The sequence below is a fragment of the Melospiza georgiana genome, chromosome 18 (assembly GCF_028018845.1).
Source record: "Melospiza georgiana isolate bMelGeo1 chromosome 18, bMelGeo1.pri, whole genome shotgun sequence".
Lineage (NCBI taxonomy): Eukaryota > Metazoa > Chordata > Aves > Passeriformes > Passerellidae > Melospiza > Melospiza georgiana.
In genome coordinates this window covers 9,495,880-9,638,588 of record NC_080447.1, presented here as the reverse complement: position 1 = coordinate 9,638,588, position 142,709 = coordinate 9,495,880, and the positions used below count along the sequence as shown (strand labels likewise).

At 49.6% G+C, this 142,709-nt stretch overlaps 1 protein-coding gene across 1 annotated transcript; it reads right to left on the bottom strand.

Annotated features, from left to right (window-relative positions):
- Positions 1-75,398: 75,398 nt before the first annotated feature.
- TBX5 (T-box transcription factor 5) lies at positions 75,399-114,385 on the bottom strand. The gene is made up of 9 exons (XM_058037121.1): positions 114,346-114,385; positions 111,854-112,029; positions 109,894-109,988; positions 107,256-107,375; positions 105,682-105,829; positions 103,326-103,478; positions 94,776-94,867; positions 84,317-84,543; positions 75,399-75,976 (listed from the first exon to the last, which is right to left on the bottom strand). Exons 1-9 carry the CDS (start codon positions 114,383-114,385, stop codon positions 75,399-75,401), a joined length of 1,629 nt encoding a protein of 542 aa, XP_057893104.1.
- Positions 114,386-142,709: the final 28,324 nt, after the last annotated feature.

The window sequence follows — 142,709 nt, the reverse complement described above, 5'->3', positions numbered from 1 at the left end:
CAACATTTAAATCAGGAAATTACAAAATTCAGCTGGGAAATGACAAAAATCAAACTGAGTAATGGCAAAATTTAAATCAGGAAATGACAAAACTCAGCTGGAAAATGGCAAAAATTCAGTCTGAAAACGGCAAAATTCAATCTGGAAATGGCAAAAATTCACGCTGGGAAATGACAAAAATCCAGCTGGAAAATGGCAAAATTCAATTGGGAAATGGCAAAAATCCAGTTGGGAAATAGCAAAAATCCAACTGGGAAATGGCAAAAATTCCAACTGGGAATGGCAAAAATCAAACTGGGAAATGACAAAATTAAATTGTGAAATTGAAAAATCCAGCTGGGAAATGGCAATAACACAGTTTTACACACAGTGGCAGTGCATAAAAATCCCAGTTTATTTGGGATACAGCACAGTAAAACCCCCAAAAGTGGATTTAGCAGGGAGGTTGATTCCCACAGTCCTTCCCAAAATCCCTAATCCAGAATATTCCTCCTTTGGGCCTGTAGGAACATCCACATTGTGGGAGGCACTGAGCTGGCCACTAAACCTTGGCTTTCCCTCCAACTCTCCCTAAAACTTGGCTTGCTGGGCAGTAAAATGAGGATAATGACCAATTTTGCCTTTCCTTCTAGAGGGATGAGATAATTTGATTGAAGGAAATGACAAAAAAAGCACATTTTGGAGTTCCAAGTGCAGCTAGAGAGCCATGGATCCAAAGGACTTGATCAAAGAGTTCCTGGAAGTGAAGTTCTTGCTCCTTCCAAACCCACACTTGGATCAAAATCAGAATATTTTGCAAGAACTTCTCAATTTCTCTGAAATTTTTGAAGAGGGACAAAGCTTTTCCTCAGTTTTCCAGAGGCACTGCTGGAATATTTCATTTCACTTTGGCCATTATTTCACTGGACCATTTTGTTTAAAGAATATTAAAATATATAATGACATATTATTATATATTAAATGTCATAATGCATTCTGATGCTGGTAAATGTCAACTATGTATACAAAAATCCAAATAAAACATTTTCTCCTAGTTAAATGGCAGATTTTTATTAAAATAAATTATTAAAAAAAATAAATCCCAGAGTCAGGAAGCATTATAGACTTCCTCCACACTTAACTGCTTTTCTCCCATTTTTCTGCATGAAAAATGCTGGTTTCTAATTGCTTTGCAGAAGGGGAAAATTTCATTTTGTGTTTTCAAACTAAAAGACTGCAGTTTTCAGTCAGCTCTCGAGGCACTGGCATTCCTCAGCTTGTATTTTTCCCACAGAGGGAAAAGAGGAGGAAAAGATTTTTCCACCAAGATTTTTGAGTTCTCTCTTAAATAAAAACTTGATAGAAAAGACTCTGCTCCTGTTAATTGAAATGATGACAAAGATTTTGTCCTGAAAAGCCCCAAATTTGCAAACAAACCTGGATCCTGTGGAATATCAAAGCCACTTTACCTTTCTGGGATGGCATTTGACACATCTTGGTCCTCTCTCATTACTTGGCAAATCCTGTTGATGTGAGAAGGGAAAAAAAAAAGTTCTCTTTGTTGGGTGTTTCTTTTAAGCTTGGGAAAAAGAAAAAGAGGAAAAAGAGGAAAGGAGGAGAAGGAAGAGAAGGAGGAGAAGGAAGAGAAGGAGGAGAAGGAAGAGAAGGAAGAGAAGGAAGAGAAGAAAGAGAAGAAAGAGAAGAAAGAGAAGAAAGAGAAGAAAGAGAAGAAAGAGAAGAAAGAGAAGAAAGAGAAGAAAGAGAAGAAAGAGAAGAAAGACTCGTGCTGTAATTTCCCAACATCTTCTTCTGCTTCTGCTGGGAGAAGAACAGGAGCAGTTCTTCTGCTCTTCTTCCAATTTTGAGTTGGAATTCTCTGCACAGCCACAGAAATTATTGTTGATATCACTCACGTGGTGATGGTGAAAGTCGTCCCACAAACCTCTGTCTGCAGGATGGTGGTGCTGGATCAATCCTTTATTTAGTGCTGAAAAAAGAGAGAAAGAGAAAGAGAGAACAACCAGTGCCTGGTACTGGTGAGAGTGGTTTCCTCATGGATGAGATTTCATGGAAAAGAGAGGCAACTTGGTGTCCAAAAGGCACCAAATTCCTGTGGAGTCACAGAAATACCAGTTCAGGAGGATCCTTGAGAGGTTTCAAGCCCAGCCTGGTGCCCGAGGTCCCCACTGGGCTCAAACTGGGTCCCCCCTGGCTGTGTCCAAAGGCAGGACAGGCGCGTCCCTGTGCTGCAGGCAGCTCCCTGAGTTGATATTCCCAGCTTTCTCTGGGAAGAAAAGCTCCTTGCTGCCTGGAAAAGGAGTAGATGGAGGTGTGGAGGCCAGGAGAAGAAGCAAGGAAAAGCCAAGTGCTCTCAGCCTCTCCATTCTGAGATTCCACCTCTCTCAGGCTCCAGTTCCTGCAGCCCTGTTAGTAAAGGAGAGATTATCATCCCAAACTTTTCACAGTTGCTTCACCTTAATGCAGGGAATAAAAGAGGAGTCAGAGAATATCCTGAGCTGGAAGGGACCACCAAAACCCAGCTCACTGACTAGGAAGCTTTTACTGAATGGGTTTGGAGTGCAGATCTCCCCAGGCCCTGAAAATCCCCCAGGGTGAGCTGGGGGTGAGCAGAGTGCAGAGAACCCCTCACCCCAAGGAAAAGCTGCTTTTCCCAGGATCCTGGAGGCAGAAACAGCAGCATCCAGGGCCTAGAGATGGGCTGGGAGAGTGGTACTGACACTGGATCTAAATGATCCCCACAGTTTGGAGCTGGAGGATTGATTCCCTGACAGTCCTGCCCTACCTATGGCTGGAGTTCTTGAGTGTTTTCATTATTTTTTCATTTGTAATTTTATTTCAGAACGGTAACAAGACACCCCTGGGCAATGTGTTTCCAGGGGATTATTGCCTCCAGCTCTTTGCTTTATGACACATGCCATAATCACCAAGAAATGTACAGCCTGCCACAGCTCATTACTTAAGCTTGGCTTACACAGCCGCATATTAGGCGTGATGGATAGACCAGAGCCATAAAATTATATGGACATTTGGTGGCAAAAGTGACTTTGTCCTGAGAATAGCTTGCAGCTGGGCCAGCTGTGCTTGGACCCATCCTCAGCTTCAGAGCTCTCACCAGTTGGTTCTGCCCTCACTCTGCCCACAGAAAGTGCCTGAACTAATTCCATGGCTTCTCACTGCTCTGCTGCCCCTCTCAGCTTGGCAAGGCTCACCCACCTGCAGCCACCAGCAAGAAACACCTTCCAGGAAAGCTGAGCTGAGGCCTTGCAAAAGCCTGAGGCCCCCTGAGGCCTCGCAAAGCCAGCCCCAGGTCAGGCTCCTTCTCCCTTTCAGTGACCATAAATCCCCAGCACGAGATTTCCTGGGGAGCAGTGAGGCAGAGGAGGGAAAAGGGAGAGCAGGGAACGTGGGGCATGAGCTGCTTTCCTCCAGGGAATGGTGTCAGCCTGGCTTTGTTGTACAGTTTCAGGCAGTCTGGGCAGCTGGCACAGGAAGTCCAATGTCTGAAAACAAGGGGCAAAGGGACAGCCTGGGTTTGGGGGACAAAGGGAGTTTGGGCAGCAGCCAAGGGCCAGGAGAGCAGCAGGGAGCTGGAGACCCCCAGGGAACGTTCTTGGCCAGCAAGGCTGGGGAGATGGGCAGGACCCACGGGCAGAGCTGCAGCCATGATATTTTCTGAAAAATCCTTTCCTTAGGCTTTTTCCTCCTGAGAAGCTGAGAGGCTTCAGGAACAAAATGCAAACAATGATTATCTGCTGCTGTGGAATGCAACAGGTGCATCTGTGATTGGTCTCATGTGGTTTTTTCTAATTAATGGCCAATCACAGCCAGCTGGCTCAGGCTCTGTCTGACACACAAGCCTTTGTTATTCATTCTTTCTTTTTCTATTCTTAGCCAGCCTTCTGATGAAATCCTTTCTTCTATTATTTTAGTATAGTTTTAATATAATATATATCATAAAATAATAAATCAGCCTTCTGAAACATGGAGTCAGATCCGCATCTCTTCCCTCTTCCTGGGACCCCTGTGAACACGGTCACACAGAGCAGCCCCACAGAGTCCCCCAGCACTCCAGGGTCTTTAACCAGAGCTGTTCCACCATGGCCAGGACAGTTGGTGCTTCCAGGACAGCTGGTGCTTCCAAGGCCTTCCCTGGAGCCCCCAGGGATTCAGACAGGAGGCCTTTCATGGGATGCCATCACTCCCAGCTGCTGGGCTGGCTCTGGCTCCCAGAGCTGTGTCACTCACAGGGCTGAGCATGGGTAGGCTGGGATTCCTTCCCCCCACAGAGCCCAGGGCTGAGGTGAGAGAGAGGGAAATTACAGCACGAGTCTTTCTTCTCTTTCTGGAGAACGTCAGCACTGGGGCACGCAGGCAATGAGGCAGAAGAAGAGCACTTTTGTACAGCTCCAACACACAAACACTCTTCAGAGCGGAGGGTCCTGAGCCACCACCTTGAGGAACCACCAGAATGAAGCTGAAGACAATGAAGAACTATCAGGATGAAGGTGAAGACTCTGGAGAACCAGCAGGGTGAAGCTGAAGACAATAATGAACCACCAGCATGAAGTTAAGACAATGGAGAGCCAGCAGGATGAAGCTGAAGACAATGGAGAACCAGCAGGACAGAGGGGATCTGCACTGGGAGAGGCTCTCTCGGTGTGCCAAAGGCCAGGCACCAACAGGAGTTGTTCATTCACCCTTTCCTGCTGTAGTTAGTCAGAGGAGAGGGGGAAAATTAATGAAGGGCTCATGAGTGGAGATCAGGAGTGGGAAAAAACACTCCAAGGGCAAACCAGGTTCAAATGTAAAGGAATAAAGCCTAAGCAAGCAGGAGAATCCCCTCACACAGATGCTGTAGGAAAGCCTCCTGAGCCTTCCTCGGCCTGGGAACGCTCACAATGGGGCTCTGAGAGCTGGACCACCAGGACAGGCATTCCCAGAGGGAGCTGAGATCCAGGCTTGCCTGGCAGGCTCCTGGCCCTCAAAGCCAGGTCTGTGCTAGCCTGGCCAGCACACACCACCACCCTCCTGGCCATGTCCCAGCCCCACAGCAGGCTCAGGCCCTGCTCAGTCAGGCCAGGGTGGAGATTGATTTTGTTCTTTGGCTGGGGACAGCCTGCCCTTAACCACAAGGCCTGAAAGAAGCCAGGGCCCAGCCCTCTGCAGGGAATAAATTCACAGCAGGGCTTTTCATCCCCAGGGAAGCTCATCTTCCCCGAGTCCTGGGACAATGCCACAGGGATAGAGCCTTCCTTTCTCCAGGGAGAGGTTTTCCATGTTCTGTGCCTTTAAGCTCACCCTACTTCTGCCCCTCTTTCCAAACAGCCACCTTTTTGTTCTCCAGCTCAGATGTATGCACCATGCCTCCTTTCCCTGAGATTTTTGGGGTTTTTCATTCTTCTTGCTGTTCTCCATGATATAACATTAAAGACATTCAGGTTCAAAATTTGTGGCTGAGGTGTTTTTTTTCCTGACCCCCTCAGGAACCAAAGGTTGAGCAGGATTAGCCTCCCACAGGTGACAAAGGTGATTTAGGAGGACAAAAACCAAGTTTTGCACAGTGAACTGCTCCTCTTGGCTATATGGAGACAAATCCCCTTTGCCCACACCCCTTCTGCCATACCTGCTCCCACTCAAGATTCCCTTTATTCCTGAGAGCAGCTTAACCTAAATCCTGGCTATCCCAGGAGCTTCTAAAGGCTTTTTTCTCCCTGCCAAGTTTCCTGCAGGTCTTGGAGGGCAAACAGCAGCCACACAGCCCCCTTTGTGCTCCAGGGCTTGGCTCCTGGTCCCCCCTGGGCTGGTGGGCAGGAGAGGTGCCCTGAGCCACGCTCAGAGGGCTGGCACAGCATCACAGCAGGCTTTGAGCAGCAGCTGGGCTGCCTGGCCATGGAAAGGGCACCTCAGCAGCCCAGGAGGACACAGGAGGAGGGATCTGCAGGGCAGAGCCTTGGGCAGCACGGGGGAACTGGGTTTGGGGGCTGGAAGGCTGCAGGGAGGATGGGGCTGGCCAGGGATTGAGATCAGCCTTGGAGGGGGAGCTGGGTTATCCAGATTGCAGTTTGGAAGGCACAAAATACAGCACCGAGTGTCACTGAGGGGCAAAAATCAGAGCCTGCAGGCTCAGAAATGAGACCTCCTCACCCCTGGTCTCCCTGGGAGAGAAAAATCCCAATCCAGGCACAGGGTTCAGCCCATCAGCACCTCCTCATTGCCTCCCCTCTGCCTGTGGGAAGGGACACAAGAGATTCCTGCATGGCTAAATCAGCTTTAAGGGGTGTTCCTGTGCTCTTGTCCTGCTCTGAAGGGGCAGCAGCTTCCAGGAGAGGATGGAAACACCACCCAGGACCCTGCAACAGCACCTGAGCACCCCCAGCTCTGGCCCTGCAGCCTGGAGAGCCACACTGAGCCCCTGTGCTGGTGTGGCTTGGGGACAGCTGTGGCTGCTGGAGCTCTGAGTGGTGTTCTCCTCTGGGGCCTGTCCTGAGCCAGAAAACCCCTGAGGGCTCACACAGTGAGTTAATGAAACCCTGCAATCACCCAGGGACACATTCAGGTAATGGAGGACATAAAATCCTCCAGGTGAGAACAATAAACCCTCTGCGAGAGCTTCACTTCCTTTTGCTTGCTCCCAACTATTTCCTCTCCCCCATTATTGCTCTGGGGTTGGGTTTTTTCCCCCCACATGGTTTTCTGACTTTCTACATCACTTTCTCACTCTCTCCTTTTGTTTATTTCCCTCCTGTCCTTGTGTTTTTCTGTGCAATCCACAGCTCACATTTGATTTATCCCTCAGCTGGCACCTGTGGTGCAGTTTGTGCACAGTGTCACAGTGTGGGCTGTGGCTTGCATGCATTGGTGGTGTGCTCCCAGACCTTCTCTACCCCTGAAAAAAAATTCTATGATTTTCTTTAGTGGGAACTTTATATAAAAACTTCCACACACTTCAAAGTCTCCCATAATGCCCTCTCTCTTTTCCATGTCAGGCACTGGGACACACCAGGATCAGGATCCCAGTGCTGCCCTGTGTCCTCCATAAACCAGGGCTGGAGGAAGAGCCCACAATCTCAAACCTCTCCAGAAACAACTGCAGAGGATGGGCTGACACCACATTTCACCCTCTCCTGCAGCACCTTCTCCCCTTGCCCAGCCCTTTGGGACCACCCCAGGGAGGAAATGTTCCTTTAGCCTTCCCCCATGTCTCCAGCCCTGCCAGGACCACATCTATTTATTTATAAATGAGAACATTTATTTATTTATAAATGAGAACTGAGGCTGTGATCTCATGTCTGGGGTGAAGCAGGTCCTGACAAGTCACACAAAGGGTTCCTGTTACTGCAGGGACCAGAATAGCAACATCCAGCTCCACCAGAGGAGGGATTTGTTCAGAACAACACTTTGGGAACACAACTCTGGCAAGAGCAGGATATTTTTGCTCTCCAAAAGGTCCTTATGTATTGAGATAAGGGGGGAGGGTGAATATGGGCAAAATGTGCCATGCATGGCTCTTCCAGCACTCTTGAAAATCCACAGTGATTCTCCAGCCTCTCCCTCCCTGCATCCACATCTTTCATCAATCTTTCCCTCAATCCCAGGAATTACACAAAGCCCATTCCCTGTGCAAACTTCCCTCATTCCCTGAGTTTCCCTCTCCATTTTTCTGTTTCTGGTGTTGGGATCTCTGTTGGATCTCATGTGGGATCTGGGGATCCTCTTTGCCATGCTGCTAGGAGCAGCAGCCACTTTCTTATCTCTAATTAATTAAAATATCATTCCCTTCTCCCAGCTAACACCATCAGGAGGAGAGGAAACAGCCCCAGGTTGTGCCAGGGGAGGTTCAGGTTGGATATTAAGGAAAATTTCTTCACCAGAAGGATTATTAAGCACTGGAAGCTGTGGAGTCACCATCCCTGGAGGGTTGTGGTGACCTGGGCAGTGCTGGGGCAATGGTTGGGCTCAATGACCCTAAAGGGTTTTTCCAACCCTAATAATTCTGTGATTCTACAGAAACACACTTCAAATAAAGCTGGGGAGGACTCCAAACTGAATTCCCTGTTCCACCACCCTCCAAAACCTCAACTCTGACCTTCCCTGCGTGGGGGAACCTCCCCATGGGGTGGGGTAGGGGCACAACAGCTGTGCTGGGGCTGCAGCCAGGTGTGGGACATTGAACCTGGGACATGGCCAGAGCCTGGCACAGCCCGGGGACAGCGACAGGGACCAGGTGTGTGCTCCTGGCCCAGCCCAGGGGACACATGGGGGACACTGGCACAGCTCAGGGGACAGGGAGCAGGTGTGTGCTCCTGGCACAGCCCAGGGTACAGGGACCAGGTGTGTGCTCCTGGCCCAGCTCAGGGGACAGCGACAGGGTCTGAGCTGCTGGCACATCTCAGGGGAGACATGGGGGACAGAGACTGGGTGCTGTGTTACTGGCACAGCTCAGGGGACAGGGAGTGGGTGCTCTGCTCCTGTCACAGCGCAGGGGACACAAATAGGGGACAGAGACCAGGTGTGTACTGCTGGCACAGCCCGGGGGACACGAGGGGACGGGAACTGGCGGTGTGCTACCTGTCACAGCCTAGGGGACAGGGAATGGGTGCTCTGGTCCTGTCATAACCCGGGGGACACGCAGGGGACAGAGACAGGGTCCAGGGGGACACGAGGGGACAGGGACCAGCTGTGTATAGCTGTCACAGCCCAGGGGACAGCGACAGGTTGCTCTGCTGCTGGCACAGCCCAGGGGACATGCAGGGGACAGGAACCAGGTATGTGCTGCTGGCACAGCCCGGGGGACACGCAGGGGATGGCGACCAGGCGTGTGTCACTGGCACAGCCCAGGGGACACACAAGGAGCAGGTGTGTGTCACTGGCACAGCCCAGGGGACACACAAGGAGCGGGTGTGTGTCACTGGCACAGCCCAGGGGACACTCAGGGGACACGGAGCGGGTGCTGGCACGCCGGGCGAGCTGCCCGGCGAGCCGGGCCAGCCGAGGTCCCGGCTGGGGGACAGGCGAGGTTGGCAGGGGTACAGGGGGGGCTGGCAGCGGGACCCCCGGGCCAGGAGCGCCCCTTGCCCGGGCCGGGGGCCGCTAGAGGGCAATCGTGGAGTGTCCCACGCCCGGAGCGGCACCAGGGCTGCTCGGGGACCGCAAAAAGACACAGGGGGCACCTGTCTACCCTTAAGGTAAAAATACCCGAGTATTCTCTCACTCTGCAGAGGGATGGATGTACCTGTGGGATTCACGCAGACACAAGTCGCTGCAGCCCCAACACAAAGCAGAGGGTGGAGCCCAGCTGAGCTGAGTTTATCCCCAGCTCATTAAGCTAATTAAGGAAAACCTGTTCCTAAGGCAGGCAGGTCCCAGCAGCTGGTTTCCTTGATAGAGATATTGGAGCTGCCCACTATGGTGAGGTCAGACCCTTCCCCCAAGTAACGGGACAAGAGGAAACATCCTCAGGTCGCACCAGGGGAGGTTTAGATTGGATAAAAGGGAAATTTTCTTCACCAAGGGTTGTCAAGCCCAGGCAGTGGTGACGGAGTCCCCTGGAGGGATTTAAAAGCCCTGTAGATGTGACACTTGGGGACATGGCTTTGTGGTGGCCTTGGCAGTGCTGGGATCACTTGATGATCCCACATAAATTATCTGTGATTTCACGTCATGCCTCTAATCCTCCCAGGGACGCATTTCCTTGCCCCTTCACCTTCCCACGAGATGTTCCCAAATCGCTCTGAGGGATCCCTTGGGCAAGGCTGTGCTCTGCTCCATCTCTGCACCACATCCTCGGTGACACACAGGGGCTCCCTGGACAGGTCCCCAGCTCCGTGCCCTGCTCCGGCCGCTTCCCCCGGGTGCCAGCAGCCCCTCCCTTTATCAGCCCGGCCCGCTGGGAGATAGGCAGCGAGGCTGATAAGCCCTCAAGTGGCAGCGTGCTGTAAACATTCCCACTGGTGCTGTTAGATTAGAGCGCTGGGAAAATGCCTGCAGCCCCCGGGCCACCAGCGCAGCCGGCCGGGGCTGGGGGTGCTCAGAACGCCGAGGGAGGAGCTGTGCAGGAGCTGAAGGGCTCCGGGGCAGGCTGGATGCTGCTCCCAGGGGCTCCCCAGGATTCCTGGGAGGGCTCATTTGGCATCCGAGCTGCAGTCGGTTCTGTCTGCACCCATGGGCGTCGCTGCCTTTTTTGTCCAGATGGAGGAAAACTCACTGATGCCTCCATCTCCCAGGCTTCTGGTGTCCGGAGGGCTCAGCTGGAAGCTCCCATTGGGGGTTCTCACATCTACCTGGAAGATGGCACAGAGTTAAAGGCTGGGTTCCTCCTTCCCGAGTAACCTAAACCCATTTTCCACAGTAAAACCAGCCCATCCCCAGAAGCTCCAGAAGATTACCTCTAATTTGGAGTGGGCTGAGGAGGGCAAACCCTTCAAGCCACTTGTCCGTGAGGCCCAGGGGCTCCGTCCTTGCAGGAGCTCCTGAGGCCAGGCTCTGTGGGAATCCACAAAACCAGAGGGTTTTGGGAAAGCTGCAGAAGGCAGGCCTCAGAGGCAGCAGAACTGTGATTAGAGCTAAGCTGAAGCCATGAGATTGGTCAGCAGAAAAATTATTTAAATTGTAGAAAAGCAAGGACAAATAGAACAATTATCTGTGTATTAACACTTGTATAGAAAAACTCTCTAAGCTACAGAAAAGTTTATCTAGCAAGATATTAGGAAGTTTGAAGCTTAATAATGGAGCTCTGTGCATTGTGTTTTAAGGCTCACAAGCAGGTATTGTATCTGAAATAAGCAGGCATTGTTTAACCAAAGGTACCTGTGCTTACAGTGATTGGATAGAACTGCTGTCAATGTGCTTTTGCTTTGTGTGATTGGGCAAAAAAACTTATAAAGTGAGTTGTAACATTGAGTTCTGTGTCTGCTGCCTGAGATGTGAGCTGCTGGCATCTTCCCATTGTCATAACCATGGAATGAGGCTGATGGTGGAAAATCAAACAGCTCAAGGCAGTTCCTGGCAGTCCTGTCCCGTTTGTGATTTGTACACAGACCCTGGCTGATGATAAGGCTCACCTGGAGCTGGGACCCTGGCACCCCCTGAAACGTGTCAGGATTCAGGTGTGGAGATGCTGGTGGCTGTCAGGGCTCCTGGGACCAGCTCTGATGCCAGTGCCACCATCAGCAGTGGCAGCATGGCCTGTGACCAGTGTGGGGTGCAGGAGCAGCCCCTAGGGAGGAGAGGACGTGGTTCCAGCATCCCCACAAGAGCTGGGCACGGCGAGAATCAGCAATCCCTCTCTCAATCCCTCTCTCAATCCCCATGCCTGTGTGTCCCTCCTGACCTGCCCAGCATCAGCACCACCCTGCCCCATGAAAGCTCCCCATCCTCCTTTTCCCGTGACCCCGGGAAGGAAATTCTCCGTTTCTCGGCAATTTGCAGGGCTCCGGGAGCTCAGTGCTCGGCAGAGCAGTCGCAGCTGCCTTGCAGAGCCACTCGGAGGCAATCTTCCCTCCTCTCGCACCGCCAGCAGCTTCCAGAGCCCTGGGAACCTCCCACTCCCACTTTCTCCCTAATATTTCCACAGTGAGTAAATCTCCATCCTTTTAGGGCTCTCAAATCTATTATTTTTACATTTGCAGTGGATTCCCTGGCCCTGTTATTAATGAAAACCTCCAGGAAAGCTCCTCAAATACAGCTTTGACTTTCTGCCCAGGACCTGTGGACAAGGAGAAAAAAGTAATAAAAAAAAAAATCAGGCAACATTAATAAAGCAGGAGGTTTCTATTAAGTCTGAGGGACTGCACTCTCTGGCTTTCTTGGATGCTGAAATCCTCTAGTGCAGGATAAATCTTCTACACTTCATTTTCCCAATCTCTCCTTCAATATATTTTAGGAGAGCGCTGCAATATCGGGGTAAATAATGTCCCAACTGCAGCGTGGGGTCTGCAGAGCGGCCGGGGTCAGCCTGTGTGCTGGGGCATCCTCCACTGGCTGCTCCTGGGCTCAGCTCCTCTCCCTAATCAGGGGGCTGAGCTCGGGGAGGCTTTAATTAGCTGTGAAAACAAATAATGAGCAATCCCTGCGAGGCTGGGGAAGGAAGTGGGTGAGTGGATGTGCATGAAGTCACTCAATATGCAAATCTCTGCAGCCAGCACCTCCTCGGTGGGAGCAAACCTCCCCCAGCTCTCTTCCCTGGGAGCAGGACTGGTTTCCCATCTGCCTGTGAGGGAGTTTTCCATTTGTGGGCTCTGCTGCTGCCTTTGCACAGCACCTGCTCCTCCTAAAGCTGCTGCGTTTCCATGGACAAAGCTGTTACCTGGAAGTGTGTGCTGCAGCAGGAAAGGGAGCAATTCCACAGGGTGCTGCCAGCCCCAGGTCAGGCTGGGAGCTGATTTCCCTCTGCTTTTATCCCTCCCTGAACGTGAGTTAATGCAGCATCTCCAGCAGGGGCAGGGCAGGGGCTGCCCCTGGGGCTGCCTTTGGCACCCAGAGCTCACACACAGCCCCGGGCAGGGATGGAGCTGGAGCAGGGTTTGGATTTGGATCCTGGCACCTCTTTCCTCTTGGATTGCTGGGGATGGAGCTGCTGTGCTGGCAGAATGCACAGGGAGCAGGCTGGTGCTTCAGGGGATAAATACAAAGGAAAACTCTCTCCTTCCTTAGAGCAGGAGCTTGAGTGCTCAGAGTGACTCTTGGGGGTTGTTACAATGATGGTGCCAGAGCAGCAGAACAACCTTTTTCCTGCCTAGAAAAAAAATCCAGGCCAATCCTAATATGCAGAGGCAGCAGAGTTCAGCCAGTCCAAGGCAGGAGCCTGGAGCTCTCAGCACCCTGGTGCTGACACACCCACAGCAATCCCTGAGCCAGGGGTAATTGAGAGCAGGGGGTGGCACAGGTTCAAATTAATAAGGTCCAGTGCAGCTCACAAGGCGGTTCTGGGGCTTGGGAAGCCAAGAGTGAAGGCTGTGGCCCAGAGCTGGGAATGTAGGGCTGGAAAGCTCCATTTGGGTTATAGAATATCCTGAGTTGGATCATTGATCCTGTCTCCTGCACAGACACCCCAGCAATCCCACCCTGTTCCTGGGAGTGGTGTCCAAATGCCCCTGGAGCTCTGGCAGCCTCGGGGCAGTGCCCAGCACCCTCTGGGAGAGGAACCTTTCCCTGGTATCCACCCCAAAACTGCCCTGGCACAGCTGCAGCCATGCTTTGTGTGCTGTCCCTGGTCCCCAGAGAGCAGAGATCAGTGCCTGGCTGACAGGCTCCAATCCACTGGCTCTGTTTTCATCCAACCTGGAAATCTGAATTTGTCCTCTCATCAATGAGGTGCATCTTCACAATGCTGGTCCTCTTTGCCCTGCACCTTTCTGAATCATCACAAGGGAAATCATCATCAGCCCAGCCTGGGGAAATCCATGTCCTGCTCCCGTGGGAGGTGCAGCTCTGAGAGTGATGACAGGCTGACAGCTGGGGCTGGAGAGGAGCAGCTTGAGGGGACCTCAGAACAGCCTTCCAACATCTGAAGGCGCTGCAAGGAAACCAGAGAGGGGCAGTTCACCAGGAACTGGAGTGACAGGACGAGGGGGAATGGCTTCAAGCTGACAGAGAATAGGTTTAGATGGGAGATGGGGAAGGAATTGTTCCCTGGGAGGATGGGCAGGCCCTGGCACAGGGTGCCCAGAGAAGCTGTGGCTGCCCCTGGATCCCTGGCAGTGGCCAAGGCCAAGCTGGACAGGGCTTGGAGCCACCTGGGCCAGTGGGAGATGTCCCTGCCATGGCAGGGGTGGCACTGGATGGTCCCTCCCAACCCATTCTGGGATGCTGGGAACAGCTCCCATGTGGCAGGTGAGGCATGGAATGAGTCCCTGAGCAGAGGACAGGACCTGAGGTGTTTCCCCTCTGCAGGCTGTGCTCTGGAAGCTCTGCAGGGAGCTGGGGACCAGCAGATCCCTCTGGTTCCAGCCCCTCTCCGTGGTTTTACAGGTCCTGGCAGCTCTCAGGGCAAACTCACTCCAGTGAATTTAGGAGAGGGGACAGAGAGAGAACTCTGAGTGGCCAAGTGTAATAAACACAGTCACCAGGCACTGGTCAGGATACGCACAGAATCATGTGTGGGAGTTATAATTTTACCAGCCTGGTGGGATGTTGGCAAATAAATCAAATTTCCCCACCCTGACCCAAATAAATGTCCTGGAGTGGAAATAACAGATTTCCTTTGCCTGAAATGACCATGTGCTCATGCCAAGGGGATATCAGTGAGCAATCCTCGCTTCTCTGGACCACTTACAGCTTCCCCCCTTCTCCCTGAGCTCTGTGAGGACCCAGTCCCATTGGGCCTAATCCAACTTCCACCAAAGCTGGGGGTAAATCTCCATCTGGTTCACATGCTTTCAACAATTCCTCAGCCATTAAAATGCTGAAAAGGATGGGGTAGGCAGAGACCAAACTTTTCTGATCCTCCTTGGCCACATTCCAGCCCCAGCTCCTGAAATGCCCCTCCATTAGGGAGACACAGAGGAGCAATCCCCAGGAAAGGAATCCTCACCCCACACACCCCAACCCCCAACCTCTTCTTCCCATTATAGGATACCTTTAAGGCCATGTTCTTATTAGCATTTTCCCTCTTGCTCCCTTCCATGTTGTCTGGAGCCACCAAACCACAAAGCTGCAGCAGAATCATTTCTCATCCTGTCCTACTTGTCCAACAAAGCTCCTCCCTGGTGCTTCTGGAGGGGACATCTCATTCCTGTCCAGGATATGGCTTTAGTAGGATGACCAATGTCAATTTAAAGACTAAAGTTGAGCTCCCAGGGATAAAAGTTGCCTCCTGTTGATACCTCAGGCATCCTTTGAGCTTTGCAGGTTTCAGGGCCCTCAGTGTGGTCAGAGGCCAAGGATTAAAGGATTGAAGTGGTTTCCTCTGTGCAGAGCTCAGATGGTTCACGTGGGGCTGGTGTCCCCTGGCACTGCTGAGGGGTCATTGTCTCAGTTCAGGCTCCGTGGCTCTGACACCAGGAACAGCTGTCAGCCCCTCTCGTGCCCGTGATCAATAACGCCCCAATCTCGCTGTTCGATGGCATCAATTATTTATCTCTAATTGGATTGGATTCTTCCTCGCTCCTGGTGAATCAATTAATGAGGATTAGCCACCAGAGATCCTGATGTCCTCCAGAGATGCTTGTCACAGCAGCACCAGTGGAAACTGGGGTGGGGGAGGTTGGGAGGAGCAGAAGGGGAATCTCCTGGGGTTCCTTTCTCTGCAGGACAGGCTGAGCAGCCATGGCAGCTGAGCTGGGAGAGGGGCTGCACAAAACCTTTGTTCTCATTGCAAGACTTTCCTTGGAAACTAAAGCTCCTTGAGGTCCATGTGGAATGGGGAGAAGTGCTAAGCCACACAATCCCAGAGAGGTTTGGGATAGGAGGGATCTTAAAGCTCATCTCAAATCATCTCATCCCACCCTTGCTGTGGCAGGGACTCCTTCCACTATCCCAGGTTGCTCCAAGCCCTGTCCAGTCTGGCCTTGGACACTCCCAGGGATCCAGGGGCAGCCACAGCTTCTGTGCCAGGGCCTGCCCACCCTCCCAGGGAACAATTCCTTCCCAATCTCCCATCTAACCCTGCCCTCTGCCAGTGGGAAGCCATTCCCGGTGTCCTGTCTCTTTAGGCTCTTGTAAAAATTCCCTCCCCATCTTTTCTTTGTAGACTCCCTTCACATCCTGGAAGTCAGCATTGTCCACTCTGCATTTCCACCCCTTTCCTCTTCTGCCTGTGGACAGTTCCCCACCCCTGCTGTTGTAACCTCCAGCCCCTTTTCCAGGACAGCAGCCTTCGTCCCTATAACTGTAGGATCCCTGCCAGGACACTCTCCCATGGATGCACAGTTGGGCAGCAGGGATCCCCTGCACGCCAGCAGCTGCCTTTGATAATGAAGGAACTTTGGGAACTTAAAACGTTCTCCTTCTGAGCTCTGACAATATTTAAGCATGTGTTAACAGTTTAAAGAAGCAACCCACTAGAGGAAGTCTCATTTGTCAGGAGCAGTTGCTCGAAATTTCATCATAACTGAATTAAGGCAGCCCAGAATGGAGCGGGTTAGAGCGAAGACAGGAGCACTGATGGATGGTTCACACCAGCTGCTGAAACGGTCCTTTGAAAGCTCTCGAGCTGAGGTTCTGCAGATCAGTGGCCCTGGCTCCTGAGGGAAGGCTGGATGCGATTTCTGAGCCCTCGTGCAGAGCCACACATCAGCACAGTGCCTGTCAGCAGTGCTCCTCATCCTCCACATCATCCCTGGGAATCAAAGCGTGGCTGCCGTGGGTTGCGGTGCCTGGAGAGGCTCAGAAACCACCTTCAGACTTTGGAGAGAAGAAAACCCACCATGGCTCAGAAACCTTCAGACTTTGGAGAGAAGAAAACCCACCATGGCTCAGAAATCACCTTCAGACTTTGGAGAGAAGAAAATCCACCATGGCTCAGAAACCTTCAGACTTTGGAGAGAAGAAAATCCACCATGGCTCAGAAATCACCTTCAGACTTTGGAGAGAAGAAAATCCACCATGGCTCAGAAATCACCTTCAGACTTTGGAGAGAAGAAAATCCACCATGGCTCAGAAATCACCTTCAGACTTTGGAGAGAAGAAAACCCACAATGGCTCAGAAATCACCTTCAGACTTTGGAGAGAAGAAAACCCACCATGGCTCAGAAACCACCTTCAGACTTCGGAGAGAAGAAAATCCACCATGGCAGCTCCAGGAGATCCTCACAGTTCACAGCCTGTTCTGCATTTTTAGCCACAAGGCCATGAAATACCTTTGGAGCCCTAATGTTCCTGATGCCTTGTTCTCTGGGCGGCTGAAATTGCTTGGAAAAGCCAAGGAGTGGTCCTGAGGAATGGTTTAAATCTTGCTGCAACTGCTGAACCTCAGAATCAGCAAATTCTGCTGCAAGGGGTTTTCCTGCAGCCTATAAACCAGGAGAGCCATGGAGTTTGGCTGCTCAGCAGGCCAGGCAGGAAACAAAATCAGGAAGTTCCTCCTGAAGTTATCCATGCATTTAGTTCACCTGTCAGAGGAATATGAGAAAGGTGAAGGCTTTTTGGGGCAGCACTCAGGGCAGGTCTCTGTGCAAGGCAGGACAAATGGCAGAAAGTTCCTTTATCACTCTGGATTTGTCATGAACCAAAGTTTTCTTGTATGACTGGATTGAGACAGAATCTTTGAGAGCCTCAAAACGCAGGACACGGGATCTTCATCCCATGGTGTGAGAGTGAAGGGTGATGTGGGTTAAACCTGATGTGCCATGCAAAGAGCTGTGCCAGGAGAGAAGAGAGCACTTGGAGCAGGCAGGGGGAAAGGAAGAGGGTGGGCAGGCTGGGACCTGCTGCTCTCAGTGTCCCCTGTCCCCAGCAGCTCATCCAAGGCTGCCCCACGTGTTTATGGCTCATCAGCACTGAGCCACCCCAGCAGGGGAGGGCCATAATTCTCCCTTTTTGGGGGAGTATTCTCTCTGTGCCATCCTGAAGCTTTTTAGCACCCTCAGCAGCCTTCCCCACGCTGATTTCCAGCAGATGTGGTGCTAATGAATAACACTGTAATCTCAGTGCCTTAATATAGTGCTGGGGGGTGATAAGTCAGAAATTGCTGTCATCGTCGGGGCGAGGACGATCTGGTCATTGTTCAGAACTGTCCTCCTCTGGTGATTACATCAAGGGCAATGCATTTTCTCCCATCTACTCCCACTCTGCTTCCAAATTTAAAGCTATTCAGGCATCAGACACTTCTATTTTTCTAAGGGCTTAATAAGAGGCCAGGATGCAGATGTTCAGATAAAGCCCTGACAAATTGCAAGTGGAGGAGCCACGTTAAACTTGACCAATTACGGGATGCAGGGCAGGGAAGGGCCCCAGCAGCTCTGCTGAACCAGCTGCCACCTCCATGCTGGAGAGGGCAGAGATGGCTCAGAGCCCAAGCAAATATTGCCACTCAAAGCTGAGAGCTGGCGATTAAATACAGGACTTGGGGGGGAGCAGATGGGTGAGGAGATGTCCTGGTTCCTACATCTGGGATCACAGGATTCCATCAGCAGAGTCCAGCCAGAGGAGGCAAGGCCCAGGAGAAGCTCTCTGGTTGGGCAGGGTGGGCAGCACAATGGGGATGTGGAGCTCCCAGCTTTGGGAAGGTTGGGAAGGGATGCTCCAGGCAGTTCTCACTGGTGACACCACAAAGCCCAGCCGAGGATTGTAAATTCCATCCTGCTTTTAAAGGGTCTCAGGAACATTCCACATGCCCGCAGAATCACAGGCATGAGCAAAGATGCTAACCTTTGTGATCCTAAAGCCCTCAGGGATCATCACATCCAACCATCCCCCAGCACCAAGGCCACCACTAATCCTTGTCCCCAAGTGCCACATCCACACATCTTTTAAGTCCCTAGTGACCCTACCACTGCCCTGGGCAGCCTGGCCAGTTCCTGACCACCCTTTCAGGGAAGAAATATTTCCTAAGGTCCAACCTGAGTGTGTTCAGGAACGGAATAGTGGAACTGAAATAGGACAAGGAATGACAGCTCAAGCATGGAGAGGGGAGAAGGGGTGAGACACAAGGGGAAGCTTTTCCTAGGAGAGAGGATAAGGGGTGGGAATGCAGCCTGGAAACAACAAAACTTCACAGAATTCTGCTTTGGGAGAAGAGTGGACAAGTTGGGGGCAGAGCAGGAGAGAGGGCAGGGGTGAAGTGCCAGGTGTGAAATCATTCAAGCAAAAGGAAGCATCCCAACACCAATCACGGTGACTGCAGGCAGCTGCATCTCTCAGGACATTTAATTCCAGCATTTGGAGAGGCATGTAGGCTGAGAGGGACCTCTGGAGATCTCCAACCCAACACCTGGCAGCTTGTCCTGCTTCCAACATCCCCATTTCATCCTCCCAGAGAGCCTCAGGAGGAGAAATCTGAGGTTGTGTTCACAGGGGTCCCAGGAAGAGGGAAGAGATGAGGATCTGACTCCATGTTACAGAAGGCTTGATTTATTATTTTATGATATATATTACATTAAAACTATACTAAAAGAATAGAAGAAAGGATTTCATCAGAAGGGTAGCAAGCAAAGGAGAAAGAATGGAATGATAACAAAGACTTGTGACTGACCAAGACAGTCCGAGGCAGCTGATGTGATTGGTCATTAATTAGAAACAACCACATGAGACCAGTCACAGATGCACCTGTTGCATTCCACAGCAGCAGATAATCAGTGTTTACATTTTGTTCCTGAGGCCTCTCAGCTTCTTAGGAGGAAAAAATCCAAAGGAAAGGATTTTTCATAAAACATGTCTGTGACAGAAATCCACCCAGCTATTGAAGTCTCTGTGCAGCTGCCCAGGGATCGGCCCCAGCCCCATGTCTGGAATTGTTGGGACAACATTCTCAGGGACATGGTAGGATTGAGGGGTTGTCCTGGGCAGAGCAAGGAGTTGGATTTCAGAGGTCCTCGTGGCTCCCTCCCCATTTAGGACATTCCATGATTCCATGCTGGCAAAGCTGGTAAAAGCAGGATGATAGAAGGAGCCAGCAAACACAGCTTAAAAATTACCTGGGGACAAGAGGAGAGTGGAGATGCAGCTAACTCCCCCAGTCCTGGGGAAATGCTGGCTGTGCTCCTTTCCCTGGGCTCTGCAGGACAGCTAAATCCCACCCTAAGCTGATGAAATATCGCCTGCCCTGTCTGCCTGGATCTGCTGGATTTGCTGACGGCCAGAGCCGGCATCTCCGTGGCTCCTCTTCCAACCCTGTGCTCTTTGGAGCTGAGAGAGCCCTGCTGGAGCAGCTGCAAATGCAGGCCTAAATCAATCTCGTTTGCCTGGTGTCAAATGTAATAAAAAGGGGGCCCAGAGCCCGAGCCTGAGGCTGTAAATTTTCCAGCAGCACCGAGCTTGCTGTCCTGCTCAGGCATTTCTCCTGCTCTGCCTGCTCCCAGTGCTGGGGCTGTGCTGTCACTGTGCCCTGCTGAGCCAGGCCTTTCAGAGGAGCTGATTTAAGGAGCCTCAGCTGCACTGATAGCCCGGCAAGGGCGAGATGGCTGAAGGGAAAGGCAGGGAAAATAGGAAAATAGTCTTTGCTTTTGCCTGAGAAAAAGGGAGGGAGGGATGTTTGATGCAGAGAGAGGAGGCAGAGCCTGGCAGCTCCCAGCCCTGCCTTGGAACAACATGGGAAACACCATCAGAAGCAGCTAGTTATTATGTTTTAATGAATGGCTTCATTACATACCAGGGAATAAAGAGGCAGGCATGTCACACACTGTCCCAGCTTCTCTGTCCCTCCCAGGGCTGCTTTTCCCCAGGTTGTGAACTCAGGGATGTGAATTCCAAGCCTCACCTGCTGCCAGTCCCAGGCTCTTCCCTTGCTGTCCATTTTCACCTCCTTTGTGCAGAACAAATCCATCCCAGCTCAGGGCACACCCTGTGCTCAGCAGGGAGGGAGCTCTGGGGTGCTCAGCCAGGGTTTGGGATATCCCAGCTCAGCTCCCTGGGCTCTGCTGCAGGCTGGGAGGGCCAGGCCTGCTCCAGCAGCTCCAGGGGAGGGATGGCACCCATGGGGTGACACCCCAGCCCCATGGCTGGAGGCTCAGAGCCATCTCAGCATCCAGGATGGACAAAACAGCTCCTCCTTTGGGAACAGAGGCTGGTGGGATGCAGGTTTTGCAGCAAACTCTCCCAAAATGTCCCACAATTCTCATCTCCAAGTAAATAAATAAATAATCTTGTGGGAAACCTGACTATTTTTATCTAGAACAGATTTTTTTTTTTGGTTGTTTGAAGTTTTGCTGGTGGACCCAGCCAGGGAAGGGGGATGAGGATGACACTGCCCAGTTCAGTCACCCCAGTTACACAGCAAAGGAGTTCAGGGCTGGGGGAGCCTGGATGGATAAAGGGGGCAGAGACAGAGACTCCAGAGCTCCAGAAATCCCACAGGCAGAGCTTCCCAGGCAGCCCCCTCTCCCAGGGACCCCATCCTGCACCCCTGGGAGCCAGAGGAGCCTTCCAGAGGAGGGGGACACCTCTCCCTCCTTCCCATCCCTCCTCACCATCCCGTGCTGCCACCAGAGCTCTGACTCCTGCCTTGGCTTACCCAAACCCTGCACATCCCTGGCTGCAAATGGTGCTCAGAGCCAGGAGCTGCTCCATCTCCAGCCCAGGAAGGGGAGGAAACACAGCCCTCCTCTTCCTCCTCCTCAGCGTCCTCTCCCCCTCTCCTGCAGCTGTGGCAGAGCTCCAGGGCTGGGATGCTCCACACGTGCCTCTGGCATCCTCCCATCATTATCGTCCCTGTAATTAGGGAGGGAGCAGGGAGATTGGATGTCCCAAATCACATCATCTCTATTGCTTTGTGTTCAAACATCCCCTGACACGCTGCAATAAACAGACAGACAAATAGCTGGGTTAAAATGTGATCCCCACGAGCTGCTTTGGGCAGGAATTATCTCAGCAGTGTTCTCCTTGATGCTCACCCCTCCCTGTGCTTGCCTGGAAAAAAAGGAAAAGCCCTGAGCCAGCAGCTCCTGATTCATGGTGCTCAGTGACAGAGTTATTGGGGGAGCTGTTTGAAACCCTTCCTTAATAGAGACACAGATGGCAACGTGGGCTCAGCCCCACATTTGACCTCCAGCTCCAGGAAAATGATATTCCAGGGTCCAACATCTTCCTCCAGAGCCTAAATACCTGTCAGCACCTGGAGATGCACAGGTTGCTCATGGAGTGGGATAAAGAGGCACATTCCAGCACCAGCATCTGCTGCTGCTGCAGGAAAACCTGCAATTCCAGAAATTAACACCTGTGCTGCCTCCATGAGGATTCCCTGGTCCCAGATATTGGCACAGCTTTGAATTCCTAAAAGGAACGCTGCTTTGTCAGCCAAAGGGCTGGAAAGCAGGAGTTTGGCTTCCAAAGGGCTGCTAAAAGAGGAATTTGGCTTCCAAAGGGCTGCTGAAACTGGAGTTTGGCTTCCAAAGGGCTTCTAAAACTGGAGTTTGGCTTCCAAGTGACTGGTAAAACAGGAGTTGGACTTCAAGGGATTGTTAAAACAGGAGTTTGGCTTCCAAGGGATTGGTGAAACAGGAGTTGGACTTCAAGGGAGCAACATTTGGGCCTCCCTCCATCCCTAGAGCCACTCCCAGCTCCCCCAGAGCCAGCAATGGGTGCAGAGCAGCTCATGGCCAGCCTCTGGAAGCCCATTACAGTTTTATGGAGGTCACCCTCACCTAATTATGCCACTGTTCCTGCCAGCCCTGCCTGACCCCACAGAGGATTAACATGTCCTGGGCACTCCTGTGGCCCTGGGGCAGCAGGCCCTGGGCTGCTGCAGCCCTGGGGAATTTTGACCTTGGTTGTTTTTTGCTTTTATTAGAAATTAAGACATTCCCCTCACTCCTTTCTTTTAAAACACTTCCCACTAATACTGCCCTGAGTGCTGACACCCTTGTTTCGATGCCCACAGCAAAACCAACATTTGGGCCTCCCTCCATCCCTTGAGCCACTCTCAGCAGCCACAGAGTCAGCAACGGGTACAGAGCAGGTCGTGTCCAGCCTCTGGAAGCCCATTACAGTTTTATGGAGGTCACCCTCACTTAATTATACCACTGTTCCTGCCAGCTCTGCCTGACCTCATGAAGGATTAACATGTCCTGGGCACCGAGCGCGGCCTGGGGCTGTGCGGCTGCAGGCCCTGGGCTGCTGCAGCCCTAGGGAATTTTGACCTTGTTTGTTTTTTCCTTTTTCTTTTAATGGAAATTAAGACATTCCCCTCACTCCTTTCTTTCAAAATGCCTCCCACTAACATTGCCCTGAATGCTGACACCCTGTGCTTCGATACCCACAGCAAAACCAACATTTGGGCCTCTCTCTATCCCTAGGGCCAGTCCCAGCTCCCCCAGAGCCAGCAATGGGTGCAGAGCACCACGAGCTGCTCGTGGCCAGCCTCTGGAAGCCCATTACAGTTTTATGGAGGTCACCCTCACCTAATTATGCCACTGTTCCTGCCAGCCCTGCCTGACCCCCATGATCCCTGGAGGATTAACATGTCCTGGGCACCGGGGCCGTGGGGCAGCAGGCCCTGGGCTGCTGCAGCCCTGGGGAATTCTGACCTCGGTTGTTTTTTTCCTTGGCCAGCCCTTGGAGGAGCTGTTGAATGGGGCTTTCATTTGGCTGACCCCCGGGGTCAGCTGTTTTCAGAGCATGAAATATGGCAGTGGCTGGACAGGAGGGAAGAGATAAACTCGGCTGAGGAGCCTTAACAGGCCAATGAGCCGTGACTAATGATGATTGGGGTTTGTCTTTCCAGGCCCTAATTTATTGGGCTGCTGACCACTTAGTGCACTCCTCGGGGAATTAACTCCTTCAGGGGCAGCAGCTCTGCCCCTCTGGGGTTTGTCTGCTCCTGGTTTGATGCCTTGTGAATGCCTGGTGCCTGGATGTTCCTCTGCTCTGCTCCAGGGCATTTCCAGGTGCCTTCTGTCCCAGCAGAGTCACCAGAAACTGATGCCTTGGGAAGGCTGACCTAAAACAGGTGCAAGACAGGGTTAAAGAATAAAGCAGGGATTTATTTAAAGCTTCAATGGATCCACCTTGGGCAGCACAAGAGCCCAGCCAGGGCTACACCCAAGGTGAACAAAACTGGTCACAAAATGGATAGCTGGTCACAAGGTCTCTCACTTTTCTAAGTTCTGCTCCATTTGCATATTGGAGTTAATTGTCCACTTACAGCTTTAGGTTATGAAGTCCAATCCTTCTTGTTTTTCTCTCTTCAGTCCATGTTGTTTATGCTCTTGGGCCTGAAATTTGGATCATTTGGCCCTTGGCCCCCTTGGAGAAGGAATTGTTTTGTCTCCCTACTCTGTGAAGAGAGCTCACCATCCCCTGATATGAAGCTCAGAACTACACACTAAAGCAGCACAGAACCTGAAAAATATAAAAGCTAAAACCTGAGGCATCATGCTCATCCTTCCCCACTTTGGCAGGGTGACCAAACATTTCTCCCTGCATCCTTCCCTGCTGTTACACACCCTGGTTATTTTCTGATCTTTTTACCCCATGTCTCCCCAAAAATGCTCCTTGAAGCTTTTCTTTGGGCAGATTTCCTATTGGCACAGCTTTTTGTGTAGGCAGAGAAAGGGCCATGAGTCCCTGTGACCCTTTTGGGCAGGAGCGTGTTGGCTCCTGCGTGGCAGGCGGGTGGCACGAGCCACCAGTGCCCCAACAAAAGAGCTGGCGTGTCAAACAGGCTCTTACATCTTCATCAGGGGCTCCTAAAGCCTCCAGCTTTGTCCTGGGAGGACAGCCCCAGCCTGAGAGCACGTTCCCAGCAGCACCATCATCCATCTCTGTCACTGCTGGGCAGATGGAGATGGACAGGGATTCTCTGGGATGGCTGCTGTGGCTGCAGCCCCTGCTCAGCAAAATGAGGGCTCAGCACTCTGAGATCCAAGCCCCAGTTTGGCCTTTTTGTCTCCTTAACATTCAATTTTTGGAGGAGTTAATTGCCAGAATTTGGGTTTCTTGCTGTTTAGCTGGCAGAAGTGTTGACAGCACAAGGAACTCCTTGGCAATGTTATTTCATTTTGTGGAGGGACCTGTGTCTTCTCCAACAGCCTAAAAACTGGATGATACAATTCAGATTTATTTTACTGGCTAAAGTCTGCCTTTAGTGCCCTGGGTGTGTTTAAGGAGGCTCATTTTGTTCACAAGTGCCTCAGTTTCCCCACCTGAAAACAAGATTTGGGGGGAGGGAGGAGGCAGCCACTGACATTCCATGTGTGTTTGGGGATCAGCAGGGGAAAAAATCCAGCAGGGGCTGGGGGAGGGATTTGGAGCAGGGAATGCTGCTCACCTTTCCTTGTGTCACCCCACACATGCCTGGGTCCTGTGTTTTGTGGTGCTCAAAGCCATCAGTGCTGGGGCAGTAAGAGAGCCCTGAAAAAGCCATTTTCAGACCAGCCACAAACTGAATCAATTAATTGAATTATCAGTCAAGCCCTCTTTAAACACTGATCCCATAAATTGAAAGGAGAGTGGCCTCCTTTGGGTAATTCCCTTAAAAGCACAGAAAAAAGTAAAAATACCAGCATTCCTAGGGGGAGATTGGAAGAACTCCCCAGGGTCTTGCACGGGCCCAAATCTATTTCTGCCTTTAAAAAGCTGTAATTATTCTCACATTAAGAGCTGTTCTGGCAGAGCAATTCCCCAGGAGCTATTCCTAAAGGAGAAATTCCCAGCAGTAGGGTCCTGCAAGACAGAGGGGCTCCAGCAGGGCCACCAGATGTCCCCAGGAGCTCCCTGGCAGGTGCAGCTGGGATGAGACCCAGCCACAGGTGCCTGTCCATGCCTCAGCCTGGCCTGCCCTGCCCCTCGGGGATGTTTTGGCACTGATTTACAAGGACAAGCCCAAAACCCGAGCTCTGGAATGGCACAGGGAGCAGTGGCAGTGCCCCACATTGACCTGGCACTGCAGCCTCAATCACCCTGTAGCTAATTAATGCAAATTAACTCAGAGCCCCTGATCCCTGCAGGGCTCCCTGAGCACTCCTGGGCAGGTTCCAGAGCTCTGCAGCCCTTCCAGCCATCACCTGGGACAGGATTCACTGCAAATCCAGGGGTGCTTTGCCAAACCTGCTCAGGTGAGGGGTTTGTGCTTTGCAGCAGCTGAAGCCAATTCTGGAAATAAATGGGTTTGGCAGAAGGATTCTGAGGAAGGTGAGGGTTTTACATTATTATTTCTGGGAAAAACAAATAATTCAAAGAAATTGCAGGCGGAGCTTGGGAGCTTCTGTGTGTTCATGCCTCCACATTTCCAGATTTGTTTCTAACTACTCCTCAGCAACTTGAAAAATAGCAGGGTTATTTATAACTCTGCTTTTTTGGGGGGCAGAATGAATAGATTTTTGGAAAGAAAGGAAGCAATTAAAAAATAGAAAAAAAATTTAAAATATTGCTTAAATATATTGCTTTAAAAATAGCAGAGTTATTTATTTCTCTGCTTTTTGGGGGGCAGAATAAATAGATTTTTGGAAAAGAAGCAATTAAAAATTTTAAAAATTAAAAATATTGCTTAAATATATTGCTTTAAAAATAGCAGAGTTATTACTCCGTTTTTTTTTTTTGGGAGGGGGAGGGGGCAGAATGAATAGATTTTTGGAAAGAAAGGAAGCAATTCATTTAAAAAAAATTTAAAAATATTGCTTAAAAATAGCAGGGTTATTTTGTTACTCTGTTTTTTGAGGGGCAGAATGAATAGATTTTTGGAAAGAAAGGAAGCAATTAATAAAAAAAATAATGCTTAAAAACATTGCTTAAAAAATAGCAGGGTTTATTATTCTGGGGTTTTTTGGGTTTTTTTTGTTTTTTTTTTTTTTGAGGGCAGAATGAATAGATTTTTCGAAAGAAAAGAAGCAATTTAAAAAAATTAAAATACGCTTTAAAATATTGCTTAAAAATAGTAGGGAGAAAGAAAGAGAGAGAGAAAGAGAGAGAGAGAGAAAGAAAGAAAGAAAGAAATTGTCTCTTTCCCTGCCCAGGTAACACACTGGCACCTCCTGGGCATCATCCAAGCCACCATTGCATGTCCTGTTTGATGTCCCTGGCCACTGTCACTGTTATCAGTGCCTGGTGCCCGGGCAGGAGGGGTCCCCAGGTGAGACCACACACGAGCAGAGCTGTCCTGCGCATCCAGAGGATGGACAGATGGACAGGGAGCATGCACGGGATGGGTGAGGGATGGCAGCCGGTAACGATGTGAGAAACGTGAGGCTGAGTCAGCACAGAGGAGGGAAAATGCAGAAAGAAGAGGAAGACAAAAAAAAAGATTTAAAAAAAAAGAGAAGGCAGGCTGAGAAAGTGAGGCTGGGTGCAGCCCTCAGGGCTCTGGTGATTAGCCAAGACACGATCCAGCCTTGGCTGGCCCGGTGCAGGGTAAGAGGTCAGCAGCATTTGATAAAACAGAGCATCCCCAGCTCCTCCTCAGGGGCTGAGCCTGCCCTGCACAGGGCTCTGGGCAAGCAGCCCCTAAAAACAGCAGTGCCCACTGGGGCAGCTCTGCTGGGACCCCAAAATGGGTCTGTTTGGGGGGCAGATGAGTCTTGTAAAGACACGGGGCAGCTGTCAGAGCTGGGGAGGGAGGGGAGGTGGGGACGGGTCCTTTTGAAGTGCCCCCGGTCGGTACCTGCTGTCACAGAGCCCTAATGGATGGGAGATGGCTCCTGGCTGCCTGAAACCCAGCCCAGCCTTGTAAAAGAGGAGCTGAACCTAAAAGAGAGGGGGAGATGTTTAACAGAGACAAGAGCTGGAGATCAAGAGCAGAGAGGAACATCCCAGCACATCAGCTTAACCCTTCCAGTACCAATTTCTGTGCCTCTGCAAAGAAATCCCAGCGTGGAGTAGAACAGGAAGAAAAAACTTTTCACAAACATCCCAGGTTGGGGTTTGGGAGGGGAAATGCAGTTTCTCCTGCTCTGAAGCTTCTGCTTTCCTCTCCCATGCTCTGGGCAGCAGCTCCCAGCCCACAGCCGGGGTGTGAGTGGCTGGGAAATCATTAACTCAGCTACAGATGCTTTGGTGAGTTTGGATAAACAGCCTGCTGTTGTTCTGCACATGGGAGTTACTGTAGGAGCTGCTGAAAGGCCTGGGATTTATAGCCCTGGAAAATGATTTATTTTGTTAAGCCCACAGCTGATACAGCTGGGGAAATACCGGTGTGGGATCTCCCTGCTCTGCTGCTCCCTCGAGTGCTGCATCAGAACCACCAGAATCTTGTGAGGAAGGGGGAAAATGCTGGGACAAAAAAAACCCCAAAAAACCCAAAACAACCAAAAAAAGCCACAAGACCTGCTGCTCACCATGGTGGTAAACACTGTGTGTGCAGAAGTGTCCTAGGGCAACTTGGAACAGGGCTTGGAGCCACCTGGGATGGTGGAAGGTGTCCCTGCCCATGGCAGGGGTGGCACTGGATGGGCTTTAAGGTGCCTTCCCACCCAAAGCATTCCATGAGCCTGGGATTCATTGGGCACCCTCCCCTCCTGTGCCCAGGAAGAACAGGAGGGGCAGGCTGGCCATCAACAGCTCCTGTCCCAAAGCACATCCTCAGCACAGCACCAGCAGCCACTGCTGCCTCTCAAAGCTGCCCCAGGTCTTTGGGGATCACTCCTTTGATCCTTTTTCCTGGGCAAAGTGCAGGTTTGGGGTGGATCTGCCCCCTCCCACAACCTTGCACCACTCACTGCACCCTGGGGCTCTCCAATGCCTTCACACCCTCCTCATCCCATCCCACCAGGAAATCCTTCTCCAGGTCTGCCAAGGAGGAGTTTTGTGGTGCCACCCTCCCACCTGACAGCAGCACCTCTCAGGGCTGTGATTTCTTCACCCACAGCATCATTTTGGGGTTTGGAACCATTGGAACTAAGGCTCAGCCTCCCCTAAAATCCAGCCCTGCCCAGAGATGCTTTTACCACAGGATTTCCCCAGATTTACCTCACTGGAGGTCACAGCCATGCAAACTCTCAATTAACACCAAATTGTCCCACCTGCAGCATTTCTCCTGTGCTCTGGGGAGCTCAGGGAGGTGTCAGCAATTAGTGCCAATCATTTTACACCCCCAGGGCTCAGCACTCCCCTTCAGGTGGGGAGGTGCTGCTGCCTCTGGAATTATCTCTGGCTCTGTCACTGGTGGGATGGGCTGCAGTAAATCAGCTCTGACAGAGAGAAACCCTTGCTAGGGGATGCATCCACTCCCTCCACCCTTTTCTGTTAATTCAGGATCCTGCAGAGTTAAAAAGTGAGGAATTTCTGTCTGGAAGGAGGAATTTACACTCAGTGATGCTCTGGGGTGCTCAGTCCAACCCCAGCTGTGTCCTCCCAAGGACAGGCACCCTGGGATGGGCTGGGAGGTGCAAAATCCTCCCTGCCTGCCTCAGTCCAGGCATGGGGACAGCTGATGTCCCCTGTCACTGCTGTGGCTGAGTCTGACCCTGCCTGCAGCACTTTAAACCAGGATATTCCCATTTTAACACTGAGAGGAGCTGAGGTCTGAGAACCAATGTGGGATTCTGAGGTGGAGCAGGACATTTGGGCCAGGGACTGCAAAAAGGGAGCAGAGCATGGACCTGTTCACTCAGCCTGGTGTCCCAGCCAGCCTCGATGGGAAATAATTGCAAATTTCTTCATTGGACACCCATCCATCACCCTGCAGTCCCACACACCCACCAGAGGCACCTCCTCAAGAGCAGATTCACCTCTTTGGGCCCAGCTGAGGTGAAAAGGGGCAGAACAGCTGTGGGACTCACACATGAATAATCAGGGGTTACCAAAACCCTCATTAAGCAAAGCAGGCTTGGCTTTCCAAAGGATGGGATGAAAGGCAAATGTCTCCTGTTACAAGTGCAGTGTCCAGCAAAAGAAAAATCCCTGCCTGGCCTAGATAAGGGCAAGGGTAGGTATGTCTGAAATATTTCTATTACTTCAAAGTTCATAAATCTATTGGTTTAAAACTGTCAACAAGAAAGAGGAAATATGAGCTACAGACATGGTTATCACCAGGAAAGGAATTTCCTCCAAAGGGAGAGCAAGACAGTAAGGCCAGGAAAGAGGGGCAGATAGGGAAATAGCTCTATGAGATGTCAGGAATCTGGATGAGCCTGGCCTAGGATATCTTTTCATTGACTCTGTCTGTGCCCAGCCCAAAAGGATGCTCAGGGGAGACTTGTTTGACACTCACCAGCTGAAAAAAAACAGGTAGTAGAAAGTGCGTGGGTTTATTGGTATGATTTTTTGTTTATTGGTATGATTTCGTTGGGTTGTTTAGTTTGGTTTTTTTTTTAAGCTTTTGAAATATTTCAAGATTTTGTCAAAAAATCCCTGATCCTTCTTTTTGGTGCACTGAACTGGTGTTCCCAGGGAGAAAAGTCATGTGGCAAAGAGGTTCAGTGGTCTGGGAAAGAGGTTCCAAGGACCTTGTGGCCTTAGACAGAGAGAGCTGCAGTGCAAAATGGGAGAGGAAGGAAAGGAAGCAAGGACTGAAGAAATGGGCCCTGGGGTCTGCACTGGACACTGTTTGCACATGGGGAAATCGATATTAAGCCTCAGCAGCAGCTTTTTCACCCAGAAACATCCAAACCATGAGGGATGCTCAGTTCTCCTGCCCTTACACCAGGATTTCTGCAAACACAGCCCTGCCCTGTTCATCCCCTGGCAGTCACTGCACACCCCTGGGGCACTGCTGAGGGGTCTGAGGGGCTGAGAGCTCCCCAAAAAGCAATGGAAAAGGGCAGAGCTGGTAGCAGCAGGTGCCAGTGGGAGCTGCACATGGAGCCAGCACTGTCCCTGCTCCTCTGGAAGAGTCATGGACAAAAATAGGAAAATAGGTGTTTCCCTACAGGTGCACCAACAAGTCCTCCAGAGGATTAATCATCCCTTAATCATCAGAGCTGTGCTCCCTCCCAGTGCTGCAGAGTGGGCATTTGGGGTGGTGTCACCTTTACTGTCCCCACCAGGGCTGGATGGTCACGGCCTGGAGCTGGGAATGCTCCAAGGATTCCTGTTCCCAGAGCTGTCAGGGCAGCCCTAACCCCAAAGCCCAGCAGGACCAGACAAACACAGCAGATAGAGCTCAGAGAGTTCACTCTCACCTCCTCCTACCTAAGAGCAGCCCCATCGCTCCCCACCTGAATTTCACTGTTTCATTTAAAATAAAATTTCAAATTAAAACAAAATTTCAGACATTTTAAAATGTGAACGTGAATCTTTAACAAACCCCATCCTTCTGCTTTTTTCCTCCTCCTTTTATCTAACTCTGCCTGAAGTCACCGTGGTGTCTCAGGGCCAGGTTCCCAGTGCTCCCCTCTCCCTCGATAACCCAGCCCTGCTCTGCTCCACGCCTAAGCAGTAACTTACTCCTAGAAGAGTGTTTACATTTGAAAATAAGTCCAATTACACCAGCCCATCTAATAGTCCTCTCTGTATATGTTACTGAGTACTTAGGGCCATTTTTCTCAAAGCCATTATGCTCATGTGATTTTCCTCAAAGCCTTTCGAGGGGATTTTGTTTTGACAGCAGGGCATTAAGGGGGTGAAACTGATAGCATAAGTACCACTTACAGGCTTTGATCAGCTTGCCTCATAATTCTCTTGGAGAAAGTCTTGTATATATTAGAGAAGGAAATTAATTTTATTGCCGCTGTGGCTTTTTATATTTTTTTTCCTGCCAGTTACATCCAAGCACTTGTGCTCATATTTTTTTGGATTTTTTTTTTCTTCTTGGTAAGCCCCTCTTATTCAGAGCTGGAGTACAAATTGGGTTGTCCTACTCCCAGGAGAGAGCCTGGGCCCTCATCCTCACCAGGATGTTCCTTCTGATATGATCCCAACAAGGTAATGAGAGACTTTCAAACCTCTCCCATCCCATGCACTGCATTTCAATGTTGTACAGATAAATTGCAGGGAAAAAAATAGATATTTTGGTCTGTAAATACCAAACAATAAGCAGATAACTGGAGTCTTGCCTTCATCACATATCATAAAATCATAGAATGGTTTGGGTTGGAAGGCACCTTAAAGATGGTGAGGCATTCCAACCCTGCCTGGCCTTGGACACTTCCAGGGATCCAGGGGCAGCCACAGCTTCTCTGTTGTAGCATCTCCTCACCCTCCCAGGGACCAATTCCATCCCAAGATCCCATTTCAATGTTGTACAGATAAATTGCAGGGAAAACACAAAAATTCTGGTCTGTAAATACCAAAAAATAAGCAGATAACTGGAGTCCTGCCTTCATTCCATATCATAAAATCATAGAATGATTTGGAAGGCACCTTAAAGATGATTAGGCATTCCAACCCTTCCACTATCCCAAGCTCCATTCATCCTGGCCTTGGACACTTCCAGGGACCCAGGGGCAGCCACAGCTTCTCTGTTCCAGGGTCTCCTCACCCTCTCAAGGAACAATTCCACCCCAAGATCCCATCCAAGCCAGCTCTGGCAGTCTGAAGCCATTCCCTGTGTCTGTCCCTCCAGGCCTTTGTAAGCAGGTCTCTGTCCAAACAGCAATCCAGGAACTGCACCAAAAATAAGAAACCCCCCCCCACCAAAAATCTGTAAGGAAGATCTGTAACTTGGCACAACAACCCGTGTGAGGCCTGAGCAGACCCTGAGTCAGGATCAGCAGCTCCCAGCCCAAATTCAGCTCCCAGGTGAGCATTTCACAGCAAGGGAATGTGCAATCCCTGCCCAGGTCAGCCAGGCAGGCAAAGAGAGGACCCTGGGGCTGAGATCTCCCTGGAATCGGGATGTTTCAGGGATATTGAGGCTTTGACAGGGTGAGACATCACTGACAGGGCAATTGCCCCTCTCCATCCTTACCCTGCTCCCTGCCAAATCCCGATTGGAATCGAGAGCGGAAATGTTTGTGTGGAGCAAGTAAAGCTGGTTGGAAAACTTTTTGTCAAAACAGATTTCCATCACAAAGTGACACCCTGTTGGCTTTGGCAAATTTTTGTTCAGGAACAAAGTGGAGAGAGAAAAAAATGTAAATGTCAGCGTGCCCTTTTGACATTTTCCCCAACGCAAAGGATGGGCTTTCTTGCTTGGAAATGACTTTTCCTTGACATTCATTTTCTACATTCAGCTCAAAACAAATCAGCCTTGCTACCAAAATGGAATTTGTTGACTACTCTAAGATTTTTCCTTTTGGAATTGAATCTGCAGAATTTTATGGAATGGTTTTGGTTGGAAGGGACCTTACAGATCTCATGGGATACCATTCACTGGATCAGGCTGTTCCAATCCCCATCCAGCCTGGGATATTGGCTTTTCCCAATTCAGGAAATGAATAAAACAACCTTTCTTTCTTTTCTCTTGAATTAAACATTCATTCTTCCTCCCAGCCAGGCCCCTGCCATCCTCACACCCAAATTTCCCTTCTTGCTCATCCTGGAGTGACTGTTCCCTGCATTTTCAGCTCCAGCACTGTCTTTATTCCAGGTTTTCTTCTCCCAGTCTGAATTAACATCAGACCTCTCAGAAAAAAAAAAACCCAAAACAAACCATTAGTGACCTGGGTACCACATGTGCAGCTGGAATCCAGCAGATGGGAAGTGCTTACCTTGGAGATCACTGCTCATCTCTGTATTCCCAGGATTTCTCCAGTGTCCAGCCAGTGGCACTCAGCAGCAGGAATTCTGAGTGCCAGTCATAAGTGACAATCTTCTGCCACTCTGCCTCCACCCACACTCCCTCTCTGCAGCAAGGATTCATCCACCAGGATTTCTCTCTCCCTGTCCTGCCAGGAAAAGAAAAAAAAATATTGGGAGAAAAATCAACTGTGCCTTCTATAAAACCAGCCCCAGTTTTTCAACTCAGGCATTGTCTGGTGAAACACGATCTGCTTTTTCCTCCCTGAAATAGGTTCCCAAAGCAATTGGGAATTGAATTCAGGAGACTGTAATATAACTGCATTTTGCTTAAGCTTAACCAGCTGCAGGGAAGTGTCTCCTCCACGCCGACTGTGTGGCCGTGTCCTGCTGCCAACAGGAGGTGGATCTGTGGGGATTGATCCCCACCACATCACTCCAGGGGCTGGAAAGGGCACTGGGATATCTGTCTTGGTGAGCTGCAGCTTGCTGAGACACATGGCACATCATTTCTTTCCTTGGAGTGCAGTTTTGGACTTGCACCAACCCTGGAAAACAGGGAGCAGGCTCAGCTCCGTCACTGCAATATTTCCCAGCCTCTTTGCTGTAATGAAAGGGTCTCAAATCCACTCCTGTGTGACCTCAGCAAATGCAACTCCCAGTTACTGAGTGTTGGTGTTGTAAATAAATTCTGGAATGAGCCTGGAAAAGCAGCAAGTTCTCAACAAAACCTCCTCAGTCTCGGCTGTTTTAGACCCCAAGTGCCTGTTGGCAGTCACAGAAGAGCCATGGTCCTTCCTGTGCCACCCTGCACAGCCAAATTCTCAGTCCACGATGATCAAACACTCCCAGAACTGTGGAGGATCCATGAGAGATAACCAGGGAAAGCAATCTGTAATCAGGAGCTTCAAAATCTCTGAGCAAGTCTCCCGAGGAATTCCAGGGGAAATCAGCAACTCAGACAAAGACTGAGAACAGCCAGGCCAAACCTTGATTTTTTACCCAGCCAAAGCTGATGAAACATCTGCCTCCCCATCCCCACACCTGTCCCATATGCACTAATTTATCTTGCTAGAAGCTACCTAAATATTCCCACAAGGGCCTGCCAGGGCAGGTCTGCTCTCCAGCACACAGAGCCAAGCCATGCTCAGGTCCTGCCTGGCCCAGAAGCACAGCAGGTTTTGCAGCTGGTGCCAAGGATTCCCCTTGCCTTTGCAGCTGATTCCAGGCTGGGGCCAAACTCCAACAGACAAGAGCCAGCATCATTCCCTCCCATCTTGGCAGCCCTGGGGCAATTACACCACAAAATAACATCTCAACACCAAGGTTTGGGGGAGAGAATTCAGTGTTTCAAGCCAAAAAGTGACATTTTGTGGCCACTTGGATGTATCCTGTGAGCAGGGGGATTTACCAAGGGGTTACAGGCTGCTGGACCTCCCTGGTGTGACGAAACTCAGCTGCTGAGGGCAGGAGAAAGCACTTTAGATAAGAGGTCAGCAGAGGGGAAAGAAGGAGCAAGGCTGGGGGGATATTTGATGCTGTCAATCACAGATCTCAGCAGCCCCTGTGGGAAAGGCTGGAATTCGGAGAGCAGGAGCATCACACACTGTCCCTGCAGGCAGGACAGCCTTGCTCTCAGCTCAGGTGGCCCTGCTGCACATCAGAGCCCTCCCAGGGGAAGGTGCCTCAGCCCCACAGCCAGTGACCCTCACAGAGAGAAATGCAGGCTGACAATTTATTGATAACATCAACCAAGATGTTCCAGCCCCACAGCCAGTGACCCTCACAGAGGGAAATCCAGGCTGACAATTTATTGATAACATCAACCAAGGTGTTCCAGCCCCACAGCCAGTGACCCTCACAGAGAGAAATCCAGGCTGACAATTTATTGATAACAACAACCAAGGTGTTCCAACCCCACAGCCAATGACCCTCACAGAGAGAAATCCAGGCTGACAATTTATTGATAACATCAACCAAGGTGTTCCAGCCCCACAGCCAGTGACCCTCACAGAGGGAAATCCAGGCTGACAATTTATTGATAACATCACCCAACACCTGAGCACTGCAGGACATGGGTGGGGAGCAAGGGATGCTTCCCAAAGTCCCACCTGGCCTCACACTTCCCTTCCTGCCACTTCCAGGTGCTTTCAGCAAGGACAATCGATGTGTCCCAGCTCTGCCTTGCTCTGCTGACAAATGAGAACTTCAGAGCTGTGCTCAGGGTCAAGAGCAGGGGCTGTGCTGACAGGGCAGGGAGGGGGAGGAAGCCCAGGCTTCTTGCTCTAAGGAGCCTTTCAGGATTGACTTTCTTGACTAAAAAAGCAAAAAGAAGCTAGATGGAATTGAATAGGTAATTAAACAAACAAACACACTCAAATTAGATCAAATTATTGCTCTAGTTCCCCCTAAACTGTAGCCCAGCAGTGTTGGAGCTACAGACAACCAGCTAACAGACAACCAGCAGTAACCACCAGTCAGAATATTTAATTGTATTTTTTTCCCCAAAACCATCATTGCAGGGATGTTAAAACTGCACAATCAGTCCTTGTGAAGGCAAATCTGATGGCAGGACACTGCTGTCCATACTGAGCACCCCCAGGGAAAGGCACCTGCCTGTGCAGGAAATCTCTGCACAGGTCTGGGGACAGGGCAGGGAGAGAAAGCAGCAATTCTGTCCCTCCAGGACATGGGGGAAGTGAATCACAGGGTGAAATTCATGCAAGAGGGAGGCTGGAGACAAACTGCCCATGGCAGACACCTTAGGGGACTCTAAGTGACAAATTACCTGCAGCACACCAAGGACAGCAGGGACATCCCAAAGCACAGCAAAACCTCAGAGCTGCCCTTAAATAGAGCTCCAGGGTGTGGGTGGAGGCCCAGGTGAGGCTCATCAGGTTAATTAACACCAATTAATGCCTTACACATGCATCTGCTGTGACAGGAGAGTCTCTGGGGGGAAATCTATGTGGGGAAATGTCCTCCAAGGGCTGCTTAGGCTGGGGCAGGCAGCAGAGGCACCTGCTCTGGTGGCTCTGCTGGGCAGTGACACATGGACAGGTGTGACACCACGGTGAGAAGTCATTTCTCCCTGTCCCCCATGGACCTGGGAATTGTGCAGGATGCTCCAGCTGAGCTTTTCCCAGGTGAAAGTCTCCCCTTGGAGCTCTCCTTCCATCCCACACTGTCCCAGAGCTGGGTTACCCTCCTGGTCACCAAACCACCTCTGTTCCCAAGCTCTCAGCTCTACACAACAGAAAGGAGGAAAATGTAGGATTTTAAAGCCAAAGTTTAAAGGAACTCTCAAACACAACTTTTGGAGCACGACCAGACTTTGAAGGGGCACAGATTTGTAAAGCCTCAGATTTAATCAATGCTGTGGAAATTGCAAATCAGAGAATGGCTCGGGAGCTTACAGATCATTTCATATCCAGCAGGAGAGCAGAGGGAAGCAGGCAGGGGAGGAGGGAACTCCAATCTCTGCTGATTGCTGGAGTTTCCAAGAGCACATCAATGCATTGCACAGCAGAGGGAGGCCTTTGGAGCAGGCTTTGACTTGATGCCAGGCCTAGGCCGTGTGCTGCTTTGTATTAATTTGTGTAACTTCAGGAATAAACTGTGCTTGGCTTGTCTATGAATTTTAAAGGAATTGTTAACACGTTTTTATGAATGGAGGAGGAGGTGCTGGCTGAGGAGGGTTGCCTGCTTGTTGTTTCAAGCAGAGGAAATCAATCATGGTTTTTCGCAAAATAAAACTTTATTGAGCTGTAATAAACAGATACTTCTTAAAAACACTTAAAACCACAGAAGCAAGGGGAAGGTGCTTGAGTGCTTCAGCAGGAATTGCAGGTCAGTGAAGGATTCAAGCTCTTTTTTTCCTTCCTGACATCAGGGAAGAAGATGGATCCATGTGCTGCAGGCCTGGCTGGATGGTGGGTGGAAGATGTGCCCACAGATGATGGCTGGGCTTAGCAGGAGACACCACAGAGCAGCTGCCAGATGCCAGTCTGGAGATGCTTTGATGCAAAAAGCACTTGATGATCTTCGTAGGCTTTTTCTAATGATTCTGAGATGCTCTGCAGGGCCAAAGGCTGCCTGGGGTTGTGATGCAAGAATGTCCCCTCCCTGTGCTCCCTGCTCCCACCCACCCTCTCCCATCCTTTCCAGAGTTTTGACTCCTGAGGTGGTTGGGAAACACAGCCTCCCACATCTATTTCTTTATCCCCTTTTAGCAAGGATATTCTGCTTAGGGTTGTTACTGGGGAATTGGGAAAACTGGATGTTTTTCCTGTGAAAATCTCCATGAAGTCAGCTTTAATTAAGAACAGAGGAGCAGCTCCCACTGTGGTGAGTCCCTCTCCCTTCTGCAACCCAGTGCCAGCTGCTTTTGGGAGAGTGAGGTCACAGAGCTACAGAAAGGACCCCTGTGCTATGGGGAGGTCATTTGGTGTCAGTAATTCCAGATTACTCCTCTCCCTCTGTCCCACAGCCTCAAGAATGAAAAGCTTCAGATGTCTGTGATGAGACAGAGGAAAAAAGGTGAGAAACAGAGACCTGCAGGTCTCCAGGACCTCCAGGGCTTTGGCTTCTCCACAGCACTCAGTGGAGCGAGCAGAGCATGTCCTGGTGTGGAATGGAGGCAACTTCCTGAGCGTGTAACAGAAGTGGAAATAATAGGGAATAAAAACGTGATCCAGGCCAAGAGAAACCCCAAGGTGAGGAAGTTCACAGAGCTGCCTGTTCCTGCAAGCTGAGCTCTCCAAAGCCAAACTCTCCCCAGCCAGGAGACAAAGCAGTCCTGCTCCTTTCCTTCCCAAAAATCCAGCCCATTCATCTTGGAATGGGAAACTGGGACTGGAAACCCAATGGACTGGCTCTTGGTGCTTCCATTAGGTTTGTGTTACAGAGTTATTCATAAAAGGTCCTGCAGACTCAATGACCAGTCCCTGGATTGCTTCCAAGGATTATTTCAACTTTTCCATATTTTCTAGGCCTCGATTTGGACGTGTGACTTGGGCCAGTGCGCTGATTGATGTTGCTAAAAATGCACGCTGCCCCCTCCTACTCCTCTGGAAAAAATGTGTTTTGGAATGTCTCTGGATCACTTTTCATGGGGAGCTTCTGGAGATCACCGGGGTTTGTTGTTAAAATCAACCTCCAAGGCAATTCCCTGGCTCCCTGTCTGTGCACAGGGGTTGGCTGAATTTTTGTGCTGCTTGAGGACAGGACACAAATTTTCAGAGCTCATGAGCAGAACAAGGAAAACAGAACTCATTCCTTTGCCTGGTTTTCTGTGCTCTGATGTCCCACTGGAGAGTGGCCTGGGATGGGATCATTTCGTGGCATCTCCATCCTGCTCACTCCCCTGATGCTGCTGGGTGGGATCCCCATCCCCGGGTAACACCATTTCTCCAGAGAGAAAATGAGCTTTTCCTTCTCACCTGGTGCTGAACATCAAAGCTGAAGGATACACACCAAACCTGTCCAAACATCCTCAAAATAAAGGGGGAAAAGGGCAGTTCTTATCCCATGTTGTTCACCCATCCCACCTGAGGCAGGGATGGACTGAATCCCCCAAGGAAAGCATTTCTCTAAGCTTGAAACAGCAATTTAAACACACCACCCTCTGGGATCACAAAATCCAGAGCCAAATTTGTGTTGTCTAGAGCTGCACAGAGCCCAGGATGTGTTGAAGAGAATTATTCATGACTTTTACACTCAAAACCAAAAGCTTGAAGCCAACAGACCTAAGGTGTCAACACCACCAAGGCACAAACTCCAGATCATTTGCAACGTTGCAAGATTCAAGGCAGACAAATGCAACTTTCATGTTGAAGTGAGGGGAGAACGACCATCCTGTGATGCATCGAACTCCATTTATTGATCGATCAGTCAGCTTAAATAATAGTGTTAACGAACTTCATGCATATTCCGAAATACAGGTTTATGATAGGCTAACAGAGAAAACTCTAACCACACCTTTTGTTTTACTACACCGTTGATTGTTTACACAAAACAAAACCAGTGTTCTCACTGTGATACGAACGGTTCCCAAAACTTCCACATCTGTTCTCAGGGTGCCATCTTTTCCCAGAGAGAGTGTTACACTTGTTATGGGAAGACTGCCTGAGAACTTTATTGTTTATACAATGATGCCTGAAAGAGTCTAATTGTTTATAGAAGTCAGGCTGGGAACTGCTTTGGAACTGCTTTGCAACTACCTTTTACTTTTCTCTCAATTGCATGGCTTCATGGCCTTTTTCTTTAAGCCACGCCTGAACTAAACTCCCGACACTTTCAATAACCCCAATCTGCAACAAAAGTTGTATAAAATGTGATAGGAAAGAGAAAAAAAATTAAAAAGAAGGACTCAAGGTGGGGTTTTCACTCTGTGGCTCCTGAGCTTGTAGGAGGTCACATTTTCCGGCGATTCTCTGCGAGTGACAGAAATTGGCTTTATTTAAAGAAAATGAAAGTTCAAGTAATTACAGGGCTTCGGGAGCCAAGACTCTAAGAAAAACACGGAGTATTTCGAGAGCTGGCAGTGCTGCCTGTGGAAAAGGAGTGAGTCAGGGTGTCCTTTTGGACTCGTGTGTGGGGGAAGGAGAGCAGCACGGCTCGTGTGGCTGCGGGCCCACTGGCCACCTCCCCTGACAGAATCCATGGATGCTGGAGGGGCTGGGAGCAGGGATGGGGCACCCAGTGTGCCCTCAGCAACCTGCCTGGGGTACTGGAGGAACAGAAATGTGGCAATCTGGGGAGAAAGGAGATGAGCAGGGGGAGTCCCTGGACTTGGAGACACAATGGAGGGATTCGTGAACCAGCAGAGAGGTAAAATCCATTGAAGCATTGTGAACCATTGTGAGCCCTGCAGAGAGGTAAAATCTCTCATTTCCTGGGCAAAGATTTGGAAATAAATGGTCCTTCTTGTTCCTTTTCCTGCCTAGTGCCAGCAGAAAAAGGTAAAGGGAGGCTCAAGCCCTCAAAGCCAGCTGGCCCAATGGGACCAGGGACATGTTCAGCCTTGCTGCAAGAATCCAATCAATATTTCAGCAGTCCCAAAGCTGGTTTGTTGTTTTTCTTGTACCTGATGTCCTTCCAGGCTGCCACCTTCCTGGCAGCTTTGTCCTGCCTGTGTCCCTGGGCTCGGAGCATTTCAGTTCAATTGATTTTCAAAGTGAGTCCCTGAGAGTCAGAGAAACACCTCTGTCCTTCCTGTGCTGTAGGAATCACCCAGAGGAAGGTCAGTTCTGTGTCTGGAGGGAGAGCCAGCCCCTGTGTCATTGCACCATCTGCCCAGGGGATGCACAGCTGGCAGCAGGAAAGTTCTGGATCTCTGGTTTGGGTGGCAGCACTGGGAGAGGAGCAGGGAAGAGCCCCTGGCTGGAGATGTGGTGTGTGAGAAGAGCTGAGCAGAGCCAGGCAGGCAGCCAGGGGTGGGATTGGGCTGGGAGAGCAGCAGAGCACTCCCTGAGCACTCAGCTCCCCAAGCCATGCTGCAATCCACCTCAGGGAAATGGGGACAGGGATTATTCCAGCTGCACAGAAACCAGCTGTGCAATCAATCCCCAGGGAGTTTGGGATTGATCCTGCATTGATCCTGTTGTGGCCAGAATGGAGTTGTTGCCAGGTGAAATTCACATTTATTATATATTAAAAAACCCCAAAATGTTGCTTCCAGATGTGCTGCAGCTCCTGAGGAGCAGTCCCTGGCACTTTGCAAAGGAAGGATTCCCTTTTCCTTGCCAGCCCAGGGAGCAGGGACACAGCTGTGCTTCTCCCCTGCTGCTCCTGGTGCCATTGCGGGTGCTGCTCAGAGCTGCCTTGAGTGCACAGGAATTAATTGGAGATAATGATAATGCTGCAGCCCATGGCCATGATCCCATGTTGTAGCTACACCTTGTCGTAGTTCAGATGGTCACAACAAAAAGCAACTCTCCATTTTGAGAAGGCTTCAAACCTGTTTTTATTCTAACATGCATGCTTTTTATACATTCTTACCAAACCCCTAAGTTTACACTTCACTCATTGGTCAGAAAGGACAAACAAAGTGATTGGAATATACACTTGCAGGTTTCTCTTAATTATCCTTCTTTCTTTCTTGGTTTCTATGTCAACAACCTTGGAAGAGAATCCTCTCAGAGGCAAACACAGATCCTCTTCTCAAACTTCTCTGTGAGAAGTCACTGTAAAACCTCTTCCACAGCACCAAGCAGGACGAGCCTGGAGGATCCCAGCCCTCTCTTGGTGCTGTTTTGTGCTCAGTCTGGCTGTGGAGGAGGGTGCTGGGCTCAGGGTGTGCTGAGAGCAGCAGTGATGGGGCTCTGGCTCCCTTGGGACCCCAGGGAGGAGATTCCAGCATCTCCCTGTGCCTGGGGAAGGCCTGAGGCACAAAGTGTCCAGGCAGAGCTTGGGTGATTTCCCTGGAATCCTCTGCAGGCCACCCTCAAAGCCACACAGCTCAGTCCCTTTTTTACCCAGACCGAACTCATTTTCTCCCTCACTGCTAATTGGCTCCACAGATTGAAGAGCTCCTGTCTCACAGCACTGAGGACGCCAAGAATTCCATCTAATTACAGTCATCCCAGCTATGGGAATGGCAGATCCTCTGGCATTATTTATGTCACCTGCTTTGCTCCACACGGGGCTCCAGCCAGCGCCACTTGCTTTTTTTAGCAAAGCACATTTCATTTTTCACTCCCCACTGTCATCCCCTTCCCTCTCTCATTCAGAAACTTCACCCACTTATTCTAGCATAGCCTGTCTCTCTCTGCTCCCCTGCACCATAAATCAACATTAATTATGCTGGGAAAATCCTCTCAATCACTCGTTGTCCTCATTATTATTATTTATCCCAGCCTGGAGGTGACACATGCAAACTCAAGCTCCTCCTCAATCCTAGAAAGGATTTTATTGGGTTTATGGGCTTGGCAACCCAAGTGCAACACCTGGGGCAGAGTTTCCTAATGGGGCCATGACTGTATGGTCACAGAATCATGGAAGGGTTTGGGTTGGAAGGGACCTTAAATCTCACCTTGTTCCACCCCCTGCCATGGGCAGGGACACCTTTCACTACACCAGGTTGCTCCAAGTCCTGTCCAACCTGGCCTTGGACACTCCCAGGGATGGGACATCCCTCAGGGTGGCTTTGTTGGTCCCCTCAGGGTCGTTCCCAGCCTGCTCCAACTCATGGATAGGGTCAGGATGAAGCACTCAGACTCACATTGCTTTGGGATCACTGTTCCCAAGGCTGTCAGCTGGAATCACCTAATTAAAACCTGCATCCTCACCTATGTCTGCAAAAACAAACCTCACAGACAAATTTGGTCTGGGATTTTCAGACTGGTGAAGCTGCCAAGTATTAATAATTTTTCCCCTCTTAGTTATCCCATAAACTGAAGGGGTTAAAACTGAGTAATTCTGGATCGTGCAGCAAAACCAGTGCATGTAAATAAGGAAACAATCCAGACTTTTCCCTCCTCTGCCTCCCCTGAGCAGGAAAAACAAATGTAAGAATTGAATTGAAGCTAAAAGTGTTGGAAGCCCACTCTTCTTCCTGGAACAAACCCAGCTCGAGCAATATGGAATCTTCTGCTTTGGAGAGGGTCCCCAAACTGCCACAGTGCTGAGATGCCAGCTCAGGCATCTGAGGAAACTTCAATGCTTTGTTTGATTATTTTAAAGCAGTGTTTAATTACAGACCACGTCAAGCTAAAAATATCTGTTTACTTCAAAATTAATCCTCAAGTTTTCTTGAATACAAATTATGTTCTTTTCAAATTGACTAGAAGTAGGGTTTTTGGCACAAGAATATTACTGTTTGTTATCTATTTTATCAAAATAAATTGTGGCTCTGCTGCTGTTCATTCTCCTACAAACTGAACTGACACCATTTCTTTTTGAGCTTTAACAAACACAAAGCCACAGGCTAAAAAAGTATTTTTGTGTCTCTGGGGGGGGGAGGGGTTGAATTCAGCCTTAAATGCTGGTTTTCCTCTAGATTTCAGGCACGTGTGTGAATATTTTTAAATAAGGCTTGTGGAATCCAGCCCAGCATTTCCACTGAACACATCACTAAATTGTGGGGGCTCAGAATCCTGAGCTGCCCCTCCTCTTTCAGTGCAAATCCCAGCCTTCACCAGCCTGGCAACCCCAGCCAGGAATTCCCTCTGATTTCCTCCTCAAACCACTTGATTCCTCCTGCTTCCTTTATTATTCCCTGTAATGATCCCTGACATGCTTTTGGCAGCCTCCTGGCAGATAATCAGGTTGTAGCGCTTGAGAGCAGCCCCGCTGCGATAAAGCAAAAATGAGTGATAAAAACCAGTGATGTATTTGCAGATCAGAGGCAGAGCAGCCTGGCCTTGGGACTTTTGATCAGCACAGAACACACGTTCCTCCTTGGTGCTGTAATCCAGCAGCCACTGGATTTGTCTGTCTCAATTGTCAGGCTGGGGTTGGGGCTGGAGCCTGGAGTTCTGTCTGCAAAGCTCAGCTCCTTCCCCAGGGGATTGGACACGGCTCCTATTTTCTACTCTCCCAGATATTTCCCAGCACAAATCCTGCCAAGGGCTCTGTGTGTCCTAATAGAGCTCAATCCCCTGGCAGCTTCAAATCTTGGTCTGGCTGAGGGTTAAACCTAAAAAACTCACGAGGGAACTGAAAACTTTGGTGGAAGTGAGGGGAAAAAAACCCAACAGCAACAATGACCCACAAGAAATGAACCCAAAACAAAGCTGAACCATGCAGCTGTTGGACCTGCAAAGATCTCCACTCCAACATTATTGATTTGGTGACACCTCTGCTGCCTGACCCATTAGACACGGCTCACTGGCAGGGTGTCAGATATTCCAGTGGCACTTTGTTACATCCTGGGCCATCTCCAGTGCCTGGAGGTGTTGGGCACCTCCTCAGCTTTTAAATTTCCTTGGTTTAGCAGCAAATTCCCATCAACTTCCATGTGAGAGGAATTTGTTCATAACCCATTTTGCAGGAACTCCTCCCAGTCTGAGGTGTGACTCCCCTGGGGTGATACTGGTTTGGACTCTTGGAATTTACCCAAATTAACCCCCAAAGGTCACTTCTGGAATAGAGGAAGGGGCTGACACCTCAAAGCTCTTTCCTTCCAGCTAAAAACAGCAGCTGGTTTGAAAAATGCTCTCTTGGGGTGCTCATCACCTTCCATGGGCTGTGGATGGAGTCTGGACAGCTGGAAATGTGGTTTGGAGGTGTGGAGAGCTCCTGGAGGAGAATTCCTCTCCTCCACCTCATGTCCTTCAGTGGTGGGCTCCAGACACGCTCCCAAAATTTATTGGGACACACAACAGGCTCATGGCACAGCCCTTCCTCACAGGAAAGTCCTGTCCAGGGAAAAACAGGGACTGATTTGCCCAGACACTTCTTCAGAGCTGTTTTCTCTTGTCTTACCCAGGTGCTCTGGGTTCCAGGGTACTGGGCTGGAAGGTTGTTGACAAAACATGGGAGAAACAAAATGAGAATGTAGGGAAAAGCCCAGTGGAAGCTGAACCCACTGTGCCCAACTTCCTACACTCCCTGGAGCAGGAGCAGCATGGAATGTTCCTGGATTGGGGCAAAAATAGAAGAAATTCTGCAGAGCAGCAGGGAGAGACTGAGGCAGCAGAAAGGCCTGACTAGTACAGGTCTGGCCTGAGTAAAGTTTTGTGTCAACCCTGTGTTTATATCCAGGGTTGACACAAAACCAAACACAATTCTTTTGTCCTGGATGCTCTGAGGGCACTAAATCAGGGCACACTTGGTGCTGTGGGGAAAACTCCTCCACACATGGGAGAACTCTGTAAAGGACCCAGCCCTTGCAGTGGCAGAAATGCTCTGAATTTCCCTGTTCTCTTCCCAAACCTCTCTGTATTTCCAGTGTGCTGTGCCTTTTCCTGGAGGAGCACTTGAGCAGTGGTTTTCCATAGAGGGGATAATTCAGCCTCATGGGTCAATGCACAGATTTTTGACTGTCTGTAATGGATGGGCCTGTGCTGGGGTTTCAGCTTGATCCCATATTTTACCCAGAGTGAATTGTACCCACAAGTGGAAGAACAGAGTGGATTTATCCTGTGGGAATGAGTCTGTCCTCTCTGGTGCTGGAAAACTGCAGGATTTGGGTGATTGCTTTTGGTTGAAAAAATAAACACGGATAAAACTTAAATTTTTATTTATTTCAAAGAAAAATTTCACTTGAGGACACTTTGAGAGTCGAAATACCCCAGCAATCCATGGGCATCTCCCAGGCATTCCCTGCAGAGGAGCATCAAGGGTGTTTGATTGGATTCCTCAAGCAGCAGAGGACAAAAACCAAATTATGGAAACTGCTTGTCACACCCTTGGCAGGAGCAGTTTTTTCCTTCCAGGCAGATCTTGGATATTTCCTTGTTGACCCCTCTCCTTGGAAAGTCTTTTCAGAGCTTCCATGGCAAGTCTGCCCCAAACCCAAGGAACAGCAGAACTTATGGCTGCAAAGCTGTGCTGAGATTTTGGGTGCTTCTCACTTAACCCACTTGGAGTGGGCGATTCCATGACACCTGCTGGAATCTGCCCTGGAACGCTCCCGAGGAGACACAGGAGGAATTCTTAGGATGCATTTCCCTCAGACCACAATATATTCCATATGCTCCCACTGTGGAGGAGAAGGGAGCTGGGTACATGGAGTTACCTCTGGAAAATCCATCATTCCCAGCTGGGGGGACAGCCAGGGCTTATCAGGGTTTTCTTGGACTTTCCAGCTGGAAGAAATTTGCAGCCCAAGGCACAGGGGTGGTGCAAAGGAGGGATAAGCCCTCCCCAGCCGTGCTGACAACAAGCCCCAGTTGTTATCAGAGGATCAGGGGGGCTTTGGAGCCCCTTTATTGCTGCCCATCAAGGGCTCCTCGGGAGCCATTCCCTATGGGATCCATCCCAGGAGCTCTCCCAGAAGAGGCTGGGCTCTGCTTTTCCAGCAGCCATCCCTTGGAAAGCACCTGGACAAAATTGACATTAGCTGGGGGTCTGCATCCTCCTGAAGGTGCTGACAGAACAGGTTTTGTCCCCTCCCTTCAAACTCCACCCTGGGAAATCCCACATCCAAACCTCTCTTGCTGCACTCCAGATCCATTTTCTGCTGGAGAATTTTTTGGAGTCTCCTCCTGTTGGAGCTTGGTGGGTTCTTCTTTGCACAGTTCCTAAAAACTAAACATGGCTGGAACCCAAATATCTGTTTGATTTAGGACTTTGGGATCTCATCTGAGCAAGGAACATTTTATATCTCAAATCCATCTTCTGCTTTTGGTAAACTGGCAGCAACCAAATACCCATCTGCAATGTTAGCATTTGAAATGCTAATAAGCATTAAATTTTTTTACCATACAGTTTTATATGTTTTTTAATTATTTACCTTTCAGCAGGTGTTCTTTCTTGATCTCCGTGTTTTAAAACCATTGCTGGGCTCTCCCAGTCCCACATGCTCCCATGGGAAGGGTGAACTTGAGAGAGCCCTGAATGGGAAATGGGGCCTTAGGGAGGGCAGCGAGATAATGATTGTTATCTCAACAATCGACTTGTTTACAAGCACCTTTTATAATTAACTTAATTGTTCTAATTAACATTGATTGTTGCTGTTTAAATGGTCATTATCTAAATTGTCATCTAAACTACAGGCAGGTTAGACTGCACTTAAAATGTTCGTGTCTTTGCAACCAGTTTCTACTTTTAAATATGGGACTATTTATTAAAACTTTAATAAACTGAAGAAGTAGAAGTTCAATATTTCAAACATGCTGGTTTGCCTTCAGAATTAATTTTTCTGCTTTTGATTTTTTTTTCCAGCTACATAAAAATACTTTGTTGCTGGTTGCATCTGGAATAACAAACCCTGTGTATACCTGTGCACAGTGGCCCACAATTCCCAAAAAATCCTGATTATCATAAATCCAGCGCTTCCAAAGTGAAAACCAACGACAAAAACAAAGTGTGTTCATCACAAAAGGTGAGAAAATCCATGAGGAAGCCGATGGAAAATTCAGGCTTTTAATACACTCCAGCAATTATTCAATGAAAGAATAATAACTTGAAAAATGCCAGGGCCAAGCTCCACCCTGGCACAACTCCACCAAAATCCGTGGGGATGGGCCAGCAGAGGATGTTCCCTGGATCTGCAGAGTTTCTTTTCCTGCTCTCACTCCAGTTCCCTGTCTCTGATGGATGGGTGCCCCGAAGATGCTGAGTGGAGGCAGCCAGTGCTTGCAGAGCTGGGGTTTTGCTGGGTGAAAGCAGAAGGGCTGGAAATGGCAAAGGGATTTCTTCAAGAGCTGCCAAAAAATAGACATAAAAGAAAATAAAAAAATAAGCTAGAGGTTGTGCTTTCTAAGGCCACTGCCAATTTTTTGAAAGGATAATCCCAGCAGATACAGCATTAGATGACAAAAGTCCCGTTGAGGAAATGCAGCCGAGTTTTTAAACATCAGCATTTAATCTCTTGGCAATAACACCAGTCCAGCTACGGTTTATCTTTATTTTTTTAATAGTCACCAACAAGATATTTGCATAAATTATAGCAGCAGCATATAGCCTGAAGGTTTATTTGCACTGCAATTAATAGCAGCATGAAAACCTTCACACAGCAAACACAGGCTGAACCAACAGGCAGAAATCCATCCATGTTAGAGCTGGAATATAGAGAGAAAAGGGATATTTGCCAAGCACCTGCCTCTGTTTCAACCTGATTTTCATCCCAGAGCAGCAGGTGAAGGCAGCAACAGGTTAAATCCAGCTCTGTTCAGGCAAAACTCCTCCTGGCTTTTTACAGATAGAATTTTCTAGGATTCGCAAAGAGGTTTTAAGGAGCTGGGACCCTAAAAGGACTTAGGGCAGGGCTTTCTCAGGGAGCAGAGCACAAAGCCAAGATCCTCATGGTACCCCATGGCAACAAGGATGAGCTGTAAGGAGGGGCTGAGTGGGAAGAAGCCAAGGTGGAACTGAGCTCTGAGCAAGGCAAGAAACCCCTTAGAATCATTATTATTTATATCCAAAACCTTCACATTTTGGCAGTATGTAAAGAGATCAAACATTATTGCAGGGCCATGACAACACAGAGAGTGACTGTGCATAGATGTAGATGTTTTTATCTGCATTTTATCTACAAAAGATATAAAACCAAGTTTAGTTGCGGTTCGGCTCAGCTGAGCTGTCCCACTCTTCCCAAGACAGAAACCCTGGCTGTTGATCCTGAATCCCCATGCCCAGGCAGGGGCTGTTGGTGACACTGCTCTCCTGTCACTTCCTTTTGCTGCAGGTCCTTTTCAGAGCAGGCAGGGATGGATTCAGAGCACTTTGGAGGGGAGGAAGGACCAAATCCTTCCCCTCCCTGCATCCAAAAGCAGCAGGAGCTGGGGAGCAAAAGAGCAGAAGGTCACTGAGTTTTGGAGAGGAAGATGCTGCTCTCAGAGGGAGGAGGAAGATCTCTGCCCTGCCCAGCTGGAGCGTTTCCTGGGATTTTTAGAGTCATGTGTTTTAGAGTCATCAACCAGGAGTATTCATCTTTAAGGAAGCAATTCATGTCTGGGTCCCTGATCACCTTGGGAAGGTATGGGGCTGCCCCTGGGTCACTCCCCTTGCTCTGGAGATGGGTATTTTCCACCTTGGCTAAAGAGAAATGATGGCTTTGATGGTTTATACTCCCAGCCAGTCTCCAAGTGAGGCAAGTGGTCCCCAAGGATGGCAAAATTCAATAGAATTTTGAAGAAAAGGAAGAAAAGCTCCTTCAGAGCCAGGCAGATCCTAGGGAAAAAAAAAACAAACAAACCCAGAACAACCCTGTGCCTTTCCTGGACTTGGTGACAGCAAATTTTTTGCAAGCTCTCCCTTCCCTTACACTAAGGACTCAGGCAGGAATGGACTTCCCCGCCTTTCCTGCATGGCCACGATTAATCAACCCCAAGTTTTCCCAAGGAAACCCTCCAGGCTGAGCAGACCCTGGCAAGGCACAGGCCACGAGGCAGCTGGGAGCTGAAGGCTCCTGAATTACCAGGATTTCCAAGATCTTGCCATAAACTCATTTGATGTATTCCCCCTGCTTTGGGATGAGGCTCCCATTGCTGTGGATAAAATCTGTGGATGGGACTAAGAAACTTTATCCATGCTGGCGATTTCATCCAAATTCAAGGCTTTTATTATAATTGAGGGCTACTCTGATTTATGGTGCTGTTTTTTAAACACCACTTAATTCAGTGGTAGAACTCCTTGTGCAAGCCAAGAGCATAAATGGGTTCAAATAGCAATTAAAAACATTGAAAGATCCAACCTGGGCAATTAATTCCACACAAGGATGTGGATATGACCCCTAGCTCAGGAAATCCTTCAGCTGCAGATTGCCAGGAGTTGGAATGACCACAGGAAAAATCATGAGTGACTTGCCATGGTTTTGTCCTGAGCATTTGCTGCTGGCACCATCAGAGACAGAATTTAGGGAGAGATGTGTCTTTGATCTGAGCCTTCCCAAAGTCTCCAAAACATGACCTTTAACAGATTGACTCTTTCCAAAAGATTGTGGTTTAGGGCTGCAAGATACAGACCTGTCTCAAAAGCTTTATCTTCTCTTCAATCTGGAGATTGAGCCAGAATCTCAGGTCAGGAGTTCAGGATATCTTCCAAGCTTCAGCCTCAAGAAGTCCCTCAAAAGTGTGCTTTTATTAAAGGAATTTTCTATGGTAGGAAACCTTGATAAACAAATGGTGCAATGTTTGGTACAGATTTATGGTTGCCCAAGCTGACAATGCTTAAAAAAAAAAAAAATCCAGGGAGAACATGGACATCATGGCCTGTAGATGAGTTTTCTTGCTGGCTCCTTGGCATGGCACAAACCCAAAACATGGTGAATATTCAACTGGAGAACACACGTGGAATTTCCCAGAACACACGTGGAATTTCCCAGAACACACTTGGAATTTCCCAGACCTCAGCTCAGGGTCTTCTTCAGATGCTCCAGATCCTCTCTTATGTAGTAAAAATTGGCTGAAGGGAAGCAAAGTGGGTTTATTATTTATGTTTATGAAATCTTTGACAGAATCTCTTCATCCACACAGAGGCTCCGTGGGAAAACAGGGTGTGAAGCTGAGGGTATTTACAGGAATTTTTCTGAGCTGTTAATGATGGCAAAAAATAAAACACAAAGGAAAATCTGGCCCTATAATTCATGCACAGGCCTTTTAGTGGGAGGGTGTTTTGCAAGGACAGAGATGTCATAAGCAAAGCTCTCTCTTTAACTTGTTTTTAAATATTTTAATGTTTTTGTTTTAATCAAAGGGCCCATCATCTGAGAAGTCTCAGCATTTCATCCCTGAAGTTTTCCCACCCACTGAATTTTTGGCCAGCCCAGGTCTGGAGAGGACTTCCCTCCAATGTCTTGGACTGGTTCAAGAAATAATAAATGGCAGCCTTGAGGGCACAGAGGGCTGGGATTGCACAGCACCTCTGCTATGAGGCTGGGACAGTGAGCAGCACATTGGGCAATGCAGAGGGGAGGTGACAATCCTGGGAAAGCCACAGGAGGGTGACAGCAGACACTGGGCTGGAGGGTGGGCAACAGCCAAAGTGAAGCATCTTGTGCTTGGTACCTGCTTCTATTTGTGCCTTCTCCAGCAAATAAATCCTCCTTATTTATAACTCCAGGTGGAACCTGGCTGTCCCCAGGCACCACCATAATAACCCAGCTGCCCTAGAACCACACACCAAATACAGGAAATTTTAATTTCCCTTTTGCCAGGGAAATTCTGAGCTTTGTCCAGCTTTGTCAGCAGCTGCAAGGCAGAAGCACAGACCAGAGAACAAATATTTTGGCAAGTGACTAAGGTGGCACACAGCTGGAAAATAAGGTATTCTAGTAAAAGAAGTATTTTGGGCTCCCAAGAAGGCGGGATTCCTTTCAGCTTTCCAGACAGATTATAGTGGCCATTTCACGTAGCATTTATCACCTTGCCCAGCAATTTACAACCTGCAGGGTTGGCTCCTTTTAGCCCAACAAAACACTCCTGGCTTGGGAGAAGTCAGCAAGCTGGCACAGGTGACACTGCTGAAGCCCTGATGTAACAGAAAAACCTCATTACAGCGAATTTGTTTAGGTAAATGAGCCAGCTAAGATTTCCTATGGCAGGGGACCTCAGAGCTTCTACAGACCCAGCTTCAAAGCAGCTCTTGGATTAAAAAAAATCCCTATTTGGAGAAGAAATGGAGGAGATTTTGTTTGTGTGTTTGATTTCCTCCTCCATTTCTGATTTAACATGGGAGTGTGTTTGGCTGGAGAAGGCCAAAAGACTTTCCAAAGGCACAGCCTTCCCTCCAGGCAGCCAAGCTGTGGAGTTGCCCGCTGCTCTCCCGAAATCCATGGCACAGGCAGAGCCCTTCAGGCAGGAATGCAGCCCTGTCAAATCTCAGGCCCTGCAGGGAGCAGGGCTGCCCTGACCCTCTGCTCCCTCCCAGCTCTGCTGGGCTCCCCCTGATCCCTCACCCCTGCGCCAGGAGGTGCCACTGCTGCTTGTCTGAGCACCCATTCCTGTGCTGGGGGTGCTCACCGGCCTGGGATCTGCATCCCCATGCTGGGATCTGCATCCCTCTGCTGAGAAGCTGCATCACTCTGCTGGAATCTACATCCCCATGCTGGGAATCTGCTTCCCCATGCTGGGATCTGCTTCCCTGTGCTGGGAATCTGCATCCCCATGCTGGGATCTGCATCCCCATGCTGGGAATCTGCTTCCCACTGCTGGGATCTGCATCCCCATGCTGGGATCTGCTTCCCTGTGCTGGGATCTGCATCCCACTGCTGGGATCTGCTTCCCTGTGCTGGGATCTGCATCCCCATGCTGGGATCTGCTTCCCTGTGCTGGGATCTGCTTCCCACTGCTGGGATCTGCTTCCCCGTGCTGGGATCTGCATCCCCATGCTGGGAATCTGCGTCCCCATGCTGGGATCTGCATCCCCATGCTGGGATCTGCATCCCCGTGCTGGGATCTGCTTCCCACTGCTGGGATCTGCTTCTCTGTGCTGGGATTTGCATCCCTGTGCTGGGAATCTGCGTCCCCATGCTGGGATCTGCATCCCCATGCTGGGAATCTGCTTCCCACTTCTGGGATCTGCATCCCCATGCTGGGATCTGCATCCCCATGCTGGGATCTGCATTTCTCTGCTGGAATCTGCTTCCCACTGCTGGAATCTGCATCCCCATGCTGGAATCTGCATCCCCATGCTGGGATCTGCATTTCTCTGCTGGAAATCTGCATCCCCATGCTGGAATCTGCATCCCCGTGCTGGGATCTGCTTCCCACTGCTGGGAATCTGCATTTCCCTGCTGGGAATTTGCATCCCACTGCAAGGATGGGCATCCCATTTGCATCCCACTGGAGGATGCCCAGGTGCTTCTCTGGCCAGAGCTGTCCCTCCAGCTTTTCCCCCCTTGCTGCATGACCAGGCTCAGCACTGTTTCCATGTCAATGCTGGAGAAACCCAAGAACGCTCTGGCTTTGAGCGCTTCCATCCTGGCCTGCACAGAGAATCCCAGAAGAATGCAGCTGTCTCAGGCCAGGATCATTTTTGTAAAGCAGGAGATAGACTTTTTTTCCTGATTTATTTATTCATTGCCTATAAGAGCTTGTCCACAAACATCCCAGCTTGGTTAAATCTTTGACATGTAAAACATTTCCAGAAATTCTTGCTGCCAGCCGACAAGACAAATGGGGAAGACTTGGCTTTATTAATTATTTTTTTTTTAAAGACTCCTCACTTTTCTTCTGTTTTCTCCTTTCTAGTGTGACTTTGTCTCTGGCTTTCCCAATGCAAGGCACTCATTTATCAGGCTTGCAAGTTCTTAGGGATTGGCAGACTCCGTGGCTTTTCCTCTTGGCTCGGGCCCTGCAGCCACCATATGGAACGAGTTGCACATTCTCACTCCTTATCGGGGTTTAGGATGGAAATATTTCCTTGGTTCTTCTCGGGGCATTTCTGCAATTGCACACATGCTGGGAGTGTTTAACCCTGACACTGCTGCTGAGGAGCTGCTCCTGTTCAGATGCCAGCCAGGACTGAAGTGGGAATCTTTCACAGGGAGCTCTGCCAGTGGTTTGATTCTGTTCCTGGTTACAAATAGCTCCTTTACTCGTTTTGGAGTTCCATGCACAGAGCAGAGGAGAAGCTGGCTTGCTGGCTTGCTGTCTGTCTGTCTCTAAAGAGACAACTTTGTCTCCCTCAGCACATGGAGCCAGTTTTTCTGCTGTGCTGTTGCAGCAGTGATGTCTGTGAAGGTAAGGAAAGCTATTCCTCTCCATCCTGCCTTTATGAAGGTGGGTGACAGCTGAAGGCAGACAGCTTTTCAGGCCCAGAACTTCCATCCATGAATCTCCCATTGCTCTGCATCTGCTGAGGGGTTTCTGTCTGCTCCCTGTGAAGCCACATCACACTCAGGGTTTGTTTCTCTCCAGCACAGGCCACCAGTCAGCCCAGCTGTGGTAACTGGGGCTGAGCCCATCCAATGTAGGCTCTCTGCATCCCTGGGGTACAAGTGCACTCCTCAGGCTCACTGCTGGCCTGGCAAGCTCAGGAGAAGGTCAGACAGGGTTGGATTGCAGCTCCAGCTCCCTCAATCCAGTCACATCCACAAACCAGTAACAATATCAGGAGACAACTTCTTCCCCTGCCAGGACACTTCAGGGGATGCTGCAGCCAAACCCAGCCCCAGGCAGAGACCAGGAATGGCTGCACCATTCCTGATTTACCAACCCACAGCTCTCCCCCAGTGAGCAGGAGCAAGATCTTTCCTGCTCTCCCCTGTGCCCTTTCTCATGGCAGCAGCTCCTTTTTCTCTTTAACTCCACATCCAAGGCACAGATCTTTCTTCATCAGGCATCCAACCCTAGAAACCCTTGGATAAGATCAGTGGTGACAGATGTGTGCACTTCTTTTCACAGCTTCAGCTGTACACCAATTTACATGTTTAAAGTGAGCTGAAAATGAGGGATAAAGTCCCTTAATCTGCAGAGAAGAATCACAGCGCAAATGAGAGACTAAATAGGATGCAAGATCTTAAACCTCAGTGTCTCTTCCTCAGGGTCTCCTTCATGGAAGTGAGAATCTTCCACAGCAAAGGCCTGGGGCTGGATCAGTGCAGTCCTTGCTGCATTTGACAACTTGCTGCAGCTCAAATACATCACTGGACTCTGTAAATCCAGATTTTTACACTTGTCAGTTCTGCTTTTCTCATCCTATGTTGTTCCTGGCCATGTCCAGCCCAGTTGCCTGCTATCCCAAACCAGCCCACAGCGGTGGAATACACAGGCCTTCAGTGGGAAGGGAATTGAACACCACTTTTAGGCTCAGGAATGTTGCCAGGAGCTTGTAAAACAATATTATAAACAGAAAGCAGGCTCTGGTGTCCATAGATCTGAGATTGGTTATTCTTGGTCAAATTTCTTCCATACTATTATTATTATTATTAAATTACCTGATTTGCTTGTCTGGCCTGTGAGGATTTCATGTGAGCCCCTTGTTTTTCCATCAGGCTCAACATTAGTCCCACGTTGATTTCCATGTTCAATCCAGTGGTTTCAGCACTAGCTCCAGTGCCAGCACTTCACCTTTAGTGAGCATACATCACCCTCAGTCTCCAGAATTGTTAAAAACCCCAGGTTTCCATGGAAATCATTGCTGATACTTGTCTGCATGTCTGGTTTTCCTTTCTCTGTGCCCACAGTTAATGGAGTAGAAAAAATACCTATGTGAATCCCAGTTTTGTTAAATTTCTCTCTTTGCAGTGGAAAGACAATAATGCATAAAAAACTGAGAAGAGGGATGGAGTCTGATTTTCACATCCAGAGCCCACAGCAGCTGCTTTTCAGGAGCTGGAGCCCCACTGATGCTGTGGCCAGAGAGGTGCTGCTTTCCTTGTCCTGTGTAAGAGGGATAGCAAGTGCAGAGTTTCCCTTTATATTTCATATAAATTTCCCTTCCTTTTGCCCCTCTGGGAGAGCAGTGCAATCTCAGATCTCCTCGGACATTTGGGCGAAGTCAGAGGGAAAAAACCCACCAAATAATTTCCAACTTTAACCTCCATTAGAGGAAGGCCAAATATTTTAAGAGCCTCATTCAACTTCCCATGTGTTGTCTCCTCCCAGTCCAGCCCCTCACACAGAGGGAGGGTTTGGGTTAATTCCTTGCAGGCAAATGACATTTCCCCACCTCTGCAAGCCTGGAAGGGCACTGATAGCACCGTCCAAGACAATTTTTTTCCTCATGTTCAAAGGATTCATTTTCTAAATCACTTTCCAACCCTTTCAGCAAACAGGAGGCTCTGAAAACACTCTGAAAGCTTCTCTTCATCTTGGTGCATCTGTTCTGTTTCTCCTCCATCTGGCCAGAGCACAGGTACACAGCCCAGCCCTGGCCTTTGGCCCACATGCTCCTTCCAAGGAATTTTTGGACGCTCAGTGAAAAATCCATCCAAAGCTCACTCTGCAAAGGGCTTTTATTTCCATTTGAGTCCACTTCAAGGGGCTGCAGTGGGCTTAGTGATGTTATTTTTGTTCCCCTTTCCAAAAGGATAGCAGAGCCATCCAAAGTTTGGATTTAGGGAATTATTGGGCTGTTGCTGAAAAGGAAAATAGGAGGAGCTGCCTCTCTTCCCTTGTGTCTCAGGAGCTGAGTCTTGACCACTAATTGTGCACCAGATTAAGTCCTCACTGTCATTGCCTAATTCCAGCTCAGACTCCTGGCCTGACTTCACAGGGCTGGATGAGGCAGGAATGGGAGCTGGCAGAGCCAAGGGATGCTGCTCTTCATCCAGCAGGAGGAACAGAGCTCTGGGAATGACCCTGGCACCTCCTGCAAGCAAGATGGGAATGCTGGCTGGGAGATGGCACCTTCGGGGAGCCAGGACAGAGGGCACAAGCTGCCACATCCCAGATAATTCCTGAAGCAGGGTGATTCAGGAGAGACAGAAAGAATCCTATCTACCTGCAATTTAAAAACAAAATCATCATTCCAGTCCAGGAAGGACATCTCTGCCAAGTTTCCTCCAGGAGCTGAGTTCACAGAGCAGGTGTTTTGGCTTCCCACAAAGCACTTCAGGGAAGGAGTGGATGAGCTGAAGTGTGGGAAACTGGAGAAGCCAAGGTTTTCCAGAAGGAAAGCTCCACAATGAGGTTGGGAAGAGGAAAACGGCCTTCAGCTTCACCCTCCTGTGCCAGGAGCTTTGCTGCCAGCAGGGACACAGTGACACTGTGCCCCAGGGTTGGGGACAGGGCCACCAGGAGGGCTGGGGGCACCCTGGCAGCAAAGGCACAGAGGAGGAGGAGGAGGAGGAGGAGAAGCACATCCATGTGCTGCAGATGAGAAAGCTGAAGCCTCCTTTTCCAAAATAAACTCTTGGCCTTCCGAGGCTGACATCCTGCCTCCCAAAGAGCCAAGACAGGATTCCTCCCGTGGAACCAGCCACCCTTTCCATGCACAAAAACTCTCCACTTTTTTCTCCCTCTCTGGGGCCAGAGGGGAGGAAGTCTTTAGTTCTAGATTCAAAACTGCCAATGGCTTTTCCAGGCCTGGGAGAGGAGAGATCTCCCCACACAGAACACACAGCCTCTGCCACGACCTGGAATTAGACAAGAATTTCCTCTTTCAAGACCATTTCAACCACTTCCTTTGATTTTATTCTCCTGTCTTTGATCCTGGGTGGGGTGCAAGAGGAAGAACAAGGCTTGGATTGTAGCAGAGATTTAAGGAAGCTCAGCTCCAGACTGAAGCACTTCTGATCAAACAGCAGCTGCCTCTTTGCTGCCCCACCCAACAGCGGATTTTACCTGTAGAACCCTTCCATGTCCCACAGGTTTGTGTTTTGCAGAGTAGCTGATTGTGCCTTGTGACCGTGTTCACAGGGGTTTTTGGATGAGGGAAGAGATGAGGATCTGACTCCATGTTTCAGAAGGCTTGATTTATTATTTTATTATATATATTACATGAAAACTATACTAAAGGAATAGAAGAAAGGATTTCATCAGAAGGCTGGCTAAGAATAGAATAGGAAGGAATGATAACAAAGGTTTGTGGCTCGGCTGTCTGTCCAAGCCAGCTAAGCTGTGATTGGCCATTAATTAGAAACAACTAACATAGGCTAATCAAAAATCTACTTGTTGCATTCCACAGTACCAGATAATCAATGTTTACATTTTGTTCTTGAAGCCTCTCAGCTTCTCAAAAGGAAAAATACTTAAGAAAGGATTTTTCATAAAAGATGTCTGCGACAGTGCCTGGCTCTTGGTGACATCCAGGTTGTGAAGCAGCAGCTCATCCAAGCACAGCAGGATTGCAGCCAGCTCCTCGAAAGCTTTCTTGTGGTTTTTACAGCAGCCATTCCCTTTTCCCTCATGAATTGCCTTTCCTGTTCATCTTTGAATGCAAGAAAAACCAAAACCATTTCAGTTTTGACTCTGGAGCAATGTTTTTCTTTCTCTTCACTCGCTTGGGCCAGCAAGAAAGTTTCCACAGATTTTCCCAGGTCTCTTCTTCGAAAACAGAGCAGAACAATTCATGGAAAGCAGAGCTTGTGTTGCCTGCTGCTGTTTGCTTTGGAGGGCAGGAGCAGGGTGGAAAAAGGAATTAGATATCCTCATGTAGCTACTGAGCTGCTGGATTCACCTCTGGAAAACAGCTGAGCAGGTGCAGCACTCAATTCACTGCTGGAGAATTAAAAAGCCCAGGGGGAATGAGCTCCACCCAGCACAGGAGCTGTTCTGGGGAAGACGTATCTCAGAACATTGAGCTAAATTTGATGCTCAGCACATGCCCAGCAGCAGAGATGGTTTGAAATTTGTTGCAGACAGACACCATGATCTCATCCTATCTCATCGCCAAGGTCTGGATGTTCCCCTGAGGTCAGAACAAACGTTTGATGTTCATTATTATGGGGTTTTGCTGGTCTGTGGACAAAGGTTTTGGCTTCACAGAGGCTCCTTCCCTCTCCTGAGTACCTCACCAAGAGCAGGGAAAGCCAAGAGTCTGGAAATCTGCTGGAGAAGCTCCCTGCTCCATCCAGCTCACCAGTGTCTCTAGGTGCTGTTTTGGAAGGGGTTTGCCATCTGAAATGATCAGTAAGAAAAAGTAACAGAGCCCGAGAGGGGCCACATGTGATGACCCAGAAGCCACCCAAAGCTCCTGCTCTCCCAACAGAAAGAGGAGTGTGTGTTTATCATTGCACCTGGATGATCAGGGAACTTCCTGTTAAAGAATCCACAGAATTATTTGGGTTGGTAAGGACTTTAAAACCCATCTCATCCCACCTCCTGCCATGGCAGGGACACCTTCCACTATCCCAGGTGGCTCCAAGCCCTGTCCAACCTGGCCTTGGGCACTGCCAGGGATCCAGGGGCAGCCACAGCTTCTGTGCCAGGGCCTGCCACCCTCCCAGGGAACAATTCCTCCTGTATACTCTGTGTAATATCCACCATTTTTCTGACAATGGTGACTCCAGAGCTTCCTTCCACCTCGAATGAAAGGGAGCTCTGGCCCAAACTGCTCCAAAGCCTGGCTGTGCCAGGTCCCTGTGCTGTTCACCCTGAGGGCTCAGCCCCAGCGAGTTTGGTGACAGCAGAGCTGCTCCAGCCTTGAGGAGCACATTGCCCCTGGGTCCATCACAAACAACAGAGAATTTGCTCTCCCTTTGCTCCAGGGGGCTGCTGCAGCCCCCAGCCAGGCCTGGGGAAGCCTGGGCTCCTCTTGCAGAGTTCTATCTCTCTTTCTATTTCGAGTGCACTTTCAAGTGCAGGGGTTGTGTGTCCTTATCACTTCCCAGCACCAGGGGCAGGCAGCCCTCAGCCCCTGCCAGAGCAGCATTTAGGAAAACAGGCCGAGGGGACACGTTTTTTATTGTTGCTGTGATTATTATTGTCTTGTTGTTGACTTGTTCTCTGCTTTGAAGGAATGCAACCACCCCCAAGAGCAAATAGCAGAGGAGAAGCTGCATTTGTGTTGCTCCAGCCACTGTTTCCCATTGCTGTTTATCTTTCTGTCTCGGCCTACGAGAGGCTCTGAGCAGAAATCTGAGTCTGTGCCAGCTCCCTGTCCTCACCCAGAGCCAGAGCATTGTTTTGCACTGCTGGGGCATCCCTACAAGCACCACATGCTCCCTCTGTGTTTTCTGCTGACCTGTGGAGCCGCCAGGAGCTGAAGGACACATGTTTATTTTTAAAAAAGCCTGGATGAGCAGCTTAAATTTGAGGCAGAAATTTTAAATTGCTTAAATTAGATGCCAAGGACTCCCAGAGCCCTGAGTGCAAAAACCCCAGATCTCTCTCGGGGCAGAGCTCTCTCCCTGGGCTCTTTTTGGGTTAAAATTAACTCAGATAAAGTTAATTTCAGATAGAGTTAATTTTCAAGGAAAGCATTGGTGGGGATGGGGTCACACTGCAGCCATCCCCTCCTGCCCTGGGAGAACACTGCAGATCCTGGGACACACAGGGTGAAGGCTCCCAGGTGTATTCTGAGGGCTCAGAATCTTTTCCTGCAGGTTGATGGTTATGGTGCTTGTAAGAAAATGCAGGAGCCGGGTGCAAGAACAGGATGCAGCTCCCAGGGACATTCCCCAGGAAAGCTTTGTGGACTCTGCTCCATCTGGGCTGCTCTGCCCAGGAACTGAGGCAAGGCAACTTCACAAGAGTGAAGCCAGAGTGGGAATCTGCTGGAAAAGGCCATTTCAGGTTGGAATAAAGAAGTTCAGGACACAGATGACAGGTGACAGTTCTCAAACAGAGCTGTGAGCCCCAAAACACATCCCTGTTCCCTGTTCCCACTCCACTTGGGCCTGCTCTGCCCAGGAACTGAGGCATGGCAGCTGCACAAGAGCCAAGCCAGAGGGAGAATTTGCTGGAAAAGGCCTTTTCAGGTTGGAATGAAGATCAGGACACAGATCAGGACGCAGATCACAGGTGACAGTTCTCAAACAGAGCTGTGAGCCCCAAAACACATCCCTGTTCCCTGTTCCCTGTTCCTGAAAAGCTTTGTGGCCTCTGCTCCATCTGGGCCTGCTCTTCCCAGGAACTGAGGCAAGGCAACTTCACAAGAGTGAAGCCAGAGTGGGAATCTGCTGGAAAAGGCCATTTCAGGTTTGAATAAAGAAGTTCAGGACACAGATGACAGGTGACAGCTCTCAAACAGAGCTGTGAGCCCCAAAACACATCCCTGTTCCCACTGAGTGCATGGCATTCCTCCCCTTTCCCTGTGAGATTCCCACATGCGGTTCTTTTCTTATAAAAATGTCTAACTGCATCTTAGAAGCACATGAGACCTTTATGGCCTTCTTGGCAACTGCCTGCACCATCTGACTGTGCTGCCAAGGAAGAGTTTTGTCTGGAATTCCCTTTTTTTTCTAATGGTCCCATTGCCTTTGGACCTTCCCAATATGAGTATGGGCCATTGACGATGTGGAGTCTCTTCCTAAATGGAAAAACCTCAATTTAGGGGTTTAGGTACTCCCATCAAAGGGAGCACTTTGGAATTGGACTTATCCCAGTTCACAGGGCAGTGAGATTCTCCCTCACCACCCCAAACCAAGCTCAGGCTTTTTTTGGCATGCCAAGGTGATGCCATATCTGTATCTGGCCTGAGTTCCAGCTGATTCCTTGCTCCAGGGAAGCACTGTCCCACATTCTTCTGCTGGCTGTGGTTTTTATCCCATTGTAGCTTTAGAACTGAAGGCATCTGAAGGTTTCTGGGATTTATGAGGCAGTTTTAGGCCTTCCTCCTTTCTCTTTTGTCCTACCAGCCTGGCTTTTCAATATGACCTAAAAGCCATTCTGATGTCTCACCGGATGACTTCAGAAGTGCCCATTTTTGTGCCAAAAAGAGAGATTATTGATCAGGAATTAAAGAGCTCTCATTGTTTAGGCTCAGGGAGCAGAGCAGAAGGAAGCAGCAGGTATCTGGTGTGGAGTAAGAGCAGAGTCCCTAAAGCTGCTGGCCTCTGCCTCACTCCCTTCTGGACACATCTCTCAAACCTCCACCTCCAAAAGTGAAATTCCAAGAGATGCAACCTTATCAAAGGACAGGGAACACAGCCCAGCCCTTCTGATTGCCCAGAGAATTCCAAATGGCATGGAAACAAATAAAGGCAGAGATTACATTTCAGAAATCTCCACTGAGCCATTTGAAAGGCAGTGCATGTAGGGCTGCACATTCCAGACTCTCAAACACTGCAAGCTCCAGGGATGCTCAAAATCCTTAATTTTGCTAGCATTTATAAGGCATATCTTGAGGCCATTGATCACTCCCAAAAGCCAAAGTTATCAACCTCTCTTATCTGCTGCCTGTCTTTATCCAGCTGGAAAACACAGTGTGCTCATTTAAGCATCCTTCAGGCATGGTCTGGTTATTCATCACATCTTAAAAAGGAGAATTCAGTGCCTTGGCCACAGTGAAAGCACTTAAAAGAGCAGGGATGGATCTCTGCAGCTCCCAACAGCACCCCCTGATCCCAGCTCCACCATCCAACACACAGGGGAGCAAAAAAAATAACCCAAAACTCAAAGGGGCCTCCTGGGAGTGAATCCCTAAAATAATCTCTCAGGCAGGATTCAAGGACAGGGAATTGCTCCCTGCTGCCAGGAAGGAGGAGAAGGAGTGACTGGTTTAGGTAAACAATTAGATGGACAGACAGATGGAGACAGACAGATCTGTATTTATATTTTTCCACACATGTTTGCATTGAGTTGGATGCACGGGGAGAATTCTCCAAGCAGGTTTCTGCCCCACAGCTTCTTTGACCTCTCACTCTGTTTCCCCCTCTCTGAGTGAATAATCTCCCTCATGGAACCTTATCAAGTGATGTTTGACAGTCTGGGAACTCGATTGCATCCAGGAGCTTTCTGTCCTGCACCATAGCAGCAATATCTCCCAAAAACTCCTACTAAAGCCAGGCCCACTCCTCATAAATCACAGGCACACATTGGCTGTCTCTTAATCAATCTTCCCCAGGTGTTCCCTCACTCAACCTCACCACCAGCATCTTGAGGCTTTTACTGGAAATTCTATTTCTTTTTTTTCTCTAAAGCATGCTCAGGGCTTTTGGATTTTCTCTTTTCTCCCTGGTAATGTCCTGCTATCAATTTGCTTTTTGCAGAAGTCTCAAGGGGGCATAGATACCTTCTACAAATGCCTGATGAGTTAGAAACTCCCCTCAAAAATATCATGTTGGTATTTCTACCTCTATTTGGTTGGCCCCCAATCAAGCAGATTAAAAAGAAAAACATTTTATAGACAGCTTGAAATACTTTATATAAATATATAAAGTCAGCTCACTTCACATTTTTCCCTGTCTCCACAACATCTCCACTTCCCTGGTACCCAGAGAAAGCTTTTCTTCTTAAAATAGTTTTTATTCTCTAGGAAGAAAAAGTGATTTTTCAACAGAATGATAATTTTTTACCCTAAATTACCTGGTCTATTTGAAGACAGTTGATAAATCATTAAAGAAGCAAAACACTTCTCTGCATTGAATCATCTTGTAATGAGAAAGATTAATTTTGTCATAGCTTCATTGCTGGACTTTTTTTTTTTTTTTTGGCTTTTAAGTGTCTCATGAAAAACACACTGTTTGTAACACGCCTGCTCCATTTCAGCTTGAAAAAATTCATAAAAAAAATCAATGAAAGTATTTTTAATTTCTATTTTAGGTCAGAGCTCAGGCTTAGCAGCAGCCTGACAAAGCCATGCAGGGCTGGCTGAGGTCCAGCCAGCAGAGGGGACGGGCAGTGAAGGTCGTGGATGCTTGGAAAAGCCCCCAGAGACATCCCCCGAAATTCCCTGAGCTTCTCTGCCTAAAGACACAAGGTGATACCAAAAAACCCCATTCCTGAGAGAGCCTTGAGAGTCTTCTGTGACGGTGTTCACAGGGGTCTCAGGTTGAGGGAAGAGATGAGGATCTGACTCCATGTTTCAGAAGGCTTGATTTATAATTTTATTATATATATTACATTAAAACTATACTAAAAGAACAGAAGAAAGGATTTCATCAGAAGGCTGGCTAAGAATAGAAAAAGAAGGAATGATAACAAAGGCTTGTGCATCGGACAGAGTCTGAGCCAGCTGAGTGTGATTGGCCATTAATTAGAAACAACTAACATGAGCTAATCAAAGATCCACCTGTTGCATTCCACAGCAGCAGATAATCATTGTTTACATTTTGTTCCTGAGGCCTCTCAGCTTCTCAGGAGGAAAAATCCTAAGGAAAGGATTTTTCATAAAAGATGTCTGTGACAGTCTTCCACAAAAACAAGTCAAGATATGATCCAGGGATGCTCCTTGTCCATCCTCCCCAGCTTTTCCTTGTCTGCAGAGGCTCCTGGAGAACCCTCAGAGCTCTGGGACATCCCTGTGCCAGCACCTGAGCTGTCCCAGCCAGGGTCACAGAGCCCCCAGGGCACAGGGGCCACTGCCCAGTGACATTTGAAGTGTTTGGGGACAGCCAGGGACCTTCTCCAGGGCTGCACGTGGTGCCCAGGCAGAGCCAGGAGCTTCCCAAGTTCCTGTGCTGAGCTGGGACTAGCCAGGCCCTCCCCAGCGGTGTAAAACACAAAAAGTGGCACAAATCAGGGGGGAAAAGCCCTTTTTGTGCGTTGTATCTATTGAACACCGAATGTTTGGGTCAAAAGCTGGAAAATTGGCATTTCTCAGCTTGACTGTTTTGTTTTCTGGCTGACAAATGCTGCTGTGCACAAAGTCACATCCCACTCCCCTTCTCCCACATGAGCTGCCTGAAACCCCAACAATCTGAGCCTCTTTAGGATGTTTGAACAAAGAGGATTTCCTAGAGGAAAAAAGACCCCTATAAATCCTATTTCTGAGAAGCTTTAATAGAGAGCCCAGCTCCTCTGCAGCTGAGCCTGTTGTGTCTGAAGTATCAGGCACTTGAGATAGCCCAGGGAAGTCGTGGTCCCTGCCCTTTTTATATCTATTGCCTAGTTCTGGAAAGCATCCTGTGAGGAGCCACTTGGACTTTATTAGGATGAATCATTGTTAAAACCAGCATGTGCTTGGAAATGTTTACATGAGGGGGCCTGAAATGGAGATACCGCAAGGAGAAAAAAAAGAAATTCAGCCGAAAGCTGCGGGCAGAGCTGAGAGACACTCGTGTGGAAGGGTTCAGGTCTGCTGGCTCCTTGTTTGAAATCAAAGTGTCGCCTCCAGTGGAGAATTGCTAAACCCAGTGTTTTGGGGGATCTCCAGAAGTTCTGTCCCCTGCTGATAAATGACCCCAGGAGCAGCAGTGCCTGATGCAGAGGGAGGGAATTCAAAGGAATCGATGTCTCCTGGCAATGGGAGCCATGGGATTGTTCACCTGGTGTGAATGGCTCCTGGAAGGAAATAAACCTGCAATGTGAAGCCCCCAGAAATCACTGAAAAGCAGCAAAGAGCACAAAAGGAGCAGCCTGGCAGTGCCTCCCTCCTGAGGAGCATCCAAAGCACAGCTATAACACAAATCTCACTCTAATAAGTTGTATTTTCCTCTGCCACCTGCCTTTAGGAGAAATACCCATCATCCCCTGCCATTAACCCACATTTTTCTTGCTTTATCTTCCACTCAAGGCATCACACTGGGTATCTGAGATCAGATGGAGCCTCGGGCCAAAGTTTAGGAAGCATTTTGAGGCTGTTTCTTGCAGCCACATGTTATTTTTAAACACCACGTGCACCCAGGGTACTGCCAGATAGGCTGGGTATGTTTGAGGGCATGGTAAAACAAAGTTCCTGAGGGTTGGGGGTGAGATTCCCACCAGCTCCAGCAGCTTTGAGATCAAACCCTGCAGGAGATAAACCTTAGGCCCCTCACAGACTGCTCTGGGATCTGGGAGCTTTGCCCTTGGCTTTGAGACTTTGAACCAGGGCCAAGCGATTGCAGCTCCTGGTTTAGGGGAAAAGGAAACAGAAAGGAACTACAGGCTTAAAGGATTAGAAGGAAGAGCTAAAAATAAAGTACCAGCAATGCCAGACCCCCAAATTTACTGCTTTCCTGCAAAGAGGATGGGCTTTCCTGTTGTTTTAGTGAGGGGAATCAGCTTTCTGCGTGACTTGGAAGAGCAGGACACCGAGGGAAAGCTGAGTGCTGTTACTCTCCAGGAGTTGTTCCTGTTGTTCTTCCTTCTTCCTGGAACTCATCCTCTGGCTCAACATGAAGAGCAAATGGGTCTTGGAGAGCATTTCTCAGCTACTTCAGCTGATTTCAGTGAAGGGTTGCAGCCCATCAGTGCCAAAAGATGGCACAGTTAAAGATATTGTGCCTCTGTCACATTTTCTGAAAAATCCCCTTGCCCAGGATTCTTCTCCTGGGAAGCTGGGAAGCCTCAGAGAAAAAGGAAAACAATATTATCTCATTTGCTTCTCCTGTGTTTTGCTGCTTTAGAATGTAATTAGAGATTGTTTATCCAACGTGAATTATTTTAACTTAATGACCAATCATGGTCCAGCTGTGTCGGGACTCTGGAGAGAGTCACAGGTTTTTAATTAGTATCTTGTTAAGCCTTTTGTAAGTATCCTTTCTCTATTCTTTAAACTAAACTATTCTTTAGTATAGTTTTAGTATAGTGTTCTTTAATATAATATAATATAATATCATAAAATAATAAATTAGCCTTCTAAGAACATGGAGTCAGATTAATTTCCTTCCTGCCACGGGGCACCCCAAAAACACCGCAATATTGGGCATTTCTGCTGGGGGAATATCCCTGCCTTGAATTTTTCTGCCATGCTGTCCATCTCCTCCTGCCTTTTCCTCCAGCCCTAAATGTCCTTCCAACCTGGTTGATCCTCTCTTGGGGCCTGGATGACCTTCTTGGGGTTTTCCAGATCCTGTCTCTCCCCCAGTCCTTTTCCAGGGACAACAGCTCAAGGAGAACAGGAGCAGGTGCCACTGGGACAGGCAATTGAGGCTCAACTTGAGGGAATTTTCTGGGAATGAAAGGAAAAGTTGGAGTGTAGCTCTCTGCTGCTCTGAGCAGACAGTTGGCTCTTGAGAGGAAGCCCAACACTCAGCCCTAAAAACTCTACACACACAGATATGTTACATATTTATCCGAGGCAGAAATTGGCCAGGAAATGGCTATAAAACACACATTTTGAATAAAAGGGGGGAGATTTATGGCTCTTTTGTGAATCTGAGTCATATCTTTCTGCATCCCCCAGGCAGGAATACTCTAATCACTAACATACCCCAAACATGGACGCACAGTGGGCCGGGAATTGCTTCCTTCTGGCCACAGCTCCAGCTAAAGACGTGATAGGGATTGAGCTACTTTATCTGACAGTTGGTAAATGAATTGCCAATTCATTCTGAGCTCGGAGGGGGAGTTTTTCCCCTTGAAAAAAAAGGGTCCTTTTATATATGTCTTTGATCAGGCAGGGCCTTGACAAATTATTTTCCAAGGAATTTCTTGAGCCCTAATGCCATGAGAAGGAGAAAGGGGGGGTTGGGGAAAAAAAAAAAAAAAGTATTTGCTGTGAAAGAGAAGCTTTTATGTCTCCAAAAATCACAGCAATGTAAGGGATTTTCTGCCATTTCCCCCTCATCCCCTTGGCTTCAAGTGAGGCAGGCAGGTAGCTTGGGGATTTTTCCATGCCATGAGGAGGTGGATGGGCAGGGAGCAGTGCCAGCTCTCCAGGCTGATCCCTCCCTGGTGAGGGGGAGCTCGGTGAGCTCCAGCACTGACTGAACATAAAGGTCAGGGCCATCAGTGACACTGAGAAAGAGCCCCTTCAGCACCAGCACGAGCCAGGGGAGCAGGGGACAGCTCGGGGTCGCGGCACCACAGAGCTGCTCCTTGCCACGAGTGCTTTGGAAAGGTTGGGAATCAAGGGAGCATCTCCTGCCAGGGTCACTCCAAAGTGTGAGGAGAGAGCAGCGTTTGCTTGTCTCTTGCTGGAGTCTGGGGGGGTTTTTCCTGCCTTTGCCATTCTGTTCCTTTTATCCTACCATTTAATCCCTCTCCTCCAGGCAAGGATCATGTCCTTGATGGAATCCCAAGTGAGTTGCACAAGCCAGGTCTGGACAATGGCTATGCTTTCTGTTATCCCTAATGTACAAATCACTTATTCCCCTGGTATGGCACTCTTCTGTCCTGAAGGAGAACAGATCCCCACATTGAGCACAGCATTCAATTAATACATTTCTGCTACACTGAACAACATCAGGATGGATTAAGGAAAAAAATAGATTAAAAAAAAACCCCACATGACTTTTTTCTCTGACCTAACTCTGCATGGGCCCATCTGTCTAAAAGAATATTCCTGGTGGAATTCCCAGTAGCAGCCCTGCTATGGACAAGACTGATGGATAAAACCTTCTGGTTAAGGAGTAGTTGGTGCAGGGAGTTAGGAGCAGCTAAATTTCCTCAAGAAATGGGCCATTGCAGATGTGTTTTGGGACCTTCACAAGCTAAAGTCAAGCACCTTCAACAAAAAACCCAGAAGAATTTCAGGCTGAATGTTGAGGGTCCTCAGTGAAATGCCATTGAGTTTGGAGAGTTTCTCCAGCCAATTCATTCTTTAAATAGTGCCTGTCCAGCTTTTCCTGGCTCCCAAACTCTCCAGGTGAAGCCCTAATTTAGGTTCCATTTATTTACTGTCCCATCCCAGCCTGCTACAGCTCTCAGGCAGTACCTGTCCTGAAATTCTCCTGGAATTCTGTCCCCCTGGAAAAAGCAGGAGCAGGATTCAGCTGGTGATCCAAGGGGGTCCTGCTCCCATCCATCAATAACTGATCAAGCTGTTAAAAAACCCTAAAACCTGTTTAAAAAGCCACAACCAGGTAAGGAAGGAGATCTCTTTCCTGTGCTTTATTAACAGTTGTGCCAATTGAACAAAGATCCAAACAAAACAACTTTAAAAATAATCCCATATCAGGTTCAGGAATGCCCTGGGATGGTGATAATCCTGCTCAGACCCAGAGCTCCCTTCCTTATGGGGTAAAAACCTTCAAGTAGAGGCACAGACTGAACCCCGTGCCTGGAAGAAAGAAGGGAAATACTTGAGATTTTTTCTTATTATTTATATTATATATTATATCAAATTATTATATAAAATATTATAAATATTAATAATTATTAAATTGTATATTATATTAAATATATTTACTATTTTTGATTATTATTGAATAATAATAAATAATATTAATGTATAGTTAATAATCATGCAATTAAATATATACTAGCTTTATTACAACTATAAATAATTATAATATAATAAGCTATATTATAATAAATTATTATAATTTATTATAATAATACACTATATTATAGTTATAATATAATAAACTATATATTGTATTAAATATATTGGATATATTTTATTATTATTAAATAATAAATGATGAATAAATAATATTAATGTATAATTAACCATCATATAATAATTAAATATATAATAGCTGTATTATAACTATAAATAATTGTAATATAATGAATTATATTATAATAAATAACATTTATTTGTTATTATAATACACTGTAATATAATTATACTATAATAAACTATACATTATACTAAATATATTGACTATATTTTATTATTATTAAATAATGATAAATAATGAATAAATAATATAATAGATAATTAAATAATTAATAAATGATAATTAAATATATGCTAGCTGTATTATAACACAGCTAAGAATGAGTTGACCCTTTTTGGCTCCTGACTTCCCCATGTTTTATTCCTTCTGAATACTCTTTACAGCTGAGCACAGCTTGGGATGCTGGGGTGGCCAGCACCAATATTTTATGCCAAAAACTAAGCAGCTCTGATATTCCCAGAGGCAGCAAATAATAATAATAATAATAGTAATAATAGTAATAATAGTAATAATAGTAGTAATAATAATAATAATAATAATAATAATAATAATAATAATAATAATAATAATAATAATAATAATAATAATAATAATAATAATAAAATAATGATGACTTTAACAGAGAAAAATAATTTTTAAAAGCAAACAAACAAATTTAAAAGGCCCCAAAACGAAATATTTTTTGGCCCATGATGAGTTCCAGCTCCACCTCCCAAGTCATGGTTTCTCTGCCTCACTTTTTCTCTTTACAGTATGTTCTAAAATCAAACAAAAAAATCAAAAACAGCGCAGTGGGGGAAAGACTCAGAATCCTTTGAGAACCTCATCTATTCACTGGTGTCCAGGAGCTGGAAATTTTAAGAGAAAAAATGAAACCACACTTTTGCAAATCACATGAGACCCATCATAAAATTGTCAGAGTTGGCAGCACTGTAAAATCTATGATATTGTGGGCTGGATTTATGGACAAGAATCCTGAGGCTTTGGGATATTTTTTTTTCCCTCAGCCCTCGAGGCACAACAGCAATTTTTTGGGAGGTTGGCTCTGCTGTGGGAGAAGCCTGAACAGCAGAGGTGTGACTTTGCCCCTTCCAAGCATCCCTGCCTGTAGGAAAAGCTTCACCAGCAAAGGTTTGGGGGCAAAAGTCATCTCAAAACCCACCCAGCACTGTGGCTGGGGAAACCTGAAATGTGGAGTGATTGATAGGGGCGGACAAAGAGCTCTCTGTGCCTCTCAAGGCATCAAAATCCTCCCCAGGTACCCGGCAGGGAGTGTTTGAGCCCAGGGAGGCAGCTGGAAAAACAGCATTGTGACCACAGGCTGGAATTGCTGCTCAGCCTTTCAGAGGTGTTCTCAGCATGAGCTGGGTTCTGTGCTCTGAGGAATTGCTCAGCCTGCCCTTGTTTATTCTGCTTCATCCCTAAAGGCCAGTTTGCCTTCAGCCTGGTGGTGTCCCAAGGCTCCTTTCCTCACCAGGCTCCCTGCTCATGGGGAGGAGGGGTCTCCACTGCTTCTCTCCCCACCTCAGCAGCTCTGGAGCTCCCTTTGGAGCCCAGCTCCCTCCTCACCCCGGGCTGAAGCTCTCCTGGTTCCATCATCCCTGTCCCCAGGCCTGGGGCAGCAGGAGCCCAGCCCCAGCCCAGCCCAGCACCCTCAGTGGGGTTTATGGAAAACACCAGAGGATTGTTTGGGGATAGTCCTCCTCATGTTTCAAGCTCTTATTAAAGAATCATGGGATGGTTTGTGTTGGAAGGGACCTTAAAGCCCATCCAGTGCCACCCCTGCCATGGCAGGGACACCTCCCACTGTCCCCAGCTGGCCTTGGACACCGCCAGGGACCAAGGGGCTTCACTGGGCACCCTGTGCCAGGGCCTCACCACCCTCACAGGGAAGAATTGCCAGTTTAGCTCTGAATGGGGTGAATTTTGCAAGCTCTTTGGTCCAATTCCTCCACTGACAAATGTAATTTTCCCCCAATTTTGCTGTTTATTATCTTCAGCATTATTATTCTTGGCTATATAAAAGAATATAAATATATAAATCCATAAGAAAAGAAACTAAAGAAATCAAATCAGGATCTTTAGAACATAAAATCACAATCAGAGGGAGAGGACAACCTTCTTCTTGACAGCTCCTGGTGTTGTTTTGGACCACCTGAGGAAAAGCAGAAGCTCAAGGTAGAGCAGGCACATCCACATCCAGGCTGGGATCACTTTTCCCTTTACATCCTGACTGCTCCCAGCCCTACCCATGGAAATGGAATTGCCACATGGAAATGCCATGCTGACAAACTCCTTCAAAAGAAGAGGAAAAGGCTGTATTGGATCCTCCCACCACCTTTGCTTTGCCTTGATCCCAGATTTTACTGCTGTGACTGCCGCCCCGATTTTTTAAGTCTTTCTAAGCCTTCGGATGTTTACATTCTTGTAACAAACTTTCTCACACACTTTCTGTAAATAACTGATTGTTTTGCATTATTTTATGGAGGAGGAGAAATTTGATGGACTGTTGGTTTGTCCAGTGTCATTGGAGAGGTTACACTGCCACCCTCCAATCCACTGTCACTTTTGGAAATCTATAAATGCTGGAGTCAGAAATTAAAAATTCTTTTTTTACCTTGTGAGAACTGCGTGTCCACATCGTGTTATTTGGTGTCCTGTAGCGACATGTGACAAGTGATGATTCTGCCACTGATGGCCTCCCTGCTCCTCATACCAATGAGGCTCCACAAGGCTGGATCCTCAGGGATCTGCCTGGTTTTCCAACCCCAAAACCCATCACAGAATCTCAGCAAAACCCCAAAGAGCCAAACCCCAAACCTGAGGCGCTCTGAGGAAAGGAGTGGAGTTGGAAACTTGAGGCTTTCCTCCCAATGCTTAAGAAGTAATTTTCCATGGGAGTTTAGTTTTCCTTAATCCTCTTTGAGATGCCTGGCAGGCATTTCTGGGGAGTCCTCTTTGCTTTCAGGGTAACCACAGCCCCTGTAATGACATGGGAATCACTTGGTGGGGATTAGATGATTACATGGTCAGCAGTGGGACAGCCAAGCTGGGAAAGGACAACCTAGATGACAGCTAAATAGAGTGTAATTGTTGTGTTCCTTTGCTCGAAATGCAATTTACTCATCAATCTTGGAGCACTGCATGTTCCGTGTGATTTAATGCAACGTTTGGGTGATTCCCTGGGGGTGGATCCACACAGACAAAAAGCTTTGCAAGGATTGAAGTCCCAGCACTGCCCCACATGTGGTGCCTGCATCTCCTCCTGCCCACAGCAGAAGCTTCACATTTTGGCTGTGTCTGACCCAACAATCACTAAATGTTTTGCTAGCATGAGGCAGTAAAAGCAGATATCCAAAAAATAAAAGTTTTATTGGAGGCAGTGCTGGGAGAGGCCCAGAAGACCCCACATCCCTGGGACAGCAAGGTGGGAATATCTGTGGGGTGGCCCTACTGATCCTGGGTGGGAAATGCAAGCACAGAGAGCCCCCAAGGCCTTGAGAATGCAGGCTCAGAGATAGAGATGGATGCAGTGCTTGACCAAAGCCCTTGGAGAAGGCTTGAAGGTTTAGCACAGACTAGTGAAACAGACATGAAAACAAGAATAAAGATTTGTAGTTTAAGCAGAAATATGTTTTAAGCAAGTAAATATGGGCCTCATATAAGTGAATAAATATACTAAGCAAGACAATAGAATACAATTGAAATTTAGCAACTGGACTTGTTATAGAGTTGATAAAAAGTAGAAGATAGAGCAATAAGTTTCTGTAGAGTTATATGATTGCATAGAAAAAGATGCATTGGGGTAAGTCATATAAAACTTAGCAATTGGCAATGAAGATGTTAGCAAGCTTTGTGGAAAGTGCTGATTGGGTAAGAACTTTATAAAAGTCATTGTAATTAGAGTTATAATGGCTTCTGATGCAAGGTCTCTAATGTATGGCTTCTAAAGTGATGGCTTTGGGTGTGACAGCCTTAGAGTCTCACCCTTCCAGGAGCCTGATTTTGCAATAAACCATCTGTTAAACACCTCTTCAGCCAACTCCATCTTCCTGTGTCCTGAACAATCCTGCTGCCTTTCTGTGCCTTTGCAGGTGTCCCTCGGTGTCCCTGCCATGTGGGACAGGCTGGGGACACACCCTCAGCTCCTTCCCAGGACATGGCCATGCTCTTCCTGAGGTGACCCTGCCTCAGGATGGGGACACCTCAGCTCTTCCTGAGGTGATCCTGGCCCAAGCTGGGGACACTTCCTCGGCTGCTTTCCTTCCATGCTCTTCCTGAGGTGATCCCACCACAGATTGGGGACACCTCCTCAGCTTCTTCCTAGCACCTGGCCATGCTCTTCCTGAGGTGATCTTGGCCTTGGCCAGGCTGGGAGCACATCCTGGGCTCTCCTTCCCCTTATCCTGAGGGGATCCTGCCCCAGGAGGAGAACACCTCCTTGGCTCCTTCCATGCTCTTCCTGAGGTGATCCTGGCCAGCCTGGGGACACCTCCTGGGCTCCTTTCCTTCCATGCTCTTCCTGAGGTGATCCTGGCCAGCCTGGAGACACCTCCTCGGCTGCTTTCCTTCCATGCTCTTCCTGAGGTGATCCCAGCCCAGCCTGGGGACACCTCCACAGCCCCTTTCCTTCCATGCTCTTCCTGCAGTGATCCTGGCCCAGGATGGGAACACCTCCTGGGCTCCTTCCACGCTCTTCCTGAGGTGATCCTGGCAGGCTGGGGACACCTCCTTGGCTGCTTTCCTTCCATGCTCTTCCTGTGGTGATCCTGGCTCAGCAGCCACACAGAGCCAGCCTTCCTGTTGGGCTTCCCAGCTACAATCTCTTCATTGCTCTGCAGCTGATTTTCCCACCTGGTTTCCAGTTCCCAAAGCATCTCCCCTCCTTCACCAAGGCTGGGGCACAACTCCTCACCTCCCCTGGGCCAAACACCTCCCACCAGCCTCACTGCCCTGGCAACAGGGTGGAAGTTCCACCTCACTGGGGGCTCCCGATGCCACCCCAGCACCCACCAAGGTCACTTTGAAATCTGCCTTGATGGAAAAGTGACCCAGGAGAGCAGGGCCCTGGGGGACCCAGGCAGCTGTGGAGCAGACACAGCTCAAACTCAACTCAAGCTCAGCCCATCCCTACCTTCCCCCCTTCACCTCCTCTACTACAGCAGAAATCAATAAAAATTCAATTATAGGCATCAAGTAGAAACAAAAACAAAAAAAAAGAGGTAAAACCACTCCAAACCCAAAAATACATTTAAAATAGGTGGGCACTCCCTTGCCATTGAGAGGGTGTGGTATTTATTAGCCATTAATTGACACACAAAAATGGGAAGGCACAGCTAGGTTGGGATTATTTTTTTCTCCTTCGCTCCAAGGATTTGGGTGCTTGTCTGTATTCCCTCCCAGATCAGAATTCCCACACATTCCCACCCACATTCCCAGAGGCTCACACGCAGGTATACCTCTTTAGTTAATTAGAATTACTTTTAATTAAAAATATATGTAAATTATATAGAGTGTGCACAGCTTGGAGAGGAAAAAAAAAAAAGAAGAAAAGAAAGCAAACTTCCATTTCAATAAAAATTTGAACCTCTTGGAATCAGCTGCTTTTGTGACATCCTTGGAGTTATTGGAACTCCCACGTATAAATAAATAGGACCAGGAAATTTTACACCTGAAATATTCTGCAGTAGACATTTTTCCTCGCACAATTTTGCTTTTCCTTCTCTTTTTGCCTCCACCGCTCCCAGCCTCTCATGATCACTTTCTGCCCCTTTTAAACACATTTATTTAATATCTCACTTCACACCACCAGACTGATATACTGATATCCCTTTTTTTTTTTCCTTTTTTTTTTTTTTCTGGAGAGGAAGCAAAGGAACACAGGAGAAAATGAAAGCCTGGGATTGCAAACAAGCGTCATCATTATTTGGGTGAGCAAACTTTTTCCTCTCAGTGTCTGCATCCTCTCCCCACTCTCCCCCTGTGGCAGCTGGCTCAGAGCCTGGCTTTCCACATGCTGCTAAAAATCCAGCAGGACTCAAGCTGGGGATGTTTGCAAGCTTGGAAATAACCCCATGCCTCTGTCAGAGATGGCTGAGGGACCAGGAAAGACCAGGAGATGGGAAGGGAAGAAGAGTGAGAGGATTACAAGTGGGAAAGGAGATGAGGGGATGGTTTATGGAATGGTTCCTGGAGAGAATTTTGGGGAATTTGTAAGGAAACACAGCTCCCTGTGGGAGTAATTTCATTCTTGGTACAATGCCTGGGTGAGGTAGGTACTGGATGTATTTATTTCGGGTTTCTCAGTACCTCTTTCTGTTGAAAAGTAAAGATAACACTAGCTCAAAAAAAAAAGAAACACCACTCCAAAATTCACCCTCGTTAAAAAGGGCCGGTGTCTTTTTTTTTTTTTTTTTCTGAGAAAATTGAAAGAAAAAATATATATTATTATTTATTATATAACATTGTCAACATCAACACCACAAAAAAAAAAAAAAAGTAACATCCTAATTGTTCTCGTTCAAGCATTCTGACCGTGGTGAGAAAGGCAGCAGGAGTTTGGTGTCCCTTGGAGAACAAAAAGAGCAGAAGGGCGAGGGGGGACGAGGGTGGTGGCAGCAACACAAACTGGGTGGGACCGTGGAGGGACAGAAGTGTGCTGGGCTGTTGGCTTTTCTTTTGAAACAAAAGAAAACAAAAGGGGGGGTCAGGGCAAGTCACAGCGAGGCCGTGGTTTCAGTCAGTGTCCGTCCCTCTCGAGTGCTAGCGGTGAACATTCACTTCAAGGAGTCTTGCAAAACGCTTTGTTATCAACAGGGGGATTCTTTTCCTTTTCCTTCTCCCTTTTGCTGGGATTTTCCCGTGGCTCTGGCACTCCCTGCCCCCCTGGTTAGCTGTTCTCGCTCCACTCTGGCACCATCCCCACGCCGTGCACCGAGTGGTACTGGTGGGGCGACAGGGTTCGAGGCACGCCGTGGGAATACAGGAATTCCGCCGGCTGGAGGCTGCTGGGAGGGGACTGGATGCCCGTTTGAGGTCCACACTGCCTCACGATGGGCTGGTGAGAGCTTTGGTGCTGGAACATGCTGTGGGTGTCTGCGATTTGGGGCGACGTGTGGTTGGCCACGCTGCCCAGGCGGGGCATGAGCGGCCCCGAGGTGAAGTGGGCAGAGAAATGCTGGTAGGGTAACCTGTCCATGGGCTGCATGGCAGACACTGTGCAACTGCTGTACGAGGGCACGCTGGGCCACGTGTTACAGCTGATGTCCTCCAGGCTGGGCACGGGCTCCGTGGGCGGCGCGGAGCTGGCGTACATGCAGGCCTGGCGCTGCGCCGACTCAGTCCTGTACGACGTGTTCAGTCCCTGCTGCTGAGGGTAACTGGACCTGTAGAAAGGGTCCTCGTCTGCTGGAGAGGTTTCCATGTAGGGCTTCTTGTAGGGATGCTCGGTGGTGGAACATTCCTCATCTGTTGGGAGAGAAAAGTCCTGGTAGCCACCAATGATAACGTGCCCGAGGTTGTACATTCTTCTCTGCAGGACAAGCTGACACCTCCCTTGGTGTAAATCCCCATCACTTCCCTGGAACTCATCTATCCTGTGGAAACCAAGCCTTACACTTGGCCCTGCTAGAGTAGAGAAGGGATTATCCAGGAGCTCTGGGAGGAAAATCAAGATGCTGGAGGGACCTGAGGTTTATCTTACTTGGTGATCCTCCCACATGGTCCCCATCTCCTTCCTGCTGCCACTTCTGCCTGAGGAACAACATCTGCCTGTGACCTCTGCACCTACCAGGATCCCCCCTCTCCCCCAGGAGGCTCGGAGCTGATGCTGTCAACTCAAATCCTTTACAACAAAATATTTCCATGATAGAATATAAATGATAAAAAGAGACAAAAAAGGAGATCACAATAAAAATCCTCCCAAGAGAGCACCAGCGATGGCACGGTTGGGACAATCAGATTTGGAGTCTGACAGCCCCAGGCTTCAGCTGTGCCAAGGCAGCTGGGCACATAAATCCTCACAGGGCTGTGGGCACATAAATCCACACAGGGCCGTGTGCTGGAGCCAAGGGGAACAAAGGAGAAAAGTAAATTTCACAGCTAGAAACAGCAAGGCACATCTTGCAGAGCCCTTTGTTTCCTGCAGCATCCCAGGCCAGCAGAGGGAAGGAGATAAACAATTTAGGTGAAATCTCCAGGGTGAGGCCAAATGAATAAATGAATGTGCACTTATTTATTCATTCACAGGGTCATCAAATGAAATCCAGCTCTGCTGGAATGGATGGCAAAATTCCCAGGGATGAGCACTTCACCAAGAGATTTTAAGGACAGTGTGGCAAGGGAAGGGGAGCTGTTCTGACATGGATTAACTGCTGCTGCTGCTTCAAAAACAAGATTTCTGGTGCAGGCAGGAAAACATCCCACTTGGTTAGAGCTGTCCTGGCTGCACCCTTTGAACAGGGGTCAGATTTGAAAGAAATTTGGAACAAGTTATCCTTTACAATTTTTCTCCACCGACGTGTTTTGAGGTGTAATTTTTTCCACCCCCAAAATACGGCGGGGAAACAAACCCCAAACAGTTGTACAGAAAGAAGGACTGAGAGCATGTGCCCCACAAGGGGCACAGAGGTGTTGCTGCCAGGCTGCTCTGAGGGGAGTGCTCATGTCACACCTTCAGGAGGGGCAGGTGGGCAGTGCAGGCATCTTTTGTTTCATCTAAACACACACATGCACGTAACCCTTATTGCCCTGAACAGCCACCAGGGCTCTCCTGGAGGCTGCACCCTCTCTGCATGTAAAATAACCCCTTGTTCCCACCCAGGCGTTTTCCAAGTGCAGCTGGAACAACTGCTGCTGCTTATCCTGGTCCAACAATCCCACAAAGAGCAGGTCCTGAGGGACACCACAGGGACATCCCCACAGTGGCCCTTGGCTCTGTAATAGCATCAATTCAGCTGGAAAGCCACAGTCCCATTTATTTCTTCCTGACAACATCAAAGCCTGGCTCCTTCACCTCAGCAAGGCAGAGCCCTGATAGTCAAGTTTCTCCTCTGCCTTCCCTGTACATTGGGGTGGGAAGCAGGATGAGATAAAAGAGCAATTCCATCGTATTTTTGAAACCAGCTGGAACAATGAGCAGGGAGATGCAGGAATGTGTCAGCCTCCTCAATCCAGCTCAGGTCCAGTTTTTGTAGGAGCAGGGGAAAGGATGGGGTGCCCTGAAAGCCAAAATCTGGAGGCACAGGTCTAACCTCTGTCCTGATCTCAGCTCCATGACAGGAGGTACATCTGGAAGAGCAGCCTGAGCTGGAGCTTTTATGGACAGTGTAAAAAGTTTGGATTCCTGACCCACCGCTGAGTAATAAGAACACTGGGGTGGAAAAACAATGTCTTGTAAAATGCAGCATTGTTCTGCTAATAAAGTTTTCAGCATTAAACCGCATCACTCTGCTGGCACCAGAAATCATTGGCTTGGGGTTTGACTGTTTATTTTATTTTGATTTTTTTAAATATACAACACAAACCAGTCAAACTCTGTTTTTCCATGGTGTAAAACTGCCTGACTTACAACCTGAGCTTGCTGATTTTTCCATTTAGCCCAGACATTTCACTGCCTGCCACAGCCCAGCTGGGCAGAGCCGCAGTGTCACAGAAACACTTCCAGAATCCATCACAGGTGAAGAGGAAACAACAAAGCCAACCAGGATTTCACCCCATAAGTGCCCTTTATCCTTCTGTAAGCTCTCAGGTTCGCTCTACTGGTCCCTCTAGAGCCAGGTTCCCTCATGTTTTATGTGGAAAGGGATTTTAAGGTGTGTAAGGACCTTGTTCCCATCTCCAAACAGGACCTAGGCTGACCAAAGGATTCCAGGGTGCAAAACAGCTTCTGCCTGTCCTCCTTCCCCTCTTCCCAGTGATTTTCCCATTTATGGAGCCTCAAAGTGCTAGAGAGGGAAGAGGATGGTCCCTGTGCATCCTGAGGTGGGATGGTGCAGAGCAGAGAGCCTCAGCTGGTGCTGCCTGAGGGATTTACAGCAGTTCAGGCTCTCTGGTCTTGTCCCACCTCAGAGGAGATCAGAGCCAGCACAGAGCAGCTGGAGGGCACCCCCAGGGTGTGAGGGGCAGCTTTAGGGTGGAAAGGGGACATCTGCAATGACAAAAGGGGCACAAGACCAAAGATCTCTCATGCTGCAGTTTCAATTCATCCTCATGGGCTCTGGACACTGGACAGTGCAGCTCAAGGGACAATCCTGTCCCTGAAGATCCTCTTCCCTCCCATCAACATAACCAGGACACTGGGATATGTAACTGCCTGCTCAGGGTGTGATTCCTATGTTGGTTCCCTGACAGCAGCTCCTTGTCCTTTTCCAGGTGTCACTGAGCCCTCAGAGGAGCTGCTGGCTATCCTGGGAGATATCCTGACCATGTCCCCCTGTTGCTGCTATTCTTGGAAGCCAAGGGTGGTGATCAGCTCTAGGGAGCAGCCCCTCAGTGCTGCACAAACCTCAGAAAGGAGGAGGTGCTGCCAAGCAGGGGGAGCTGCCAGAGCCAGGGAGAAGCTGCTCTGAAGTGAATCCAAGGAAAACGGAGCCTGAAGAATGGGCTGGAAACTGGCTCCCTCACAAGGAATTTGATGATCTATCTAATGAAGGAGCTCGAGCAAGAGCATGAGCGCTTCCAAGATTTCCGGTATTTACTACTTCCAGCTGGGCTGTAAATACCACGCAAATGGCTTTTTAAATGGAATTTTCCCAGTTCCGAGATTCGGGCCACGTAGAATGAAACACAAACATGGAAAGCCTCTGGACTTCAGGGTGTGCTAAGCCTCCCTCTACCCCCCGGTGTCAATCAGGAGAGCTCCTTCCCCACAGATGACACTCATCTCCCCAGGGTGGAAGACAATGAAGAATGGGACATGACTCCTTTGGATTTCAGAGCTCACCCGCATTTCCAGGGCGTTACAGGAGGTTCATCCTGACTTTGTGAGGGACACACAATGGGTGATTATCACTAACTCTGTTGTTTTATCCAGTCTGGATTCCAGCATGGATCTGGCACCAGCCTCAAGAGCCAATACCAGGCTGCAAGAATGACAAAGGTTGTCCAAGAAGAAAAGGACAAGGCAGATCCAATCAAAGTGAACATCTCTAAAGGGAAAATGAGTCCTAAATCCGGGGACATGGAACCCAAGACATGCCAGCCATTCCAGCTGTATCTCACCGTTTGTGACATGGCTGTGTTGTGTTGAACACAACAGGGCTGTGGGACAGGGACAATCCAGTCCCCAAAAGCTGGAATCTTTTCCACAGGCAGCAAGCTGCCAGCACTCCCTACAGAGGCACAGCAGGCACCTCTGACAGGAGAGGGGGATCAGAGAATGGGTCAGGCTGGAAGGGACCACAGTGGCTTATCTGGTCCAACCTCCCTGCTCCAGCAGGGTCATCTCAGAGCACATGGCACAGGATTGTGTCCAGAAAATTCTGGAATATCTCCAGAGAGGAGACTCCACACCCTCCTGGGGCATCCTGGCTGGAAAGATGTCCTTCCTCATGTTCAGGTAGAACATCCCAAGCATCAGTTCCTGCCTGTTGTCTGCTGCTGGACACCATGGAGCAGAGCCTGGTCCATCCCTTGGCACCTCCCTGCAGACATTGATGGGGTCTCCTCTTAGCCAAGACTGGCCCAGCTCCCTCAGGCTTTCCTCATTAGGGATATCAAACTACAGTGCCACAAGAGTGTGGCTGCTGGGCAAGAGTTGGGTGCACCCCAGCTCCCTGAACATCTCCCCATGCAGGGAGTCCCTTCCTCACCCTCAGTGTCCCACGGGCACCCTGCCCTGGGCTCCACTGCATCTCTCCATCTGCAGCCTTGGCCAGCTCATCACATCTCCAAACATCAGCAGGGTGAGCAGTGTGTCCTCCAAGGAGACATCCCATGCCTGAGTTTTGTCCTACAGATTCTTTGAGGGATAAAATAGAGCTGGGTGGGATGTGGGAGAAGTTGGTTCAGTCAACAAAGAGGTCTGTGCACACTGACAGTGCCTGTTCCTGAGGAGAAGGTGGAAAGACATTGCTGTACCAGCAGTGACCTCATCAGAGCAGGAAGGAGATGAAAAACAAATCCTTCCCCAGGGTGATGTCCAAGTTAGGGGGCTGAAGGACACGCTCCTCACCGGTTGGAGCCAGTGGATTCTGCCACGTCCCTCTTCTCCCTCAGAGTGCCAACTTGACAACTTTTATAACCTCCCCAGGGAGAGGCTGTTCCAGTTGCCTCCTGTTCAGCATCACAAGCATCCCAGAAATCTGCCAAGTGGTTGGGATTGTGTAAGGCTGGGAGGGAGCAGAGGTTTAGAGGGATGACTATTTAGTCCACAAGATATCTGAGAGAGAGGATAATACAAGAGAAAACAAGGCCCAGTATCCTAACTGGGATGTGGGGCTAAATGAAAGACACAAGGCAAGCTGCCTGCTGGTGAGGCCTTTTGGGCTTCTCCAAGCACAACAATGGGAGAGGGAGAGGTGGAGAAACAACCAGAAAAAAGACAAAGCTCCAACTGCTCTTTGTGTCAGCCTAAAAATCCACATCAAGAGCTGCAGCCACTCCTTGATGAGATACAGGGTTGGAGATAGTCCGTCCTCCCAAGACCAGTGGCTTTGTCACATGCCATCAGCAATCCCAGACTGGGGCTGGGATACAAGGCAGGATGATCCTTGCCATTCCCCATTCCTGGAACAGCAACCCCACTGCAGTGCACCGGGGTCATTCCCAATGCTGTGACCCTGCCCTCCCACCTGCACACCAGGAATCACCAGATTAGGAGCTCTGGGATGTGTCCTTCCTTCCTTCCTCAGCCAGGAGAGCATCACCTCCCTGAAGCAGGGGAGCCTTCAGAGATAACACCCCCTGGCAGCCCTGCTGCTCTCCCCTAATGCAATTCCATATCAGATCTCCACAGTGAATCCATCTTGCCTTGACAGCTAAGAACAACACTGCCAGCCACAGAGACTTATCCTTGCCTTAGGTCACCAGGAAAGCAGAAGTTGAACAAGGTTCCTTTGAGTTGGGTGAACACAGACCTGTCCCTGAGTAAGCCTAACCCAAGGCTTGGCTCTGATTGAAGAGGAGGCAGAGAAAGTTCAGGAGATGTCAAAGCTCGAAGGAGACTGGCTTGGAATTCACCCCAAGAAGATGCAGACAGCAGCTGGTCTCAAAGCCAGCTGAAGTGCCCTCTGCCCCTGAGAGCACTTATCCATAACCACAGCCTTGGGAAAGGAAATAATCCGCTTGAGATAAATCCTAAACTGCCTCAGGAGGAGTCAGTGCTTGGGGAGTGGATAGTCCAACACAATCAATAAGATTTCCAGTCCAGAAAATGGATACAGGGGCAGTAGGAGCAGACAAACTTTTGCTTTTGAGTTTTCTGAGGTGGTGAGCCTTGATAATTGTTAAGCACAAACATAGGAAAGCAGGAGAACCATGAGGAAAAACTCAGAAATGAGAGGCTGCAACAGCAAAAAAAAAAAAAGGAGGAATATCATACATAGGATTATGTTCCCATGTCCAACAAAGATCCTTGCTGGTGCTGGAAGGAAGCTCCACACTCAGTGACATGAAACCTTGGATCACGCTCGAATTGCTCATCTCTAGTGAATTTTTTTTTCCTTTTAATTAATTTCACTTCGCAAAGAGCTGCTTGGCAGCCCAGGCTGGCTCTCTGGTTCCCATTAACTTTGTGTTTCTTTCCTCTAAGCCCTGGTGGCTGTTTTCCATTTACCAAAGGCACGGGGAGGGGAGAGGAGAAGGCTCAGTGAGGAGAGTGGAGGCTCAGGCTGCTGGGACACCCAGCCTCGAGGAAGAAGCCTCTGGTGTTGGGCAGGACGTTGCTCCTCTTTGATTAAAGCCTTTGGCGGCTCTGATAAAAGGCCCTTAACTGCTTGTGCCACTCAGGGCATGGCAGAGATAAGGAGGGGAGACGAGGCCTCCCCGGGCCTGTCCCCGCGCTGGGCCGCGCAGGCCAAGAGGGCCGGGGAGCTTTATTCCAGGGCAGATAGCCGTGCCTTTTGTGACAATAAGAGGAAGTGAGATAATTGGGGGATTGAGGGAAACCACCCATGGAGACAGCACTTAGTGGGAATCCCAAAACTGGAAGGAAACCTCTGCTGGTTCCTTATCACGTTCCGACGCGGAGGCGAATGATGAATTGCCCCGCGGGGCAGGGACACGCAGCAGCCAGGGATTGTCCTGAGGGATGGTTGTCATTTGGACCAGCTTGTTTTGGTTAGTTTTGGAAAAGGGGGAAGAGCAGAGGTCAGAGCTCAGCTCCCAGGATGGAGGAGCTGAGAAAGGGCTCCCAGGAGCTGCAGCTCCCAGCGCTGAGGAGGGATTGCAGGGATCACCTTCCAGCACCAGCAGTGGGACTTTGCAGCACCCCAGCACCTCACCCCGCAGCAGTGCAGGGGTTAAACAGGCCACATATCCCCCCTCTGACCTGGGGGACACTTTGGGCATCTCCTTATTCCCTGCCTTACAGCCAGCATGCCCATTTCCAATCCCTGCCCTGGCACATTCTATGTGAGCACAGTCACCTGGAGGGGACAGCAAATGCCACCTGCTTTCCAATGTTTACCTAAGGAAAACATTCCGATTTCTCAGGGATTTTTTTTTTTACTTTGCATACCTGTACACAACCCACGTGCTGCTACAATATCTGGGGGATTCACCAAGGACATGGGAGAGATTTCCACTGCCCTCCTGCCTCCTCTGCCAGCACTTCCCAGCCCTCCCTACCTTAGACTGTGTGTCTGCACATCCCAGTGCTCCAGGGGTTATGTTGCTAAAAATAATGACATGTGTCTGACTGATAGGGTCGTGCAGGGAAGTGGGAAGGGCTCTGCTGTGGGGAGAAATTCCTGCTGCCCTGGTGCTTGCTGCCTTCTGGTAGCTTCCCCATAGAGGAAATCCCAAGAAGAGCAACAGGGTTGGCAGAAACCAGCTTCTGCCCACCCCTTGTTTCATCCAGCCCTGGAAATCCCCTATTTGTTTCCAAGTAAAACTGATCTAAAGCTTTTCCTATCTCAAGTGGTGCTGCATTGAAGCATTCCCACTGCTCTGGGAGAGGAGGACAGAGACCACAGACCCTTCATGCCTGTCCAGAACAATCCCAGCACTATCAGGGGGCTCTTCACGGAAGAACAAGCTGAGCAGTCACTGGAAAGCCCTCAGAGTTTGATCCCTAAAGTTCCTAAAGGACCATGGATATAATGGGTTTCAATCCCAGGCACCCTTCATCAGCCTGAGCATTTCTGCAGACAGAAAACTGTCTCCCAACTGAGAGACAGCCCTGAGTTGAAAACTGGCCAAAATACAAACTGTCAAGGTATCTCCACTTGGAGATTAAGCCTGTCTGAGGGGCTGCAGATAAGTCATCTTTATCTCCAGCACCAGCTATCTTTCCAAATGTGGATTCATGGTGGGTGAAAGGCACTGCCAGCCCTCCAAACAGCTCATTCCCAACCCAGCAGAAATGGGATTTTAGAGTTTCCCAGCCCACAATCCTATGCCTTGCTCATCCTCCAGCATCATTTGTTGCATGCTATTTTTGCCCAAAAATCAACCATTGGAGGAGGGAGACAAAGGAAAGTATTTTCTCACTGAATATCTAAAATACTCTCTTTCTTTCACTTTGATGTTTTTCTACCCACAAAGGCAGTTATCCTTGGAGCTGTCCAAGGGGAAACATCAGGAAACAATGCTGACAGTCATGTGGGGAGGGGGAAAACACAAAGCAGAGAGCAGGCAAGCTCTGACCTTTTCTCTTGGTGCAGTGGTAGATCTGGCCGTGCTCCTGGGAGATGGGGTAGGGGTTGGCAGGAGGCAGCAGGTCCTGGGAGGTGCTGGACACCCCGTTCTCACACTGGTACTGGGAGCCCAGGTTGGAGGAGGCAGAAAGGACCCTGGTCTCACCGCTGAAGGGGCTGTGGTTCGAGGACACTTTTTGTCTCACTGTGCTCCTGGGAACAACCGGGTACTCTTTACTGCAAGCAAAGAAACAGAAGAGAAACAAGTCAGCAAAGCAATCAATTAATCCTCTGATCTATTTATTAATAAATAAAGGCAGCACATTAGTGTCATGGAGTTTGTTTTGGCTTTCAGGGAAATGCAGATATCCCTCCCTGGAGGCTGCAGACCCGTCACACTTTATCCATGCAGAACTTGTTATTCCCCTTCCTTTTAGTCCCCTTAAATTCATGCCTTTTCAACCACCACTATTTTATACACACACATAAAATATATAAATGCAGTTTCAGCAAAATAAACATGGTTTCTATTTACATATTGTAGCATTTATAAGCTACATACTGTTTGTAATGTATTCGCAATATGCACATGCATGTAAATAAAACCAGCATTTCTGCCAAGATTACTTGGAAATTAATTAAATATTTTGGTCTACTTTTTTTCCCCTTATAGTAGTTGTCCCCATTCCTTTTGCCTGGAGTCTGTCAGCCTGCTTGCCCTGGATGGGGATCCCTGCACCACAGACCAAGCTCAGAAAAGAGAAATAAATAAATCACTGATATTTGATGCACACCAGAGCCTCAGCAGAGTCAAGATGAGAGGGAAAGCCTGAATTGTTCTCTTGCCCCCAGATCTGGTTTGAAATCAGGATGCTTTGCCAACACAGGCTGGAAATTCCCTCTCCTAAAGACCCTCTGGTGTTTTTTGGAGATGTTCCTCCAAACACATTGGCAATGTGACAACCCCAAAGATGATTCCTGCTCTGCAGGGAGAGCTGAAGCTGAACAGGGGGTCTCAGACACTTCGGGTGAGGTAAAAGTCTCCTCCTGAACCCAAAGGCTTGCTAAAATGCATAAAGATCAGGTAGTACAGCACCCCAAAGCATCACCAGGCTCAGAGCAGCCACAAAGTGCTGATTCCAACACAAGTTTTCTCCTCTGAGTCTGTAACCATTGGACCAAGCTGGCTTTGAGGTACCCCCTTCACCTGTCCAAAATCATTGTGCTGGAGCAAGGACAGCTCCTTAAATGCCATCCACAGGCTCACCTGGCAATTCCATGCAGAGGAAGAGCCCTAAACCTGCAGTGACACCCCTCAGGGAGGATCTATCACCGTAGAACTCAGAGCTTATTTACAAAATTTAACAATAGCAATCATATAAACCTAGGCCAGCAGGGAGCTTTCATCCAAACCATTGCTGTGCTGGCTGCCAGAAACATCAGCAACTGAGCTGGAATGGAAGGGAAATTCACCCAGGAGCTCAAATCCAAAGAAATGTGGCTCTGGTTGGGCCATGAAAGCTTTCCCAAGCCCAGGAACTGGGGGCTTGCCAAGGACAGCCTGCTCCAAAGGTGGGGTTTCATCTCCTGGAAGCAGCATTTGCTCAGAACTAAAATCCAGGCTGTGCACAAGGAACAAAGACAGATGGACTGGGAGGAAGCAGAGATCTATCCCTTGGATAGTCAGGGCAGCAGTGGATGCCAGGATTTGTGGTGGCATTCAGAGGACCTGCCTGTGGACACACAGCATTTAACCCCACCAGGAGATTTAGCTGGAGCACAGCTTTGGTGGCTTCTGGGGAAGGTCAAGACCTGTGGCCACCAAACCTCAGGGATGACCCTCAGATCTTCTGGGTTCTAAGGGATCTCCCAGCCCCCCCTGGTGATAGTTTTGAGTTGCCTGTTCCACCTTCACACCGTGATCCTCAATGAAAATTGTACCAACAAAACATCCCTAAGCCGCATCCCCACCTTGTTTCCCTTCCAAGGAGAGGGCCTGCAAGGAGGCGACTTCTGGACATGCCCTTGGCTCTCCTTCCTGAGGAGAGGCTGCATGGATTGGCTGGGTTCATCTCTCTTAGCCTCACACAACCAACATCCAATTCCCAAAAAATGACAGAGCTTTGGTTTGTTTCCCAGTAGGAACCTAAGAGCTCCAGTGGAGGAGAAAGGGACATCTCATGGCATGATACCAGGCCATGTGACACCTAGGAACATCTTTCACTGATAGCTTTGGCCAAAGTGGGTAAATCTGGATGCAATCCTAGAGGTGTTTCCTCAGTGATTCCATGACCCTTTTCAAAGGTCTCTTTGGAATGTGATCTCCATGGGGGTTTCTGACCATAAATTCTCAGTGGGACCCCATAAAGATCACGCCCTCACTGTGCCAAGCCCCACACAAACACTGGGGAGCCATCCCCACCCCAGGTACTTCTCACCCAAACCAATGGAGAACTGAGAGCAGGAAAAAATGAACAACCTGATTAGGGCTTTCATTTCTTAATCAAAAACTATTTCCTTAGAATCATGAAGGTCAGAAGAGACCTCCAAGGTCGAGTCCAACCTCTGATCAACACATTGCCAACTAAACCAGAGCACTGGGTGCCACATCCAGTCATTCCTTGGGCACCTCTGGGGATGGAGACTCCACCACCTCCATGGGCATCCCATTCCAAGGCCCGACCACCCTTCCAGTGAAGGAATTCCTCCTGGTGGCCAAGGGGAAGCTCAGCTCCTTTCAGGCCAAGCAGGAGCTGTTTGTCTGCACCAGCAATACTTGAACCCCAAGTGCCAGAGCACAGAGGTGTTGGGTTCCAGATTCCTTCCAGAATTTCCCAGGGAACAGGAGGATCTCCATGGCCAGAAGAGAGGACTGTGGTGCTCTGGGGGATACAGCAGGAGCTGGGAGTCCCTCAGGAGAGAGAACAGGTTGGAGTCACCAAGTTTGCAAACAGCAATTCCCGGGAGGTATCGCAATAACTTCTCTCCAGACTGAAATATTTCCATTTCAGTCAAAACACGTTGGGTGCTATTTTTGCCAAAAAATCAGCTACTGGAGGAGAAGGGAAGTGTTTTCTCACTAAATATCCAAATAGTCTCACAAATATCTAAAATATTCTCTTTCTTTTCAATTCACAAAGTCTGCTATCTCTATAATTCTACATATCCTTCTTTACAGGAGCTGAGCTGAAATAAATCCTTAGTATCTTCTAAAGCAGCAATCATCTCAAAATATTTAATATTTCTATTTTTTCCTGAGCCCACTCAGCATGTAGAGCGCACACCTACCATTTTTAAAGACTGAAAGACAAACTGAAATGGATCAATTTTTTTTTTCCTTAAAGTCACTATTCCTAAAGTAGTGATTATCATCCTGAGCTAGAGTTTAATAGAATGAAAGGTTTCTGTCATATCCAGAAACTGTGCTGTCCAAAAAAAACCCTGTAGTGAAGTAAGAAGAAGGGGAAAATGTATTAAATCTTGACTTAAGCAATGTAGGAAATTGTTCACATAGCAAGGATGAGGTTGTTGATGCTTCTGGGCCAAAATATTAGTTTTACATGGGGTGTTAATAGGCTATTTTCATTTTTGCATTAAAAATTGCAAAACTAAAAGAATTTTTTTAAATTGATTGGGAAAAGAATTTCCCATCCCTGGTCTATTTAAAGTCTGTTGGAGGCTAATAATTAATATTTAGTTACTATATTAAAATAGCAGAAGGGGACAGGAAGAAGCAGCAAAAGTGCTGTGTAATATTTTGGTTTTTGTTAAAACTTGGGAAAAGAAATCATGGATGATGTCCAAGTGTATTGGTACTGAAGTGTATTGGTAAATACGCTTGGACATCATCCATGATTTCTTTTCCCAAGTTTTAACAAAAATCAAAGTATTTTTGATCAAAATCAAAGTCTGGGCTCTGTTCTTGCCTCCTACCTGGCCAGAGGTTCCCCAAATCCACAGGGCTGGACAGCAGCTCTGCAGAACTTCCCAGCAGCACCCACATTCCACTTCAAATTCCTCAGAGAACTCCCACCCCACAGATCAGGCCTGACAAGTGAATCCCTCCTGAAATCCCAAATCTCAAATCCCACCTCTGCCAGGTGCAATTAGAAACTCACTCTCATTTTCTCTCATGACAACTTCCCCTTTCCCTGGCCAAGTGATGCTCTCACCACGACAGACTCAAGAGTTCTGTAAAATCACTCCTGCCACAAACTCAAGGCCAGCAAAGAATTCAAAGGAGCAAATACAAGATGATTTTGCAATTTCAGAACCAGAAAACTTGTTGGCCACTACAAATTACTAACAACAGACCTGCACAGAGCAACATCCAGTTCACTTTCTTGCTTATTACTACACTCTAAAAGAATAATAATTTTCCATATATTTTCATGTACAGACCTGAAGTTTCCTGATGTACCAGCTAAGGCATGGCAAATGAAGCTGCCAGACAAAAACCTTGTTAAAAACCTCTTCAAAAGTCCACAGTTTAGAATCAGGAAACTCCTGCATTGAAGTATCCAACCCCTCCTGGCCCTAAACAAGTTATTCTAGAAAATGGTCCTGATATTTCTGCAACAAAACATTGGATACCTCAAGGCTTTCCAGAGCTGCTGTAGCTCATGGCAACAAGGCTTCAAAAGACTCATTAAATATCAGATCCCAAGGATCTGTTGGAGGTCAAGGTGAACCATGACATGGGAAAGGATTTCCTTTCCATGTTTTTACAGCAGCCTTGGAAATCCCTAAACTGTCTAAATCTTGTTCACAATATCAAATCTTAGTCCAAAACCTGACCCAAGGATGAACACAGGGATTCTTCTCCATTCTTTCCAAATTTCCAGGAGATTTCCTCCTTGGGCAGTCCCAACAAAAGGACAAATATTTGTCACCCCATCAGTGCTGTCCCCTCTACCCAGCACAGAATCAACCCCCAATTCCAGATGTGCAAACACAACTCAATGGCTTTGGGGTTTATAGCTCCCAGGCCACCAATTGTTGTCCTTCCTACTGAGGCTCAAGAGGAGGGAAGGAGTGGAAGTCAGCCATAACAGACAAAAGGAAGAAGTGGGGAAAAGTGTCTGGAATAAACAGATCATCTCCCAGGGATAAAAATCAAAACCCAAACCCAGTTGTTGGTGTGCATTCATTTCAGCTGATTTCCAGAATATTGAAATAAAATTGAACCACTCTCAAGAGGCTGTCTGGAAGGGGATAAGCTAGAGCAGGAAAGGAAATGGTAGGAGAGGAATTAGTGAGGACTTCCTGCAGTCTCAGCCTCTGATTAAACACGACCCCCTTTTGTCATGTTTAACAGAGAGTAACACCTGGGTGTGCAGCAGCACAAACCAAAATATCCACTGAGGAACATGGGAATCTATTCAGTGCCCCATTCTCCTCTAACACAGCAGATGTCCTGACCTTCCTGCCAGGACCTGAGGGGCTCCAAGATCCCTGGGTTGGGATGGGAATCTCAGGCAGCTGAACAAGGCCCAGTGCTGGTGCTGTGCTGGGGCAACCCCAGGATCAGTCCAGGCTGGGGATGAAATGATGGAGCAGTCCTGGGGAGAAGGGATTGGGAATGCTGGTGGGGGAGAGCTGGACACACCCCAGCACCCAAAAAACCTCCCATGTCCTGGGTTGCCTCCCCAGCATCATGGACAGCAGGGCAAGGGAGGGCTCTGCTCCTGTGCCCTGCTCAGGTGAGACCCCACCTGCAGAGCTGCCCCAGCCCTGGGCCCAGCACAGGGAGGACCTGGAGCTGCTGGAGCAAATCCAGGAGGCACCAGGGTGGTCAGAGGGATGGAGCAGCTCTGCTGGGAGAGCTGGGATTGGAAATTGTCTCTGCAAAAGAGAAGGTTCCAGGGTGACGTACAAGAGAGCTGGAGAGAGACTGTTTACAAGGGCCTGGAGTGACAGGAAAAGGGGAAATGGCTTCACAATGAGAGAATAGGTTTAGATGGGATATTTGAAAAAAATCCACCCCTGTGAGGGTGGTGAGGCCCTGGCACAGGGTGCCCAGAGGAGCTGTGGGTGCACCTGAAAGTGTCCAAGGCCAGGCTGGACAGGGCTTGGAGCCACATGGGATGGTGAAGGTGTCCCTGCCATGGCAGGGGTGGGATGAGATGGTCTTTAAGGTCCCTCCAATCCAAATCTGTGGGATCTCAGCACCTCAGGATGGAGGTGCAGAGTGGCCAAGAACACCCTTGGGGGGCTCGGGAGTCCTGGAATGTTGCCAGAAGTGTCTGGTGGCTGGACTTTGATCCTACACAGGAGATGACACCTGTATGAGGACTGCGAGGATTTCACTGGGGTGAATGGTGAAGGGATAAGTTAATTAGAGTGTAGAACACAGGGTTTAGGATTTCTGTACAGGGGGGTCTAAAGAAGTAAGATGGAGGAATTGGGGCATGTCCTGTCCTTCTTCTTCTTCTTCTTGGCCTCCATCTTCTGTGGTGATGGTGGCACTTTGGGATTGGTCTTTACTAGACAAATCCTTCCATGGTGATCCTGTGGCCTGTTAGCATCTCCTCTGAGCAGTGCAACCCAAAGCCGTCTCTGCAACCAACCCAAGAACCAGCAGTGGAAAGAACCAGGTGGAGACCAAGAGCTCTCATTAGCAGAAATAAAAAGATAAATTTCTCCATAAAAGATGCTGGAGTAAGAGGAACACAAGAGGAGCTGGAGAATGGATATGGGCCAGAGGCAGCCCCTCATCCCTTCATGCTGGGCTGAGCTGCTGCTGATCAAACCCTGCTGCTCAGATCCCAGAGGAAGATCAGTGACAGAAACTGCAGCTACCCTGTGTTTCTTGAGTGGCTTTCTCACTTCAAAAAAGCTGTGAATAAGTGGGGTCTGCCCAGCTTCCCTTTGGATTTCACCTGAATTCTGTTAAATTCTGCAGAACACATTTCAACCAGGATCAGGAATATTTCCTGGGGGATGTGTGCTGGAGGAAATCTTCCCCTCCCCAGCAGATGTTATAATGCCAAAGCTCACACTGAAAACGTTTCAGACAGAGGGTGACCCCTGGGAGATTTCAGTGACAGAACCTGGGAAATGGAAGTGGATTAAAGATGCAGTGAGAGGACACAAGAAGAATGAGGTGGTTTTCAGCAGACCAAAACTGGTATGCTTGACTCAGCCTGATGCCCACCAGTCCAACAGGATGCTGGAATGCCAGGGAACACCAGAGCTCATCCATTTCTTCTGCTGGCACCCCAAAATGCGCTGTCATCTCTGTCACACTGGCTCTGACTCATGGAGCTGATTTTGTGTCCTCAGTGCCTGGCCCTGTTTCTGCTCTCAATGACACATGGGAATCTCTGGAATAATTCCTTTGGAGCCAAGAAGATTGCTGTGGATCAATGCCAGAGGCAGCAAACTGGCTCGTGATCCCTGACAGAGAAAACACAGCCATGACATCAGACTGTGCTGTCACTCTTCCCTGTCCTGTGCAGCATTCTGGATTTTTTTGTCACTTTTCAAGGGCTCAGAGTACCCATCCAAGGAGCCAAGAGCCACCATTTCATGGCATCATCACCCCCCTCAAAAGCCTTCCCAACAGAAGCTTCAAGGGTTGAACTGCATTAATTTACAAAATTAATTAAATTACAAAATAACCAGACTACCAGAAGCTCCTCAGCCCCCATAAGAGCCACCACAGACAATGGGAGCTGCAGATGAGCAGCAAGAATTGGCTACAGGGTTGACTAGAATTGCTCCCTCACAGTGCTCCAGACCCACACATGCAGTAAAACTCACATCCCTCTATGCATTTTCCTTCCTTTGAAATGTTTTGGGTTATTTTCCCCTAATCAAGAAAATAAAAACTCAACTTCATGCTCAGAAAATTCAAAGCTTTGAAGAACCTCCTCTTCCCAGAGGGTCCAATCTACCAAAGAGGCTGCTGAAGGCACCTCTTGTGCTTCAGGAAAGAAAGGCAGCGGGAGGAAAATGAACATTCACTGGAATTTGGATCTCTCTGGACCTTGTGGCTCCTCTTTCTTAGTGAAATCCTCTCCTGAAAGTATTCACACCACTCCTGAATGAAGTTCTACCTGGACAGACTTATCACCATCTTTCTGGGAAATAAGAGGAAAAAACCAACATGGGAGGCCCTGGAAAGGAAAAAGCCATGGAGAGGGATGGACTCAAAGCCATGGTGAATGAATGTCAGGTCAGCAGTTTCTGGTACAAAAGGCTCTGAACTGTTAAAAAATGTGGGGGTTTTCCAGATACTTTTTCATAATGAAGGAATAGCACTAAAAATGCATCCCACCATATTCTCCAAGGGCATAAATGGACATCATTCCCCTAAAACCAGGATAGACTGGTCCATCCCTGGGAAACAACATCATAAACATAGATTTATATATTAAAATATATAAAATATAAATTTAATTACATTTTAATATATATTTATATGTTAAATCTATATAAACCCACAAAAGGCAGGGCATAGTTCTGCAACATTCTCAATCCTGAATGGTTCTTTATCTCACAGACACAACCTATTTTTTATAGCTAAAATTTATTTATATATATAACTGATTTTATATATTTTCATATATAATTTTGAATATATTCATATATCTACATAAAAAACCCACAAAGGTGGGCACATATTTGCAACCTTGAATGGGTCTTTATTTTACTATAATCATCTTATCCTGCCCTCCCTTAAAAAAAATGCCACCTTTGTAAAGGCACACAGCCATTCCTCTGCTAAGTTATTAAAATGAACATCAGAAATTATCCAGTAAAGGCAAGGATTTTAACCCTTCCAGCCCTGAGTGGGTGTATTTATATATTCCAAGGGTTTCTGTTCCCTGCATCAGCGACCGCAGCCCCTGCATAAAAATGCCAATCAATTTTTAGCACGGGCTCAGTGTGGCTTGATGCCATGCTCTTCACATGGCACTGAGCCCTTCCTAAGAGTCCTCCCTGTTCCACCTCCTCCCTCCTGCTCCAAAAAAAAAAAAAAAAAAAAAAAAAAACCTTGAATCCAAACCTTCAAATCTTTCCAGTGGCTGTAATGAAAGGGTGGTTTGGCAGCAAAAAGAATATTGGCGGGGGGAGAACACATCATCACTCAAGTTGCAGTAGAAGCTGGGAGACTGGCACGGGGTGGGGGGAGCTATTTCAAGGGGTAGTGCCACCATAAATAAATAAATATTGACAGATCCTGCCAGGATCTGTTGGAAAGGGCAGGCAGGGAACACAGGGCACATTCAGGAGCCCACAGAGATTATTTGGATGGAGCAGATTAAGTGCTGCCTATACCTTTTTTATACATCTATCTTGGCTTTTCTGGGGCTGAGTCTGAACATGTTTGCACACAGGAGGACATTTGCCCAGTTTGGGTGGGTTCCAAGTGTGTTTGCAGGATTGCAGGAATTATTTGGTGCCTGACAGCACAATTTTCCTGGCTATGGAGAGCCACACTCACATCATCAACTACAACAAGCAGAAGTGACCACCTACAGCTGGCTCCTGGGTGGGCAGTGGGAAAAACCCTCCCATCACAAGGTCCCAAAGCAGGTCCCTCCAGCAGGAGCCAGAGGATAAAGGATCTAAGTGGCTCCTCCCCTCCTGGAAAATGCTCTGTTGAGAATCTCCATCTGTCTTAGCTAGGATCGTGGGTATGGCACCATTCCTGCAAAACATTTGCACCAGGAAGCAGCTTGACACATGGAGAAAGTTCCAAGTGAAGGGAAAAGCACGAAGTTAATTGCCAGCAGGGCCTGACATTTAGAAAAGGACATTAAACAGGATTTTCAAACAAGATTTAGGCTTGCTTTTCAGCTTAAGTACTTGCAGCCAAACCCAAGATTCTGAAAGGCCTCCTCAGCCACCTGGCCCTGGAGATCCCAACATTTTCTAACCTTCCCTTCTTCAACCTGAAGCCACCACACCTCTGCTGCTGCTCTGCACATCCAGAATTGAGCAGGCAAACACTCCCCTCCTGCCAAAGCCCCTCCAAAGCCAGCAACAACAGAGCACAGGGCTCTCCAGCACCACCTCCAGAGGCAGCTGGAGCAGGCTTAAAAACCCTACTCCCAAAACAAGGCTGGGAGCTTTGTCTTTAAAGCACTGTCACCTGGGAGAAAGGAACACTGCTGGCCAGAGCTTCTCCAAGTTTTTAATGGGTCTAAATCCACATGCAGCCTCAGAGAGGAGAGTTTAGTACAAAACTAAATGGTGTTCTGGATGGGGACAAATCTGAAAGAAATGCAAAGTCCCCATGGCCAAGACAGCATCCCACAAGTGAGCTCCTGCCTCTGCCACCCAGCAATTAAGGTGGGAGCAGAAGGTCCAGGATTTTGGCCCCATGTCCTGGGAATATTTCAACAACCTGACGTAGAGCACCCATGCAGATGCCAAGGCACCATGTCCTGGCTCAGGGACATGCCAAACAAGGCCCAGGTGGCTCTGGTGAGGGTCCCCATGAGGGTGGCACACGTTACCTCTGCATCCTGGACATTCTGTGGAGCTCCATGTCATCGCTGCCACGGAAGCCTTTGGCGAAGGGGTTGTTCTCAATCTTCAGCTGGGTGATCTGAAAGGGAGGAAACGCAGCAGGGTCATGGCCAGGGACAGAGGGGACAGAGGTTATTAAACCCAGGTGGGATGGGATGGAAAACACAGCTTGCAGGAACTCCAGTCATCCCTCAGCTCAGGCACTGACCACTCCAGATGGGCCTTTCCTGGAATGCTCCACAGCAAAAATATCTCCTGTCAACAGCCTCTCACTTCTCCCAGCCTTGTCCCATAACTAACATGTGAGACTGCTCACACACATTTTTCTCTGGAGAAAATCTGCTTTCTGAGAGTTTCATTTTGTTGTTGGGACAGAAAGGGCTTCACTGCTCCAAGGACCAGGGATGGAAGTTAGGTCTGAACAAATCCCAACAAGTATTTTCTCATCAATGCACAGCCAAGACCAAAACCTCCCCTCTCAGACCCCGCACCCTCTCTCCCAGCCCAGGGAATCTCACCCTTTGGGTGTTTCAGACCAGCTGAATTTGCTCCAGATGCTCTCTGCATCTGCCATCCTGCCCCACAGCTGGCAGCAATTCATGACTCATTACCTAAATTTCTTTGAGGGCAACTTCACCTGGGACCATCAAACCCTGGAGGATCTTTTGTCTCCCCATCGCTTCCAGTTTGCTCACTAAGTGAGAGTCTAAATTTTAGCCAGATTAATCCCTTCAAACTCAACTTTGGCCCTCTTAAAACATCTAAATTTAACATTTAAAGCAGCTTCTAGACAGACCATGCCCTTACCCAAGGACTGTGCTGCTCCAAGAGGTTCAATCCCTCCTGCACTACTTTTCCTGAGGGTTTTGGTGAGCAGGGCTTGTCATTTAAGCCAATATTCATTGTGGACCAGCAACACCCTCAGCTGCCCTGTGGATTTTGTAAAAACTCCCTCTGCCATGCCAAATCTCATGCAAATGCTTTGGTGCCTTGGCAGAAGAGGGCTGAGTCTGGACCAGGTGTGATATTGCTGCAAAGCCCCAAAATTTGGGCAGAAGAGGGGAAATTTCCTTTTTTTTTCCCCTCTTTTCTCCATCCTTGCCTGGCAGTCTGAGCTCTCAGCAAGGAATCAGGAGAGACCCTTGCCCAGGAGGAAAGACAACCTCATTTTGCACTGGAGGAGCTTCATGCTCTGACCATGTTTTATGGAAACCCCATCCTTCCTTCCCATTGAGAGCTGGCCAAGGGGAAGGAAAGGCTCAGGATCAAGGCAGGGAGAACAGAGAGAGGTTCATGCTCACAGAGGCAAGCACAAACAACCAGGCCCACCTCCCTGCCAAAATCCAGAGAGGAAAATCTGGCTCGCCCAGTGTCAATAGCAAACCTCGCCAGGTGTACGCACAACCAGATTATTTTGCTCTTTTCTTGTCTTTTTGCATATTTTTTTCCAAGAGCCACTTGTTTATTTGCCATTTTTTGCCTCATTCAGCCCCAAACTTTTCCCAGAGCCCCCCACCTCACTTACACTTATCTCCCCAGGCATTCCCATTAAATCAGGACCATACTTCAGCACATAAACAAGCCCTTGGCACTTTTGGCACTTTTTTTTTTTTTTTTTTGTCCCTCATTTCAGATTTCAAAGAGAAGGGTAAACAAACAATCTTTTGGGGTCAATTTGCCAGTTGAGCCATTCTCTAGCAATAAAACAGAGGTGTGTTTTGTAATTAAAAGCCCTGAATTATTACACAACCAGCTGTGTATTTTGCAAAGCAACTGCCTATCGGTTTGAAGGTGGTGACTCTTCTAGAATGAATAATAGGCATTATTCAACATTTTGAATGTTCCTGAAGCCCTGTAAATGTAGGAGTTGTCCTCCCTTGCCGACCCCAATGGCAATATTTCCTCACATAAGTGAAGTCCTTCAGTGAGTGAGGATTTACAGGATTGGCACCAGCACACAAAGGCACAAAGGGCCGGATTCATCCCAAGCTGACCGAAGGCATTTTAACCAAGGCGCCTGCACTGGGAGCCTCAGCTCCCTGCTGGAATCAAGGGAGGGACATGGGGACTGCCAGAGGGCTCTGGGGTGGGTGGCAGTGCCTTCACAGGTCCCCAGTGCACTCTGGTCACTGCAGGAGGAGCCAGCAGTGCTCCAGCCCCTCATTTAAACCCCTCAGTTGAATGCCCCATTTGATTCTTCAAGGTTTTAATGACCCACAAAATAGCAGCGAAAATATCAAAATGGAACCTCAATATTGCAAATCTGGTGATTTAAAAATCCCCTAACCCACACCAGGAACACACATACAAGCAAAGGTGTTGATGCTGGTGGCCAAAAGCCCCAAGAGAATCACTGCCAACTTCAGCCTCCTTAAAATTAAGGATCTGCTGGATTGAAGGCATCTAAAAACCAGGGACTAAAGATTTAGAATTCATTCTCAGACCTTTGGTGTCATTCAGATAGATTGGAGCTCCCAGAACAAAGTTTCCCTAGGTGACAACTCATGGCATCCACCACCACAAAGCCAGGAGAGCCCAAGCCAGATTTAACAAAACTGTACACAACAAACTAGAAAACAGAGAAAAAGTTGGTGAATCCCTGCTTGAGCAAACAACCTGTGGAAGATATTTCATTTGGCCACTCTTTTACCTGACTTCCAAACTATTCCAGAGGTGGAAAAGCAAACTCAGGGGTGGAAATAACCTTCTTCTGGATCAGCTTTGCCACAGCAAAACTGAGTTTAATTGACTATAACTCACGGGGGGGGGGGGGGGGGGGCAGGGGGGGAGAAAAGCTGTCAGAAAGTCAAATGACAATTACCTCATGAAAAATAAAACAAAATACAACGTCCTGAGAGGTCATTAAGACAGAGTGCCCAGGGCTGAATTGTACAGCACAGGTTCAATAAAACTGAAGGGCTTTGTTTGGGTATTTGTTACTGACAGCAAAGTTTCCCTGGTTCTGAAGCTGCCACAGACCCTTGCAGAGCAGAGCTTTGCAGGGTGAAGCCTCCCAGATTTCCACTTTCCAGGGCTTGTCTGACCTACGGGCTCATCCTCGCTTTAATGGGAAGTGACAGTTCCCAGTGGAATTGGGAATCCCAAAGGAATCCCTGGGCTGCTCCCCTGCACTCCTTTCTCTGGGCTAATTGGCCACAAAGCTCTTCTGCTGAGACCTTCCCACCAGCATCCTCAGCTCCAGCATGGCAAAATTTAGCTTTGCATGGAGTTGGGTCTCTCTGCTTTACTTCTTCTTCCTTTTCCACAGGCATGTATTTATATGGGATTTGTGCCTAAGGGCTCATGAATATGGCCAAAATCAAAACTACCATTTTGTATTACTTTTTATCAAAAACTTGCCATGATGAGATTTTTCTCAATTGTTTCTCAGTTTAGAAGTTGTAACAAAGTTAGAACTTTGTTAGGGGTGATGTGCTCCACACCAGATGCTCTGGACTCTATTTTATTTACATATTTTGCTATTAACTTCTTTTTTTTTTAAGCACTTAAGCTAAGGGAAGACACTTCACCCTGATCTTTTTGGGCTCTTCTGAAACTAAGAAAGGTTGGGCATTTTGGAAAAAGAATGCTCTGCAAGGAATATGGATCCTGAATTTCTGAGTTCTCACTCAGGCCTACTTGGAGAACTTAAAACTGATTGGAGGTGGGGGGAAAAAAATCCCCATTTAGTGATGAAGAGGTGCAGGTGCTTACCCTTGAGAGGTGCAGAGCACTCATGCAGCTCCCCTCTCCACGGGATCCAGTTCTCCCTGGCCTGCAGGTGGCCATGGTCCTGCTCAGGGTGGCACAGAGGGACCTGGAGCTGGCAGTGCTGGCAGCCACAGGAGCTGCAGAGCACACAGACTTCTCTGCCAGGCTCTCACATGGCCCAGGTGGGAACCAAGGAGAGAAACAGATGGAGCCAAGGTGGCTGCTGAGCCCAGGGACACCTGGGCCAGGCAGAGGAGCTGGATGGGGAGCTGGGACTCAGCCCCAGGAGAAGGGAGGGGGGAGTTGCTGGCAGAGGGGAGAAGATGCTGAACCCAAAGCAGTGAAGAAAATGGGAGGGACTGGGAGGCTGCTGGGAGGTGCTGGGGTGAGACAGAGGAGCTCACTGAGGAACTGGGAGCTGCCTGAACTGGGACACAAGGACAGGAACAGAGAGCTGGCACAGAGTTCTGCGGGAAGGAGGGGAGTCTGCAGGCAGGATGGATGCCAGATCCAGAGGGAGTCTTGGCCAAGCTTGAGGAAAGGGGCTACTTTGAGGACCAAAAGAGTCCAGGGGCTCAGGGCTGGCTGAGCACCCCATCCCAGGGCTGGCAGGGAGCATGGACAAGACTGGGGACAGAAGGGGACAAGGCTGGGGACAAAAGGAGACAAGACTGGGACAGAAGGAGACAAGGCTGGTTCACCCAGAGTTGTGAAGGACATGAGACCCCTGGAAGGCAGCACTGTCCCACCAAGGCCTGGAACAGCAGTAAGGATCATGAAGAGCCCCACAGAGGGTCAGGGAGAGCAGCAGCTCCCTGCCATCCTCAGGTGCCCCAGGGCTGCACAGAAGCCACCAGGGCTGGTGATGAAGAGGAGCTCCTTGGTGTCACCTTGCTTAGCCCCAGGGAGCTCTGTCTCTCCCAGCACTTGGGGGACCCCTCTTTGGAGAGGAGTCTGCCCTGGGTAAGGAGAGGAGCTGTCCCCTCTTGCCAGCCAGAGGGAGAAGCACAGGGACAGTGACCCCAGGCAGGGCAGGGAGAGCCCCATGAGATGCCAGCCTGGCCACCACACTGGTGGCCTCTGCAGAAGGGGTGGAGGTGGCACCTGCAACCTGAGAGAGGGAAAATGGAGCTCTCAGGAGGAAACACGCACACCCGAGGACCTGCTCACCTCCAGCCCTCAAGGACAGTGACAAGAAGCCACATGCTCAGAGGGGACACCAGCTCTCCAGAACCCCAGAGTGGGGCACCAGCTGACTCACCAGCATGATTTTAGCACTGGGGCTTTTTCTTTCCTTCCTTCTCCTTTTTCCTCCCCGGTCTTTTTCTTTCCTTCCTTCTCCTTTTTCCTCCCCTTTTTAGGGGAAGGATGAACCTCTGTACTCAGAAATCCCACCAGATACCTGGCAGTGAATCCAGTCTTTGGCCATGCCCTGCCCTGCTCCTCCCAGCATTTCTGGGTGCCTGGAACATCCCAGCCAGGGCTAACATTTCCTTAAAAGAATTTTGGCTACCAAGAATGTTAAATAACTTAGGGTGGGGGGAAAAAAATCAGCATAAAACCGGATATCCTGAGGGGGGGAACCAATATAAAGCCCAAGCCCAGCTAAGGGGGAAAGTAGGTTGTAAAAATTAATGAGAATAATTGTTGTGAATTCTTGCTTTTGAAAGAACCCTCGTGAGGGGAGAACCTTAATTATTTCTGTCTATTAGGTTCATTTCCTGGTCCTAAGCAGAGAGCTCATACCTAATAAATATGAGCCAGCAACACAATGATTTCAGCTACAGCAAAATGGTGCTTAACTGCAGGGAAAGTTAATATTTGGGAATCGACCTGATTGCAAGCAGCCATTGTGTAAATGGCAAGGAAATGAAATGTGCATGTGACCTTTTTTAACACCTCAGTATTTCTGGGGTGTTTTCAAGGGTAGCAGAGAGGGGGGAGGTGACCAATGGAGCTGCTGACAACCACCCTGAAAACTTCACCAAAACTCTCTTCATAGCTTAAGCCTCTTTTTGGGGAGTAGGGCTGAGGAGAGGGAGATCCCAGGGTGCTTAAATATCTTTGCAGGCTGTCTAAAATATCAGGGGAAATAAGCACAAGCCCTACATTGGGATTGCAGCTGTGCTCTTGAAATAAATTGACCTATCTGGAAGCAGGCAGGTATTTCTATAAGCTGTGTAAGCATGGACTCACATGCATTTTGGGGTGAGTCACACGATTCATTCTGTAATAGAATTCAGCTCTAACAGAGCTCTTGAAACCTAAACCCCATGGAGGGATGAATGTGTGTGTGTAAAATACATGGGTGTTTAAAATATGTCAGAGCCTGGGTGGGATGGATGGGAAAGATTGCATGAGGGATGAGCTACAGGTGAGAGAGAAAAGTGGGAAAAAAATCAGCAAGAGCTGGAGATGCCCCACACATTGGGGACTGCCATCCTTTATGGCAGGAGGAATGCAGCCTGTGTTACAAGACCAAAATCTGGTTTTCCAAGCAACCTCTCAGCTGTGAAAGCTGAGCTCAGGTTTCATCTGGGGGAAGAAACCCCAATTCACCCACCTCAGCTGGGAGATGTTTCTCCTTGGCATTTGCATCACCCCCAGTATCATTCCCTGTCTGCACTGGGGTGAGCTCCAGCTTTTCTTCCCTTCCCTGCAGGGAGATGCCATTTAGGGAAGATCATCCCCTGGTTTATTTTTATGGCTCTATCTTTCCCAATTGGGATTTTATCTTGGGGCTCCAGCCCCTCTTCCCCTGTTCACCCCCTGATTCCATGCAGCACAGGGAGGAATGTGTGTGTCAGGGGGCAGAGGGATGTCAGAGCCTGTAAAACGTGTCAGGGGTGTGTAAAATGTGTCCTGGTGTGTCTGTGGGGATTCCTGCCTGTGTCAGATACACAGATGTCATTTCTTATCAAACAGATGTTGCTGATTTACAATCAAATATTCCTGCTCCTCCTAGCATGGCAGTTTTCCCAAACTACTGTACTTACATGTTCCTGCTTTGCTTTAGTTTTATTTGCATGATCATTTCTTTTCCTATAAACCAGCCCCGTTTTTCTTCAAAGGAGAGGAGCTCCATTCATGTCTGTTTTCTGCTCGGGAAATGCCTTTAAAGCAGGCAGTGTGTCCTGTTTTATTAACTCCCACTTCTATTAATATTATATTCTTTCTGCAAATCCATCAAGCAGAAGTTAAACTTGATTTTATAGCATCCACAGTGGAGTTATAATTTAAGGCATAATTTGGCAAAGACTCAATTTGGATTGGGTTTGCTTGTCCCAGCCGTGCCAGCAGCTCCTATTTTAAAGGGCAGGGAAGTATTTTCCTTTCTCCCTGGTTATGGTGGAACACACTTTCTTCTCCAGCCCAGCTTGCTGGTCAGCTGATGGATGGAGGAAATACAATCATTTCACACAGCTTTAGGAACCTGCATTTCCAGGAAAGCATCCAGGATTTCTTTGGGGTGCTAAATAACTTTTCTCTGTTTGAGAAACAATTATTCTATGGGGTACAAAGGAGCCATCCTACCTGCCTGTAATACAAGTTTATAGTAAATGCTTTTCATGTGATTGGGAGAGGAATTTGCTGTTTTGCTGAGAGAAATTGAGTTTTCATGGGGCTGTGGCAAGGGACAGTTGGTGAAAGATTCATCTGTGGAGAACCACCCTGCCTTCAACACTCAGCCTTCTTCCTCCTCCTCCTCCCAGCGGGCTCCTCACAGAGGGCAGCGACAGCACCAAGAAAACCCTCATTCCACCCGAGCCAGCACAAGACGAGCCCATCCCGTTATTCTCGTGCTTTGTTTGCTGATCCCGGGGCTGAGCCTCCCTTTCCTGGCCGGGCCTCCCGGCTGCCGAGCCCGCAGCCCCCGTGGGCAGCCGGGTTATCAGCGCCCGGCTCCCTCCTCCAGATTAGGAGCCTTTGACCCACGGCAAGGGGGGAAGATAAAGCAAACTTCCTCGGTTGGATGTCTCCGTGTGAGCAAAGCATCCTGGTGAGCTCATTCCCCCCTCCCCGGCTCGCCCCGAGCCTGGCTTTGGATGCTTTGCGCGGCCAGGAATAACAGAGGGGATGGGATGGGATGGGAGAGGGGAAAGGGGAAGGGAGGAGGAAAATGGGAGAGGGAGAGGAAAGGACAAGGAGAGGGAAAAAAGGGGACAAGGACAGAAAGGGAAAGAAACAAGAAAGGAAAGGAAAAGGAGGAAAGACATGGGGGGCAGAAGAAGGAGACAAGGAGACGAAAGAAAGGGGAAGAGAAAGGAGGAAGGAGAAAGGACAAGGGGAGAAAGAGAGGAAAAAGAAGGAAAGGAAAAGGAGAAAAGACAAGGGGACAAGGAGAGGAAAAAGAAGGGGACAAGGAGAGAAAGGGAAAGAAGAAGGAAGGAAAGGAAAAGGAGAAAGGACAAGGGGACAAGGAGAGGAAAAAGGACAGGAAAAGGAGAAAGGACAAGGGGAAAAGGAGAGGGAAAAGAAGGGGACAAGGAGAGGAAAAGGAAGGACAGGAAAAGGAGAAAGGACAAGGAGACAAGGAGAGGAAAGAAAGGGGAAGAGAAGGAAAGAAGGAAAGGAAAAGGACAGGGAGGAGAGAGTAGGAGAAGAAAGGACAAGGGGACAAGGAGAAGAAAAGGAAGGGGGAAAGGAAGTGGAGAAGGGGAAAGGAGAGGAAAGGAAAGAAAAAAGAGAAGGAAGGAAGAAAAGAAAAAGGAGAATGAAAAAGAAGGGGTGAAAGAAGAAGCAGGGAGGGAAGAGGGGCTGAGTGTCTCAGGAAGAGGGAAGAGCGGGATGCGGTTTGCGGGGCGGGGGCCGGCCCAGCCCCTCACCTTGTGGTTTTGGTAGGAGGTGACGGCGATGAAGGCGGTCTCCGGGAAGACGTGGGTGCAGAAGGCGGTGTTCTTGGAGCCGAAGCCGTTGTTCTCGTCCGCTTTCACGATGTGGAGCCGGGGCTGGTACTTGTGCATGGAGTTCAGGATGATCTGGGCAGGGGGAGAAGGAGAGGACATCCCGTGGGAATGGAGGGGGCACAGCACGGCGCAGGGCAGGAGGAGAAGGACACACACCAACAGGAACCCGCAGCCCCTTCCCCACAATGTTTGCTCTTTTCAGGAGCCCCTTCCCCAGAATGTTTGCCCTTTTCAGGAGCCCCTTCCCCAAAATGTTTGCCCTTTTCAGGAGCCCCTTCCCCAAAATGTTGGCCCTTTTCAGGAGCCCCTTCCCCAAAATGTTGGCCCTTTTCAGGAGCCCCTTCCCCAAAATGTTGGCCCTTTTCAGGAGCCCCTTCCCCAAAATGTTGGCCCTTTTCAGGAGCCCCTTCAAAGGGCAGATGGAGGTGCTGGGTAGGGGCACGGATCTCCCCAGAAACTGGGGAGATTTTCTCGAGGAGAAAATTCGCGAGTAATAAATGGTAGGCACGCCCGGGAGCCCAGTAGGGCCGGGAGGTGCTGTCAAAGGCGCTTCCTCACCTGCTGCCCCCACACAAACCCCTGAGGGGCCAAAGCTGCTCCTCCAACACGCATTGGGGGCATTGGGGGCATCTCAACACCCCCATCCCTTCTCAGGGAGGGTAAAGAGTGCAGAAAGGGCGAAGGAGGAGAGCTGGGGGGATTTGGGGATTTAGGGCCATCTCTCCCGCACAGGACGGTGGCGGGGCCGGCAGGGGCTGCGGGGGGGTCCAGATAAAGAGCGGGCCCTGCTCGGTACCGGGTTAATCCCGGGGGAGGATGGGGGCCGGCGGGGGGCCGCTCGGGCCCGATAATGACTGCCGGACCCTGGCGACAGCGAGACGCAGCGCGTCCCGCCGCCGCCTCCCCCGTCCCGGGGGTTTAAGCAAATTGCTTTGACATCCAGGAAAGTCGTAGACATCAACGGTGAACGATCTAATGGTTTTTAATTTCATTACAGCGACTCTAATTGAGAGGCTCCTGGCGCAGCTCCTCCTCTGAAGTCCCTCATTGTCCCTTCAGCGTCTTGGGTTTGTTTGGAGGGACTTTTTCCCCAGAGCCGCCTGTTCCCAGCGGGGATGCCTGGCCCCTTCCCCCCGGGGCCGGATCCCCCCCCGGATCCCCAAAAGCACCCCCGGGGCTGGGATGGGTTCACCTGGCTGCGCTGCTTCCCTCCCTGTTCCCGCAGGAGAATTCCTGATCCCTGGGAAGCAGCCCCTGCAAACCCCTTCTGCAGCAGCTCCATTAGAATGAAAATGAAATTGGAATTATCAAAAGAAAAATTCGAATCATAAAAAGAACAAGGAAATCAAGCCCCGCAAATGGAGGTGCAAAGTAGCGCTTGTAAATGATGCTCAGCTTTGGGGTGGGCTCGGGACTCTGCTGGCTCCTCTCTCCCCTAAAGCCCTCTCACTTCTTGGCGACCACGTGGGCGAGGATTTAATAACACAAAATTTATCATTAAAAAGCGAAGAAGAAGGAAAATAAAACAACTTGGAAAAAATGAAACTGAAGTGTTGAAACGAGACTGGAGAAAAATCCGGTCTTGGAAAGAGCTGGCGGGGTCTGGAGTCACATATTCGTTCAATTATATATTTTATATATATATATACACACATATATATATTTTATTCATATATATTTGCTCAGAGGAACTCGCATCTTTGGAGACCTTCGAAGGAGGGCTGTTCCTGGCTGCAGAATTCACACAAATTTTCATGGCCCCACGAGTCTCACAAAGACTTTTTTAAAGCCCAAGAAGTTCTAGCGGGACTTCAATTTCTCTAATTGTCCTTAATTATTGTTACTTTTCCTTTTTCCTTTCTTTTTTTTTTTTTTTTTTTTTTTTTTTTTTTTTTTTTTACTTCCTGATCGAGGATCCACATCGTTTTAGGTCCTATTTCCTCCGCTAATTATGCCTGATTGATTTTACCTGTTAGGCAAATTCCCGGGCGGATTTTAACGATTGGGGACTCCCCATGCGATTAAAATCCGAGTGACCAAATTGTCAGTGAAGCCGGGAGAGTTTCACCCACTCGCCAACTCCAGGCCCCGGGGGTCTGCCATCAATTCCCACGAAATTTAAGGCTTTTATTTCTGGGGGGTCCTCAGTGGGGTTCACCCCGCTCTCCCAGGTGAGAATAACCCCCCAGCAGCCTGGGTTTGAGGGTGGGTGACACTGGCACGGCCTCGGTGGCAGGGGACAGCGCGGTGCCCTTGTCCCAGCCGCGGCACTTACATGTCCGAAGGGATCCAGGTGGTTGTTGGTGAGTTTGAGCTTCTGGAAGGAAACCAGCTGCCTCATCCAGTGCGCTCCGGTGGCGGGGGAGTCGGGGTGCACGTACAGCCTGCCGGGCATGGCCGGCTCTGCCTTGCCTGTCACCGACCTGCGGGGGACACGGGGCTGGGCTGCGGCCTCCTGGGGACGGCCCGTGGGCTCCTGCCCCCTTCGGTACCTTCCTGTTCCCTTCAGTCCCCTCCTGTGGGCTCCTGCTCCCGTCTGTCCCCTCCCGTGGGCTCCTGCTCCCTTCAGTACTTTCCTGTTCCCTTCAGTCCCCTCCCGTGGGCTCCTGCTCCCTTCAGTACTTTCCTGTTCCCTTCAGTCCCCTCCCGTGGACTCCTGCTCCCTTCAGTCCCCTTTTGGGGCTCCTGCTCCCCGTCCGTCCCTTCCTGGTGTTCCTGCTCCCCTATCCATCCCCTCTTGGGGCGTCTGTCCCTTCCTAGGGCTCCTGCACCCGTACATCCCCTTTTGGGGCTCCTGCTCCCCATCTGTCCCCTCCTGGGGCTCCCGCTCCCTCCTATCCTCTCCCGTGGGCTCCTGCTCCCCGTCTGTCCCTTCCTGTGGCTCCTGTTCCCCATCCGTCCCCTCCCGTGGGCTCCTGCTCCCAGCCATCCTCTCCCGTGGGCTCCTGCTCCCAGCCATCCTCTCCTGGGGCTCCTGCTCCCAGCCATCCATCTCCTTTTGGGGCTCCTGCTCCCCCTCTCTCCCTTCCTGGGGTTCCTGCTTCCATCCATCCATCCCCTGCCGTGGGCTCCTGCTCCCCGTCTGTCCCTTACTGGGGTTCCTGCTCTCGTCCGTCCCCTCCCATGGGTTCCTGCTCCCCTCAGTCCCCTCTTGGGGTTCCTACTCCCGGCCATCCCCTTTTGGGGGTCCTTCTCCCGTCCATGCCCTCCCGTGGGTTCCTGTTCCCCCATCCATCCCTTCCTGGGGTTCCTCCCGTGGGTTCCTGTTCCCCCATCCATCCCTTCCTGCGGTTCCTCCCGTGGGTTCCTGTTCCCCCATCCATCCCTTCCTGCGGTTCCTCCCGTGGGTTCCTGCTGCCCCTCCGTCCCCTCGCCCCCAGGTACCCCGTGCCGGGGAGAAGGAGAAAAGGCATTTCCAGCACGGCTGGCTCGGGGAATTACTGAGCTCTTTGGCACCTTTCCCGTCGGAGATGGCTCTCGCCGCCCGCCCGTTTAACCCCATCCTTCCCCCTTTCCCTAATTACGGCCAGGAGCAAAGAATCAATGCTTAAAGGTTTTCCTGCCCGGCGATATTCCCTTCCTTAATAGAATTAAACCATCAGCTCCACAATAGCAAATAATTTCATCGTCAAACAGGATTCGTTAATTGCGACAGAATTCCTGCTGTTTTCCCATTTTTTTGGATGCATTTTTGTCCCAGGGGCTGTGGTAACACCCTACTATGCCCAGGTGAGGCTCCTGCAGCCCAACATTTTGCACGGAAAAAGAAGGACGAGCCGCTGATTGAAGGATTTCTCCCACCTCGGGCAGCCCCAGAGATCTCGTCCCTGTCCCCCCAGGCGTGCCTACCATTTGTTATCGGCGAATTTGTATCTGTGGTCATCCGCCGGCACAATATCCATCAGCAGGATGTACTTGGTCTTTGGATTCAGTCCAGTGACCTTCACTTTGTAGCTGGGGAACATTCGCCTGTTGAAGAAATAAATAAATAAATAAATATAAGTAAAAAAAAGAAAGTTTGCCAGGGTGGTTTCGTGTGTGTGCGAGGAGGAGACATTGGAGGGAACATTTAACATTTAACAAAAGGGTTAAACCCCGTTCCCAGGTGGATCTTCCCCTGGGAAGGCATTTGGGACAGGTTTGGGTGGTGCTGGGTCCCATCCAGGCAAACCGGGTGATTTATCAAACCAAAATCGGAATTTCGAGGCTGGCGTGTTTGTTTATTCACCTCCTCGTGTATCTGTTAATCTATTCGTATTTTTACTAATTATTTCTTTCACTAAAGTTTTGAATCTCTGGGGTTTTTTTTAACAAATCTGAGCGTGAGAACTTTTGGAAGCAAGTTACTTCCCTCCCTCCATAAACCGCTGGAACAGGAGAGGAAATTTGCCAAAAAAAAGTTTTAAAATAAAAGTTACAATATAGATACTCCTATAAAAATTATATTTATATACCTTTCTATAAATGTATATGTTTATAGAAATATGTTCTCATATATCACATATATAGAAATATAAATATTTTAAAATACATTAATATGAACACCTCGAGGTTCTAGGGACAGATAACGAGCAAAAAACCTGCACGCACTCAGGTGGAAGAGAAAAGCCGTGAACAGCACTGCGATCACCCCGAGACAGCAGCAAACACACCTGACAAATCCTTGGAAACCCTCGGATACACACAAGGCAGGGGCTTTTCGAAATATTTTCCATTACTGCAAGGCAGGCACTTAAACCACTGCTGTTATTTTAGTTCGAGCTTTCCAAATATTTAAAAATAAAGCAGATGAAAATGGAGCCCTGGACTTAAAACACGCATAAACAACAAAAAAAAAGAGAAAAGTCCCACACCTCTAAAAATACCTCGCTCTTCTCCGAGGCTCGGATCGCTGCCGTGGGCCACCTGGGCTGGGCTTTAATTCGGCTCTAAAAAGTTGTAGGGGGGGCGAAAAGCGCCCAACGAAGGAAGCGAGTGTTGAACTTAAACTTTTTAAGGGAGGAGAAACCAAATTCCAGCTGGAGATTAATCTGTAACTCCATGGAAAACACCTGAGCAGCGCGACCAGGGGCTTGAACGAGAACCACGGGCAAGGATGTAAATAAGGAAACCGAGCCCGCATCTCCCCTCGAGCCCTGCCTGTAAATGTCTCTTTTATTGCCCTCCAGATGAGATCTCTGTCCACAGAGATTTTTGTTTGAAATTTCTGCAAGGTGGTTTCTGTCTCCCTTCGGAGTTGGAATTTTTTTTTTTTTTTTTGTCCCTGTGAACCGGGGTTTCCATCGGGAGATCCCAGCACCGACTCCATCCCATGTCCCCTTGGCCACAAACCCCTCTCAAATCCATTTTTGCAGCAGCGAGGTTCAAGGGGAAGGCGAGATCCATTCGCTAAAACTTTATCCAACCAGCTCGATATTTATTTTCCCCCCTCCCTCTTCAGGCAAATACAACAAATACCAGCTGACAGAGCAAAACGAAAGTTTGATTCTGCCCGGTTGATTGCGTCCCTACAATCTGAAACTATTCCTACCCGTGGAGCCTTTTTCCCTTTTCCTCCAAGAATTCTAATTGAAAATCACAACGAAAAATCCTCCCTCGGGCTGCCCCCAATTTGTTGATAGGACTGGAGAGACTTTTTTACTGCGTCTCGCTGGCCACTCTTCAATTTAACAACCCTCCACCACGTTAATATCCAGGATAATGTTAAATCCCCTCAAAAATACCCTCATCCGCATATAAATATCTGCGGATCAGGTTTACACGGCCGGTCATGGAATCGATTAAACCCTAATAAAGTTGGATTTGCAAGACTGCATATTTTGCCGCACACCCACGCAGATAAACACCCGCACAGAAATACACCCACATGATATTTATTTGCGGACGCATCTATCTCTGCATCTAAACAGCTTTTTTCTCTCTCTATAAACAGTAGCTTAAGACCGCCTCGACTTTTAAAAGGGGTGAAGTGGCTGAGATGGGAATATTCGCTCCAGAGTGAGCAAAAATAAATAAAAAACTCTGTAAAACGGCATGAAACTTTGGGGGGGCAAGCAGAAGAGCCAAAGTGCACCAATAGTAATAGTAATAGTAATAGTAATAGTAATAGTAATAGTAATAGTAATAGTAATAGTAATAGTAATAGTAATAATAATGGCCCAGCGAGCTGCTCTAAACAAAGTTTGCTTTTTGGCCAAGTGGTTGCAACTCGCGTTCACCTGGAAAGTTTCCAAAGGCCTGTAGTCGGAATTAATGACCCAACTGTTCTGGTTGAGAAAGAAGCCAGAAGAAACAATTTCTGCCGCCTCTCTGCAGGCAGGGAGGGCTCTGCACGGCCGGGCAGTGGCACACACACACACACACACGGACACCAGAGGTGTGACTGTCCCCGGGCCAGGGAGGTGCCCGGTGTCCCCATCCAGGCGGGGTTGTCCCCCTGCCCGTCCCCGCAAACACCGAGGGCACCGCGGAGTCGCCCTGCTCTTACCTGCCGGCCTTGGTTATGATCATCTCCGTGCCCACCTCGTGGAACTTCAGCCACAACTCGCGTTCGTGCAAAAACACCTTGATGCCCTCCATGCCCTGCGGAGCGGGGAGGCACAGAGCGTCAGCCCGAGGGCAGCGGGGACAGCCCCGAGGGGAGCAGGGACAGCCCCGAGGGGAGCAGGGACAGCCCTGAGGGGAGCGGGGACAGCCCCGAGGGGAGCGGGGACAGCCCCGAGGGGAGCAGGGACAGCCCCGAGGGGAGAAGGGACAGCCCCGAGAGCCATGGGGACGAACCCGAGGGGAGCCGGGACAGCCCTGAGGGCAGCGGAGACAGCTCGGAGAGCAGCGGGCACAGCCCCGAGAGAAGCGGGGACAACCCCGAGGGGAGCCGGGACAGCCCTGAGGGGAGCGGGGACAGCCCCGAGGGCAGCCGGGCTCCGCACGGCCCCGCACGGCCCAGCCGGGAGCTGGCAGGGAAGTGCCGGGCTCTGCGGGCCGAGCTCGGGGCATTCCCGGGCTAACCCTGCCCAGAGCCGGCCGCAGGGTTTGCAGGCCGGAGGGGTTTGAAGGACGGAGGGTTTGCGGGCCGGAGGGTTTGCGGGCCGGAGGGGTTTGCGGGCCGGAGGGTTTGCAGGGCGGAAGGTTTGCAGGCCGGATCCCCGGGATGCCGCTCAGGGCAGGCCTGGAGCGGGGTCCTGCGGGCAGAGAGCCCCTGAGCCGGCTCCCACCGCATCCTCCCGGAGAAATCCCCGCCCGGCTGCTCCCAGAGCCAAGCGGAGGAGACTGACACCGTCCCGCGAGTGATTTACAGGCCAGAGCGGCGTGGCTGTCACCCTGCTCCTCTCGGGCCCTGATTGTCTCGATGCCACCGTGGGGACAGCACATCCCTGCAGCCGGGCTGGGAGGCACAGGGGACACCCGCGGCCGAACCAAGCGCCTCTCCCCCTTACTAAAAAAGCCCCTCAGACCTCGGGGGTCGCTTTCCAAACACCCCCGGTGCCCGCTCTGGCCCTGCCGAGCTTCCTGCCCACCCCTTGGGCAGCGGGATCTGTCGGGGGCACTGCCAGGGGACCCCACAGCACGGACCGAGGTGAAAATCTCCTTTCCCCGCATTTCTCCCCTCCCTTCCCAGGGCTCCCAGCACGGGGAGAAGCCGAGGGCTGGCTCGGAGCACGGAGCCCACACAGCGCCAGGGGGGCCAGGGCTGAGGGAGGGCACCAGGGACCCCCCAAGTGTCGCTCTGGGGGTGCCCACGCGTGGCTCAGCCTGCGCTGAGTGCCCGCTGTGCCCGCCCGGGGGTCCGAGGGGCGCAGATGTGGGTATGTACAAAATATACACATTTATATATAAATATAAAGGCGTCTCCACCCTGTGGGTGTTCTCCCGTGCATTCGCCCACTCGGGCACGGACACTGGTGGGTGTGGGGGTGCCGCTGCAGGCCGGGCTCCCCTCGCTGTGTTTTGGGCTCCTGCTCCCCTCCTGCTCCTCCACACCCCCAAATCTCTCCCGGGCACATCCCCGCAGCTTTGGCGCTGGAGCACGACCTCAAATAACTCGGCAGGAGGGTGAGCCCACGGCCAGGCGAGGCTTTACCCACGCGTGGGGCCTAAATTCCCCCAACCCCCGGCTGGGAAGGAGGCAAACCGCGGGGAAAAGGGGGAATGGAACAGGGATGGGGGAAAAAGGGGCAATGAGCGAATGGAACAGGGATGGGGTGGAAAAGGGGCAATGAGAGAATGGAACAGGGATGGGAGAAAAGGGGCAATGAGAGAATGGAACAGGGATGGGGGAAAAGGGCGAATAGAACAGGGATGGGGTGGAAAAGGGGGAAACCAGCGAATGATGCAGGGATGGGGTGGAAAAGGGGGAAACCAGCGAATGATGCAGGGATGGGGTGGAAAAGGGGCAATGAGCGAATAGAACAGGGATGGGGTGCAAGGGGAGCAGCACGGGCGCTTACCTGCTGGGTAAAGGCTGCCTGGGGTGAGGTGGGTGACTTGCTGGTGTTGCCCAGCTGCGTGTCCTGCTTGCCCTCGGCCTGCAGCTCCTTGGCCTCCGCATCGGCCGGCGTGCTGGGCAGCCCGAAGCCTTCCTCGCTATCCGCCATGTTACGAGCTTCCTTCGCCGAATCCCCCACTGCAGGCACACGTCGGGAGAGAGCAGAGATAAGAGACGCACAAGTCAATGCTGACGTTTAATAAAAGATAGATTTTGATCGGGCGGGGTGGCTCCGAACGAGAGCAGCGCCGGCCGGGGCTGCCCCGACCATCCCAACACTCACTTTAACACTCACAAGGCCCTTTAACTTTGGGAGAGGGAGAAATAAAGACTTTTATTTATTATCGCAGCCCGCAAGGGATGATAGGATTTGGGGGGGGCTCGGGGGGGGGTGTGGGGAGGGAGGGGAAGGGGGAGGCGGTATTATTGAATGCATCTTTTTGGAAAAGGTAAACAGCGCGTTTTTAGGGCTGCCTGGCAGCGCCCGAGGGGCTGCGGAACGAGCAGCGAGTGGCACAAACGGCTCTGGAGCCCCCACCTCGAACCCCACAACCTCCAGAGGCTTGGCCACCTCCAATTCCTCCCGAATCGCTGCGGCCCGGGGGGTTGAAAGTCCCAACTTTGCTCCCAGGGAAGGGGAAGCGTTCACCCCGCTCCGGTTTGGAGCAGGAGAACACCGCTGACACGCGAGGCCACTTCTAGCACCCAATTCCCAAGGAAAATTCAACTTTTTGCACCTCTCATAAAACAGGAATAATTTTAAAAGCCTGTTCTTCTCTTAGCCCCGGCAGTTACAAGAAACGAGAAAATCACAATATAAAAATGCAAATAAATCAATTGGACAAACGCTGTGCGAGGTAACTCGGGCTGGTGAACGGGGGATGGAACTGGGGCTGGACTGAACTAAGCCAGAACATTTAGGATAAAACTGCACCAGCAGAGAAAACGAGCTTAAAAATTACAAGGTTTATATCTGATGTGAGTAACCGCAGTGAGTTTTAAAGCTGTATTTTGACTTAGTTTTAAAGGCTCTATCAGGAATGGTAAAAGTTTCATAGCAACACAAAAAAAAAACCCCACCAAAAAAGATAAAAGCCATTGAATTATCTGTTAGGTTTTTATTGTTTTTAAGGAGTTGGGAGTTTTAGCTGCTTTTAAAAAATATTTCTTGCATGTTTCAAAGAAGGGGATTCAGTTTTGAAAGGCCAACCATATGGAGGCAATATTGGGTTTAAATACATGAGAATGTTTTTAAATGAGTTCTTCGCCCTGCAACGATATTTAAAGGCTGTTCAAAATCAAGCAGAGAGAGCGAGAAAAAGGCGATTCTCCTTTAAAAGCGAAGGAAAATTGGGAGTGGAAGGGAGGGGGGAGAAAATTATCTTCCCCGCTAGTGGTGGGGAACGCACCCACGGACGGATTTGTAATTTAAAAGGCCAAAAAGCGAGGGGACCGCAGGTCCGCACCCCGGGAGCTGCAGCTCCTGCAGGCACGGCCCGTGCCCATCCCTCCCTCCTTCCCTCTCTTCCCGAAGGTTTCTCCGGGCCCGGAGCCGAGGGCGAAGCGAGAGCGCGGAAAGTGCGCGGGGCGCTGCGGGAGCCGGGCCCGGGCCCAGCCCGCGGGGGCAGAGCCGCAGCTCCAGGGACCATTTAAGGCTTTTCTCTTCCCCTCCTCCTCCTTTTTTTTTTCTTTTTTTTTTTTTTTTCTCCTCCTGGACTGTTGTGGTGTCTTGTTTGTTTGGGTTTTTTTTCCCCTTGCTTTGGGAAGCGCCGCTTATGCATTTTTTAATCGATTTCCCTCCAGCTTGGAGCTATGGTTCCCTCAGAGCTGGCGAGGTTAGGGGGTAGAGCGAGGGAAAATAATAATAAAAAACCCTAAAGCGTGTTTATTAAAACAAAGAGGGACCCAGCCATGGCAGCGCAGCCCAGCCCAGCGAAGCCTCCTCGATGCTCTCCGCGCCCAGACATAATTAAGCGGATATAAAAATATTCATAATTTTAAAAACAGAAGGTGTGACGACAAAAAATAACCCCACAACTAAGAGCATTTGGCGATCCGTGGCTTCTAATTTCTTTTTTCCTTTTTTTTTTTTTCCCCTTAAAAGAGCTTCTGAGAAGAAATGGAGCTTGACAGAACCAGGCCGCGGTGGCTGGATGAAAAATGCATCTCCCTTTGCTAAAGTAGCGCCGAGTGGGGTTTGCGGGATGAAAAAAGCACAAGGAGGGGGGAAATTTTATAAAATGAAATGAAAGAAATGAAATCACCACCCTCTGCTTTTGTTGCTGGCCCTCCCCGAGCCCGAGGAGCGCTGGGCAGAGCAGCCCCCGCTGCTTTCCCCGCCGCTGCCGAGGCCTCGCGGTGCCCCCGCTCTCGCTGTGCCTCGCTCACGCACCCGCACACACGGACGGACAGACCGAGCCCGACGGACAGACATGGCAATGCAAGAGCCGTTACCTTGCTCGTTGAGTTCCATGCAATCAATGCATCTCCACATATATAATGTGTGGCTCTATTTCCCCCGTTTGCAATGGAAATTACAATGGGATCAGGCTTCTCGTGTGCATATTTCCTTTTATTTATTTATATTTGCGGATCAGCATGTGAAAACACAGCCTGGAAGAAAAAAATCTATCCAATGCAAGCCTGCTTCTCTCTCTCTCTCTCTCTCTCTCTCTCCCCTGCTCTCTCCAAACACTTCCAGGTTGTCAGACGCGCTAGAAAGGATCCTGAGACCAAGATAATGCCCCCACCCCCACCCTTTTCTCAGCCTGATCTGATGCAGCTCTCCCCGGCCCACTCTCGCTGCTGCCCAGCTAAAAATAATTTAAAAATTAAAAATAGTCATTAAAAAAATAAAAAATAAAAAAAAAAAAAAGAGAGAGAGAGCGCGAGAGGGCGAAAGAGCGGAAAAAGAAAGCAGCACCCTCTCGGAAAAAAAAAAAAAGAAGAAGAAGAAGAAGAAAAAAGTTTGTGGCGGCGGGCGAGCCCCGCTGCTCCGGGCAGGTTCGCGGCGCTGCCGCCGGGCGCGGAGCCGAGCGCGGGGCGCGGAGGAGCCGAGCGCAGCGCAGCGCGGAGGTGACGTGGGCTCGTCCAGCTCCGCTCGCCAAGTGCCGGGACCCGCTGCCCAACCAGCTGGGATCCTGCTCCGGAGAGACTCCCTCTCCCACAGCCCTCCCTCCCGCCCCCTCCCCCCCAAACCTCCTTTTCCAGCCTATTTTTCTGGCCGGCAAACAAGAACAAGGCACAAAGACAATCATCAAACTCCCCAGCAACCCTCCCCCTCTCCTTTACCTCCTTCCCCGCTCCCTCCCTCCTTCCCTCCCTCCCTCCTCCATCCATCTCTCCCAACCAAAGAGAAAATTCAGCGGCTGGGAATATCCTGCCCCCCCAGCCCTAAACAAACCGCTGGCTGCGCGAACCTCGCACCACCCCCAGTTCCCCCTCCCGCCCTCACAGGCAGCCCGGAGGTGTGGATTTAAACCCGGCTCGAAATTTGCTGCTGCTCACAGAGGCCTTTTTATTGTGGGGTGCGGGGTGTTCCCCTAAAATAGATTTTCCTAATGAGTGCAACCCCCCAAAAACAGCGGCGCGGCGGCACCGATGGCCCCGGGCTGCGTACGCGGGGCTGTGTCCCCTGTCCCCGCTTGTGGCCGCATCCAGGCTCCTTCCCCTGCCCTTTGCCATCCTCTTCCTCACCCCTGGCCGCGCTGCCACGGCCGAGGGCCGCAGCCCCCCGGAGCTCAAATAATCAAGCCGTCAGCGTGGAGAGGGGCTGCGGGTTTATCTGCATCTTCCTTCGCTCTCTCTCTTTCTTTCTTTCTTTTTTTTTTTTAATGTATTATTGGGAGGGTAAAGTTGAATAGGTCAGCGCAGGGTAAACAGCCTCCCTGTCGCATTCTGCAGGCTGAAGAGAACCAGATTGGCGAGGCGGATTTTTGATAAGACTCGGAATAAATGGCATGGTTCAGATCTGCTCTGCCCACCCTCCTCCTCCTCCTCCTGCTGCTGCTGCCCCCACCCTCTGCTCGCCGCTCTGTCCCATCCAAAAAAAAAAAAAAAAAAAAAAATCCCTCACTCTTTTCTGCCTCTCAGACAATTTCTCTTTTTGTTGTTTGTTGTTTTTTTTTTTGGCGTTTCGAGGAAATTTTCGGCAAATCCACCCTCGCAGGGCGCGATAACACCGGAGCCCTCTGAAAGTTTGAGGTGAGGAAGGGGAAGGTCTGGGGGCTCCGAGCGGCTCTCGGGGAGGGGGGCGCGGCTGCGGGTGAAGTTCGGCATCTCCCAAACCCTTCCCATGTGCACGCCAGTCCCAGCAGCTACTTGAGAAGAAACAGCCAACAGTAAACGCTCGCAAATAAGAATAATAAAATAACTGCACTTGTAGCCTCAGAGAATAAGCCAGAGAATGCTACTTAAACAAACAGAGCCAAGCTTGTCCCATATTTCATTATTTTTTCGAGGGGAAAGGAGCCGCGCAGCGCTTCCAAACACAAATAAACCAGGCAGCAAAGCGGGCGCTCATTGCCCTGCGGGGAAAGCGGCGAGGGAGCCCCGGCCTGGGGCGAGCGAGGGCTCCGAGGAGCCTTTCCCCGGCCTGGGCTCTGCTCCGAGAGGTGCAAACCCGAGGGAAAAGCGGGGAAAGGCAGCGGGAAAGGCGGGCAGGAGGTGCGGGAAACACGCGGGGAGCGCGGCCGGCCCGTGTGCCGCCAGCATCCCCGAAAGGACAGCGGGGTTTCCTTAAAAAAAAAAACAAAAAACAAACAAGCAAAAGCAACGAGGAGAAAGGTTTCTGGCAGAGAAAAATAGCTTCCCTCCCCTGGGCGGAAAGGAAGGGAGAAGTGAAAATGCTGAAGTTCGGAAGAGGCGAACCCGAGCACGGCCGCTGCCTAGAAAAGCACTCACCTCTCCAGTGCCAAACTAGCTCTCAAACACCTTGAAGACAAGTTGAAAACGATGCAAATAAATCGAATTTATTTCCGTCTGCAGGTTGGGGGGGGGGGAGGAGTGGACAAGGAGGGAAAGAAAAAAAAATAAAATAAAAAAGAAAAAAAAAAAAAGGAAAAAAAAAAAAAGCAGATGGGGAAAAAAAAGAACGGCAAATTCAGGCTCCCTCAGGCTCCCCCAGGACTGGAAGGGCAAGGCGAGGAGCCTTCCAGCTCGAAGCCGGTTTGTGGTCTCTGACAAATTAAATATTACTGTTTATTACCGGCCATACTCCGATAAAATAAAGAGAGTTCAAGGCGATAGCTGCTATCTCACGAGCTTTGCTCCTATAGGACACGGAGACGTCACCAACCACGCAACTGGCCTATTCTGTCATGGTTGACTGCAGCAGTAATGGAAGGTTAATTTGTATTATTCTCCTCTTTTTAAAGCTCTATCAGGGAAATTCCTGTGCCTTTTTTTTTTTTTTTTTTTTCCTTCCCAAAAAGAAATCCATTCGGTGAAACGCAGAATAACCGTGGCTGGGTGTGTGCGACCTCTATATGATGTATGTTTATATATATAAATATAGATATTCACGAGGCAGACTCAGACATGCGGGTGTGAGGGGTTTTATAGCATATCCCAGCAGGAACTGAACCTCTGGAAATGTCAGGGAAAGCCCCTCATCCTCGAGCAGAAAAAGAGGAAAACAGAAACAAAACTCCCTCTTCACCACAACTTAAATAATCCAACGGGATCGGCATTATTCAGCTGAATTTCTTTTTCTAAACAAATAATTCAGTGAGAGTGAGCAGGAAACTTGTCCAATGAACGCTCAGGCGCCTCTGGAAGCAAGCACGCTGGGCTATATATAGCAAATGATAACCTGGTTATTTGCACGGATTCAAGTGTGCTTCGGGAGCCAATTATTTGCTCTGATTAAATAAAAAAATATAAAGGAAAAAAAAAAAAAAAGTAGTAAGTCCAGGCGATTATTTGCCAAATGAGATTGACAAGGGGAAAAAAAAAAAATCAAAACCCTCCAGATCGCTCCAAGTGCAGCCAGAGATGCCGCTGGCGCTGCCCCGTGTCCCAGCCCTCCCTCCATCTGGAGGAATTTTAGGATGCACACGCGGTGGTAGCAGGAAGATTTCACTCAAATTTTAAAAATGAAAAATAAAAGGAAAAAAATGAAAAGAAAAAATGAAAGGAAAAATAAAAGGAAAAAATAAAAGGAAAAATAGCAGGAAATAAAACACACACACGTATATAGAGAAAAATGCACTAAAGCGTTTTTTCCTCCGACAGAAAAAGAGAGGAGGAGAAACAGGGATTAAAGAGCAGCAGCCAAGGAGAGCGAGGAGCCGTGCGGGAGCCAAGGTGAGTTCCCAGCGGGCATCGCAGCCCTGCCCGGCCCGAGGGGCTGGGGCAGCACCCCCGGGCCCAGCTTTGAGGGGTCTGGATGAGCCAGGCCTGCTGGAAAAGCACCAGCGAGGATGGAGGGGAAAAATTAAAATTAAGGGGGTTAGGGAGGGAAAGGCCCCTTTAACCCTGGTGCGCCACATTGGTTGGATCTGGCCGTGCCAAACGTCCGGGATGGAGGGAAAAATATCCCGAGAAAAGGGAAAAACCCACCGAGGATGGTTCTCCAGCTGGCACCGAGCGCCCCAAGGACAGGACCCCAGGCAAAATGAGAACTCAAATGTTCTCCCCCGCAGCCGGCATCACCTCCTGGTGTCCCCTGAGGTCCCCCCAGCCCTGAGGGATGGGAATCGCTGTCCCTCCGAGGCTGGAGCAGCGCGGATCCTGCTGCTGCTGCTGCTGCTGCTGCCGGGGAATGAGAGCGGCGGGGATGAGGGGCCACAGAACGGGCACACGCAGGAATGCAGATAAAACCACCCGAAAATGCAGGTATTTAAGGCAAATACAGGTTGTTAAGGGAAATGCAGGTATTTAAGGCAAATACAGTATTTAAGTTCAGATGTGCACACATGAGTGCGGACACCCCGTTTGCAAACACGCCCCCGCACACGATGCCTCTTCGCTCAAGCCTTTAAGCGATTTTATATCCCATTATTCCATATATTATTTATTTGGTATCTTTAGGCTAAGAGTGCAGTGTGACGGCACGAGTGCTGAGATCCAAGAGTTCCTCGTGGATAAACGCGGCTGTTTGTGCACGGAAACACCCCCAGGCACAGCACAAAAATCGCCTGTGCGGATGTGCAGGTGATGAGATCCTCACAAACACTTGCCCAACAGCTCGAGCCACCCCTGCCCCATCCGCCGTTTGGTTTTATACGGATATTTCCATTTTACCCCGGCGTTTAAAGAGGGATTTTTGGGTGCACACAAGCCTTAATGCGCCCCCACCCTCCTCACAGCTCAGTGGGAGTGGGCGCAAATCTGCGCGCCAGCAAAAGGCGGGCGAGGGGATCGGCGTGCACGCACCGCCTATGCACCAGATATATATATAAATATATATTTCTATATTATCTAGAAATACAAATCTCCCGCATTTTCCGGCAGCCACGGCCCCAAACACCGTGCAACACTTACCTGGGTGGGGATGGTGGGTTTGTGGCTGTTCCCCCCCGGGTTCCTTGCAGCACTGCCGGGCTCGATCCTGGTTTTTCAGCTCCCCGGCCGCACTGCCCGGTCCCGGCGAGCCCCGGCTCTGGAGCCCCGCATGGCCGGAGCCCCGGGCACGGTGTCCCTGGCTGTCCCTGGCTGTCCCCGGAGCTCCAGGCAGGGTGTCCCTGGCTGTCCCTGGCTGGGTGTCCCCGGCTGTCCCTGTCTGGCTGTCCCCGGCTGTCCCCGCAGCTCTCTCCGTGCGGGATTTGCCGCAGGAAGGGGATGGATGGCCGGGGTGCCGGCTCGCAGTGGGGCCGAGGTGTCAGCAGTAAGAAATAGTGCCGAGCGTGAACTCGCTCTCCCCCCGCCCGCCCTCCACACCCCTTTAAAATCACTTTTTGGGTCGGCTGAACCAAACCGAGGAGGTTTGTGCGTTTCTCTCGCGGCTCCTCGGCAGCCGCCCTGCCCAGGGACGCCCGGCTGGTAAAACACAGAGACATCAGCACTTGTGGCTTCCCAACGCTAATTTTTTTTCTCCTTGCTGTATTTTCAGAGAAAATCAGCTTCCTCCTAGCAGGGATTATTATTTTTCCTTCCCATTTTTAGATAATTTACTTCCCCTCTCGGACCAGTTCTCTCTTTGCTTTTATTTCCCTTTTGTTGGCCGCTTTTCGCTTTGGCGAAATACGCACCTGGGAGCAAACAAGTGTTTAAAATAATCCTCTTCTCTGGAAGCATTTTTGTCCATTCACTTATTGTTTTGGTTTTTTTTTTTTTTTTAATATGTGTTGGATTTTTTGTCTCAATTGTTTCTTATTTTCTTTCCCCTCAGCCATGGGGGCAGGGACTGACTGCGTTGATCTGAGAGTTGCTATCAACAAAATATTTGTATGAAAGTCCCGCCAATACAGTTCTGTCGTGTCATTATTTCCATTACAAAATCCTGCATTTAGTGCTGGAGAATTGCTTTAGACGAGCCTTCGGGGCTAGATACCTGGCTCGAGCTTTTTTATTTTTTAATTTTTTTTTTTTTTTTTTTTAATTACAGGTGAATAGCGTTTTTCTTTTCAAGTTTGTGGTTTCGGCTGTTTTGGATTTGGGTTTTGTTGGTTTGTTGGGGTTTTTTTGTTTTTTTTTTTTGTTTCCCGCCCTTCTGGCTACCTTAAAAAAAAAAAAAAAAAAAAAAAAAAGTTTGCAATTAAAACCCTTTTCCCCTCCCTGAGCCCATTAATTTCCCAGGCGAGCTGCAGCCTTTAAAACAGTGACGAAAATGAAAAAGAAGGAGCGGGGCAGAGGCAGGGCTTGGCTTGGCGAGGCGCGGGCACGGCGCTGCCCTCCCGCACCTCCCACGCGTGGGGTGAAAATCCCTTTTCCTCCTGGACCCCCAAATCCATCCCCAATGGAGCAAAAGGGATCTGTTTCCTCTAAAAGGGAGAAAAATCTCTCAGGGAGGGGAGTCCGGGCACACAGGACCCCACCACCCCCTCCCCAGTTTTTCCCCCAGTGTTTCACAGAGGGAATTGGGCTGAATTTCTCTTTGCGCCCATTCTCGTGGGTGAATTTTTGGCAAGGGGTGCCCGTGGGATCCCCGCTCCAACCAGAGCGTCAATCAGGGCCTTATCTCGGCCCCGAGGAGAAAATAAAAGCTGATAAGGCCTTCGCTCTCTTCTCTCCCTGGGAAGAAACGGAATGAGGGCAAAAATGGGGAAATCCTCAGCTCCCTGTGCCTCTCCCCTGCCGTGACCTTGAGGGGGTGGCAAAAGGAGCCCGATCCGCAGGGTTTGAAGCAGACACCGATCAAAAGCCTCACAGCATCACCTGGGGATGCTCTCCCTTCCCTCGCCCTCCCGAGCAGAGGAGCCCTGGGCAAGGGGGGACCTCAAGGGCATCCCCAGTTCCCTCATCCCGGCCCAATTTCTTCCTCCCTTTCTCTCCAACTCATTTTTCTTTCTCTCTTTCCTCTTTTCCAAGCCCTCTCGCCTCTTTTCTTCCCCATTTTCCGTTTCTCCCCCCTTTTCTCGCCCCCTGCCCTGAATAACGCCGGCTGACAGCGCAGCGCGGCCGCTCTGGGATTCCCAGATTTTCCTTTGGATTCCCGGCTATCCGCGAATTTTGGGAGCGGGAGACGCTCCCAGAGAGGTGGGGAGGTGGCTGTGGGCTCGGCCTTGGACCGGTATCACCGGCCGGACATCCTAAAATCCATTATTATCTCCGCGGGAAAAATACAGATTACATCAATAACCCAAAGAGTTCTTGAGATTTCTTTTGTGTGTGTGTGTGTTCAGAAAATGTTAAATATCAAAAAATTATCACAGGAGCAATAGAAAAGAAAAAAAAAAAAGAGCATTTCCCCTCTTGTTCCAGGGCTGGGTGAGGATTTAAACCCAAATTGCAACTTCAGGGCCCTGAGGTAGCCGAGTGCAGAAGAGAAATCGCTTTTGGAGGGGCAGAGCCCCGCGGGTTCTCGGCGATATCTGGGAGCAGTGGGATGCCCTATCCCGCTTCCCGAAGTGACAAGGAGTTAATTCTGAGCCTAGCAGGTCTCTGCCCTGGAGAGCTTTTCCACACAAACAGAGGTGGGAATCGGGACTGAATATTTGGGTGGTACTCGGTGGGGTAAATCTGATTTTTTTTATAAGCCCGGGTGTGCTTCCATTTATACAACCCTATGGATTTATACCTGTTCCACGGATATCAACAGCTCCTGTTGATACGTGCTTCTCTGTCCTGTGGTTTTGGGCGCAAAATAAATTCTGCTTTCACCCCACTGGCGAAAATTTCAGGAGCTCGTTTGGTTCCCGCCTGGGATTTTTGGGGTGCAGCCAGGCGTGTTTACCTGCCCCGTGTGTGTCTGCCAGGCTGCCACCACCGGGGCCGCGGGTTGATGCTTTTACCAGCTCATTTTGCCTTGAAAATCGTTCATTTCCAACGAAATATCCTTTAGAGGGGGAAAGGAGCGCTCGAATCTGTGCACAAAAAAAAAAACCCCAAAAAAAGGAGCCGAGCCCGCGTCCCCCCACAGGAGCCACCAACCTCCCCAATCCGGGGGCCGCCGTGCAAGACAATGTCTATTTTCTGTCATTAATAACTCGTTTCTTCCTTAAAAAAAAAAAAAAAAAAAAAAAAAATCTCGTTTGGATCCAAGATTGTTTTTATGATTCAGTCGGACAAGACGGAACACATGTTAGTTTAAGCAGGTTCATGAAATAGCTGTAAATCAAATAAAGTTTACGAGTTTAGCAGGAAATACTGAAAAGATGAGGGGGAGGGAAGAAAAAAAAATCCGCCGAGGCAGAGAGCAGCAGGCTGGAATAGTCGGTGGAGTTCTGTCCTGCTCTGTGTTTCTCTCTGTTCTCTTGTGCATCTTGCCGATTAAAGGCCTCGAGACCCCGTGTTGGCGCCAAGTGGCATGTTATTAATCAGTTATCCCGAGGTTCAGTCCGCAGAAGAGAGAAATTTAATCACCAGAAACCAGACCCGACATAAAAGAGAAATCTAAAATCAATTCCCTCCCGTCGTCCCGTCTCCCCCTCCCCTTCCCCACCTCCGAAGCGAGCACAGCGAGCGGGAGCAATCAAGATCGCGCTCCCTCTGCCTCTTAATTGCGGCGGGAGAACCGCAAATTTCTCCGAGCTTTGCCCCGAAAAGAACTTGGGAAAAAATAATAATAATAAAAAAAAAAATTTAAAAACTACAGAAAAAAAAAATTCCCAAAGACCCGCAACAAGTTTGTCCTTGATCTCGCTATAAAATCGTGATGGGGGAGGAATATCCCAAAGCGGAGCCTTTATAATGGAACCGGGGGCTGTGGGACGGGGGGTGCGGGTGTAAATCCCATTTATCGCGGGGGAAATGATCTTTGAAGGCTCCCAGGCCCCCTAGCCTTCAATGATCTTTGAAGGGTCCCCTCACCCTAGATCCCCCCAGGCTCTGCCTCCTTCCCCAAGCCCGGATTTCCCTCCAGGACGGGAATTCTGAGGGAAATGGGGGTCTGGTTTGGTGTCCCCCCAAAGCTGAAGGCGCTTGCGGACACCCCGATGTTGTCCCCACGCAGCCCTTCCTGCCAGGGCGTTTTGGGGTGGGAATTCCCAGATTTTGGTTAGAATGGGAAAATAAATCCTCGTCTCTCCTTGCTGGCCCGGGACAGGGCATGGGGGACGGTGCCACCCTCGGGAAGGACCGGAGGTGACAGCAGGGCAGAAAGGACTAAAAAACCCAAAAATAAGCTTGCTCGGAGTGCAGGGGAAAGGGAGAGCGGTGGGGATGGGCCCTGCAGCTTCCACGCGTGTTTCCATGGGGTCACCCCATCCCTGTCCCCTGCCGGGGTCGCGCTCGTCCCCCCGGGCTGCCTGAAGGGCACCCGCAGGAGCCAGGGCTATATTTGGAAAAGAATTTGGAAACCCTCCCAGCAAATGTGTGCGAAAGGCACCGGGCCCCTTCCCCGAGCCCCCCGAGGGTCGCCCCACGCCCCGTGGCACCCTCTCCATCCCCGTGTTGGTTCCTCGAAAGAGAAACGACTCCACAAAAAACCCCAGCGCAAAGTTTCGCCTGCCCGAACCCCGAGAGAGGCGATTTCACCCCACGCCAGCCAAGGCTCTCGCTCGGTGCCAGCCAGATTTGCTCGTTCTGCCCTAAAAACCAAAAATAACAGAGGGAGAGCTGCGGGCCTGAATCTGGGGGGATGAAGGGCGAGCGGGGAACAGCTGCCTCTCTGCCCTCTTTCCAACCCAGCAAAACCGCTTGGAGATTTTTTCTTTTTAACGAAAACCATATTTTCCCCGCATTTTTCTCTTCCCCAACAGCCTCTGAAAAAAACCTAGAAAGCAGCGCTGCGAGTTGATGGGGTTTTTTTCCCCCTCCACGCTCTATCTGCTCGTTTTCCTACAGCCCAAACAGCCTGGAAACCACAGAAAAAATAATCAAAGTGCAGCATGTTTTCCCACAGTAGGAATTCATGTTAGCACTCTCTCCACGTCTTGATCCTCCCTTTGCGTGTGGGGATGCGGGCGGAGATGCCTTCAGATGCACAGGCACAGATGCAGGGAGACATTTTTGGGGTGTCCAAAAAACCCCCAGCCCCAGCACGGCCTCGGGGGGAGGATGGATCTGAGGATTTCCATGTAAATTCGGGAATTTCAGCGCACAAGGGGGAGTGGAGCCAGCTCACACCCACCCAGCATCCCGGGGGTGCCCCTTCCCCGCTCGGAATTGCCCCAAAAACTCCTCGGCTCCTCTGCCACCTGCCCGGCCCCCCCCAGCAGCATCACACCGGGAAAAAAGGGTGAAAATAAGAGGAAAGGTGAATAATAATTCATGTTAGAAGTCTCTCCATGTCTTGATCCTCCCTTTGCGTGTGGGGATGCGGGCGGAGATGCCTTCAGATGCACAGGCACAGATGCAGGGAGACATTTTTGGGGTGTCCAAAAAACCCCCAGCCCCAGCACGGCCTCGGATTTGAGCATTTCCGTGTAAATTCGGGGATTTGAGTGCATAAGGGGGACTGGATCCAGCATCCCGTGCCTTCCTCCGTGCCCATGGGTGCCCCTTCCCCACTCGCAACTCCCCCTAAATCTCCTCGGCTCCTCTGCCACCTTGCCGAGCCCCCCCAGCAGCATCACACCGGGAAAAAAGGGTGAAAATAAAAGGAAAAGGGAAATTTTGGATTCCCCACCCAGCAGACCGCGGCTGGGAGAGCTGGTGGGCTCCGGGGGGGAGGAGAGGCGAGGGGAGAGGGCTCGTTCTGCGGCAGAAAAGGTTTTTCCAAACCCCCCTGGCTGTCAAGCCCATCCCAAACTCCTCCTCTGTCTGCGGAGCGGCTCCGCTCCCCCTCCCGGCTCCCGCAGCTGGGCGGCGTAGGTAGCTCCAGATAAGTGAAAGTGGTATTTTTATAGGCTGATAAAAGGGACTTATCTCGGCTTTCCCGAATCTGACAAAGATTCCCTAATTGGTCATTTGCCCGCAGCAGCCTGCCCCAGCGCAGGGCCCGCCTGACGCTATTTTCAGCCTCCTGCGGGGGTGTGGAGCCACAGGTACCCCCCGGGGATGCTGCTGCTCCCCAAATCTTCCCTTCCCAAATCCAACCGGCAGCTCCTGCTCGCTCCCAGCCACCCGCACGGGCTGGGGGAGCCGCGGAATTCCCGCATTCAGGAATCACAGAGTGATTCTCCCACACGGCATCACCTCGCCAGGGTGGCTGTGCCTCTGACCACCCTCTGTGTCCCGCTCAGCACACCCACAATCTGATTATCCGGCCTTTTAGAGATATCAAATACGTGTTATCACACAAATAGGTTTTATCAGCTGGGAAAAAAACATCCCTATCACATGTAAAGGCACATTCAAGGAGGCAAAAGCTCTGTGCAGACAGAAAACGGGGGTGATGCTGAGTTCTGCTCCAAAGCTTCCTCCTCCAGCCTCCAGCTGCCAAAATGAGATGGAAGTGGAATCCCCGGGATTAAATACAAACGGCACAGCAGAGAGAGACCACATTTACACCCCAACTTCCCAGGCAGCCCAGGTCCCCCTGAAACAGGTTATTACAGCCACCCCACCACCAGACTCTGCTCCGCACATCAGCTGAGATTTTTTTCCTTCCAGTACATTTTAGTCAGCAGGCTGCTAAAAAAAAAAAAAAAAAAACGAAAAGAAAAAAACCAAAACCAACCAATCAACCAAACAAAAAACAACCACAAAAACCTCCAAAAAACCCAACTGAAGAGGAGGAAATGCATTTCTGCACACCCAGAGCTTGCAGCCAGTTGGCACCACAAGCCTTGAAGCGCGCTGGGAAGTCGCTTATTTAGTCGCCCACTAAACTTATTTCTCATTTTCCTTTTTTTTTTTCCCCTCTGTGGAAGGGGGAAGGGAATCTGGATTAACAGCCCATCTGACCTACCAGTGGTGTTGGGACATGAATCAAACACAATCAAAGGCCCCAGTGTCAGCATTGGCTTGACCCCTACAACTGCTGGGGCTGGAGCTCGGCGGGGCCGGCCCTGGCCAGGGCAGGGTGAACCTTGCCCAGGGTTATTGGAGCCTGCCCAGGGCTCTGCCCAGCCCAGCCCAGCCCCGGGGTTGTGCTTGGAGCCACCTCAGCCCAGAGGGGAGCAGGGCCCGTGGGGATGGAGCCCACCATGGCAGGGTGGCCCCGCTCCTGAGTGAAAACAGATCCCCCAAAGCAGCCACTCCAAACCATGGAGAAGGGGAAGGGAGGTGTGGGCTTACAGGGGTTTTCAGTCATTTTGGGGTTTTTTGTTTCTTTGTTTTTTGATTTTCATGCCTTTTTCCTTTCCAGGATTTTTAGGGTCTGATTTCCATTGAGTGGGCAGGGCCCAGTCCCGTGCGAAAAGCCAGATCTCAGTGCCACCCTGGGCACTTGGGACTCACATCCCACACAACGTCTCCAGACCCAGCCTTGAGGCTCAGCAGGTGCTGAAAATGCTTTATTAAAGCCCAAATACCCCATGTCATCCTCAGACTCAGGATGGCACCTGAGCACCCCCTTTAACACCCTTTTCCATCACAGAAAGGAGGAAGGAGGATCACATCAATTATTCCTAAATGAGGTCTCTAGAAAGAGAGTTGTTTGTCTGTAGGAGCTAATTTTGATAGGGGAATTTCAGAAAAAAAATCTGGTTATTTTTCTTTTCAGTGGACTTTCCCCACACTCAAAAAGGACACAAAAATCAGTGAGGGATCATCAGCAGGGAAAGCTGTTCTACCCTGGCTCTGCAGGAGCAGGCTCCAAAGGGGACGGACATGGTCCTGTCAAAGTTTCAAGCTCACCTTCCACTTAAATGTCATTTTTAATGCAAGTGGTACAAGTTCCCCTTCTCCCCACCAAGCCCAGCATGGGCTATTTTTATTCTTGTGTGCAAGATTTAACTTAACACTGACATGTGCTTTTAACCTGTTGTTCCAAATACATAGAAATGAAATCCTCCTATGAAAAAAAAAAATATATATATATATATAGATGCCAACACACTCTCCACAACACTTGGCTCTCCAGCTTTACCAGCTGAGCTGGCATTAAATCTTTTTCCCGTGTTTTCTGCAGTTACAGGATGAGAGAGGCTGATTGGGAATGCCCAGTGAGAGCTGGGTCTGCTGGATCTGCTGGATCAGCTGGTGCTCCTCCTGGCATGAGAAGGGAGCAGCAAGGCTCCCATCAATGCCAAGCTCAGTCTGAGGAGGAATTCAGAGTGGGGACGCCCACCCAGAGCAGATCTGGGGCCAGGCAGGACTGTGAAGCTGCAGCTGCTGGAGCAGCCCTGGATGTCACTGCTGCACAGGCAGGGATGCTCAAACACCGTGCTGCCCACAGCCCTCCCTCTGGCAAAGCTCTCCTGCCACCAGCTCCCAGTGGAAATTGGATCCCAGAGCTCAGCTGCTGCCCCAGCTGCCTGTGAGCACCTCCTGTGGCCAGAGAGGCTCCTCAGTTCAGCCAGAACAGAGCCCGAGGTCACAGGGATGGACAGGATGGACAGGAAGGACAGGACGGACAGATCTCCCCATGGGCAACCCCACAACTGCAGGGCCAAGACCTCACCCTAAGGATGATCCAGCCAGGATAATCCTGCCCCAAATTTTCATCCATGGCTTCACTTCAGACCCGAACATATCAGTTCTCTGCATGTGTCACAACACAGCTGTGAGAAAACATCAAACGGATTTGGTGTGGGATGCAAATTCCCACGTTTCAGACAGTTTGGGAAGCCCTGGGTGCAGGAGCTGCTGCTCATCCCAGTCAGCAGGGTCCCAGGTGGATCAGTGGTGTCTGTGCAGTCCCTAGTGCATGCTGTCCTCATTGCACATCTGTCCTCAGGGCCAGCAGCACATCCCGCACTTCCAGAGCTCCCCAAATCAGCATCCAGTCATGTCAGCCCTGATTCCCTCCCTAGGAAAGGCAAAATTTCAGGGTCTCTGGCAGAAAATTCCAACACCCCTGTGTGATTTTGAGCCCTTTTTTGAACAATTGTGAACCTGTCTGTAAAATGACAGAGTAGTCTGATGCCTTTGTGATGCCATTTTGGATGGGAAAAGTTTGAGATTTCATGGTGAGCTCATCCTCGCTGAAAATAAGGAATTTCAGCATCACAAAAAGGACAGGAAGAGAGCAAAACAACCTCTACCCATTCCCTCCCAGCCCCTCTTAATTCTATCCAGAGCACAGAGCTGGCTGCTTCAGCAAGGCTGGGAGCTCTAATTTGGATAAATCTTTCTGGCAAATGCTCTAAATCCATCTGCTTCCAGAGACACGGTGGAACAGCAGCCTGAGATAGCTCTGACTGCCACTGCTGCCTGAACCGAGAGCAGAGATTTCCCTTCATTTCCAGAGATTTCCCTTGCAATCAAAGGGTCAGAAAGAGAGAAACAGACCTGGGACTGCAGGAAACAGGAGCAATTTTGCCTTGAGAACAAGTCCTTCAGGCTGGTTGGTCAGGCTGGAGTGGTGCTTGGGGCTTTTACAAGCCCAGAGCATCAGGGAGGGCTCCAGCAGAGGCACAGAGTGGCTGCTGTGTGCCCAAAAACCACGATGGATCTCCAGCCCTGAGCCAGGTCCTCAGGCCAGGACCTTGAGGAAACCCTTCACAAAGCCTGGTTTCACTCTCAGAAGGCTGATTTTTGGTTCCAAACCACCAATCCAGGTCAGCACAGCTGATGGGGGACTCATGAAAGGGAAAAAAGCAGCTCCAGGGAAGTCAAACCTAATTTTCCAAAAAACCTGGGGTGTTTCAGGGCTGAGGGGGATGGAGGTCCCTCACCCATCCCAGCATCTCTGCAAAGCTCTGCAGCCTTCCCCGTCCTCCTTCCACGGAAATCCTCAGCACACATTTGGAGCAGTTTACAGGATGATGATGACAATGTGTTTCTCCTAAATAAAATCCATTTTTAAAGAGTACATATGCAATTACTTTGTGTTTTGGCCTGTATTCAGGAAAGAATTTCCCCTCGGGTCAGATTTGGCAGGGACTGATGGGGTTTTCTTGCTTTTCCTCTGTAGGGTGGGCCATGGTCCACTTCCTAAGATGGTCTGGACATTTTCACCTCACAATTTCCCTGCTACTGCTGGGACCCAGGACACTGGCAATGCCCTTGATCTCTCCTGCGTGTTCCAGGTTTTGTGGCTTTTGGTCTTTTGTACTAAGGGTCTTAAATTTGTTATAGGGTGTTGGGAAGTGTTTTATGGCCTGCAGCCTGCGGTGGATGTGCTGGGGACCCCTCTGGATTAAGCACGGTCACCTGGAATGGTGAGAGTTTGTGCTCCGAGGGGCAGGTGGGTCCTTGCCAGGCTGTGCCAGCCCTCCCTGGTGCTGCAGTGGCAGGGCTGTGCCACCTGACTGCCAGGAGCTGCACCCCAGCAGGGTCAGCTGGGACATCTCCCCCTGCTCCCATTCGAGGTGTGACTCCTATAAACCAAGGTGAGAGGGGGGATTGGCACCATAAACAAGGTGGAACTCCTGGGACTGGGAAATTACAGAACCCGGCCTCTGCTCCTGTCTTGCAGGACACTTCTCCTCCTCCAGACCACACTGGTTACTCCAGCTCACCTGAAGTCAGAAGAAAGGGCTTTTATCTTTTGGAACAGAGAATCCTGCATAGCTTTGTCCTAAATCACTGAATTTCAGCCCGGGCAAAACCAATATCTGTGGATCAGGGAGACTTTAGGGGTGAGGCATCATTCTAAAGCTCTGCCTGATCTGAGTTCTTCTGCTGCTCATGTTCCATTTACATCTCACCCCCACCAGCAATTTTGTTTGAAGCTCCTTCAGATCCCTACAATCCCCCACCTAGCTCCAAAATCACCTCCAGAAACACAAAATTCCCAGTGGATTTGGGACAGGATTGCTGGTGGGTGTCCCTGGGATCAAAGGCTGAGTGCTCAAGACCTTGGCCATGTCCTGAGCTCCACTGCTCAAACAGGCTCTGCACAGCCAGGAAATCTCTCCAGCCTGGCCCCAGAAACACCCCCTGCTACCAGACCCAGTGTGCAGCACAGATCCATTTCCCCCTTATCCCCCAAAGAGAAAAACAAACAAGCACACAAATGCCAAAACATTAACTACTCCCCAAATTACTCAGCCTTCTGCTAATTAGTCAAAATTTACAGCAGCTGCACTACTGGAAGTGAGCTCAGCCTTTAGCCCTGGAAATTCCTGGGGAGGATAATTTTCTACAGTTTTTCTGGACTTACAGAAATCTCCAGGAATGTTCCAACATACTAACTAACTTCAGCAGCATTTCTAAGCCTTCTTTATTCTGCTCCTGCTGGGAGAACCGTGGAGCTCACAGCCATGAAATCCTCAACTGCCTTCCCCCCCAAATCTTCTGTGCACGGCAAATCCAGGGATGTGTGTCCTGAGAACCACACAGGAGAGGCTGTGGAGCTCTCTGTCTGCTGTTCACACCTCGTTCATCAGCTCTTCTTGATCTGCTCAGAGCCTGCCAGGGGTTCCCCAATTTTGGATTTCGTGTCCCAGTTTCCTGGTGGAATTAGCAAGCAGTGTGTGCATCCTGGAGGCTGGGGCTCAACACAACAAAATTAAATGTGGGTGGTTTTTTTTGGTGGTTTTTTTTTTTTTTTTTGGCACGATGAGCTCTAGATCTGTTTGTCACTGCTCTGGGTAATAGAAGCCTGGATAACACAACAATTCACCAGGCTGAGAGTGCAGCATCCATCAGGGATTGCCATCACCCACCTGCCTGATGGGTCTCAGCGAGACAACAGGGCTTCTGTAAATAAAATATAAATAAAATATAAATAAAATATAAATAAAATATAAATAAAATATAAATAATAAAATGTAACCGCCCATCTGCCATGGCATTGCCCAGCAGATCATTTGGCCACATTGAGCCCCCAGCTATTCTAACAGACTTTCCTCCCTGAGTGATCCTCACCCATTCAGAACCCATTTTCTGCTCCAGAATGGGAGACAAGCTGATAAAAATCTCCTGTGTGCTCCAAGAGTGGATCCTGAGGAACAGCAGGTAGGCAGCCAGGTGGACAGACAGACAGACAGACATGATGATAAGCCATACATCTGGCATGTGAGGATCATGGCAGTGGAATTACCATTCCCCAGCCAAGTTTCACGCTTTGGGGAGTTGTTTTGACATGCTGTCAATGCTGCACCAGAATAACCTGATTTATTTCCCCTGTTCTCTTTGAAAAGGTCTATTTGGTGCCATTTATTTTGCACTCACTTACTCGCCATCCTATCAGGAGGCGGGAGGTCAGCAGGGTCACTCCTGAGAGAGTATCACGTTCTGTACGGAATAGAGAAAACTCTCCAACTTAGTGGGAAGGGAAGAATTCGTGCTGGGGCCTCCTTTCAGCCTCTGCTCTCCCACAGTGGACTCAGAGACCTCTTCCCTTCCCACATCCCTGCTCTTCCTTTCAGATGGAAAAGCCAGCTCCACTGTCACTGATATCCCACCAGTACCAATCCTTCCTCTGCTTCAGTTTTGCTTCATTTTCACCTCTGCTGATCCTTGGCTGGGAATTCTCAACATGTCCTTCGTGTATCACACAATAAAACCCTTCAGTCTTTCCTGTCTTTGGGTCTGAGATGGATGTCGGGTCCCAAGTGGCTGCCAGAGGAACTGGAGGCACAGCAGCAGACAGCAGAGAGATGCATTGCTCATTTCCACAGAGATCAGCATCATTACAGCAGCCTGAGGCATTTTTAGGGATAAAATACGTGCTGAATACCCACAGTGGTGTACAAACAATTGGAATCATAGTGCTCATCTGGTGTCCAGTTTGGCTCAGTGGCCACACTGGGTTTGCTCTGGATGGCAAATCTCACATCCCTCCAGGCCCTCCTCAACTGGGCAGGAACCATGGAAGCCAAAAACTGTTGTGGCAACAGATCTGGTGCTGAGACACCCTGAACCCACCCTGAACCCACTCTGAACCCACCCTGAACGCACCAAGCACCACAGCAAAGTGATCTCTGTGACCACAGTGCAGCAGCTCCAAAGGCAGGTGACAGAAGAGGGAACCCATCCCTGAGTTACAGGAGATTTCCTTCTTCTGCAGCATGACATGGACGGGCCGGGAGCGGGAATAGTCAGAGCCTGATGGCTCCATCAGCAGCAGGAGGAGCAGCCCAGGGAAGCAGAGGGCTCAGGAGCAGTCCAAGCACTCGAGCTCAGCAGCAGCAGCCCAGAGCAGCTCGGTAGCAAGGCAGGATCTCCCTCCCCGTGGATAAATCCTGTTTTATCTCTGCCTCCCTCACACAACCTGCCTTTTGCACTCTTCCCATCACTCAGGAGGGTTCCCTACACGAGGCTCCAACAGCACAATTTTCACTGGAGGCTTCAGCTGCCACCTTTGCTTTGTTTGGCTCCTTAGCTGGGGACATCAGAGCCCAGCCCGAGGGGGTGAGCGGGCATTAGCTCAGGAATAGCAGAGCCGGAATAACAGAGCTCCGGGCACAGCTGAGAGGCAGCACTTGACACTTGTGTCCCTCCATCCCCACAGCCCTGCACTCGTGCTGCTCCAGCCTGGAGGCTCCATCCCGTTCATCACCCTCACACTCGATAGCTCCAGACTGCCCGGCCCTGCTGGCGTTCCCAAACACACGGAGCTGCTCCTCCCCAGCCAGGAGCGAGCGGCTCACAAGGCAGTGGAGCACTGCCAGAGTTATGTATGGATGAGATAAGCATGGGGGAAAGCATAGGCATTTGTGCAAAGATCCCCTTCCCCTCAGCACAGGAGAAAGCGTGACCTCATTAGCTCAAAAAACCCCAAAAAACCAAAAGAAAATACCCCAAAACCTCATTAAAAATAAGAAGCCACCAGTCAAAAGTAGAAAGAAAATACTACTAGGAATAGAATTTTCTTCCTGTTTTTAGAAAGACTGGCACCCCAGAAGAAGCAGTCCAAGAACCCAGGATCACGATCTAAAGCAACACAAAAATAGCCCCGGAGTCCAAGGGAAAAGAGGGAGATATTTCCAGCCTGCAGGCTGCAGAATTCCCCCTGGAAACGCAGACGGGTTTGCTTCATTTCCTCTTCAGCTTTTGCTGAAATATCCAGCAGCACAAAAGCCCCCTCTCTGCACCGAGAGCACAACTGCTGAGTGCATAAGCTCTCCCCAGGCACACCAGGCACTGCTCCATTCAGCATCCAGCCTCCTCTGACTCCCATCCCTGCTCCACGAGGAGGGAAAGCTGAACTGAAGAGCTGATTTTGACAGTCCTTTATTTGCAAACCTGCTTGTCTTTCAAAGGCATTTCAGCTAGGAAACTTCAGTGAATGAGAGAAGAAACCCCTCAGCAATTCCTGCATCTGCCCAGAGCCAGGACTTCCCCAGAGGAGGATCGGAGCCCTGGAGGAGGTTTCTCCTCCTGGTCCCTGCTGACACGGCCTCTTCCCCCGTTCCCACTACTCAGCCCGAGCTCTCTCACATCCTTATGGAAATTCCAGCTGCTTTTGCAGTCTCCCCTACCCAGACCTGTCTCAGCTTCCCCTCACTGAGGGCTGCAAAGCTGCCCAAGGACCATTTCCGAGTACATGTGTTCCTCTTAAATTAATGCAGTGGCTAGAAGCAAACAAACAGAAAAAATCAAATAAAGGGAGGGAGGAAAAATGACAGCTGAGCTTACAGATGAGTTTGCAGGACATGAACGGGGAGGAGGGACCGATAACCAGCGCTGTAAAACTTGGCTTTACAGGGGAGGGAGGTGTGGGCAGCCTTCCTCCCCATTTCACAGCCCGAGGAGCAGGAGGGGATCACGGCCCCATTGTGGTGAAACAACCAGGCTGGTTGAGATCCCCAAACCAACCTCTTGAAGACAAGAATTGAATGAATACTTCAGTACCCTGCTAATTACCCCTTTTATGATGGTGTTTCTATTACTCCGAATGGAGGCTGCGAGGGGATTAGTAAATAACCTTTCCTTTGTTAACCCCTGTCTACTTTTCGCTGCTCCGACACCCTCCAAAACAAACACGAATAAATAAAGGCTTCATTAGCTGCGCGAGGTGTCGGAACTCGGGCGCTGAGAGAACACCCGCAGGATTCCCTGTACGGGATCTCTTCCCAGCAGGTCCCGCAGGGGCAGCAGGACGGATCGCGGGATGTTTGTCCTTCCTCTGGCAGGGTGATAACAGCTCCTGAGAGATGCAGGATGGGTCTGTGCCCTGCCGAGGAGAGCACATCCATCCTCCATCCACCTGAGCTCAGGGAAAGCTGCACGGTCCCACCCTCCTGCTGATCTCACTCTGCTCCATCCACCTCCATCTCCCAGGATGAGCCCCTGCAGCACCAAGCCCACCCCATCCAGGGCTTTTTTCTCCACTCCCCACTCTGTACCGACATCCCAGCCCTGTTCCCTGCCAGTTTGCTCTTCCCCGGAGCGAGGCAAAGAGGAAAAAGGGAGTTTGAGGGCCCAAACCTCAAGGTCCTTCTGAGAGCTCTCTCCTGCCGCAGAAAGTCCCTTCATCAGCCCTGAGATTCACATAAAAGCAGCTGAGGTTAATATCGGAGAAGCCAAACTATAAACTGAGAATTAAGCTTTAGCCTAAATAAATCATCACCTCCGAGGCCGGGGCTGTGGCTGGGTGGGGAGGGAGAGGAGGGGAAGCCCCTCGGACATCCCGGGACAGGCAGAGAAGTGATGCAGCATTTAGGGGCTGAACACCCAGAGGCCTCATCCTCCTTATGGGATCAGCCTCCTCGCTGTTCCCCAGCGGGATCAGTGCTGGTTTTTGGGGGTTCCTGGAGGGAGACCCCCCCTCCCCATCCCCGGCATCCCGGGGCCGCTTCCTCTCTCCCTGCGGGAAATGTCCCTCTAATGATTCCCCTGCCCCGCTGCTCTGCACTTTGTCAGCCTGCCTGACTTCAAGCCATCCTGCATCTGTTTCGCCTAGAGAGCCACGCTCGCCTACATTTTAATAAACCCTATAATTTACACATTTCCCTCGTACCCTGTAATTTCACCACCCCGAGACGCGGCGAAGGGAGAAAGCGCAGAGCTGGGAGCAGCTTTGCAGAGAGCGCTGCCAGAGAGCCGAGAAATAAGTAGAAGGGCTTAAATCTGCAGCAGTAAAATAATCCAGGGGAGGGAGCCAACAATGACTGAAAAATAAACATCTCCCCCTGCGAAAGCCCGCGGCCAGCCCCGCTCCTCGCAGCCTGGCGCTGCCAAGAGATCGGCTGAGCTGGGAAACGCGCCTGAGGACGGCAGGAAAAAAATGGATGTGGGTTATATGGACCCCTTTTATAAGGCAACTGTTAGCGGTAACTAAGTTTAAATTTATATGTTCAATAAAGCCTCTTTCCCCCACCACCACCACCCCTTTCCTAGTGCCAGAACCACTCAAGGAAGCCGACACACGCTTCCCATTTGAAAATGTGTTATTTGAGCATTTTTATTCTCCGCTTTTGTTCTCGGGGCTGCAGCCCCTCCGAAGGCGAGGGGGGGCATTTCTGCGCCGAGATCAAAGCGGCTCCGTGTATACACACACTCGTGCAAATTATGTATTTGTGATCAAGAAACGCAGCATCAGGAAAAGCCAGGCGGGCATGTGGGAGAGTGAGATATTTACACAGGCCTGGCCAGAGGCAGAGGCATTATTTTAAGTGTTTTTCGCCGGTGCCAAGTCATCTGTTCACATATCCGTGTGTGCGCGTAAAGATGATGGAGAGAGCAGCTCGCCAGAGCCAGGAAATTCAGCATTAACCCCCCCAATTCCCGAGTGTATCCTCCTGGGGCTCCTGACACCCCCAAATCTGGGTGTCCCCATTCAGAGTCCCTGTCGCAGCGAGTCACGGTCCCAGAACTGCAGCAGGTCACTCTCCCTTCCCCAGCGCAGCTTTACAGCCCACATAAATGGATGTATATATTTCCCCTATAAAGAAACGACTTAACCAAAAGATCTCGGCTTCTTCGGCATCAGGGAGAATAAAAAAAAATATTAAAAAATAAAAAGAAGGGGAAAAAAACAAAAAAGAGAAAAGAAATCTTCGCTGTGCCGCGCTGCCCAAACGGGAAACGAAGCTCTGTCCCTGGAGCCTCGGGGCGGGGAGGGTGGAAAGCAGAAGGTGAGAAGGGATCTCAGGGCTCTCGCAGCCTGTGAGGGATGGTTCCCTGCTGTCGGGGCTGTTCCCTCCCGTCTCTGCCAGCTGGAGGAGCAGAAAAGCTCCCCCAGCCCACCCCGGCAGCGCCGGTGCAGCGGGGCCCATCCCGGACAGCCCCGCAGAACCGGCTCGGAACGAGGAGCCAAATCTGGCGGCGTGTTTACGATGTCAAATTCCGATAAAACTCGCACTGAAATGATTTCGAGCCCGGGTCCGGGCGGGAAGGGCTCGAATCGATTGGAAATGTCCTTTCCAGATGGGTGGCTGCCGGAGGGGCCGGGGGAGGCTGGGTGGGGAGAGCTCCCCCGGGGATGCTGAAGCTGAAATCTCCGCTCTGAGCCAGCGCCCAGCCTGGGAGGCGCGAACACCGCGGAGCAGCTCCAAAATGAGGCAAAATCGTGGAGAAACGGGGAGTCCCGCCGAGTGAGGGGGGGAAAGGGACCCCGATCCGCAGGAGTCCTACCCGGGACAGGGACACTCAGCCCCACGGAGCATCCCCGGCTTCTCCCCTCGCTCCCCCCTTCTCCTTCCACTCAATCTGCATTATTATTAGCAGTATTTTATCCTAGGAAAAACAAACGTCTCCCTCCCTTCCCACCGCACGCCGGGCTGGGGGGGTGAAGGGGTGGCAGGCCCAGATAACAAAGCAGCTGGTGTGGAACGAGGTTGTAAGGAAATAATTGATATGTAATAAGGCTGAGTGAATCTATCCCAAAGAAAATATTGCGTAAGCGGCTATGATTAAACATGCCCGGGCGAAAGGCGCTCTCATAAAGGAGTAATGGAGCTAAGGAAACAAATGATCATTGGGAATGTTAAACACAGAGGGGCATTTCATCACACAAACATAAATCCAGCTTGAAAGAGACTTAACGGGGGGAAAAAAAGGAAAAAAAAAAAAAAGAAGAAAGCCCCTTCCCCCCGCCCCGTTACCCTCAGGTTGTGCGACGGACGCTGTTTGAAGATGCTGGAAGTGCGGGAGGGGGAGAGAGGGAGCCCGGAGATCCCCTGGAGAAGAAGGGCCCGATCCTGCCCGTGGGCTCAGCAGAGCCGAGCCTTCATCCCCGCAGCCCCTGCGCTGCCCTTGGGTCACCCCCACCCCGCTTCCTCCATCCCCCAATTCCCCATTTCCCCCTCCCCACCACGGGATATCCCCGAGCAGGCAGCGCATCCCCTACCGAATCCCGAGACTTTCCCCATTTTTATTAAAAACCGAAAAAAGGAAAAAAAAAAAAATCAATTTTACCCCAGAGAAACGAGAAAAAAAAATTTAAAATAAACAAAATAAGAAAAAAAAATTTAAATTGCCAGCGCCACGCTTCCTTTTCCGAGCGCTCTCCCGTGCGGATCAATCCCGTTTGCAAAGCCAAGGAGCGCGGCCGCACGGTGGGAAAGTCGCGGGGTTTATTCAGTTTATTCAGTTTATTCAGTTTATTGCAGAGCCAAAGCTTCGGAGCTGGCGGCCGTACAGAGGCAGCCTGGCCGCAGCCCTGGGCGGCACTGAAATAATTCCCTGTCCCCGCCGCTTTCGGGGGAATTTTGGCTCAGGGGAAAGCAAGCCCAGCTCAGCTCCCACCTGGCTGCAGCACCGGCTTGTTCTGAAGCATTTAAACATATTTAAATTATTATTATTGCTGGTTTTTTCTCCTTTTTTAAAGCCAAACTGAGGTGGGTGTTCGCACCCCCACGTCCGAGCTGCTTTTTGGGGGCTGCAGGAATTTGTTTTTCGTTCGAATTAAATGCGGGGAAGGAGAGGGGCGGGAGATATTTGTATAACAACTTGAAATAATTTACCCGAGAAAAAGGAAATCTGGGCAAGAGTTTATCAGGCAGTTCCCTTTGCCAGCATGTTTAAAATGTATAAGTAATTTTAAAGTGTGTCTTCACTTAATATATTTTCCCCTTTCTCCTTCAGATGACAAGGAAGACCAGTGATTGCAAGATGTCTACAGATAGCGCCCTTTAAGAGTTTCCACATTGTATGGTTGGGGGGAAAAAATGTGTTTGCGGTTCCTCCGTCCCTGCCGACAACTTTCTTAGTCTGGGTTTACGGCCCCCATTGTTCGGGCTGAAGGGCGGATTTAAATTACACCGTTCCCCCCAGCCAAAAGCGGGAGGGGGGAGAAATCCAGGAGCTTTCTAACGGGAGAGAAAAAAGATTTACTCTGAAAAGACGGCGGAAAATAAAGAACAAATTCCCCCAAACCGCGTCCGCAGTGACTCCCCGTAAATCCGTGTTTAACGGTGGGGCTGGGTTGGTTTTAATGAGATATTTTGGGGGGGTATTAAAGAGAATAACTGAAAGTTTTGGGGTTTTTTAAAGGGGATTAAAGCGGTTTGTCGGGAATATGAGGAAGGCATCCCTGATTTTGGAAGACGAGGCGAAGGAGCTGAGCCCGGCTCCCGTTAGGCTCGGGATTAAAAACCAGCGATCGCTGCCAAATTAGCGCCGCTCGTGAGAGAAATTAAAAGGGGAAAAAAAAATCCCCAAATTCACAACTTTTTCTTTTTACCTCCCCTACGGAAAAAAAGAGGCGAATTCCCTGTTTTCCACACAAAAACATTTCTCTTCCTCTCTGCCTGATGTAAATCCCGAATCTCTCTCGCCCTGCACTTGCTGGGACAAACCCTCAGGTTGTTTTCGGCCAGGGACTGAGTGTCTGCAGAGCTTCCACAGGTTCCTTCTCCATCTCGGAGATGTTTCATCGCTCATTTCCCCTTGCCCTCTTCACAAAGGGGTGCGGGCACAGCGCCCTCCAACCACCCCGAGCTCAAATCAAAGCTTTGAAACAACCTCTAAAGCCAACGGAGGAACGGGCCAGCTCATTCCTTCGGCTTCCTGGCCAATATTGAGGTTATCTGGGGAAATTAGCCGGGGTTTCCGCAGCACGGAGCAGCCTCGCCAAGACAAGGATGGAGAAAATTGGCCTGGGCTCCAAGAAAATCTATTTTTTTTCGGAGCAGGCAGCAGCGGCGGGCAGGGATTTGCTTGGGCACAAGTACCTATAGCGGGATCAGGCTGCAGAAATCAAATTTCGGAGATGCATTTACCCACGGCTTTCCCACAGCAGCAGCCCAAGCCCGAAATCGAGAGCAAAACGGGGCTCTTGGACTGCCAAATATTTGGTTAATTTGGCTGAGTTAAGGCACAAACATCATTTAGGATCCTGAATTTATTTTATCCTCACTCTGGCGAATATAAACCAGGAGTTACTCAAGTTTTAGGCTTATTTAAAACCCCGTCCTAAAACCAGCCCTCCAAATCGGCGCGGCACTTGTTACCCTCGCTTTAAAAACTGCATGTTAATTCTCCAGTCCCCGTTTTACTCCAAATCACCCCAGTGCAAACATTTTTTTCCCGATATAACGATTTACCTCATTCCTACCACTGCTTTTCATTTTTGTGAACCTCGGGAGATGAGCGGGGAGGAACCTTGAAGCTCTCGGGCAACGGGAAAATCATCAAACCACATTTAATTCTGATGGATGATAACGATTAAAATAGAAAACAAATAAAACAACAATCCAAAACCAACTCAAAGATTTCGTTCATCCCCGCGTCCCCGAGCTGTTTCTGGGAGCTGGGGATGAATGAACCCCCTGTCCCTGGTACTTTCTCAAGATTTAGACACATTTTGTGTCACCCGATGGGTTCTGTGGTTTTAATTATTCACGGGGTAGGAGAGAAGCAGAAATAGAAAGGAAATATATATATATATATATATATATATATATATATGTGTGTGTGTGTGTGTGTGTGTGTGTGTGTACACTTACATACATATATATATACATACACAAAAAGTATAGTAATATATATATAAGTATAGTTATATTTATATATATATGTGTGTACATTTATTTGCTATTTCTGCATATGTCTATATGTATAGTTATATTTATTTTTATATGTATAAGTGTAGCTATTTTAAATATATATATATATAGTTATATATTGTTGTATGTTTGTTTATATAGTTATATATTTTTATTATATATAAATATATTTTATACTGATAGCTACTTCTTGGGCATGAGCAGATCCCTGGAAGGGTCGGGGAGGGGGTTCAGGGGCACCGCTCCAAACCCACGTGTGTTTCCATCCCGGCTCCCAGAGGGAATGGTGAGGGAATAGGGAGGGAATAGTGAAGAATGGAACTGGAATGGTCCAGGAATGGTGAGGGAATAGTGAGGGAATGGAGCGGGAAAGGAGCAGGGATGGAGCGGGAATGGAATGGAGGTGGCACGGGGACGGAACGGGGATGGAGCAGGGATGGAAGGGGAATGGAACGGGAATGGAATGAGGATGAAATGGGAATGGAGCGGGAACGGAACGGGAATTCTGCGGGAATGCCGCCGCCCCTCCGCATCCGGGCTGGCTCTCCCTGCTCGCCCCATCCCCACGGCGAGGAAGAGCCAGCCCCTCTCATTCCGTGCCAAATTCTTAAATCACAGCGCCAAACAGCGCATTGGAAAATAAAATCAACCAGAAAATAATGAATAAATAATAATTGGAAAAAAAAATCAAGCGCCTAAGCTTTGTGCCGTCTCCAATCAGGGGGTGCTGGATGCCACTGACGGCTCAGGGAAGGGGAGGTGGAGAAAGGGGATGGGGTTTTCTTTGATGAATTCCTAAACAACCCCTATTATTAATTTCTTCACCAACCAAGGGTGAATAAGGGCTCCAAATGGCAAGATTTGCTTTTCAAAGAGGAACATGAAATCAAAACACCTGTTCTACATTAGCCCTCTCTCGCTTCCACCTCCCCTGTAAATGAAATTATTTAAATAATGAAAAAAATTATATATATATGAGAGAGAATAGGCGTATTGTTTTTCTCTCCTGCCATATGTGATCAGAGCTGGCACACCGGGTACCACTTCAGGTGAATAAATTCATATTTATGAAGAACATGAAGAAGCGCCATGGTGAGTTTTACCAGAGCATCTTTAGGTACATTCACACCCAAAACTTCACACCCAAGCCCGCTCCAAAATCTCTCCTCTCTCCTCGTCCTCTGCTGGGGATGGCCAGCAAGCCCAGAAGAAGCAGTGATCAAACACTCCCAGTCTGTGCACCCCGATTTCCCCGCACAAGGGGGGCTCCCCAGAAAAACATCATTGCCCGCACGGGTGGGCCCTGCTGTGGGATGCACCCCACGCACATCAGGCTGTGCCCAGTGCCCGGGGACCCCCATCCCCATCCCAAACCCCATCCCCATCCCTGGGTACCAGCCCAGCCCATCCCATCCATCCCATCCCATCCCAGGGTGTTCCCCATGCGGGGCGGGCCGGGGGTGCAGCGGAGCCCCTTTACCTTGGCGGGGGGCTCGGCAGAGCTCTCATGGATGCCGAGCAGCCCTGGCAGAGGGCCCGGCTGGCTCCCGGCCCTATTTCCGCTCGGAACTACGCGGGGACACGGCCCGGCCCGATAAGGTATCGCGCAGAGCCGCGCTGCGAGCCCCGCGGCCCCGGGCCGGGCCGGCGGGGAGATGTCGAGGCATTTCTGGGAATAATCACATCACACAAGTGCTTACATTCCGGCTTCCTTTCTCTTTATCCCTACCACCAAGTTTGAAGTCACACCTTCTACCGGATTGTTTAAGGTCTCGGGGTTGCAGGGAAGGGGGGGGGGGGTTGATGGTTGTTAATCTCGAGGGTTCCTCCAGGCCAATAAAAGGAACGTGGTCAGAAATTTCTTCTTTTCCATAGAAACCTCTCTTTCTCCCCGCCACCCCAACCCTTAACCCTTCCTGTTTGTTTTGGGTTTTTTTGATTTTTTTTTTTTTAATTTTTGCCTTTTATTTTTTATTTTTCAGGTCCTGCAAATTGAGTTGCAAAGTTACAAAAAAGACTTTGTTTGTCCCACAGAGCCACGGAGGGGTCCTGTTGTACACACAGGCCTTGTGGGAAACGCACCTGGAAAGGAGAATATATAAAAATATTTAATCCAGGCCCACTGGGATAGGTTTCCCAAAATGCAGCTTTAAGGCCTTAAACCTGCAGCATCCAGGAGGTTTGATAAATGTGCTGATATGAAAAGGATTGTCAGTAAACATCGGGGTGTGTGCACACAAATACTTCTTCAAACATCTGGTACACACAATTTACATATCCAGGCATTGATCTTAATTAACTCGAGATCTTAAAAGCCTGATTTTCCCTGGGAGATGGGTAAAAGCAGCTCTGGAAATTCACATTTTCCAGCAGAAAATCCACCAG

What these genes read in the sequence shown, in the direction of transcription:
- TBX5 (XM_058037121.1), bottom strand. Translation starts at nt 114,385, where the DNA reads ATGTGGAGATGCATTGATTGCATGGAACTCAACGAGCAAG. An exon ending in AAATTCGCCGATAACAAATG is followed by an intron (nt 105,830 to 107,255) that starts GTAGGCACGCCT and finishes TGTCCCCCGCAG; the next exon opens with GTCGGTGACAGGCAAGGCAG. An exon ending in ACCTGGATCCCTTCGGACAT is followed by an intron (nt 103,479 to 105,681) that starts GTAAGTGCCGCG and finishes CCCCCTGCCCAG; the next exon opens with ATCATCCTGAACTCCATGCA.